Here is a 144,179-nt window from a genome sequence, read left to right on the forward strand (position 1 = left end):
CAGCATTTTATATTTTAGCCAAGAACCATGGGAACTGTAGTTGCAAACGTGTTCAAAAGGAAATGCTGAAAAACACTGTGGTAGGAGAACAGGACAGAGAATTGAGTACTTGTTCCAAAGGTGGTTTTTCAACAGGCAACTGGAGTGTTTGTTTTACGAAGAAGAAGAAGAAGAAGGAGGAGAAGAAGAAGAAGAAGAAGAAGGAGAAGAAGAAGAAGAAGAAGAAGAAGAAGAAGAAGAAGAAGAAGAAGAAGAAGAAGAAGAAGAAGAAGAAGAAGAAGAAGAAGAAGAAGAAGAAGAAGAAGAAGAAGAAGAAGAAGAACAGGAGGAGGAGGAGGAGGTAGCAGCAGCAGCAGCAGCACAGCTTGGGCAGGGGGTTGTACTAGATGACCTACAAAGTCCCTTCCAATAACAATTTTGTTATTCGTCTGTTACTTAGAAGTTGTGGGAGCTTTGTCACTGGAAGCTTTCAAGAAGAGACTGGATTGCCATCTGCCAGAAATGGTGGAGGGTCTCTTGCTTGGGTGGGTGGGGGGGTTGGACTAGATGACCTACAAGGTCCCTTCCCACTCTGTTATTCTGTAATACAACAACATCTGGAGGGCCAGATTATCCATGATAATCTAGTCCTGGGTCTTCTCCTTGGCTCCGTTTCAACATGCCGAGACCGTGATGAAAACCATGTGAATTTCTACTAGCAGCCAAATACTTGGTGCATGACAGTCGACTTCTTATTCTGCTTTCCTACCCTTGTTAATTTCTGTGGGGAATTGCAGACCCATCGCTCAGCCAACAGCTACAAAATAAAAATAAAGATCATCCAGAATAAGCCTCCCCCCCAAAAGTGAATTCTCTCTCCCTACGAGCAGGCATGCCACTCGGGCAGTTCAAATCTTTTGCAAGAGGCCTTTTGGAATTTCTCCAATTTTTTAAAGGATCGCAGCCGCCTCCAATTACTTATTAGCAAAAGGCTTCAGGTTTTGCTGTCCTGACTTTGCCCTTCGGGCCCCCATCGTGTTGTCCTGTTTACAGAATGGGGGCCGGGCGGGGGTTCCAATCCTGGTTGCAAACATTCTTTGCAATCCTAGGGAGAATTGACGAAAGGACCTCATTCTCTTCTTCCCTGCCCCATCCTTAATCCTGCAACCAAATCATTTCATTTGATTTAATTAACTTAGTTTCAGCTGCTGATCTGGACAGATCTTAATCCATTAGCTACATACCCTGAGTCTGGTAAGGCTTTCTTTTCCTTCCTTCCTTCCTTCCTTCCTTCCTTCCTTCCTTCCTTCCTTCCTTCCTTCCTTCCTCCCCCTTCCTTCTTTTCCTTTTTCTTCTCTTTCTTTCTTTCTTTCTTTCTTTCTTTCTTTCTTTCTTTCTTTCTTTCTTTCTTTCTTTCTCTTTCTTTCCTTCCATCCTCCCTCTTCCTTCTCTTCCCTTTTCTCCTCTTTCTTTCTGTCTCTCTCTCTTTCTCTTTCCTTCCTTCCTTCCTTCCTCCCTCCCTCCCCTTCCTTCTGTTCCTTTTTATCCTTTCTTTCTCTCTCTTTTTTCTTTCCTCCCTTCTTTCCCTCCCCCTTCCCTTTTTTCTTTCTTTCTTTTCTTTCTTCACTCTCTTCCTTCTCTCCTTCCCGTCCTTCCCTTCATTCCTCCCTTTCCTTCCTTCCTTCCTTCCCTCCCTCCCTCTCTTTTTCTTTCTTTCTTTCTTTCCTTCTTTCTTTCTTTCCTTCCTACCTTCTGTCTTTACTTTCTTTCCTTCTTTCTTTCTCATCAAAATAAATAAATAAATCCAGAGGAAACTGCAGTTCTTCAATAATAATTTGGGGGCAAATTCATTCTTAATTCATTCCGTAACATGAATTAAACTCGAAAATAAACGCACTCAAATTTCCGCTGGCTTCCCCATCCTTTGGGTTTACAATGACAACTGCACCCCTCACATGCGGCTTCCTCCCTCCCAAACTAAAAGGGGTAGATATGGCAGCGCTCCCATATGTACCAATTAATTATTGCTAAATAATTCATTCAAATGACAAAATAATATAAAACATAGCATCAACAAGGCACCTAATCTTCTGCAGATGTAAGGTTCATATCACAGTCAGATCAAGACTTTGGAGCAAGGGAGAAAAATTGGAGAACGGGAATATTCTAGGAATGGGCTGTAAAGTTGGATGAGGTCAATTGTTTCTAAGAAGCAGGACGGATTTTCTTATTCTTGGCGCAGGTTAATCTTTTTGGCTCCCAATCCCTGGGGAGAAAATAATCTACTTTTGGACTTGTCCAGAAAAAAAACACGATCTGGTCTGCACTCTATAGGCCACCAGCTACCCCAATTTGGTGAGTTTAAGCTCCTTCTATAAATGCTTATTTTCTCAGTTTGATGTAATTGGTCTTTTGATGCCTTATGCAAATCAAGTTCTTTTTAAATGGTGTCTCTCCCCGCCCCCCCAAAAAAACTGCTGGCTTTTAAGAAAGTGACTCAGTTCATTTTAACGTTAGGAAAGGAGAGATTTCTTGCCTGCCAATTATTTTATCCCTGGTCCTTAATTGAAAGCCAGCAAGTTGGGAATTCTGGGAGTTGAAGTCCAGGCTTTCAGCAACAGCTGTGTTTCATTTTCTTGCCTCCGGAAGCATCATTAAATTCTCCAGTCCTGACCCATTTTTTCCCAGAAGACCTGTCAAATTGAATCAGTCTTACTCCCAAGTAAATCCACCCAGGATTGCACAAGAATCTATTCTGCGCCTCAGCAGTGTAAGAGAAATCCACAACAATATACCGTTAACAACGAATTGCATTCGGAGGGAGATCATTTATTTTATCCAATGTCCATTGTTTCCAAATCTGGTTCAAGCTCAAATATTATGTTCTAACATTTCTCTTCCTTTATCCTTTAACTCCATTTTTATCACCATATGTTGTGCAAGCATCCAAAGATAAGGAAAGGCTTTAAGACGGAGAATTTGCAGGATAATTGATTTCACTCCTGGTCGATGCTTAGATTTTAGGACACTCTTAAGTTACACCCTATAATTTTTTACGTGGTTGTAATAGGAGGTGAAGGCAAAGGAGTTGCTGAGGATTTTATTCTGCTAGTTTCGGCCAACTATAGGGGTTGGTGCTCATCTCAGTTTCAAGGCCACAGAGCGTTGTCCAAAAATATTTCCACGGTCATGTGGCCAGTGTGATGTCACAAAGCAACTGTTACCTTCCTACCGAAGTGATACCTATTTATCTACTCACATTTGCATGCTTTCAAATTGCTAAGTAGGCAGGAGGTAGAGCAAGGACAAGAACCCAACCCATCATGTGGATGTTGGGTCTCAAACCTGGGCTGCTGGCTTTCTAGCTGTTGTGGTTCGCCAGCAGCCTGAGGAGATGGCAGCTGAATCGGACAATGGGGAAGAATGGGGACCAGTCCGGGAGTCTGGGGAGGACTCGGATGAGGGTCCTGCATCTGATGCAGAGATGGGGCCAGGACTGTCTGGGAGTGGAGTGCTGACTCTGAAACCTCCAGAATCTGACAGCAGCAAGGCAGAGAAACAAGGGGAGCCTGGTCCCAATGCGCGTGTGTGCAGAGCTGCCCGAAGGTAAGAGCAGCTGAGAGAAAAGGGGCAACTTGGGAGTAAGGCTTGGAGGTGATTGCCCCTTTCATAAGGTATAAAGGACAGGCAAAGGTAGAGAAACCTTTGCAGGAAGCAAAGTCGTTTGGTCTGTTCAGATTAAACCTTGAAGCGCTGTGTGGACTTTGTACTTTGGTTGGGTGTTTTTTTTTTTCCAGTTAATTTGGCACTTTAGTTGTTGGCAGCAATTCAAAGGAGAGAAAGGTGGGTGCTTATCTCAAGGGACTGTTTGGGACTCATTACGGGCTGGGAATGCACGTAATTCCCAGCATTGAAATAAAACAAGAGTTGTTTTGACTAAACATGTGCTTAATTATGGTCTCAGGAAGCTTTGGTCAGAACACTAGCCGACAAGCCCAGTGTCTTGCCACTGCTGAGCCACTGCACCGCCCCATTGTCACAGGAGGACATGAGGGGAAATGACATTGTTGAGAGAGATGGGGACATTGTTCAAATGATGCCAGCAATGTTGTGTGCATCTTTAGGGGTGATGACTCACCCAAAGCCCCTATGGCTAGCTTCTATTGAATGCATCTTCTGACAGCATTTTCCAAGGAAATCAGAATCATTGGATACACGATGGGCAGAAAATAAATTTAATCACAAATGAAATAAACAAATCACAGAATAACACAGTTGGAAGGGACCTTGGAGGTCTTCTAGTTCAACCCCGCTGCTCAAGCAGGAGGCCCTATATCCCTCTGGACAATGAGTAATCGAGGAGAGAAGCAACCTAAGGAAATTCCTGACAGTTAGAACAACCAATCAGTGAAATGGCTTGCCTTCAGAAGTTGTGGGAGCCCAACACGGGATGTTTTCAAGAAGAGATTGGATAACCATTTGTCTGAAATGTCATAGGGTTTCCTGCCTAAGCAGGGGGTTGGACTAGAAGACCTCCAAGGTCCCTTCCAACTCTGTTATTCTATTCTTCTTCAAAAACTCCAGCAGTGGAGCATGATAAATAAACAATCAATCAATCAAACCAGCCTTCCACGTGAAAGCACAGAATAAAGTGGACCATGGTGCACATCGGCCAAGGTTTTCTCGGAGCCTAGAGTCAAACCAACTCAATCCTACCTACCCCACAGAGTTGAGGTACAACAATGACATTGCTTGCAACCTCTAGATTCTTCCCATCTTCTTCTTCTACTTGTTCTCCTCATTGAAACCTTTCCAAAGTGATCTTATTTAGGCAGCTCTTGCTCAGCCTTCCCCCAAAAATCTTTAAACCTCCAGTCTACAGTACGCCTGAAAAATCTTGTAAGCCTCTTGGTGCAGGGCTCAGAATGTGCTAATCCCATCAGAACTCCATTATACAACGCCGGGGTGATAACGCCAATAGAGATATCAAATTAATGCAGCATCTTCTGCTTCCCTGAGGCCGCTTGGAACCCAACGGAGATCCTGGTGGCTAAAGGATTGTCTTGACTCAGAAGGCTGACTTGAGATGATGAGAGAAGAAAGGCCGGGTGTATCCAACGGAGTTTTGGAGATAGGGGAAATTCGGGCCACACAGGCATGAACCGATCTGGTTGAGGCGCACCTGTTTCTCACCCAATGAATTCAGGTTGGACCTTGCAGAAACCTGTTCTGACCCAAGCCTCGTTCCAAGCAAACAAACACCAAACAGAGATAAAAGCAAAACCTTTTTAATGCGTCTCTGTGAATTTCGTTCATTCACAGTAAAACGCTATTAAAAACTAACTGTCCCAGATAAGAACGAGCCTTGCCAAGGTTGCGCAAGGCTGCCAAGAACATTAGATTAAATTGCAAGGAAATAATCGAAACCAAAAGTCTCCCAAACACAAACCAGGATAGTCCAAACTTCCACAAGACTTGAAGGGCAAGAACTTCTTTGCTCCCTGCAAAGAATCCCACCTCTGAGGGCTGGCTTTTATCCCTTAAGGGAGGGGCCATCACCTTGCAGCCTTACTCCAGAGTCACCTGTGCTGCTGCAGCTGCTCTTTTCTTCGAGCAGCACAGGCTCCTCGGGATCCTCTTCATCACTTCTGCCAGCCTTCACAAGCTCCAAAGGCAGCACCCTACTCTCGGATAGTCCTGGCTCCATCCCTGCATCACACGCAGGCCCCTCATCTGAGTCTGAGACTCTCTGAGACCTCAGCTCTCTGCACCTGCTGCCAGTGAATCACAACAAAACCTGAACAACAACTAATCAAGGAGAGAAGCAACTTAGAACTCGTACAACTTAGAATTAATACTTCAGCTTCAACCACAACAATACACGAGCACGCAATAGATACAAACTCAAGGTAAACCACACCAAACTCAATTGCAGGAAATACAACTTCAGCAACAGAGTGATCAATGTTTGCAATACTCTGCCTGACTCTGTGGTTTCTTCCCCCAAACCCCAAAAACTTTAACTGTAGACTATCTACTGTTGACCTCACCCCATTCCTAAGAGGTCTGTAAGAGGCGTGCATAAGTGCATCAGCAGGCCTACTGTCCCTGTCTTAATGTTCCCTTTTATTTGTATCCATTTCATGTATTCGTATATACATTTTGCTGCTAGAAATCATGTTTATACTTACATCTATTATCTAATACATGCTTGACAAATAAAATAAAATAAAAACTAAGGAGAAATTTCCTGACAGTGAGAACAGTTAATCCGTTGAACAACTTGCCTCCAGAAGTTGTAAACGCTCCAACACTGGAAGTTTTTAAGAAGAGGCTGGACAGCCATTTGTCTGAAGTGGTGGAGGGTTTCCTGCCTAGGCTGGGGGTTGGACTAGAAGACCTCCAAGGTCCCTTCCGACTCTGTGATTCCATTCTATAAGTTTTCATGATCTTCAGATATCAATAGAGATTTCTTCTGCAACTGGCAACAAGAGCCATCAATTTTGCAAGTGCTGACTTTCCAATTCCCCGAGCTGGTTATATTTAGAAAGGACAATCTGCATATTCTGCTTTTCAGAGCATGACATGAGGCATGGCTCTCCCTACTTATCCAGCAACTAAGCAGATCCAAACCCCAGCTCTCTACCCCAAATGATCTCAGTTTTTCATCAAAGTAGACATTTCTGGAAACAAAGCGATCCTTTCTTGGTAAGTAAGTTTTGGTCACCACACTATAAAACAGATGTTGAGACTCTAGAAAGAGTGCAGAGAAGAGCAACCAGGATGATTAGGGGACTGGAGACTAAAACATATGATGAACAGTTGCAGGAACCGGGCTTGGCTAGTCTAGGGAAGAGAAGGACCAGGAGAGACAGGATAGAAGTGTCTCAATATTTGAAGGGCTGCCACAGAGAGGAGGAAGTGATCAATCTATTTTCTAAAGCACCTGAAGGCCAGACAAGGAATAATGGATGGAAGCTGAAAAAGGAGAGATTCAACCTGGAAATAAGGAAAAACTTTCTGACAGTGAGAACAATCAACTAATGGAACAGAAGTTGCCTCCAGAAGTTGTGGGAGTTTCATCACTGGAGGCTTTCAAGAAGAGATTGAGCTCCCATCTGTCAGAAATGGTGTAGGGTCTCCTGCTTGGGCAGGGGGTTGGACTAGATGACCTACAAGGTCCCTTCCAACTCTGTTAATCTGTATTTCTTCTTTGGGGTCTACACGTCAGATGGATGGATGTAGCACCGAAACTGAGCCCTGGACAATGCTTCAACCTGGCTCAAAGTGTTTTCAACCCATCGACCTATGTTGTCATTTGAGGTAGAGTCTTGGTGATGTAGTCCTTGACTTACAACGGTTCGTTTGGTGACCATTCAAAGACACAAAAGCACTGGAAAGGAAAACTTGTGACCGTTTTTCACACTTAATGACCGTTGTGGTATATCCACGGTCACAAGATCAAAATTCAGACTCTTGGCAACTGACTTGTATTTATGACGGTTGCAGTCATATCCTGGGGTCATGTGATCCACTTTTGCAACCTTCAGACAAGCCAAGTCACATTCACTGAACAACCGTGTTACTCACTTAACGACTGCCCAGGGATGCTCTTTAACAATCGTAGCAAGAAAGGTCGTAAAATGGTGCAAAGTAGAGCTGGCTCCCCCTTGAGCATGGGGGGAGGGGGTTGGACTAGATGACCTACCAGGTCCCTTCCAACTCTGTCAACCTGTCTGTCAATCTGAAATGGCATAGGGTCTCCTGCTCAAGCAGGGGGTTGGACTAGATGACCCCCAAGGTCCCTTCCAGCTCTATTCTGAATTAATTAAAAGCGGTGGGAGCTTCAGCGCTGGAAGTTTTGCAAGAAGAGACTGGGCTGCCATCTGTTAGAAATGGTGTAGGGTCTCCTGCTTGGGTAAGTAGGGGTTGGACTAGATGACTTCCAAAGGCCCCTTCCAACTGTTCTTCTGTTAAATCTGAGGGTGTTCTCTCTCACAGCAACCCAGAAAATCAAGAATTTAGGATGTCTTTCAGTCCATGGTGAGAAGCAGATCCAGTCCTGCAACATCTCCCCTTCATCCCAAAGATTGAATGCAGTTGAGGAAAACAAATGGCAAGTTAAGGTGAAGCATCAGAACTTCCTTCAGACACTTCTGAAATTCAAATAGTTTGAATGCTAGATAGTTTTTTTTCTTTTTCATGCAAGGCATCTTTTCAACCTTTGATCTCTCTCTCTCTCTCTCTCTCTCTCTATATATATATATATATATATATATATATATATATATGTGTGTGTGTGTTTTCTTAAGTTTTTATGGTACTTACATGTATGGTATTCAGTTTGTTCGGGTATTTTCCCACATCATTGTAGTTGTGCTTTTAAAGTTGTAGCATGATGATGGCAGATAAGATTCTGCCAAAACGTTGCTACAACTTTAAAAGCACAACTATAATGACATGGGAAAATACCTGAACAAAGCTGAATACTACACACACACACACACACACACACACACACACACACCCTCCTCGCCCACGTCAAGACTCGATAAACAAGGGAGCACACGTTGCTTTTCAGATGGCACCTCCATGCTCTGTGGTAACAGCTTCTATTAAATTAATGATGTTACCCACACCATGAATTAGGCAAATTGTATGCAAATGCTGTTTGAGTAGCAATACAGCGGTTATCAGCTGTCTGCAAAAAATAAATTAGTTTGGCAGGGTAAAGATATTGTGGAGCGGGCATATTTAATTGAGTGCTAATTTTATTGTGATTATTACTTTTAAGTAACAACAGTGTGGTTATTAAGCAACATAATGTGATGGGTTTACACAGAACTGATAAAAAATATATATAAAAAAACCTCTTCCTCACTGAGCTGGCAGGAAGATTATTGCAACACGGAGTAATTTATGGTTTCCATAAATGGCTGGTAGTGTTTTTTTTTCCCCTTATTTTTTAGGTGCTTTGAAAAATAAACAACAATAAAATAAATACAACTTGACACATTTTGGGGGATTCCAAAACAGGCAGTTACAGTGTGTTTGGCAAAATGACAGGAGCAGTTTCACAGGCAAAGGTGTTTTTTTCCTCTCTCTCTCTCTCTCTCTCTCTCTCTCTCTCTCTCTCTCTCACTATTGTGACTCACAATTCCTAACAACTCCACAAATCAGCAAAAAAAAACAACCAACCTTCCAGGCCTAAGCCAACCTTCCAGGCATTTTGCAAAGCCGACCCTGCCAAAATATCAATCTCTTTTTTCCTTCCTTCCTTCCTTCCTTCCTTCCTTCCTTCCTTCCTTCCTTCCTTCCTTCCTTCCTTCCTTCCTTCCTTCCTTTAACTTCACAAACAGTCTGCAACCTCATTGGAAGAGACACAATCTGGATCCCATTTTATAATTATTATTTATTATCCGTCTCATGATTATTTCCCCAAGTCTCCAGGAAAAACACAAATTACGACACACTTGTTCGCTTGGCAAACTCCAACATCAAGCAAGCCCAAATACTGGCAAAAACCATTCCAAATGATTTTTCCAAGGCATCCAAGCATCCCTCGGTTTTTAGTTCCCCTCTCAATTTAAAACCAGTGAAGAATAATAATGATAATGATGATGATGATGATGACAATAATAATAATAATAATAATAACAACAACAACAACAACAACAATAATAATAACAACAACAACAATATCATTGGCATCTCCCCACATGGAATCGGACCAACCTGACACCTTGAAATATCTGGGCTGAACTTTAAGCTTAGCTATTTGCAGGAAGGGGGGTGGGGGGTGTAGCAAAAGAACTTCCCCAGTTTTGCAAAAAACGAATTTCTCTCCTCCCTTTCCTCCCCCTCCCACCAAAAGCCTATAACCATTTTTTTTTTGAACTCTCTGTATTTCCAAGACTTTTTTTTGCTCTCTCTCTCTCTCTCTTTTGTTGTTGTTGTTTAAGTTGAAAAGAAGGGCGTTTCGGAGCGGGGAACCCGGTTGGAAAGACGGGGTTCCCCCCTCAGACCGTCTGAATGCACCCCGGGGGCGCATTTCTGCAAAACCCACCTGCGGGAAATTGCCAGGGTCGGGGTGATGGAGAGAGAGGCTGGGTGGGGTGGCGGCTCCCGGAGTCCCGTTCCCCCTTTCATTTGGGAAAAGGGAGAAGGGGCGTTATTCTGCACATTTGGGCACCCCGACCTGCTCCAACTTGGCTCCAAGGGCGCAGCGGCGGCTTGGTGGGCATAGGATGCGGAGGAGGGGGGAAGGCGGTGGAGGATGGGTCAGTGGGTGTGTGTTGTGGGGGGGGAGGAATGGTCCCTGAGCACCCCTCCCTGCCTTTCTCCGGGGAACGCCGCCCGCTTGGCGAGAGGACCAAGTTGGAGCATCCTGCGTAAGGAGACCACCGAGCGCGCCACGACGCGCGCCACGGCACGGCACGGCTCGGCTTGGCTCGAAACGGCTCGGAGAGTTTTCTTTCTCGCCCAAGCCAACACGAAAGCAGAACCAGCCAGCCAGCCAGCCAGCCAGCCAGAAAGAAGGAAGGAAGGAAGAAAAGAAAGAGAGAGAGAAAGAGAGAGAGAGAGACAGAGACAGAGAAAGAAAGAAAGAAAGAAAGAAAGAAAGAAAGAAAGAAAGAAAGAAAGAAAGAAAGAAAGAAAGAAAGAAAGAAAGAACGAGGGAGATGGCTGATGCGGGAGGAGGAAAGAGAGAGAGATTGAGAAAAAGGTGCAACAAAGGGTTTCTCAAATCTGGCTTTGGAAAGACCAAGAAGGGTGGACTGCTTGGTCGGGAAAGAGGGGGCTTCCAATTCACCTCCCCCAAAAAATACAACACCCGCACCTCCTCCCGGTGTTGACACCCCAACCCATCCTCCCCTGCCTCTTTCCCAGCCGCCCTCGGTCTACCTACCACTGCTGCTCCAAATCCCAGTCCTTGAAAAAGTCGAATAGATCCATCGCGGAACGACCGCCGGAACCCAGGCGCCGCCCCCGCTTCTCCTCCGCCGGGCTAGGCGAAGGCTCCGGGGCAGGGCTGCCGCGGCGGCGGCGGCGGCGGCGGGGTGGAGGAAGAAGAAGAGGAAGAGGAGGAAGGCATGGGGGCAGGCGGGCAGGCGGGCGAGCCGGGGGGCTGCCTCTGCGCCCAGCCGCCGCGCCGCGCTCCGAGAGGACTGGCCGGCGGTGGTGGGAGGGGAGAGCGAGAAGGCGGTCGCCGCCTCCGTCGCCGCCGCCGCCGCCGCCGCCTGCTCGGAGAGCGGGGCTTCCTTCTGCCGCCTGGCTGGCTGGCTGGGGAAGCTCAAGCCACCGCTCACCACAAGGGGAGGAGCGAGGGGCAACGGCCACCGAGCGGCCGCGGCTGGAGCACAGCTTGGAGAAGGAGGAGGAGGAGGAGGAGGAAAAGGAAGAGGAGAAGAAAAGAAAGAAAGAAAGGGGGGAAAAAAAAGGAAGGAGATGCAAGGGGCGCGTTCCCACGTTACAGAAGACACGCGTCGCAGCCTGGCCGGGGCCCCGCCCTGTCCTTGGCCGAGGGGAGGCGCCAGAGAGCAGCAGCACCCCTCTCCAGTGTCCTCTGCTGCTCTCCCACCCTCCTCCTCCTCCTCCTCCTCTCCACGCCTTTCTGCCCGAAGGAAACAAAGCCCCTGTCGTGTGAACCAGGTCCCTTCTCAGCCAAAGCCAGCCCCAAAGAGGGAGGAATTCCCCTCCCGTCCTCAAGGCTTCCAAGAGGAAAGGACACATTATATCCTCTCGGCTAGATTGGGATTTCTGGGTGTTGGGAGTCTGGGAATGTGGGAGTTGGAGTCTCCCCCATTTGGCAAGGATTGGTGGGCAAGGGAGGAAGACTCCAAACCAGAAACTCTTCCTAGAGAGAAAATCCCCTTGAACCCCCATTTGACTGGGTCAAATGTTTATTTGCAAATAATGGGTTGTGTGAATGCAACGTTGGCTCATTCCTCTTGGGTTTATCCAACTGGCCGTGATTTCCCTGAGTGGGGATGAGATATGAATGTATAAAATCCAACAGTAGTTCCATCCCCTCCTTCCAACAAAGCTACAGCGGGGTCTGTTTATCACACACAGAGCGTTCCTCAAAAGAAAGGCTGCTGTGACTGAAAATGCAAAAAGAAAACCCCTTTATAACTGAATCCATGTCACAAAGACACTCTCGCTCTCTCCTTTCACATCCAAAACCCCAAGAAGCTCTCAACCACGGTTAGTTAGCAGATTCAGGGTTGAGACTGGCTAAAGCTAAACACGGATTTGCTGGCTTGGTGAGTATCAGGCTCTTAAGAAACCAGCATATATATATATATATATATTGTTCATGTGGATTTAATTCAGCAACACCTCAATGCTTTGCTTAGCTGCTTATTTAACAGGTGTTGGAGGACTTGAAGAGTTTTGTCTATATTTTTCTTTTCAGTATTGCTTGCCTGACATCGGATTCAGACATTCTTTACCATGGGCCAAGCGATGGTTTTCAATTGTCGTTTTCGGAGAGATGCTGAGATCCTTTGGAGAGGCCCTCCTGTGGCCAATTTTGAGATTTACCGTGATGGGAAGAACACGAAACCCTGAAGAAGGAGACTAGACTGGAAGGGACTTCGAAGGCCTTCTAGTCCAGCGGTTGCCAACCGGTGGGCTGGGGGAAAATTTTGGGGGGCCACAGAGAAATCTCACACCCAGAGCTTCCCCAAAAAACAATTAATCCAGGCTGCGCAGAAACACAAGGCTGCGCCGCCCACACGGCCCGCAGGAACCCTCCCCGCCCACTTACTCCTTACCCGGCAAACTTGCCTGCTAAGTTGCTATTTTTCCTTTTTCCGACCATCATCTGTTCTGCTGTGCGGGGAGATTTAGATTAGCTAGGAAGCAGGAAACGGTTGGATTTCTTGCTTTCTAGCTAGTCTTTAGATCTTCGGCTCTGCTTTTAAGCACAGCCGAACCTCCCTTAGGACTGAAGGTTCTATTATTCGGTGCAGACTCATGGCAAGCAAATTTTATGTGACAGACTCAGGTAGCTGATGGCAGATAGATAGATCACTGAATGATTCTGTGAGCAACTCAATCTGCCTGCCTGCTTTGTCTGATCTTGGGTAAAAGTTGCTCTTTTCTTAAAATAAAAAATTCAATATTTATATACATGGTGTGTTGTGAGTTAATTTGGTGAGTTTGCTTGCTAGAAAATTTTATGAGTTTGCTTGCAAGCAAGTTTTATGTGACAGACTGAGCTAGCCAATGGCAGATAGATCAATCTCTGGATGAATCTGTGATTCTGTGAGCAACTCAATCTGCCTGCCTGCTTTGCCTGATTTTTGGGTAAAAGTTGCTCTTTTTTAAATAAATAATTCAATATTTATATAAATATTTATAATATTTACATACAAGCCATGCCCAGCCAGCCACAGGACCACTAAGCCACACCCACAAATTAGGCCATGCCCACAGAACTGGTTGGTGGTCCCTGGGATTTAAAATTATGAGTTTGGTGGTCCTTGAGGTCCAAAAGGTTGGCGACCCCTGTTCTAGTTCAACCCCCTACCCAAGCCGGAGACCCTATATCATTCCAGACAAATGGCTCTCCAGTGTCCAACATTTAATTAAAAACTTCCTCTGATGGAGCACCTAAATCTTCTGGAAGCTGGTTAATTGTTCTCACCATCAGAAAATTGTTCCCACTTTCAACTGCTGAGGAATTCTGGGAGTTGAATCCTGAGAAAAAGAACAACAGAGTTTTAAGGGACCTCCAAGGTCTTCTAGTTCAGCTCCCTGCTCCGGCAGGGAGACCCTCTAAGACCATTTTGGCCATTTTCTGAAATGTAGGAAGAGGAACTTCTGAAGGCTGTACACACTAGGTCTTTTTGCCCTCCTCTGCAATGATTTCACAGTGAAATTGGAAGCCCCCTCCCAAAAATAAGAGATAGGATTCACCCACAGGTTCTTGAGCTGATCACAAACTGTTCCTTTTGGTATAAAAACAGAAGCAATCAGATTCTACTCTGCTGGAATATTGAACAGAATAAATAGAGTAGAGTAGAGTAGAGTAGAGTAGAGTAGAGTAGAGTAGAGTAGAATAGAATAGAATAGAATAGAATAGAATAGAATAGAAGGACCAGGGGAGACACGATAGCCGTCTTCCAATATTTGAGGGGCTGCCCCAGAGAGGAGGAAGGGGTCAAGCTATTTTCCAAAGCATCTTAAGGCAGGACAAGGGATAATGGATGGAAACTGATCAAGTAGAGATTCAACCTAGAAATAAATGAGAAATTTTTTGACAGTGAGAACAATCAACCCATAAAACAGAAGTTTCCTTCAGAGGTCATGGGAGCTTCATCACTTGAGACTTTCAAGAAGAGATTGGAGCTCCCATCTGTCAGAAATGGTGTCAGGTCTCCTTCTTGGGCAGGGGGTTGGACTAGATGACCTACAAGGTCCCTTCCAACTCTGATTATCTGTTATTCCCCCCCCCCCCCATTTCATGTCTTCATGTATCTATTTATTTTCCGCTGACTTCTGTGTAAACAGGAGTCTGACAAGAAAGTAAATCGCCTTGGAGATCCCCGGCACATGATTTAATCCACAGTTTCTGTAATGTAAATGTTAAGATAAGCCCGATGTTAAACCCTGGTGGACTCTGTGCGACGTTGGGAGAAAGAGCCCACTGTAAGGCAGATGTCAAACAATCTTGTGGGGTTTTTTTGGGTGGGGGGAATGTCAACTGCACAGCTTGTACAAGCCACAAAGGTGAGATGCGGTTGGTTCCAGGTGCGATTCTCGGGAGCTGCAGAGGGCAAGAGTCAAGGGCCACACTGCCTTCTTCTCTCCTGCTCTCCACGCAAAAACTTTTTTTTTTTTTGGACCATGATGTTGATGGCTGTCTGGGTTGTGGCGTGCCAAGTGGCTTCTCATTTCCTCTTGCTGGGTTTCCTCCCGAAGAAAAACACGTTGGATATTAATGCTTTTTTCTCCTCTTTTATTCCCTGGGCTCTTCGAGGAAATGTAGAGGAAGCGGGCGCTAAGTTGGAAAAGAAGGCAAAATAAAAGGAAGTAGGATGGTGAGTGTGTCATTGCCATCCTCTTCCTCTTCCTCTGCTTCCTCTTCCTCTTCCTCTTACTTCTTCCAGAACAAAATGACATCATCTTCTGACCATAAAATATTCCCACATTCTTCCCATCAGATTGTTGTTTCCTCCTCTCCTCCTCCTCCTCCTCCTCCTCCCTTCCTTCTTCTTCCTCCTCCTCCTTCCTCCTTCCTTCTTCTCCTTCCTTCCTCCTCCTCCTCCTCTCTCTTCTTCTCCTCTCCTCCTCCTCCTTCTTCTTCTTCTTCTTCTTCTTCTTCTTCTTCTTCTTCTTCTTCTTCTTCTTCTTCTTCAGATTGGCCTGTCTCTAGAGTAAGAGGTGCCCAACCTTGACAACTTTGAAAGACTTGGGGAACTTGGGGAGGGGGGGTTGAACTCCCCAAATTCCTCAGTTATCATGGAGGAGAAGCAAAAGATGGAGGAGGAGGAAAAGGAGGAGGGGAGGAAGAGGAGGAGGGAAGGAGAGGAAGAGGAAAGGGGGAGGAGGGAAGGAGAGGAAGAGGAAAGGAGGAGGAGGAAGGGAGAGAAGGAGGAAGACGATGAAGAGGAGGGAAGGAGAAAGAAAAGGAGAAGATATACAAAGAGGAGAAGGAGAAGGGGAGCCTGCCATTTCAGGTCTTCAAAATGACCTCATTCCAAGCCATTCAGAGAGCTGCCTCTTTTCTCTTGGTGGTCCAAAGCCACCACTCTTAAGACCAGATTGTAAAACAAGGCGTCTGACCAACTGTCCACTTTTTACTAGTCCTGACATGTAAATCAAAACACTCCTTACTCAGAACAGACCTTTGTTTGACAGATAGCTGAGAGGAGCTGTCCAGCGTAAACCACAGACAGTGGAATGTAACTTCAGCTGTTCTCCAGACCGGAGACTAAATCTCTGATTCAAAGCATATTTCCTCCTCCTGAGTAGAACCCAAGACTGATACACAGTCCACTGGAAATTATATTCATTCAATGCAATTAACAAGTGAAGGACAGAGTGTGTCATGTTTAGTTGGCATGAACCACAGTTAGTCCTAAGCTAAGCAGAGACACCCCCCTGCCAACCAAAGTGTGTATAGTCAAGGCTACGGTTTTCCCAGTTGCAATGTATGGCTGTGAAAGCTGGACCACAAGGAAGGCCGAGCACCAAAGAATGGAGGCCTTTGAACTCTGGTGCTGGAGGAGACTCCTGTGAGTCCCTTGGACTGCAAGGTGATCCAACCGGTCAGTCCTAGAGGAGATCCACCCTGACTGCTCTTCAGAAGGCCAGATTCTGAAGATGGAACTCAATGACTTTGGCCACCTCATGAGAAGGACGGACTCACTGGAGAGGGCAAAAGAATAAGGTGGCTGGATGGAGTCGGCATGAGCTTAAATAGACTGCAGAAGATGGTAGAGGACAGGAAGGCCTAGAGGAACGTTGTCCATGGGGTTATGATGGGTTGGACATGACTTCACAACTAACAACAACAACAACAAGTGCTAAGCTTGGGGTTTTCAAGGATTTGATTCTGTGGATGCCTCCACTGTAATTGGTTGGTTTGTATCCTTCAGAATCAAAGGTGTACTTTATTTATTTATTTGATTTGTTATTTGCTTACAAGATAATAGGTATAAGAATAAACATGAGTAAGAATACAGGAAATAGGTACAAATAAATGGGGACAATAGGACAGGGGCGGTAGGCACAATGGTACACTTATATACGCCCTTTACAAACCTCTTAGGAATGGGGTGAGGTCAATAGTGGATAGTTTAAGGTTAAAGGAGTGGGGGGGGTGGTTAGAGGATGTAACAACAGAGTCAGGTAGGGCAATCCAGGCACTGACCACTCTGTTGCCGAAGTCGTACTTTCTGCAATCGAGTTTGGAGCGGTTGACATTGAGTTTGTATCTGTTGTGTGCTCATGTATTGTTGCGGTTGAAGCTGAAGTAGTCATTGATTGTATGGTAGCGGATAATTTTGGGTACTATGCTTAAGTCCAACCATAGGCGGGGTAGTTCAAGGTTGTCCAAGCCCCAAATCTCAAGCCTGGTGATATAGGGTATATAGCTATTGTTGGTTGGTGATGCCATCCAAGTGGAGAAGGCCACACCATCAGTGGAAGAGCCACCAAGAGGGCATCAGTTCCAAAGAAAATGGCTCAGAATGTCATGCTCCGTTGGATTCAGAAGAACCCACTGCTGAACCCACTGCTTTTAGATGGTCTCAGGGGAGGGTTTTTCTTGAAAAACAGGGCTGGGGAAGTAGCGTGCCCACACTGTCCTTGTGGTGGCTCCTTGTCTCGATGGAGAGGAATTTCAGGCGTGTGTGAGTGTGTATGTTTTATTTCATCGATGGAGAGGATCCAGAAAAAATAACTCAGAAAGAACATTATCTATCCTTCCTGGCAACTGGTTTCAATGACCCCTGTCTTGCTTTTCTGGGAAATCTGCCAGAGACCTTTGAAAGGATTGAAAAAATGCCGATGGCTGTTTCAAGAGAAATTGCTGCCTGCGTTTTAACCAGAGGCCTGTTAAAGGAATCATACCAGGAAGGTACATGGGGGGTGGGCAGACTCTCTACTGGCCAAAAGCAGACAGATTGAGGTGGGGGGGGGACACACAGCCACCCCACCCCCTGAAGCAAGTGATGTGGAGTGGCAGCAGAGATGGGGATAACTACGAAGGCCGATGCGTGGAGCAATTAGGAGAGGATTGACGCTCCCTTGGAAAGTCTGATCCACTGAAAGTACCACGTCTCAATCTTCATGGACCCTTGGCCCCGTAAGGGTAGGGAAATGAGAAACGGTGCTTGCTTGCTCGCTTGCAGAAGAGGAAAAGTTAAGAAGACTGTTGGGGGAAACTTGAGACCTCTGGAGTTAGGGTACCCACAGGGATGTGCTCACCAGAACTCTGCGGGAAATTGCTACAGGTAGCCGCTGATGGCCCCAATGAGGAATTAACAAGTCAGATAAATAATCCAACAGTAAACAGTAGTCTAATCAAGGTACCACCAAGAAGAAGATCCTACCAACACTGACAAGGCAAGTCACTGCATATAAATAGAGAGGAAATGCCATTCCCTTCTCGTTTTTATGATGTTACCTAGTTGGGTAATGAAACGTCTACAAGAAAACAACTAAACTCAGTTAGCACCGAGGACCCCCCCCCTCCTCCTTCTTCTTCTTCTCCTCCTCCTCCTCCTCCTCCTCCTCCTCCACCTCCTCCTCCTCCTCCTCCTCCTCCTCCTCCTTTTCTAATATTCTCTTTTATTGGCAGTAGTCATTGAGTTAGGAGCAATAACTCAGCTGGCTAAGAATTGTTTTCTAGTTATGGTGTGGAGCACTGGGCCCATCCAACTCTTTTCATTAGTCGAGAAGTCAGTATCCTGGGCAAATCTTAAAAAAAAAAAAAAACAGGTAATGCAGTAACCTGGTTAATAACACAGGTCATTCAGGAACCTGGTTAAACAAGTATGACAAGAAGTACCTTCTTCTACAAAATGGGGAAACGACGATGTCTTTGTCATAGGACTTGGCCATCATGACCTCAGTGTTAATCTTAAAGGAGGGAGGAAGGGAGGGGAGGAGGAAGGATAGATGGCCAAGCAATCCAATGAATCTTGGCACAAGCAGGATCTCATTAGTCAGTACTCAGCAACAATATAAATGCCAGCCTATAAATATTGATCTTACTAAAATATTGATTTTAATAAGAAGCGACCTCTCGTTCATCACAGCAGATCTGGCCTCCATCAAATGATGGATGTTTCAATTATTAGCCCACTAATTTTGGAGAAAATTCTCTTCCATTAAGGGCACGAAAAGATGACCGCTCTTATTTTTCAGAATAGAGAAGTAAAAAGAAAAGGAAAGGAAAGAAAAGAAAAGAAAAGAAGGAAGGAAGGAAGGAAGGAAGGAAGGAAGGAAGAAAGAAAAAGAAAGAAAGAAAGAAAGAAAGAAAGAAAGAAAGAAAGAAAGAAAGAAAGAAAGAAAGAAAGAAAGAAAGAAAAGAGGATTTAATCAGGTGCCAATTTGCATAAACTTTGTGAAGGCTTATTTGATGTTGAGACTCTAGAAAAAATGCAGAGAAGAGCAACCAGGATGATGAGGGGACTGGAGGCGAAAACATACAATGAACAGTTGCAGGAACTGGGCCTGGCTAATCTAGGGAAGAGAAGGACCAGGGGAGACAATATTTGAGGGGCTTCCACAGAGAGGAGGAAGTCAAGCTATTTTCCAAAGCACCTGAAGGCCAGACAAGGAATAATGGATGGAAACTAAACAAGGAGAGATTCAACCTGGAAATAAGGAGAAACTTTCTGACAGTGAGAACCATCAACCAATGGAACAGAAGTTGCCTTTGGAAGTTGTGGGAGCTTCAACATTGGAGGCCTTCAAGAAGAGACTGGACTGCCATTGGTTAGAAATGATGTAGGATCACCTGCTTGGGTGGGGGGTTGGACTAGATGACCTACAAGGTCCCTTCCAACTCCATTAGCCTATTCATCAGATCCAGAGGTGCTGATCAAATCATGGCTTAATGGATGCTGTGGATTTAAGCAACACGCTCTTTCAGCCTTATTTCTCTGTGACGGGATATTATGGCTATCACTTGGCAAACAGGGGACGATGGACTTTTAGGCTCACAAAAGGAATACTGCTTTATCTGGCTTCTCTGTTGACTTTGGTTGTCAGGAGGTTGCCAAAGGGGATGACATCACACACACACACACACACACACACTGGGATACAGGGATTGTTATAATTATGAGTCGGCTCCCAAGCATCTGAATTTTGATCACGTGTGGGCAGGCGGCAACGGTTCGTAAGGGTGAAAAGCGATTGTAAGTCACTTCTTTCAGGGCCTCAACAGTCACTAAATGAACTGTTGTAAGTCAAGGACTACCTGTATAAACCACGGATGGCTTGTTGGGTGTGTGTGTGTGTGTGTGTGTGTGTGTCATGTAAATAGGGAACCAGGCTGAAAATTTACCGAAATACGCCCACATTTGACATATCCCGGGCTGAAAAGCTGAAGCGTTCTTCCCCCAGTTGCAAATGCTTACCTTCTAAATTTATTAGCAATTAATAGAGCTGTTATGTCCTCATTCTGCATTTTTATAGTGGCATGAAAATATTATACAGTGGAACTGCAATTAAACTCACTCAGTTGCCTTCGCATAATTTTCCCTTGCATTAATTCTCAGCAAACCCAAGTTATGGGTATAATATTCCTCTTGGTGCTGCTTTTCCAAATGGAAACGGTGCCTCCAAATAGCAATAAAGATTTTTTGTATATGTGTGTGTGTGTGTGTGTGTGTGTGTGTGGTTTCTTCGCTCTTAGGCGAAGAAAGGACTATGCTTTTATTTATTTCGTGTGTATTTTAAAAAAAATAATAATAAGCATGAGGAAGCGGCAGGATTTAATTTTGGCTGAGAAGGTAACCGGGAAGGCGTCGTTTGCCCCTCGAAGTTACTGTTTGCGTGTTCTCTGGCCCCCTTTGCTTAATCTCTCTAAACAGATAATTTAGCGGCTTTTTGAGAAAGCACCCGAAGTGCAAAGCAAACGTTAGGGCACTCCAGGGATGAATTCAAGATGGATTGGAATCTTACTCTGCGTGTGATGCAACGCTCGGTGTTTACGTGCGCTTAAATCCACGGCGATGTCCATATAAATACAGGCAAAAAACTTCCCTCTGTGGGGTCTTTAAACTGATCTATCTAGGCAGCGGAAAGGCTCCGTGGCATCCTGGAGGCCGGGTCCTGTTTTGGTGATCAATCTTCTCTCCCGCGTTTCTCCAGCATGGGCTAAATCCCAAGATGCCAGGTGCAATCGGCTCACTTGGGGTCGCTGAGTTTGCAATGTACGGGCAGCTGCTGAGACTTCAGATAGAGGAAAAGGTGGGTTATGGCGCAGGGGTTGGGCTTCTGGGGGTTTGCAGGGAGAACCGTGGCATGGGAAGGATATACTGCAAAATCCCCATTCCCTCATCACTCCACTAACCTGCTTTCCAGCTCCGTTCTCCTGTGCAGGGCAACAAAAGAAAACCCAGCTGATCAGCTGGGACTTGGGAGGCAAGGAATAGATGGGGGTGTGGCTTGGTGGGCATGGTAGGGGAAGGATATACTGCAAAATCCCCATTCCCTCATCTCTCCACTAACCTGCTTTTCAGCTCCGTTCTCCTGTGCAGGACAACGAAAGAAGACCCAGCCGATCAGCTGGGACTTGGGAGGCGGAGAATTAGATGAGGGTGGGGCCAGTCAGAGGTGGTATTTGCCAGTTCTCCAAACTACTCCATATTTCCACTACTGGTTCCCCAGAACTGGTCAGAACTGGCTGAATATCACCTCTGGTGCTCGATGGGGTTTGAAATCCTTAACCACAATTAGACCAGGGCCCAATTTCGTGCAAGTTTAAGAAAGGACTTCCTGCTTCACTCAACTTGATTTAAGTCTATTAAGAGGGTTGTTTTTTTTTCCCCTCCATCAGAAAGCATTAGCTATAATTTAATATTGTTGTGTTTTTCCCCTCTTCTTTAAATGAAAAATGGCAAGGAATGTACAACCGCAGCTCTCGTGAAATAATAACCCTAAATCAAGAAATTGCACACCGCCATTCTGATAAGGAATTAGAATGTTGAAACTCACGATGGGAAAATGTTTCAAGTGCAGCACCTCAGAGAGTTAATTAAGCCTTAAGTTAATTGGCAACGATCTTATCATTGGATGGAAAATACAACTGATGATCTTATTTGCACTTAAACAGAATAACCGGGGTCATTATAAGACTTCTTGGTGCATTATTGACTGAATTATAATTTCTTAATTAATTTTGATTGACTTTCAAAGCATCTAGCTGTTTGACTTTTTAATTCTCTGCCTTCTTATCACCTGGGAGGAGAAAGACTCAAAAGCTGTTTACCTTACAAAGCTGTGTTCACAGCGCCCACACTGACAATTTCTTGGCCTTAGTAATTTTGTTGTCTTTTTTAATCAAGTTCAATTCTGGTTCTCTTTTTTCCCCTTTTTCTTTTTCAGGAAAACCTACTGGTGTATTCAGAATCAGGCTACCTTCTCGGCTTCAACAGAGATAGTCAATGATCCCAGCCATAGCTATGATAGGATGACTGATGTATTTGGTTGTAGATTGGGCTAAGCAATCATTTGGAAGGCCCAATTTGAGCCTGGCTGGGTTGGTAAATCCAGTCCATTGTATTTTACTCCATGAGTTGTGCTTAAACGAATTCTCGAGCCTGAGAATTCCGGAAATCCAAGCAGTTCAAATCAATATACAGATTTATTGCAAGCTTAAGCTCTCTACAAGAATCTGAACTACTAACAGTCAAAGCAAATCGGTGGTAGATAAGAATCAATGGAATGCATGGTGGGTGGGGCTTAAATCTCTTGTGGGTATGAAGGGATTCGAGACTGATGACATGTTTGACTCCTCCCTCTGGCTGAGCCTGGTCATCTCCTACATAAACGGTGATTTAGTGCCAGGTTTTATTCATGAAAAAAATGCATCTGAGCCTCTATCCAATCTGTTTTAACCTGCCTAAACAGCCACATACACCTAGCTGCAAAGCAAGAGAAAGATCAAGAGAAAAACATCTGGAGAACTTCCTTGATTTGTAACCGTCATCACCTAGATGGAAGCAATTCCACCAAGTATTTGAACTCAACTGACTTACTGATTATAAGATTAATGCCCCAGCTTTCATTCAAGTATTCAAACCAGAGATTGTAGCACTGTGACCTCCAATTTTCCCCACAACAATCCTGTATGATAGATCAAGAGAGAAAAAGTTATTGGTTGAAAGTCATCCAGTGAAGTTCTAATAAGTAAAGATAGACTTGAATTAAAGGTTTTCTCACATCCAATTCAAACACCCAACTTCATCATCAACATTATGTTGACTCCCTATAATTCCCACCCCTTCCTTCCTTCCTTCCTTCCTTCCTTCCTTCCTTCCTTCCTTCCTTCCTTCCTTCCTAGAATCCAATGTCTATAATAAGTCATTTAGCGCTTTCATTGATCTTTGGAAGAATGTAAACAGTGGTTTTGAAGGATTATTGGTACATCCCTAGAATACAACATTCAATTTCATGAAAAGTCTTAATCATCCATGCTGGATTAATTGGGTTTTGTAGTGCCACTCCTCTGGAGGACATTGGATGGGATAAGAGCATTACATGGTGGAATAAAAGGAAGAGGTAGATATTTTTTTGATGGCTTTAACTTTAAAAAAAAAAAACCACAATCTTGCAGCCATCACATATCTTTAGTGTGACATAATTTTACAAGGATTTCTTTTAAGTTGGGTGGTGTAGGCGAAATTTCTTTTTTTATTCTGTCCATGGGCAATCTCCCAGTAGTGAAAATATTTGCATATTACTCAGTTTCCTTTACCGGAGGACATTATTTCAAGCCATAGAAGGGAAGTCGTGCTAGAGCTTCCAACATAGTCATATAGTTTCATGGTGGATAATATAGCAGAGTACCACACTGAGCCACATAAAACAGCATTTAGTTTGCTGTTAAATCAGCTTCCAGATCAGGCAACAGCAGATTCCCATTTCTAGTTTTGTTTCATTTCACATTCATTGAGTGAGCAGCCAGAAAATGCAAGCATGGCATTCATCTATTTCCTAATGTGTTCATCTCTGGAACTTAGGATCTAGGTGGCAGCTACTTAATCGACATTGTGCATTTTCTCAAACCACAGGACCATCTGATGGAGCGACAAAACCAACCGAATGGGGGAATTCATCAATTGGTTGACACCCAAGGAATTTGGGGAGGGGGGCTTTCTTTGTTTATTGATTGGTTGAATGCTCACGTCAAATCGCTGAAAGCCTCTGGGAAGGATGTGTTGCAGGCCATAGGATGATTCAACATATTAGAGTGGGGATTTCCAAATTTGGCACCTTTAAGACTTGTGGACTCATGCTGGTTGAGGAATTCTGGGAGTTGAATACTGAGAAATAGAATAATAGAGTTGGAAGGGCCTCGGAGACCTTCAACTCCAGCCCACTATACCATTTCAGACAAATTGTTCTCCAATGTCTTCTTAAAAACCTCCTGTGTTCAAGGACCCACAACTCCTGAAGGCAAGTTGTTCCACTGATTAATTGTTCTAATTGTCAGGAAATTTCTCCTTAGTTCTAAGTTGCTTCTCTCCTTGATTAGTTTCCATTCATTGCTTCTTGTCCTGCCCTCAGGTGCTTTGGAGAATAGCTTGATTCCTCTTCTTTGTGGCAGCCCCTCAAATATTGAAACACGGTTATTATGTCACCCCGAGTCCTTCTTTTCATTCAACTGGATATACCCAATTCCTGCAACCATGGAAGTCCAAAAACCTTAAAGTTACCAAGTTTGGAGACCTACGTATTACAGCAACACTTACTGTCCAAATGTAATAGCATTGATCTCCACACCTAATTCTGAGGAATTTTCCCTATATCATATCATTCCCAGGAAACACCACATTTCCAGTATTATCCTTGTTGGGAATATTTAGATGTGGTTAATTAGATGAGGGGTTTGCTCTGAGACCTTAAAGGATGGTGGACTAATCAAGAGCAGGGAAGCTAATTTGGAAATCTTTTAATCTTCCTGTGTCTTTGGAAAGGGTGATCATGTAAACAATTGAAGTCAATGATGGAAAAATGAAATATCGTCCAATCTATCCTGGTCACCAAGATCAAAAGATCTCAAACAGGTTTTTTCATTAGACTCCAAAAACTAGAAATGGATAAAATGACAGAGAGTTTTTTGCTAGTTATTGCCAGAACCCAAACTGGCCCATTTTGCGACTTTGTTCTGTTTCCCCTTTTTGTTCTGTATTTGAATGTTTGAAATGAAATTCAAAGGAGATTGAGCACTTGTAATTAGGTTATAATTCAAGCTATTGTGGAGTATATTTTAAAATCTCTATTTAGCTCTACACTTATAACGCCATAAGCTGTTCTCTAGCCCCAAAGGAAGAAAGGGAGGGGATATTAATTCAGTGTTTATAAAGTGGAAATTAGTTTAATGAGTTTGATTCAGAAACCGAAAGATGAGTTTCACATTTATCTCTAATAGTTCTCTGAACAGAGAGTTTAGTTGCCTTGTGATGTTGAAAAGGATGGAGATTACAAAGTTAAGAACACAGAAGATCCTAGAAGCTGGATGAGACCAAGAGCCGATCTAATCCAGACATTCTGGATTACATGATGATGACACTGATCCACTCAGGAAAATGGAGGAGAAGCTTGGAGAAGATAGCCACACTTCCTCATCGCTTCTAACCCGCTACCATCATCATTGGCCTGATCCTTCAGGAATTGAGTCTGGTTGAGATTTTGGAAGGTCAGTAAGTGGTAAGCCTCTGCCAGTTGGGCAACATCTGCTTCAAACATATGGCCAATGTCTGTGTGGAAAACCGGCCATGAACTCCACAATTTCTATGTTTCTTCAAGGAAGGGTGAAACATCAATCAATAAATAGGACAAGAAAATATAAAAGACAGAAAAACACACCACTCCAGTATAGAAAGGCTTCACAAAATCAAACTGAATTCACCAGGGTGGAAAAGGAGAAGAATATTTTAGCCTGGCACTGACATTGTATTGAGCTAAAGTCAGAAGGGTCTCCCTAGAACCAGTTGCCTTACTTCCTTAGAGGAAAGTCCTCTTGAGTTGACTTGAATGGCCTGATAGAAATGTATCATGAGAAATAACCTTGACATGGTCCCCAGAATCTTAAACTGGCTTTTTTTTTTTTTCTCAAGGGACAAACTTCCAGAGGTGGCTTTGTGAGCCCTGAAAAATAATAGCTAAAGAATCTGAGTATACGTAAGTCCAGGGGTGGGATCCCAAAATCCCAGGAATTGGTTCTCTGCCCTGTTGTTGGATGGGCACGGCCATGGTGGACGTGACCTACCAGAACACTCCAGGAGGGCCATTTTCCACCTTCCTCAGTCCGGAGGCTTCTTTGGGGCCTCTGGGAGGCCGAAACCAGCCTTCCCTGGGCTCCAGAAGGCCTCCGGAAGCTGGAAACAGACCCATTTATGGACTTCCAGAACTTCTGGTTTGGCCTTTTTTTCGCCCTCCCAGAACCTCCATGTAGACCTGCACTTACCTGTATCCAAAATGGGCCACCTGGAGACTCCTGGGAGGGGAGAGGCAGGGTGGGTGGGCCCAGCTAGTCAGTTCAACTACCGATACAGTGAACCAGATGAAAATTTAACATCCAGTTCACCTGAACCAGTCCGAACCAGTAGAATTCCACCTCTGGCATAGTCTAAAATAAAGATGGTTGGAGAGAGGTAGGATCTTCAAATGTTTAAAGGATTGTCCTGCTTATGGTGGACTGGAGCAGAACCAATGGTTTGTTAGAAGAAATAAGGTTAAACATGATATCAGAAGGAGCTTCCTACATTTAGATGTTCCCTGGAACAAGATGCAGCCTGGACTGGGGAGTTGAAACAAATACTAGACAGTCCGTTTCAGAGACGGGGTAATTGACTTTAGGTCAACCACAAGTTGTTTGTACTTAAAGTTCTTCCCAGTTCTGTGACTCCATGATAGCACAAGCAGACCAAAATGATGGCTCACCAAACACTCTTCCCTGGAAGCTCAGTTATCACACCCAATATATCCAGCTTCTGTTTTGGCTCATTTTTTTTTTCCTACAGGATATAATTGTTGACTCAACTTTTCCAGAGCTCCTTAAGTGATTTCACAACTGCTCACTCTACTTGGACACTGTTGCTATGCTTGGGATCTGGGGCCCTTGTGGGTTGGGGCTTTCAAAGTCTTGACTTTGCTTTTATTGAAAGCTGCGGGGAGTGGAGCGTATCCTGAGGTCATAAATACAAAGGGAGGCTTGTCAGTTGTGTTTTCATGATCCATCTTCTCAAGTGGACGTATGCGTGGGATTCCTACCATAGCCAGATTAATTGAGCTGAAGACGTTCTCCCAGAGGGAAAAATCCTTATGGCTGCATAGAAGCCATGGTGGTTTAGAAGTTCCCTCTCATTCACATAAGAAAAACAAAAAGGTATTTATTAATAGGCATTTTTTTGAAAGCTAAATGACAAAAAGACTTGCATCTGGAGCTCTTCTGAGGAAGGCCACAGCTGGATGGTTAGGGAACACACAGTGTCAATTCAGACAGTCACTGAGTCAATTTCTGCTTGAAATGATAGAGAAAAACATCTGCCTAAAACCCTGGGGAGTCTCCCTCCCCCCGCCTCTGTTGACAATGCCGAGCTACGTGGAGCCTGTGATCTGAAGCCAGTGTTTTTCTCTTCTGCTGAAGCTTGAGGTTTCTCAAAGGAACTGGTTCTTTGGGGAGGAACAAGTCAAAGTTTTCCCTAAGCACAGGTTGGGGAAATTAGGACCAGGGTTTCTGCTATTTACACTTCTGGACAGATGTTGTTTCAGCTGACCGAGTTTAATTAAAGATTTGTGGAGATTGACAAAGCCTGTTCTGTAGTTGTCTTGGATTTCCTGAAGGAATATTGCTGTGTATCTTAAAAGGTCTTTCCCTAATTCTGCATCCATTGGCTTCTGTTAGATCGCAGATGGAGATCTTCAAAGGCCAAGGGTGGTATTACAACTCCTGGTAGGGTTGGCATAGGAGTTTCCACTGGCTTGTACTCAGTTGAGAGGGACTGCATCAGATAACCTACAATAAGTTATCCATCCACTTCCTCCTGAAAGTAAGAGCCTGTAGATTATATATGGAGGAGAAAAATTGAATGAGATGTGTCATTGTACCATGATTTCTTTTAGTAGATATTGATAAATATGCAAAGTAGTAACTCTTGAGTATTCATCATAACCTCCAAATCTGGCTCCAAGCTCTTAATTGTCAATATTGGCTTTAGCAATAGCAATAGCACTTAGACTTATATACTGCTTTACAGTGCTTTACAGCCCCCTCTAAGTGGTTTACAGAGTCAGCCTATTGCCCTCAGCAACCTGGATCTTCATTTTACCCACCTCAGAAGGATGGAAGGCTGAGTCAACCTTGAGCCTGGTGAGAATTGAACTGCCAAATTTCAGGCAGCCGGCAGTCAGCAGAAGTAAAGCCTGCAAGCAGTACTGTATTCTAACCACTGCGGCTGATGGTTTGCTTGTATAGCATTTTCCCCTGATCTTCATTTCTATTAGTGACGATTCCAGAAAGCAGTCTGCCCCAATTATATATAATAGGAACTTTAGAACAGGGGTCTCCAAGCTGGCTGAGGAATTCTGGGCGTTGAAGTCCACAAGTCTTAAAGTTGCTAAGGGAGAAGACCCCCCCGCGTTAGAAAGCTGCAACTCACAAATCTGTTCATGTGTGCAAACTGCATGTGATTCATGCAAATACCGGGAATAATCCAAGTTATTTAGCGGCTTTCAAGATTGACGTTGATTTCATTCAAGAACAAATGCAGAAGGTCTGGGGCGCATTCCTAGTACCTCCAGTTTATAAGGATGAAGCCGTCATCCTATCTAGGGGATGGAGAGGGCCCGGAGAAAGATGGGAAGACATGGCTAGTCTTCATGGTCAATCTGAAAAAAAAAAGTAGAGTCCCCTTCAAGTCAAGTTTAATTTGTGGTGACTTTGTGGACCCATCCATATAGTAGGTCAGGGTTGAACTATGATCTCTGAACTTGGTGGTTTTCCTGCAGACATTTCATTACCCAACTAAATAACATCATCCGTGAACTTACATAGTTGGCTAATGAAATTTCTTCAAGAAAACTATCAAGCTCAAAGAGCACCAAGGACCCATAGTTGCTGCTCCTCCTCCTCCTCCTCCTCCTCCTCCTCCTCCTCCTCCTCCTCCTCCTCCTCCTCCTCCTCCTCCTCCTCCTCCTCCTCCTCCTCCTCCTCTTCCTCCTCCTCCTCCCTTCTAACACTGATGATATTATCCAGTTGGGTCATGAAATGTCTACAAGAAAACATCTAAGCTCAGATCATTGCCTTCTCCTAGGATATTTTTGGAACTTCTAAATCTAGCTAAGAAGCTGGTATTCCACCAAGTATTAAGCAGGTACAGCCTTGCTTAGTTCTCAGACAGACGTGTGCCTAATAATTTTACTAGAGTCATTTGTGGCAGGGAGTATGAGAAAGGACCATATTATTGGCTCTATTTATCCAACCAAATTTCAGATTTGGGCACAGTTCCATGAGGTTTTTATAGACAGGATTATTCTGATTTAGTAAGTATCTTTAATGTTCATTTGAAGTAGAGCAGAAATATTTTATTTCCCTTTAATTGTGCAGCCAATCTTTCCAAGCCTACATAGGTTAGACCTGTTTTAAAATTAAAGGTGGAAATTAAAAATACCTGTTAGTTATCTACATTCAGTCTCTCTCTCTCTCTCTCTCTCTCTCTCTCTCTCTCTCTCTCTCTCTCTCTCTCTCTTAAAAATGACCTCATTAATTCTCCTGCACTTTAGGAGCAGATATTTTGAGAGCTGCAATAAATTTCTCCTTATAAACAACTGTCATTTTATATTTTATATATGCTCATGCATTTGCGGTATATAGTTATCCTTTAGAATTATGTGCAAATAGAACCATGCAATTAAATTTGATTTAATGTTCTGAAATAATCCAGCATGATTACAGCAGGGGTCTCAGGTGATCTTAAGAAGTGATATTTTGGATTTACTGCACAACAGCATGGGATGAGAACACTTTTAAGGGGAGCAATTAGATTTTTCTGGTCAGCCTCTGTTTAGCTGTCATATAATGCTATGAAACTTGACAATTGGAAAACAATCCGTTTCTTAGCAAAAATAAAAATAGAGAAAAAACAAATCTACAGGGTTGGATCCAAAGAATGAAAGAGAAGGAAGGAAGGAAGAACTTATCACTTTCCCTGAATCCAAGATACTTCATTACTCACTAGGTACAACCAACAGTAAAAATGTCATGTGAAATGATGCTCTGGATTTACACCTGTGAGTTCTTTTCTCCAAATTATTTCTTTTAATGCAGCAAAACTCAACCCTGTTGAAGTGGGGGAAGGAGGGAGGGAGGGGAGGAAGGAAGGAAGGAAGGATATTTGGATGGGAGTCTACCAGAAATTGTCAAGGATATTGACCACACTGGTGAACTGCAACGTTCTGAATGAAGGCAAGTGGAAATGGTTTCTGTATTGTTGTTGAGAAAATAACATAGGTATATTTTTCATGTAGCTCACAGAAGTCAAATTCAAGTTGAGAGATGCTTATTTCCCCTCAAATTTAGGACTCCATCTAGATCACTAATTAACAACCTTAAATTAAGGGTGTAACCTTAAGTTAAACCCAGTAACATCTGAAGGAGCCCAGGTTGCACTCAACCGAATTGTCCAACCAGCCAGCTTCTGTTTTTCGCCTTCTCTTTGGGTTGTCCAAAACATTACCGTGGATTTGAAAGTCTAGTAGGACTAATAGTGAAAAATGAATGGCAAATAAATAGAGGTCTTTTTTATCATTTGAAGTTCATTGGAATGGCATGTATACAATAGTTCACCTTCCCTTAAGCATTCAGAGCAGGGAAAAAATATGGATGTTGCTACTCCTAAATAAATAAATGAAGTGCACATAGATATCTGACGTGTGAAGGTCAATGAGTTCAATTCTTAGTAGAAGGTTTGAACCCAGGGGTGGGATTCAAATAATTTACCAACCAGTTCTCTGCCCTAATGATTTCTTCCAACAACCAGTTCACCAAACTGCTCAGAAAGTTAACAACCAGTTCTCTCGAACTGGTACGAACTAGCTGAATCCCATAACTGTTTGAACCCTACAGTATAACATCTGTCCCCCTATGTCTGATGAGTCCCAAATGAAACTAGTCATGTCTTCTGGGGGTCCACATAACTTATCATTTCAAAGTGGTTGTGCCTTATTTAATTTCACTTCTGCCCAATTAACTCATTTCACCAATGGTCAATTTGATGCAGGCAAGCCACAATTAGCTCACATGTTAATTTGTACCTCTGCGCCAACACCCAGGGAGTCTCATGGTTGACCATGTTGAACTCTGTCTCGCCTGCCTGCCTTAAAATAATTATGGAAACAATTAATTAATCTCATACATCGGATTCTAATTCTGAAGATCTCCTTATCGTGACATTTTAATACATTACATTTCCCTCTCAGATTGAATTTTATTCATGGAGCCTGGCTTTTAATTCATTGCAACTACATAGGTGGGTGTTTGTGTCAATTCATTGCTAAGTCTCACACTCATTCATCAACGGCTTAATTAACTGCCACTTCTTGCTAGATGCTGAATAAGGAAATTGGTCGCCAAGAGCACAAAGAAATATCTGGAGTCTATGTAGCATTTGGCCGTTGTCTAAGCTGAGCCCACACTAAGAGCTGCAAAAATCACCACTCTCTACTGAGCTGAAGAAGCTTCTTGGATAAGAAGCAAAAAGTCTTCAAAGAAAAAACCAAAAAGTCCAGCTGCCTTCTGAAAAAATATCTTTGGGACAACTATGATCTGGATGACTGAGAATCTCTATGGACTTTTAGCTGTACAATTTGGGGTGAATACTCTGAATGGTGTGTGAGTAAGAATGGACTTCCAGAGGAAAAAAATTGCAGGCTACAGGAACCAGGAGCACCACTTAGATGACCCTGAGGACACAGATAAACCTCCAAGTGGCCTCAATGACCCTCTAAAAAGATGCAACTGACCAGCTGTCTGCAAGGAATATAAATCCTTCCATTCCTCACTATCCTGTCAGAGCTGAAGAAGCTTCTTGGATGAGAAGCGAAATGTCTTCAAAAGAAACAAGGAAGTCCAGTTGCCTCCTGAAAAAGCACCTTTGGGACACCACTCACTGTTGTTTTATGAGAAGGGTTTCAAGTCAACTCAAGCCAGGAATCAAACTATTCATCACTCTGTAGCAGAGTCCTTAGTGCTTTCTGAGCTTGGTTGTTTTCTTGCAGATGTTTCATCACCCAACTAGGTAACATCATCATAATGAACCATTTGAAATAAAGCAACCCAGCTCAGAGGAGACCGAGAGCCCCACAGTTCAACCCTGAGCTACAAATACTCTTTTCTATCACCTTCCTTTGTCTCCATGCAAATACCCTCATAACTTGTCAGTTAGTTACCCCAGTCCATCAAAAACAGCAGGTTTGATTATCTCCCTTCCTTCTTCTCTCAGTAATCGAAATACAACATTTCAGATAGTTTATACAAGAACTGGTAGTCCACTGGTGCCCACGAGCAGTTAGCTCTTCTCCTTGATTCAACTTGACTGTTTCTAAGTAAACTTAAATATTACAGGATGGTTTAAGTGGCTTTCTTCCAAAGAAAGCATGCCATTTGGAAATTTCCGTAGCCTTCAAACAACATACCTTTGACAGCAGTAGAGCGAGTATAATGTTATATTCAATCACAGAACCAAAGCAAAATCATACCCTGATTTTAGTAAGAGCTATCTAGCATTCGCTGCCGTAAACCAACCAGAGAAAAAGAAGGATTCCATGCTGGTTTAAAAGATCCACTTCAATGATGAGTCTCGGAGCAACATCAAACAGGAAAGAAATTGGGTGAACGGTGACACACCAGTTCATAAGCTTACATAGATTGTCCTCAATTTATGATCACAATCGGGGCACAATTTCCAAAGTGGTTCTTAAGTGAGTCATGTCTGATTTTAAAACAACTAAAAGGTGGAACCAAAGCGAATAGGCATCAGACAATGATGCAGTGAAAGCCATGGCCTGTAGAAATAAATGCAGGTAGTCCTTGCTTAACAAGCACAAACGGGGCACACAGGAAGTGCAATTCCTGGGGAGAACAAAAGAATCCATTCCTCCATCCAAAGGGGAATAAAGGTTGAGATTCAACCAACATGAGGGTTCAGGATGGGGGGAGAGAAAGGGATTAAAGGGGAATAGGCTCAACCAACATGAGGGTTCAGGATAGGGCAAGATTAAGAGATTCGTGGGTGAGTTGCCATGGGATGACCTAGCAGGCAGAAGATAGATAGTATGGCCTTTCCCCAAAACAATTCTCCTTGCTCTTAAGAATGCGAGTTCTCTCCAACAACAAAGTTCTCTCTCTCTTGGAAGAAAAGTTCATTGCAATTCAGTGAGATGTCTGTCTCAACTTGCAACCCAGCTCAGAGAGCACCAAGGACCTCCTCAAAGAAGATACTGCCAGAAGTGTGTGGTGCTGAAGCAGTTTTACACACACACATCCCACACCCTTGCAATTTTGTTTTCCTTGTTTGGTTGGACCAGACTCGAGGGGAAAAAAAAAAAATCAAACCTTGTTAATACGCAGCACTATAGGGGTATTTTTTTTCCTACTTCTCCTCCTCCTCCTTCTCTCATGAAAATAGCAAGGGCCTGACTTACTTGCTTACAGATACAAAAAGGATTCTACTGACCTAAACAGAACGCAGACAAATTATTCTGATCTCTCTCAGGCAATTCGGATGATGGGGAACTTGCTATTAACTCGAGCCATTGTGGCACATTTTAATAATGAATCGTACCACTGTGTTGTTGGCCCAGGTATACGTGTCATATTTTATTTTCAGTATCCATCTACGACTGCCACCCTCAAACTAATTAAATTGCTCACAAAAGGCTGCACTTCCAGCAGACAGAGATAGGGAAAAAAACCCTGCCAATTCAGGCCAATGTTTTTCTGCTGTGGAATGCCAAATGATTGGGAGGAGGAGGAGGAGGAATAAGGAGGAGGAGAAGGAAGAAGACAAGGAGGAGGAAAAGGAAGAAGGAGGAGGAGGAAGGTGGTGGTGGTGGAGGAGGAGGAGGAGGAGGAGGAAGAGAAGGAGGAGGAGAAGGAGGGAGGAGGAGGAGAAATATCAAAATAACTTCTTAAAAATATCACAAGTAAACATTTTTATTTGTTTGCTTTATGTATCCAGAAAAAAAATGGAAATACAACTTCTGGCTTATCTCTTAAACTTTGACTCTATAAATTCCCACAATCTCTGTATGCCTGTTCAAACATTTAAAAAAAGTTTTTGTTCTTGAATTCTCAAAAAGTCTGTTCCCTTTGAGGTGAAGATGCATAGAAGACTTGTGGTTCAAGGCACGAGTGTTTAAACATGGTAGCAAAATGTGTGAAGGAGCCAGAAATTAACAATCCTATTTCCTTTCTCCATTAATGGTTGGGCAGATGCCCTATGTGATAATTTATCTTGAAGGAGCATCATGTATGGTTCTCCCAACCTATTTCCCTCACCACCTAACAACCTTAAGAGGTAGTTTAGACTAAGAATTAGTAACTGGTTAGTAACATTTAACTAGCAAACTTCATGTAGAAATTTGAAAGTTGCTTTCTCAACTTCTAGCCTTAGTTCCACCATCCAGAAGAAGACAGGGATGGTGGAAATACATACACACAGGTGAGCCACGAAGTATCTTTTTCTTCCCCTTCATTTTTGAAACTCATCTAAGTATACTTGTGAGTTTCTGGATTGTAAAACCGGCCAATAAATCAAGCAGGAGAAGCGTAACAGGGAAAGACACAGCTGTATAAATAGAAAAAGGTTTCCTGAGAAGGAACACAGCCTGTGCGTATTTTCAAGCTCAGTGGTAATTTCTAACTAAACATTAATCACATGTAAAAATATACTCGTGATTGCTACCAAATTAAACAAAACTGGACAACTTGATAGCGCGTCTCCCACGGACCACACGAGAAGAAAATGTCCTTTAAGGAAGCAAGGATGTAAATCCGAGAAGTTCCCTTCATCCTTGGCTTAATCTTTTCTCTCTTTTAATCAACAGATATTTGTTCATGGTATCACACCAGATTAAGTTCTAATTCTTTTTTTTTTAACATTCCAGAAATTACCATTCCCAAGAGGCAAGAGGGGGCCACCATTATTAGGAAAATTGCCTTTTCTCACAGCCACTTAAGATAATAATGGAGACATTCTGTGGTTCTAAATTAAAATGAGGTAGCAGAAAAGATTTCCTTATCTTTTACCCATCCGGTATCCTGATTTGGAAAGAGAAATGGAAACATACAATAAATATATTAAACTAAATAAATAAACATTACAGCAGATGAAGTGTTATTTTAATTATTTATGCCATGATATGTTTGTTTTCCCAGCGCTGATACTTTATGATCAAAGACCAGTTTAATTGTGGGACCCTTATTGACCAGTGCTGATCTTGGTCAAAATTGAGTTCAGAGAAGAGAAACGAAGAAGATTAGGGGACTGGAGGATAAAGAATATGATAAACGGTTGTGAGAAGTAGGTATGTTTAATATAATGAAGAGAAGAAATAAGGATGATATGATAGCAGTCTTCTAGTACTTGAGGGGCTGTCACAGAGAAGAGGAGGTCAACTTTTTCAAGAGGCAACTGGATTTTCTATTTTTTCTTTAAAGACATTTTGCTTCTCATCCAAGAAGCTTCTTCAGCTTTTCTCAGAAGCTTCTTCAGTTTCCCTCAGAATTTAAGAAGCTTCTTGGATGAGAAGTGAAATGCCTTCAAAGAAAAACCAGAAAGTCCAGTCGCCTCTTGAAAAAGCACCTTTGGGACAACCATGACCTGGATGACAGAGAATCTCCATAGACAGGAGGTCAACATATTCTCCAAAGCACCTGAGGGCAAGATGAGATGGTCAGAGAAAGAGCCATCCTAGAACTAAGGAGAAATTTCCTGATAGTTAGAACAATTAACCAGTGCAAAGTCTTGCCTTCAAAAGTTGTGGATGCTTCATCACTGGAGGTTTTCCAGAAGAGATTGGACAGCAATTTATCCAGAAAGGTATAGGGTCTCCTGCTCAAGCAGGAGGTTGGACTATAGGACCTTCCAGAGTCCCTCCCAACTCTGTTTTCTGCAGTCTGCCTTCTGGTTGAGACAAAGAAGTCAAAAAGGGTTTTGTAAGAAGCCAATCCCAACCCACTTCCTTGTTATTACCATGGAGGTTGATTTTGATCCAAGAAAGACAATTTTTAGTTAAGCAGAATTATAGAGCCTACCCAATGGTTGGCCAAAGATAACAAATCTTTAGAGGGAAAATGTTAGAAAGGTGATAAACTCAGCCACCAAACATTACTAAGTCTGCTTAGTGGCTGCAGAGAGTGATGGCTGAAAGCGATGGACTAGAGTTGGCTTCAAAAAGAAACATTTTGATGGCTGGTTGCAAAACCTGGTCATGCCCCATTTTGAACTATATCCTTTCCCTCTGAACTCAACTATTTACGTTGCCGACTCCGTACTTTTTTAACCTTAGCTTAGCAGACAAGCAACCATTGGCTAGGTTGACCCTAAGACTTGATTCACCCCCTAGCATGATGTGCAAGGCCAAATAAAAACCAACCCCTGATGGCTGATTTGGATCTGTGAACTCAGTCAAAGTGGATTTGATGGCCTGGAGTCAAATTTAGATCAGAAAATGTAGGTCCAGCTCAGCTAATCTCATCACCCTTTGGGGTTGGCTTGGAATCCATCCGCCGCTGATTTGACAAGCTGGCTCCAAGGAAAACTGGGAATCTAGTTTAGCAAGCTAACAAAATTGCAATCGGCTTTGGATTAGGCCTTGAGAAACCTGGCTTTTTGCCATCTCTGTTTTGGCTGCCGCCGCTTTCAGTAAGTGAGGTGACAACTTCAAAATGTCATGCTAACACTCCCGTTGGCCTGAGTGGTTCTTCTGTTCTCCCTGCTAAATAATCTTTGGCTTGAAATATTCCTGTTGGGGATCTTACCTGAAACTTACAGTAAAGAGAAAGTACGTTTGATTATTCATGGATTAACTGCAGCTAGAATTGTATTTGCTCAAAACTGGAAAAGCGAAGAGATTCCTACTGATGAAAATGCGATTAGAAAATATTAGAATAGCTAATAGATTGGTGAAATACAGAAAATAGGTTTATAGAATTAAACATGTTAAGAAGAGGAATGTTATAGTAATAGAGATATTATGTATATTAAGAAGATAAGATAAGAATAGAGAATTAATACCAAAGTAATGAACATGGATGTAAATTTTAATTGTAATTGCACAAGATATATACACGCAGACGACACGCCATTAAATGGAAGATGAATTGTATGTACTTTAAATAAAATAAAATGTACAGAAAAATAAACAAATAAACTTTGGCTTGGTGAAATGGAGGTCCACGGCGCCCATCACTCTGAAATAGACTACTTGATTGCACGCCAAGGTTAACACATCCCCGAGCACTTCGCTCTGGCTGCAAACATCACGGTTGTCCATTGGTGGTTTAGCTTCACCCAATATTGATTTCGTATGTGGTTGGGACATGTGCTTTCTACATTAGAAAGAGAAATGATGACTTTTGCAACTCGGCTCTCGTGCTGTCAACATTTCTTCTGAGGGTTCCTCCTGCAAGAGGAGGAAGAAAACAAAAAGGTGAAGCGATTACAAATCCACTCATTTTCAAAGCAAAACAAAGAGACACACAGGAAAGGGGAGAAAATGTACGGGTCAGCCCTCCCTCTTCCCTGGGATATGATGCACTAAATATGTCGGGTGGGCGATGAACAGACAAGGGGTTTGTTTGCAATCCAGCTGAATGAGGGATTTTAACGTATTTCAAGGAAAGAATGGTGGGTGAAGCGAAATAAATTTGCAAAGCAGCCACAAGATTTCCTCCATTGCAGCTGTGAGCTATTACCAGCTCCAGTAAATCATTCAGAGCTGCGCTTTTAAAAGTGTGAACTGATAGTCTTCTGGGAATAAGTTGGGAATTTGGGCAATTCATCATCTTTCCTTGGAAGCCAGGAAGAAAAAAAGAAAAGAAAAAAAGAAAGCTTCCATGCTTAAATTTAAAAATGCTCTATAATTCCTGAGTCTGCTTTTTTTTTTCCCTCTAGCCTTTCAAACTGATGAAGAAACAAACATTACAAATCTGTTCCCAAATTCACAGCAAACTTCTCTTCCAAAACAATTGTCTGATATCCAGAACATGCTTACCAGGACCTCAGTGAATATTTTGGGTGAAATTTATCTAGCTCACCTCTGAATGCAAATGTATTTGCTTTCTCAATTACAAACAATTCACAAAGCAGAACATAGTTATTCTTAGAAAATCCCTGTATAAATATTGTACTGTAGTTATCCAGTGGAGTTTGTTTTATACATTATTTCTTCTTCTTCTTCTTCTTCTTCTTCTTCTTCTTCTTCTTCTTCTTCTTCTTCTTCTTCTTCTTCTTCTTCTTCTTCTTCTTCTTCTTCTTCTTCTTCTTCTTCTCTTCTTCTTCTTCTTCTTCTTCTTCTTCTTCTTCTTCTTCTTCTTCTTCTTCTTCTTCTTCTTCTTCTTCTTCTTCTTCTTCTTCTTCTTCTTCTTCTTCTTCTTCTTCTTCCGTTCAATGATATTTGGTTCTTGGGGACTGTCTGAATAAGTCCCTCAAAGGTTTTTCCCACAACCCAGAAGTGATTCAGAGGGATGTGGTGGCTCAGGGGCTAAGACGCTGATCTTATCGATCAGAAAGGCTGGCAGTTTGGCAGTTTGAATCCCTAGCACCACCTAACGGAGTGAGCTCCCATTATCTGTCCCAGCTTCTGCCAACCTAGCAGTTCGAAAGCATGTAAAAATGCAAGTAGAAAAATAGGGACCACAGCGTTCTGTGCACCTTCGGCATTTAGTCATGCTGGCCACATGACCATGGAGACGTCTTCGGACAGCGCTGGCTCTTCAGCTTTGTAACAGAGATGAGCACCGTCCCCTAGAGCCGGAAATGACTAGCATGGATGTGTGAGGGGAAACTTTACCTTTAGGGCTGGAAGTAAGTGATTGCCCCAAGGTCACCCAGCTGACTTTCGGCCTAAGGTAGGGCTAGAACTCATAGTCCCCCAGTTTTTAGCCTGATGCCTTTTAACTGGCATTCAAAAAGGTACAAAAATGTGCAAAACGAACTGGCTCAATTTGTGTACGGTTCTCCACTTCAATAAACTTCTATCAGGAAGCATTGTATCATTGAAGGGTTACCCAATCAAAATCTTGTTTAAGGGTGAAGAAGTTGAAGAGCAGGAAGATCTTGAAGATACTCATATATCACAAGAAGCAGTGGGTGGAGGATGTACAAAGACCTCTGTTTTCAATGGGGAAATCTGGTTCATATAGAGTGAGAAGACATAGACAATTCATGATTTTTAATTTAGAATCCTTCCATGTCAGTCATATTGAGTAGATCACATGTCCTCAGGAAGACTAAAACTGTTTTTATTGGCTAGAGTAGCAGAATCTTTCATTGTGGTTTATTTATCTCTCTCTCTCTCTCTCTCTCTCTCTCTTCTCGCCCCCCACTTATGCTCATGTGAATTAGGGAGGTATCTTCTGCATTCTTTCCTCATATTTGGGACTTAAAACCTGTTCTGTTCATTGTTCTGTTAACAGATCTTGCCTGTCTCATCAAGGTCATCTTCTATACTCTCAGGACTGAAGGATTCTTTGTTCAGCACTTAGGATTTGAGCAGGAGTTCAGTCTTGTTGGTACCAACACCTTGAGGTTGCTGTATTAATATCAGTGAGTGAACAAATGTGCTTTGGGTGCAGTCCTTTGCCAATATTGTAGGTGAAGAAATGGCAGAACTTGGAGACAGAGTGAAAAGGGGGGTTAGCCTCGAATCCTGACATAGCCGCAAGGGAACCAAGTCCAATCCCCTTGTGAGCCACTCACTCTTACTTGACTCTAATCTAATCGTAAATTGGGGAGATTCCTGTGCAGGGGCTTTTAGCAACAAATCGGTTTAATCAAACCTTCATGTGTGGATCTGACAATATTCCTCTCTTTCTGTCGGCAATATGGAAATATCTCCCGAACATGTCCTAAACTTGCCGCTCAGCTACTCGAAAGTCACAGTGATAAAAAACATTTGCCTTTGAGTCCACCTTAGGCCAAATTATTATGGGATATTGAAGGATAGGTTTCATCATCCTTCTCAATCACTAGCATGTAGTGATTTTGGTGAAAGGCACAGGAGAATAACTAGGAGAGCCTCATTGCTCCGTGGTTAGCCATACCATCTTTTCAACTCAGATTTTTCTGTTTCCCCCGTCCAAAAATGACTAAACAAGACACCAAAAACTATACTAACATATGTACCAGCGATCGTTCACAAATAGCAAATATTTGCCCAATAAAATAAAAATCCAGCCACTTCATTCTCGTGAGCTGCTGGTAGTAATTCCCCATCTCATCAAATCTTGTATTTTATTTTATTTTGGGGGGTCTGTAATCCTTTTAATCACAATTGCCTAACCACTGTAATTATTGCATTAAACTCAATTCATGTGTGTGTGTATATATCTTCAATCTCTCTCCCTCTCTCTCTCTCCCTCTCTCGTAGCACCTTGAATTTCAGTGAGGCTTATGAAAACATTTTTTTTTGCCTAAAAATAAGTATCACTGCATTTTTTTTCATTAATATTATCCTTCTTTCTCATAGTGAGACAAACTCACTGGCTTTAATTACACAACTCTGAAGAAACGGGAGTGGGAAGAAGGGGGGATAAACCCATGCTCTTAAAAATATGGAAATTGATTTTAATACAACTGTGGCATTCACAACTGATTATGGAGGGATAATTCAACAGGCTGGAAGAGAGCAATTATTTTAACAGCAATGAGCATATTCTTACAAGCCACCATTTGTACCTCACCTATGGCAAAAAAAAATATATCTGGGATAAGAGGGCTGTTTAATGGTGTCTTTCTTTTATTGTACATCACAGAATAGTGAGGGAGAGTGATTTTCTCTTCTTTAGGATGAAAGGAGAATGCGTTCTTATTTTTTTTCCTCAAGAATTTTGGAAAGCTCAGTTGAGACTCTTATTTTTTAAAAGCCGTCTGCAAGCATAATGTAGCTGGACGCGACTCCCTGAGAATTGGACTTGAAGTAGGCATTCATGCTAGGAAAAAAACGATACAGGTAGGTAGTCCTCAGTTTAGGACAATTAGGAACACAATTTCCATTGCAAAGCAAAGGGGGGTTGTTAGGTTGTTGTGAGTCATGCCTGATTTTACAATCTTTTTTTTTTCCTTGATGTGGTTATTAAGAAGATCAGTTGCTGAGTGAATCATGCGCTTATTAAACCAATCTGCCTTTCCCTGTTGATGTTGCTTGTTGGAAGTTCTATAGGAAAGTTTCCAATGGAAATCACACGACCTTGGGATGCTGCAACCGATCATAGCAACATGCTTGTTGCCAGGCACCCAGTCTTGCACATGTGACCATGGAGGATGCTGCGATGCTCATAATTTTATGAGCCCTGGTAGTCGGGTACTAAATCACTGTGGAAATGATGGAAGTGGTCTTAATATTTTGTGGTCAGAAGATGAAGTCATTTTGTTCTGGAAGGAGGAGGAGAGGAGGACGAGAGGAAGGGGAGGGAGGAGGAGGAGGAGGAGGAGGAGGAGGAGGAAGAAGAAGAAGAAGAAGAAGAAGAAGAAGAAGAAGAAGAAGAAGAAGAAGAAGAAGAAGAAGAAGAAGAAGAAGAAGAAGAAGAAAAAGAAGAAGAAAAAGAAAAAGAGGAGGAGGAGGAGGAGGAGGAGGAGAATTCATAAATGAAAGTCACTATACGTGTCCCAGGAGAATGTTGCAGGACCCAACATGGATCGGTCTCCAGGACAAGAGATGTTTGTCTCCTGAGCCGATTTGTGCTGGAACCCATTCTCAGGGAATTTCTCTGGCTCATGAACATGATACCCCCGAACATGAAAAAGATATTCTATTCCCAAATCCAGAATGAAGATCAGCCTGGGTCCTTGTTTTGCTTTTTTTGTCCAAACCTCTGTTCCTATCACCATATCTCAGCTTCAGTGCCCCTTGCTGAACATCTGCCGTAACCATGCTGAAAGCATGTGGGTTTGTTTTCATTCAACACTCCACATAACACTGAAAGATTTGAGAGTGGTTCTAATTAAATGTGCTAGTGATATTAGCAAGGGGAAGATCCTATCAATTTCTTTGATGGGCCTAGTCATCCTTTAGCAGAAAGCTGTATTTTCATGGCCTTTCTTCCTTTCTTGATTAATAAAGACAAACTTCTTTCCATTCAAACACCATCACTCATTACTGCTAGTGTACAAATGTGTATCTCCTAACAGCTTTGGCACAGAATGAATTTTATACAAACAATGAAAATGCAGTTTAAAATGGGGGGGGGGGAAAAGAAAAGTTGTTAAAAGTCAATTAGGCTGTTTCACACCTTTTCTTCTGAATACATTTGTCCTTAAACAGATAAAAATCATGTATTCAAATGAAACAAGCAATTGTTCCTACTCCAATCTGTCTTCTCCTATTGACAGTAAAGGCCCTAAATCAGGCATAAGTGAGAACTGCCTGCTTGATAACCATGTTAAGCCATGGTTAATTTAATCATAGCTAACTGCAGGATTTGGCAACTTTTGTGGTAGTAGTTTATTGATTGATTAGTTTTATGACTTTTTCGTTAACTTTTGTAAATATTCTTTATGGGGGTGTCCCAAATGACTTCTAGGTCAAACGAAAGAGAAGGAGGAGGAGGGAGGTGGAGGAAAAGAGGAAGGGGAAGGGGAAGGGGAAGGGGAAGGGGAAGGGGAAGAAGAAGAAGAAGAAGAAGAAGAAGAAGAAGAAGAAGAAGAAGAAGAAGAAGAAGAAGAAGAAGAAGAAGAAGAAGAAGAAGAAGAAGAAGAAGAAGAAGAAGAAGAAGAACAACAACAACAACAACAACAACAACAACAGAACAACGATGACGACAGGAACAGGAAGAACAAGAACAAGAAGAGGAGGAGCAAAAGGAAGAGGAAGAAGAAAAGGGAGAAGGAGGAGAAGGAGGGGAAGAAATTCTCTGTAATGTTTGAGTTCGAACTGGAGGAACAACATTTACACTGAGCATCAGATGTTACTCAACTGAGCTTGACACAGTGATGCTTAAAGCCCACGGAGATAAAAAAAAAAAAAAAGGCAATTAAATATCAATATCCCTCATTTTAAGGGTAAGCATCCATCAAAGGAGCACCTTGACTTTGGGAAAGATTATGTCGAGATTGCAAGTTGATGTTTCTGCCACAAGACAAAGCAAGCAAGACGTGGCCGGCTGTTGACGCGATAAGCAGATGCTACCCCCTATAATGAAGCTCGCGGGGCTAATTTGGGGCCATCTTCCATCCGAAGAGCCGCCTGTGATGCATTGTTTAAATCTATGCTACATTGGCACCTATGTCCTGCCAAAATTGGCATGGCACCTTGGAAGTGGGCAGCCAGCCACCCTAACAGATGGCACCGGAGTCGATATACCAACGCATCAAGGCAGACATGTTCTAAAGGGAGACAGATCCATAAAACAAACAAAGAGGGGGGGAGAAAGACTTTAGAAGTGCAGTATTAGAGATGAATTCTACGGCATGTTTCGGCTCACATTCACCTGTGGATTTATACCATGGACGTTCACCAGAACGTCCTCAAGAAACGTAAAAATCCACCTGTAGCTGAAGTTGTTGGTTTGGATTTCAGAAAACATAGAAGACCGCTTAGTGTACTGGGGAGAACATGCAGTTTAAATGTTGAAATTATACCTTCTGCAAAAATCCTATTGAATACAAACTTGGTTCTATGCTCAGATCTGGATTTAAAGTTGAATTTGGATCGCTTCTTTCGGCACCCATTAGTCGGGGTCCCAAAAAATGGGGCTTTAAGCATCACTATGTCAAGCTCAGTTGAGTAACATCCGATGCTCAGTGTAAATGTTGTTCCTCCAGTTCGAACTCAAACAATACAGAGAATTTCTTCCCCTCCTTTTCCTCCTCCTTTGGACCCCATTAGCTGGGGTCCAAAAAAATTGGATTGTGCTAAAAAGTATGCTTTATTGACTAAGCCGCAACTAGCTGAATAGCCTTGTGCAGGTGGAAAGTAAGTTTGGCAGTCCTAATTATGAACAGGAATTTGGATTAACAGCTGATTCCAAATTACTTGAGAGCCTGTAAGGTAACCTGGTTGCAAAAACACCAAATTTTATTTTAAGTTGCCTGGATAGTAGAGCCAAATAATGAAAAGTTTTCGTTCTTTTTAATGTGGTGTTACTGGAGAAAGGCAAAGAGAACACTTAGAAGAATAGGAACAAAATCCGATGGGGGGGGGGGGAGGAAGCTTCCGAGAGTTAGCTTTGGGGGAAAAAAAGAAAATGAAGAGGACATAAAGATTTTAAAAAAATAAAATAAGAGAGAGGTCTCTGTCTATGCAGAAGAATGGTCTGGCAAGAGAATCAACTACTCGGGGATGATTGTGGACTTCCTTAACCTTGATGTGTTCCAGAAGAGGCTACACAATAATGTTGTATAGGTACATGCAGTTGAATTTCTGGAAAAGAACAAACCTTGGGTTTCATGACTTCTTCCAAATTCAGTGATTAAAGAAAAGTTGGTAAGCAATTTTTGGTGGTCTAATTTAATGGTTTAATCAATCGAGAGCATGGACCTGTCTGAAATGATACAGGGTCTCCTATTTGAGTAGGGGGTTGGACTAGAAGACCTCCAAGGATCCTTCCAACTCTGTTGTTCTATTCTATTCTATTCTATTCTATTCTATTCTATTCTATTCTATTCTATTCTATTCTATTCTATTCTATTCCATTCCATTCCATTCCATTCCATTCCATTCCATTCCATTCCATTCCTTCTATTCTATTCCATTCTATTCCATTCCATTCCATTCCAGAAGACATCCAATGTCCCTTCCAGCTTCCTTCTGATTGTGGATTAGCTATCATTTCCCCCATCTTATTGTTTCCTAAAAGATAAAACTGTACAACGAGAATGCATCAGGGAAGCTCTGCAGAGCATGGATTGCTTCCAAGAAAGCTCAGAGCATCACAGAAATATATACATTTTTTAAAAAATGTGCGTGAAGGGGAAAGAGAGAGCAAGAGAGAGAGAGAGAAATATACCCTCAAACCTTCAAGCATGGACTCTGTGACATCTGCTACAGCATTGTTATCCAACACCATCCTTTTTTTTTTTTTTTTTTAGTGTCAGAAATCTATAATAGCCTCAACTTTATTTGTGAAATATCGGTTGTGTCGGCAGAGCTGGCAGGCGAAGCCTGGCAGATGCTTGAAGTTCTCCTCATCTTCGGCTTAATGCGGGCTCTCTCATTACACCAGCTAGAGCTGGGGAAATTATTTCTTCCTTTTGCAAAGCTGACATGTGGCCATCTGTCTCAGCGTGGTTATCAAAACTAATATGGTAATGTGGAAAAATGAAAGTCTTCAACGATACCTGGCAGCTACCAGAAGAAGAGATGAGATGAGACAAAAGGAAGGGAAGGGAAGACCTCAGACTCGGCAACGCAAAGCTTCCTCAAGTCAAGGAAAGATCCACCCAGGCAGTGGTGGGATTCAAAGTTCCTGTTACTGGTCCCAGCTTCTGCCAACGTAGCAGTTGGAAAGCATGTAAAAATGCAAGTAGAAAAATAGGGACCCCTTTGGTGGGAACGGAACAGCGTTCCGTGCACCTTCGGCATTTAGTCATGCCGGGCACATGACCAGAGAGATGTCTTCGGACAGCGCTGGCTCTTCTTTGGCTTTGTAATGGAGATGAGCACCACCCCCCAGAGCTGGAAATGACTAGCACATAGGTGCAAGGGGAACCTTTATCTTACCTTAGGTTTGACTAGGATTCCAGAGGATAAGAATTTGGAGCCCCGCAGAAAACACCCCAAAGCTTTTAATGAATGGGAGGTACAAACCAATTGTGTAGGAAACCCTGTTGGATGTGGTGATCCTTCTTGGAGAATTTCCAAGGGCCTTAGAAAACCTCACACCCAAGAATGCCTGTCAGATGATGGCTATGCTAAAGCTTTCAGGGGCTGAGAACATTCTTTTCATCTGACTGTGCTTTGAAATGGATTATCCATTATTTCTATAGCTGCTCTCAAAGTTTTATTGTGGCTCTTAACATTTATGCCCTCTTCTGCTATTTATCTTTATTTGATTTTTTTTTAGGGGAAAAATATTATTTGATCATGTTTGTTGGCAAGTTCTCTTCCTATTAAACAGAAAGACAATTCAGTGAATACAGCTATAGAAACTGCCTTATAGCTGGTTGGGTATATATACATATATGTTTTCTTAAGTTTTCGTGGGTGCTTACATGTATGGTATTCAGCTTTGTTCGGGTATTTTCCCACTCATTGTAGTTGTGCTTTTAAAGTTGTATATGTATATGTATATGCATATACATATGAATATATATGTGTGTATATATATATGTGTGTGTGTGTGTGTGGTATACAGCCTTGTTTGGGTATTTTCCGACATCATTATAGTTGTGCTTTTAAAGTTGTAGCAACATTTCAGCAGAATCTCATCTGCCATCATCAGGCTTCTGTATTGGGTTCATCGACTCACAGACAAACACAATACAGAAGCCTGATGATGGCAGATGAGATTCTGCCGAAACGTTGCTACAACTTTAAAAGCACAACTATAATGATGTGGGAAAATACCTGAACAAAGCTGAATACCATACACACACAAACACACACACACACGCACACACACACACACATATATATTCATTGTTAATCTCCAGGGTTTCAGAGACAAGCCTTTCCCAGTTTCTTTAACTGAAGTAATTGGAGAGTATTCCAACAGTTATTGTAAAAAAAAGACCCAGCCCACTTGTTGGCGATCACTGGTCTATGGAGATTGTCAGTCATTCAGATCATGGAAAAAAGCACCTTTGGAATGACTTCAATATATTCTCCAAAACACCTGAAGGCAGGACAAAGAAGCAATGTGCCTGAAGGAGATCTGACCTAGAAATAAGTAGGGAATTTCCTGACCAGCAGAATAATTAACCAGCAGAAGAGCTGGACTCCTGGAGTTCTGGGTGCCTCCATCATTGGTGGTTTTCAAGAAAAGTTTGGACAACCCTTTGTCTAGAACCCCCTACCCTTGGAGATTCAGATGAAGCCATGTTTTGGGGGGCTTTCATAGGATGTTGAAAGTCTAGTTGTTCTCCCTGGGCACCTGGCCAGGTTATGGAGGTGAGCCAATCTGAATATTTTGATTATATGTGGGTTGAGTTGCATTGCCTTGTGTTTCAAGAATCTACATTTGTTTTCCATTATTTGTGAGCTTCCCAGAGTCATGCCTTGACTGAACAGCCATATAATGTAAATGGAAACTGAGGAAAGCCGCACACAAAGAAACCTTCACAGAAACCAGAAAGGTTCATCTTACTCAAAGTGGCCATTTTCTACATATGCTTCCTCTTACTGAAAATAGTAATCCTATAAGGAAAGTCTGTGGTAGAAGGCAGCTGCCATTTTTTTAAAACTTGTCTCGTGGACATGGCCTCTTGTTTTCCACTTGGAAAGGAGCAGGGAATCTTAGTGTGGATTTAAAAGATCTCCATCTCTCTCTACAAATCGGTCCCCTTAGACTTCTAATTGGTCCTCCATGGGATTTCTGCTTTAAATACAGATCAGCTGAAAAAGAACTGACATGGTGTACAGTTTCGCCTTTCCTTCCGGGTCTTAGCTTAGTCAGATACATCCTGAGGCTGGTTTTCATCTCATTGTTAACAGACTAACACGCACACCTACTGGAGATGCTAATTTTGTTAGGTAAAAAGCACAACTGTTGAAAAACCTGGAGCTGTAATATGTCCAACTGACTTGGAGGATTGCGCACTCCTGCATGCTGAATTTGCTCATCGGCTGGACTTAAGTGGAGAGATGTTTCAATTTGGCTTGTTTAGCACTTGAGAGCCTCAAGTCTTATACTGTAGGACAGGAGTGTCCAAACTTTTTGCAAGGAGGGCCGGATTTGGTGAGGTGATAATGTGTGGGGGCCGACCATTCAGCCTGACATTCACGGGAACAGATAAGAGGTGAAGGGAAAAATGCTGGCCGGCGGGGATGAGTGACAGGCTGAGCCAGCAGGGAGAAGAGGCTACGGGCCACTCAAAATTTGAAAACGGGCTGCAATTGGCCCCCGGGCCAAACTTTGGACATGCCTGCTGTAGGAGAAGGAGTGGCAGAACTGGGGGCGGAGTGAAAAGAGGTAGCAGCCTCGAATCCCTATGTAGCCACAAAGTGAGCTAAGTCCAACCTCCCTTGAAATCCATTGACCCTTATCTGGCTCCAAGAAGGTGCTGGACATTAATTAAGAAGATTCTCGTGCACAGGTATGAATAGCAATAAATCAGTTTAATTGGAGCTTCACACGTGGACCTGGTCTTTAACACCTGATATATAAGGCAGTCCTAGATTTAGGACCATAACGAATTCTGCCCATTATAGTTATAATTGTAGCAATCATAAAACAGATTGTTCCCATGATGAACCCAATTTTTTTTGGGGGGGGGGAATTATGGGAGCTGAAGTCCACCAATATTTAATGACCCAACTACCTCTACCTCCATCCCTCCTCGTGGCCAGTAGGTCATGAGGACCATAGAATTCACAATGCCATGCTTTGGATGGGGACTGCTGTATTCCATGTATAACTTCCTAAGTCTGGAATAGACAATATGGTCCCCATTGGTCATACCTTTTCTGTAGGATAAAGGTAAAGGTTCCCCTCGCACATACATGCTAGTCGTTTCTGGCTCTAGGGGGCGGTGCTCATCTCCGTTACAAAGCCGAAGAGCCAGTGCTGTCCGAAGACGTCTTCATGGTCATGTGGCTGGCATGACTAAACTCCCAAAGGACGGAACGCTGTTGCCTTCCCACCAAAGGAGTCCCAATTTTTCTACCTGCATTTTTACCTGCTTTTGAACTTCTAGGTTGGCAGAAGCTGGGGCAAGTAACGGGAGCTCACTCCGTTACACTAGGGATTCGAATCGCTGAACCGCCAACCATTCTGATCGACAAGCTCAGCGTCTTAGCCACTGAGCCACCGCGTCCCTTATTTTCTGTAGGATACCTTCTTCTAAATGCTGGGGAATCGTGGTGGGTCATTTCCGATTTCATTTGCACCCAGCACACTCCCAGCTCAATCCCAGTCATAGCAAGCACACAAGCACACACACACACACACACACAAAATCTATTCAACTAGCAAAAGTTAAAGCTTGACATTTATCTACTAAACACTGGTCAACCTCAAGAGCTGGTAAAATGGAATTAAAGACAGGCAACAGAGGCGTTAGCTCTCATAGATACAGTAGTTTATTGGTTTTACAGATGGTTAGAGATGCACACCACAGATGGTTGGTCTAGATGGGCCTTGCTGTCCTTCTGGCAACTTGTCAAGGGCATGGTACTCTTAGAAAGCTGGAGTGAAGTTTCTGTCAATCATCTTACCAGACTCGGATGTATAGTTTTTGGACCCTGATGACTTGAAAGTCACAGGAGACTTAGCTCTCAAGCAGGAGGCCTTTAACACAAGCTTTTTCTCTCCTAGTAGCAAGCAACATACTATCACTTAAAAGAGAAATCAATACCGTTCTCTGAATAACTGGTCGTAAATGCTTTAAAACAAACTATTAAAAATTGAGAGAGGGGAAGGAGCATGGATTAATCATCGCCGTAACTAAACTCCTCCTTTTTGAAATGACAAGCTGCCGTTTACAAACCATTTACTCTGGAGCAATTACATAAACTAGAATGGGAACCTCGCGAGTAATCCCAACCCTGGTACTATTGATTTTGGTTTGGGTTTTAATTGTATGCTAAAATATAGTGTTGACATTAAATGCTTGCTCCCAGTAGGCTCAATGGAGAGAAATAATCCACTTTTACAAGTACATATCATGGCTACATAAAATCAATCACTCTCAAATCCAAATGTGAAATGGATTCCCGAGCACAAATCTCCTTTGTCTTTCTTTCAATCCCAGAATGTTCCTGGCAGGAATTCAAGACGTAATCGAATATTCACAGCATTGCAGAAAATATTCCAATTCCTACTCACATGTCACAACAAGTTTATTTCTTTAAATGAAACCTCCACACTTAGAAGTTTTTAAAAGAGCAGGAGCAAATGGCGAAGAAAAGAACGCAACCAATTTTAAATCAATTTTAAATTTATCATTTTTATTTTTCCCACCATCCAGCCTGGGTGGATCCTATATATTTAATGTTAAATTTATTTGATACTTGGGTCATTTTATCCCCTTTCTTGTACAGCAATCTTTTCACTCTCTCTTTGTAGTTGTTATTAGTGTTGGATGTATATATATATTGTTTTCCTGTTTTGCATTTTATTTTTGTGTATGTATCTATGTATGTATGTATGTATGTATGTATGTATGTATGAAACTTGGGAAAGCATGCATTACAGAACTATATTTCAGCATATCTACAACTGTGCCAAAGTTGGCCATGCTTATATTAGGAAAATCCAATTCAATTGCTGATAAAATAACAGACTCTATTTCTGCCATCAGTAAAATGAAGCCCCGGCTGGCAAAATTGCTTCTCAGTTGTTATTTGGGCCAGTCCTTGGGAAAAAAACAACAGCAATATTTTCTCCCTTGCCTTCATTTGAAAGTTGGCATTTCAAAGGACCCCGAGTTCCTGCCAGTTTGGCAAGTTTCGGACTAGGGGGGAACTGTAAATTAGTAGATTTCTCCCCCTCTTTAATTTCTTTTGGGAGGAGGAGAAGAAAATATCCGGCAAACTGCTGTTTGGAAAAGTTTGTTGCGTTGTCCTTTGTGGGATGAATAAACACACACACACACAAACACACACTTGCCCTGAAATATATATCTATGCAACAGCATGACAAAAGTAGTTACACAAGGCAACATACCAAATTAATGGGCAAGCAGAAGGCACGGATAGGCTTTGTGTTCCAAATGTTTGGCATTAAAATAGTCTCCAGCTGTGTAAGGCAGCTGGAATTCCTGGTTTTTCTTTGAAGACATTTTGCTTCTCATCCAAGAAGTTTCTTCAGCTCTTAGCCTCTTGAAAAAGCACCTTTGGGAGACTCTGTACCTTCCAACAAAAGTTTGTCCAATCTCTTCTTGAAAGAGAAGAAGCTGAAGAAGAGCTGAAGAAGCTTCATGGATAAGAAACTAAATGCCTTCAAAGAAGAACCAGAAAGTAGCCTTCGATGAATAAACAACTTCTTCTTCTTCTTCTTCTTCTTCTTCTTCTTCTTCTTCTTCTTCTTCTTCTTCTTCTTCTTCTTCTTCTTCTTCTTCTTCTTCTTCTTCTTCTTCTTCTTCTTCTTCTTCTTCTTCTTCTCCTCCTCCTCCTCCTCCTCCTCCTCCTCCTCCTCCTCCTCCTCCCTTCCTTCTTTCTTCTTTCTTCCCCTTCACCTCCCCCTCCTCCTCCTCCTCCTTCCTTCCTTCCTTCCTTCCTTCCTTCCTTCCTTCTTCCCTTTACCTCCCCTCCTCCTCCACCTCCTCCCCTTCCTTCCTTCCTTCCTTCCTTCCTTCCTTCCTTCCTTCCTTCCTTCCTTCCTTCCTTCCTTCCTTCCTTCCTTCCTTCCCTTCCTTCCCTCCCTCCTTCCTTCCTTCTTCCTTCTTTCTTCCCCTTCGCCTCCCCTCCTCCTCCTCCTCTTTCCAGAATGGAGTCATAGCTCCACTATGGCTAATCCTTATGAGACTAAGCACCAACATTCATTTACTTTTTCACTCACAAATTGGAGGTGACCTAATAGGAAACTCGTGTCTCAGTAGGGACAACAAAGAACTAAGCAATGTTGTGATGAGCTTCTTTGTAAGGCGGGGAGGTTCTGTTGCCAGAGATGTGCAACCAAACAGGTTGAATCTCAGAGATCATCCCTCCTCCCTGTATCACCTGTACGGCCCTCAACGTTCCACATGACCCTTCACTGATGGCATGTGATGAACCCTCAAAGCAATGTCTCTTACGCCATCTACCCAAAGGGAGATCCGTAGCCCTATAATTATGGAGCCCGTCTACCTTTCTCTTTAATGAAAAAGTGAGTAGAATCTACTTCTTAATGCAGGAACTCAGCAGTCACAGCAATGAGGAACAGCACAGCGAGGAGATGTGGACGAATGCCAACCAGCAATGCCTAGTTTGCAGAATGGTCTCCATAGGCTCTTTATTAATGTTCTTCTGGTTTCCTAAACTTGGCCAGAAAACTGTCAAACCTTTGGCAGGATGTAATGCATGGTTGCAACATTTGCAATCACTTGCAAGAGAATTGAAGATGATGCCTGCAGCCTCTGTCTGTGTGATTTGGAAGTCTGTGCCTAGAGGAGTTGGGTAAAAGGTAAAGGTTCCCCTCACGTATATATGCTAGTGGTTTTTGACTCTGGGGCCGGTGCTCATCTCCGTTACAAAGCTGAAGAGCCAGCGCTGTCCGAAGACGTCTCCGTGGTCATGTGGCCGGCATGACTAAATGCCGAAGGTGCACAGAACGCTGTGGTCCCTATTTTTCTACTTGCATTGTTACATGCTTTCAAAGTGCTAGGTTGGCAGAAGCTGGGACAAGTAGCGGAAGCTCACTCCATTACATGGCGCTAGGGATTTGAACCGCCAAACTGCCGACCTTTCTGATCAATAAGCTCAGCGTCTTAGCCACTCAGCCACTGCAAATTGGAATTGGGACAGCACCCCTATTTCTGCTCTCTGTTTGAGAGGGCAGTTTCATTAAACCAACAGCTGTGAGCACCATAGAGATAGTGCTTGTCTTCACACAACAGAAGTCTTCCAGTGTTGCTGTGATTTCCCTCATCTGATATGTTATTTTAGGTTTCCTAACTGTAACCCAGTGGGCATTCTTCAGAACGCTAATACAGGCTAGTTTGCAGTGCGAACAGTGGCTTGGGTGGAATCACTGATTTATTCAAAGCAATGGCTCAGCAGAATAACAGCATAACAGAGTCAGTAGGGACCTTGGAGGTCTTCTAGTCCAACCCCCTGTTCAAACAACACCATATGCCATTCCGGAGAAAGAGAGGGAGGGGGAGGGAGAGAGAGCGAGAGCACCTTGGATCATTTCCTATCATATCTAGCAGTAAGTATTCCTCCAAAACTCTACATTACTTGGTGAAATCTCTTCCACTGAGATCTGAAAACAGAGCAAGCCGTCTATCTCTCCACAATCATCCAAATACAGCAAGTTTTATGAAGGGGCAACATTTGGTTTCATTAAAAATGCAAAAGCAGGCGATCTCACCGGCCACATTAAATTCAAAATAAAATAAACAAGAGCAAAAAAGAGATGTAGGGAGAGAATTGACTAATTCAACCACATCCCTCCTTCGTTTTCTTCTATCTGTCTATCTGATGGATACCTACAGTATATACTGTTTTGAGGGGCTATTTTGATATGTTAGTACAATAGCAGGAAAGAAAGAAAGAAAGAAAGAAAGAAAGAAAGAAAGAAAGAAAGAAAGAAAGAAAGAAAGAAAGAAAGAAAGAAAGAAAGAAAGAAAAGAAAAAGGAAAGAAAGAAAAAAGAAAGGAAGGGTGGAAGAAAAAAGAAAGGAAGAAAAAAGGGAGGAAGGAAGAAAAGATTAGAAATAAATATAGAAAGACAGACAGAGATAGGGACAGATAGACAGATATAGATGGTAGATGGATAGACAGATAGATGGTTCATCCAGCCCAATTCATTATACCCCATCGTCTTTTTCATACATAATATTAAAACAGTGTTTTTCAACCTGGACTACTTTAAGAAGTGTAGGGTTCAGCTCCCAGAATTCCCCTGGGACATGAAGTCCACACATCTTAAAATGACCAAGGCTGAGGAACCTGACATTAAAGACTCATTCATAAATCCATCCAATATATGGATTTCCCCAGTCTTAATTATTACTGTAGCTAGATTTTGTATTCTCAATAATAGCTTTGTATTTGTTCTTCCTCCACAGCCAGAAAACATATCTAAGAAAGGAGGAACATCACGGACCTTTCAGAACTACTTTGGATGTCATCTCTAGCGTCCAAGGAAAAACATGGGTGTGCTAAGCTTCTGGTAAATAGTCTTGCCTAGGTACTAAAAATCTATTTTATAGTCTTCCTACCTGAATATTTTGCCTTCCCCTAAAAAGTTTCCCCAGCACAAGCAATCTCGACATCTGTTTCAAGGATCTCGGCTGGAAATGCAGCTTCACACAGCCAAATTGCTTGTGTTTCTATGGAGGAAATGGCAATTTATTTTATACCACCATCTGCGCTCTAAATGGTATCTTTTGTCATTCATGGTGTGGCTTGCAAGTGGCGCCTCCCTGCCAAATATAAAATGAGATGCCTTCCAAATTAAGGTTGTTGTGTGCTTCACAAATGTAGTAGTGTGTGTGTGTGTGTGTGTGTGTAAACAAACATATATATATATATATATATATATATATATATATATATATATATATATATATATATATATATATATATATATATATATATTGGCCTCCTAATTATTTCTTGGATAGATGGAACCGTTCATGAAGGGCTGAAAACCTGTAAAGTCTTGGTGAAGCACCTGAATTCACAAATAATTCTTCTGCATTTGAGAACAGCTATGCTCAAACTAGACTGAGAGTCCATCTTGTATTTTTGCACCATTCCAAGAATCCATAAGGACAATGGTTCAAAAATAAGCTAGCTCATTTTTGTATTCTCAAATTTCCAACATCGTTGTATTCATTGTGTTCGAATGTCCATGAGTGCCAACTAGCAGTCAAACAACAGGATGAAAACTCCTTCATCTCCCACACATGGACAGAGTCAACCACAGTTTCAACTGGGAAACCTGAGCATCCTAAACCAAGTTAAATTCTCCCTCCCCCCCCCAAAACCAAGGAGGAAACGAACAACCAGAACCCATCTTCTCTATCAGTCAAAACCTAGATAAGTAGGGATTAATGCCATACAAGCTATCAAGCAGAAAACAATATCCTAATTGAGGAACCGCCAAGGAGAAAAACGACACCATCATCAATACTGACAGGGCAAGTGACTGTATATCAATATACATTCACTAACACTGATGATGACACCTAGTTGGGTAAGGAAAGAGATGCATGCAAACCACCAAGATAAGAGCTTACCAAGGACTCCACGGTCAATCCATGAGCTACAGATATTTTCTTCTATTTCATCATGTGCAATCCAGTCCAAGTACATTAAGAATCTTTCTCATTGTCTGTCTGGTTCTCATCATTTTATGAATAAAACTGAAACAGATGGATATCAACCAATTACCAAAGAGACATTAACGTTGTCTTTAGCCAACAGTTAAGCATCTAAATATATCCATAAACAATAGCTTTTTAAAGCTGAATCTGCAAAAGCTAATAAAGATGAGTTTAAGATGTCCCAGAAAGGATTCAACAGAAATGAGTCTATTATTCCATTAGTGGAAAATGGAAAAGATCCAAATTTGATATGTTTGTCTTTTTTTGCGGGGGTGGGTGGGTGGGTACTCTGAAAATTATGCTACTTAAGGGAACTTCTTTTTTTTTTTCTGTCATGGATCTATGAATACAGCCTGGAAGCTTGTACATTTTCAACTTTTATTTGATAAGCATAAGCCAAAGTTGCATGTGGAACCCAACAATTGCAATGTCGTGATTGCCATCACTCATATTGTCCCATACATCTTTGATATCACCCCTGAAAATGCTGCAAGGTGGAGAACCATACTTAAATGTGTGTGTGTGTGTGTGTGTGTGTGTGTGTATGTATATACATTGTACTGGACAGCATCTCTTTTCAACTGGAAATGCCACTGGTGGGACTCATGGACCTGATGTTCCCGTGAAGCTTGCAAGCTTCACGGGAACATCAGGTCCATGAGTCCCACCAGTGGCATTTCCAGTTGAAAAGAGATGCTGTCCAGTACAATGGAAATGGAAAGATGGACTAATGGATTGTCCTAATAAGATGCAAGTTCCATAGGATTGTCAAGTTCCAGAAATACAGACCAAAGATCATTGGAAAATGTAGCGGTTAGTGTTGTACATCATCTCTACATCAACCCTTGGGGAAGGATGGCAAGGTGTTTGTGGAAAATTACTCATAATGATCCTTTTTGATTCCATAAGCTGATGCTGGAGTACTTTTCTCAAGAAATACCTTACCCTTAGGACCTCCAATACTTGACCATTTCATTCTCTGCTTGCTCTCCAAGACTCTCCAGTCATGACCTTCAAAGCGTCTTTTCTACTGGATAACAAGACACCCTGAAATGAGCCAAATAATAGCATGGTAGAATAACCAAATGTACAGAAAATTCATTCTTTTGGGGTGGGTGGGGTATGTTTATGATGCCTTTAGAAATTATGAAGGGCAAAGAGTTTGCATGATTCATGTTTTCTATTTATTTCCTAAGATCCAGCTGCTATTCCTTCAGGAATGCTGATAACCCGTCTGGCTGAGGATTTTCCAAAGACTTTTATAGTTGAGTGAAAATGCGTAAATCGTATATCCAGCTCGTACGAAACAACTAATGTCTCACAAGGAAGCAATATCATCAGCAAATATAGCTGTGAGTGAGTGCCTAGCTTCATACAGAGATAAAATTAAACTACAAAAGAGTCTATTAAAGTAACAGTAAGAATCTTGGCAGAAACCCATAAAACAAAGGGCGATTCCAAAGAGTTATAGATGAAGCTACCTATATACACTTTAACTATAGGTTTAAATTACAACAGATGGTACAAATAAATAAATAAAAATCCTTTGTATGCTGTGTTGAAAATGCTATGATACTCTACGGTATCTACGGACTTAACTTTGCAATTTCCGGACTGTTTTGACACTTGGATATTCAGCTGAGCTTCCCAGGAATAGGTGTTGTTGAGTGGTGTGGTGGTCTAGAGTTGGAGCTCTCATCTCACAATCAGGAGGGTGTGAGTTCGATCCTAGGTAGCAACAGATATTTCTCTCTCTGGGCACAATGAGAAAATATCTGCTGCAAGTTAAATAATATAGTGGAACCAGATTTTAGTAATGGATGCTTATTTAGCAGACTTTATATATAATGGACAAAACAACTATCCAGACTTTTTACCCAGAATAACAGACAAATCTGTTGTATCAGATATGCCATAGCGGAGGCTGTTAAATTCTTGCTATTTTTACCTTAATTGTACCTGTACAACCTTTCTAAATAACATCACTTCTTCAAATGATGCCAATAACTTCATTTAGGTAAGTTGCCTCAGGGTGGAAATGGTAAAGCGATGTAAACAACGTAGTTGTGCATTTAACAGACAGTTGTGGATAATAGACACCCCTCCTGAAATGTTAAACTAAAGTTTGAATATATGAGCCAGAAGACTATATCCTTCTACCTCTTACAGAAGTAACTTCATCACACAGGAGACATGGATAAGATAAAATCTGCCCAACATGAACATATTAATTTAAAAAAAACACACCAAGGAACTCTACTTGTTGAAATGTAGTTTCTGCCTCTTATAAAGTAGGTAATGGATGTGCTCACTAAACCACATGGTAAATTCGAGAAAAGTCATTTGTTTCCTTTAATCAAACTTCAGCTCTGAAACTAATATAACATTGACCACAAACATGGAGTAAATGTGATTAATCTGTAAAGACATTAACCAACTTTTTCATCCTGTTATATTTCAGAGGGTTGAAAAAATGAAACACATATGTTTCTTGGATGGGGGTTTCAATCTAGAGGAAGACCTTTCACCCCCTCAATGAGGAAAATGTTTCTTCACCTTTCTTTGTTTCCCTACTCAGTTAGTCCCTGTTTCAAAGTATAGCCTTTAAGACCCATATAAGAAGGGACGCGGTGGCTCAGTGGCAAAGACGCCGAGCTTGTCGATCAGAAAGGTCGGCAGTTTGGTGGTTCGAATCTCTAGCGCAGTGTAAATGAGTGAGCTCATCCCACTACTTGACGCCTCTTCTGTCAACCTAGCAGTTCAAAAGGACGTAAAAAGGCAAGTAGAAAAATAGGGACCCCTTTGGTGGGAAGGGAACAGCGTTCCGTGCACCTTTGGCATTTAGTCATGCCGGCCACATGACCACGGAGACGTCTTCGGACGGTGCTGGCTCTTCAGCTTTGTAACAGAGATGAGCGCCGTTCCCTAGAGCCGGAAATGATGAGCACGTATGTGGGAGGGGAACCTTTTACCTTTTACCTTTTTACCTCATATAAAACCTTCATAGAACATCTCAAGATTTCTCCCCAATCTAATTCCCATGCTGTTTTGCTACTACGTTCCTGCTGCCCCAAGAAAGGATGTTCTTCACTTAAGCTAGATATATCATTTTGATACAACTTGGCAGAGGGACAAATGTCAGGACAACATGCCCAGCAAAGAACAGAGAAGAGAGTAGAAGGCTAAAACTACCATGTGGCTAACACTCCCCTTACATTAGGGTTTTATATCCTTTAGCTAAGACAAAGGAGTCACTTTAAGCTTCATTAAATAAAATTATGTGCATGGAGTTCATATCTTCTCCTCAAACCAGAGATATGTGTGACTAATGATTCATTGAAGCATCACAGTCAATGGCCCAGATATGGAGTAGAATTTACTGTGGGTTAAGCCTCTTCTTTAGATGTACCACTTCTAGACAGATATACTGTTTTTACTTGGGAGTTGTGTCAGGACCCCAATTTCCTCAAGATAGGAGGGTATGATGGATGCCAAAGGTGAGTTGGAGAAGGGAGAACAGTATTTTTGCAGTCTTCTTATTCCTATTTCTGTCTTCTATCAAGTAGGAAAAAGCTGCATCGGGTTTTAGGGCACAATGCTTTGTAGACTTTTATCATCCTTCAACTCTTCTCTTGGATGTCCATAAGACCAAAGCTTTCAGAAGGAACAAGGCTTTTGCTTGTTCCTGGTTTCAACTGACTGACAACCTAGATCCACTGAAGTACCATCTACTGGATGGTACTTCAAGGATGTCATTCTTAGAAAGACTACCAGCTAGGTGGCAGAGTTCCAAACAGCCGGGTCTATGCATATCAACCAATACTGCAGGAGTGCATTTTTTCTTGCGTTCTTCAGTAGATAAGGTGATGGAAAGGCAGTCAACTATAAGATAATCTGAATTACAATTTTACAAAGCTAAATTTCATTTCATTCACACACATAAATTTCACTCACTATACATAAATTTCTCCTTTACTAAGGAGAAATTTCCTGACAGTGAGAACAATGATCCAGCTCGCCTCCAGAATTTGGGGCTGCTCCATGACTGGTGGTTTTTAAGAAGAGATTGGACAGTCATTTATCTGAAATGGTACGGGGTCTCCTGCTTGGGGGAGGAGTTGGACTGGAGGACCTCTGGGTCCCTTCCAACCTGTTGTTCTTTCTATGACCATATGCATCCATCCCATCAAGTCCAGAATGGTGCTGCAAGAGGTTAGACAAGAAGACCTCCAATGTCCCTTCCAATGCTATTATTCTATTTTCTAGAATGATAGCGTTGGAAGGGACATATGAGACATCGTGGCTAATTTCCAGCAAGTGCCAGTAGCTCATCTTGTGTGGGATCAAAAGCTAAACACAATTGGATCTGCATAGTGCTTGAAGTACATCCGGAAATCCTAGGGTCGAAGACTAGACTGCCAATTTAAAAAAAAAAAGGGATCTAGGAAGCAAGCCATGGAAAAACACCTCTGTGCTCCTGCCAAAAAGGCAACATGGATAAAGTCACTCAGAGTTTAGCTCTGAGCTCATCTCACAGCATCCTGTACTAATACCTGCTAAACTAACCATCTGCCCAATCCCACCACCGCTTAGGATTCAGGTAAGGTAGTATAATTATCTCGGCTCTTTCCCCTAAGTCAGCTAAATGAATCAATGCAACACAGACCTATCTAATTTGTGTGGCTGCTGTTGATGTTTACCTGCTTTAAATGAGCAATGGAATTATGCATTTATTTATTTTTTAGTCCGCAAAATTAAAATAGGAAATATATTCTCAGTATGCCTGCAATTTTCACTACATCTAACTATCTTACCTTTGATAAATCAATGATGTATGGCAGCAACAAACTGCTTGTAGCCCATATTATCTTCCCAGCTGGTTCAATGTGGCAGAGTTGACCCTTGTTCTGGGTTCCTTTGATTAAGCAATGCCATCTACCTGGAAGTGTGTCTTCTCTATAGCAAAGCTTGTCCCGTGGAACAAGGTTCTTCTGGAGATCCAGCTACTTCTAGTAGAATTTTTGAGGGTCTTGAAGATCTGACTACTACTTCTTCTTCTTCTTCTTCTTCTTCTTCTTCTTCTTCTTCTTCTTCTTCTTCTTCTTCTTCTTCTTCTTCTTCTTCTTCTTCTTCTTCTTCTTCTTCTTCTTCTTCTTCTTCTTCTTCTTCTTCTTCTTCTTCTTCTTCTTCTTCCTCTCCCACCTCTCCTTCTCCTTCTTCTCCTTCTCCTTCTTCTTCTTCTTCTTCTTCTTCTTCTTCTTCTTCTTCTTCTTCTTCTTCTTCTTCTTCTTCTTCTTCTTCTTCTTCTTCTTCTTCTTCTTCTTCTTCTTCTTCTTCTTCTTCTCCTTCTCCTTCTTCTTCTTCTTCCTCCTCTTCTTCCTCTCCCACTTCTTCTTCCTCTCCCACTTCTTCTTCTTCTTCTCCTCCTCCTCCTCCTCCTCCTCCTTCTTCCCCTCCTCTTCCCTTTTGTTCTTCTTCCTCTTCTCCCTCCCCCTCCCCCTCCTCCTCTTTTCTTCTCCTTCTCTTTCTCCTTCTTCTTCCTCCTCCTCCTCCATCTCCTTTGTCTTCTTCGTTTTCTGTTTTCTATGTCATCTTTGTTTCATCTTGTTCTTATACATTTTGAGTTCTTTGATTTTAGATGTTTTTAACAATTTGTAAAACTCCCAGAGTCATGGGAACCAGGCAGAACATATATTTAATGCATCATTATGAACACAGCATTTATTTGCTATGAAAGATGGATGTCTCTCACAATAGTTGCGCTTATCTGGATCTGTCAGTTCTAATGGGAAGCATCTGTGGAACTAATGCACTGCTATAGACCTCTATCCTCCTGTACAGTCCTTCAGGTCAGCAAATAAAACAGCAAAACTAAAAAACTCTCTAAAATGGGTTTTCCAGGAATGGTAGAAAATCAGCCTTATCGTAAATTAATGATGGAAGTAATCCCAGGGAACGGTCCAAACAAAGAACAGAACTAAACCAACAATACCAGGTTATGGATAAGAAATCATGGTCACAAAACTTGAAAACGTAAAACAGCCAAGCTTTGAGACCAGATGTTTTTCAATTTGGATCCTTTGCAAAGTGAAGATATTTAATGTTTTCAGAGTCACATCTGGAAGCCATTACTGATTTATATGCAAAGAATGGCTACTCTTGAACATGCCCTTACTCTTGAGTAGACCTTACTTGCAACTATCCAAATTAACTTGCGCTCACAGGGTTTACACCTTGCATATTTATTTCTTAGTCAGGATTTGATGCCTGACCCCTTTATACTAGCAAAGAAACCAACATTACTGCTACTACTACTACTACTACTACATATTATTATTAATCATCATCATCATCATCACACAGTCAGCCAGATGTTCAGGCTGGGCTTGTCATTTTTGTCTACCTATTGAGTCCTTCCCAAGGACCTGGGATAGGCAAATCTGGATGTTTGACGGTGTTACAGATATTGTCACAGGGTGAAAGCTGTTCCAAGTAAAGCTGCTGTTTGAAATTGACTGATGGCAAATTTGTCAATGCCTTTGGTGGTATTATTATTATTACTGTTCTTCTTCTTGTTGTTATTTCTTGAATCATGAGAATGAGTCCTAAGAACTTCAGATCTTCAGGATCAATGGACTCATATTTGGTGGGATTCAAAAAATTTTAGTACCGGTTCGGTGGGCATGTCATGGCTTGGGGGGAGAGGCAGGGGAAGGATACTGCAAAATTTCCATTTCCTTCCCACCCCACTAACCTGCTTTCCAGCTCCGTTCTCCTGTGCAGGGCAACCAAAGAAGACCCAGCCAATCAGCCGGGACTCAATGGGAGGCAGAGAATAGATGGGGTTGGCGGGGCCAGTCAGAGGTGGTATTGGCCGGTTCTCTGAACTGCTCAAAATTTCCACTACCGGTTCTCCAGAACTGGTCAGAACCGGCTGAATACCCACCTCTGATTTCACCTCTCTAATATCCCATTACTAGAGGATCAGGTGAGCCTAATATTGATCAATAAGGCTCTAGGCTGGAATACAATATAACTAGGGATTAGCTGACACTCAGGTTTTCCTTGATTTTAAGCTGTTTTGAAGTGACTTATAGAATCAGAGAGCTGGAAAGGACCTTGGGGTCTTCTACTCCAATCCCCCCACCCACGGCAGGAGTTCTTATTCTATCCTGGACAAATCTTTGTTCAATCTCTTAAAAACCTCCAGTGATGGAGCACTCACAACTTCTAGAGGCCCGCTGTTCCATGGATTACGTGTTCTCACTGATAAGAAATTTCTCCTTAAGTCCCAAGTTGGATCTCTCTTTGACAAGCCTCCATCCATTGCTTCTTGACCTGTCCTAGGGTGTTTGGGCGAATAGGCCAACCACTTCTTCTCTTTGACAGCCCCTCAATACTGAAAGACAGCTGTCATGTCACCCCTAAGCCTTCTCTCTGTTAGGCTAAACATACCTAGTTCCATGAGCCTTTCATCATATGGCTTTGCCTCCGGACTCCTGATCATTTTTATTGCTTCTGTTAGCCCATTTCTCAACAACATTAATGATTACATTTTGCCATCGTAGCCCCCGATGTACTGTGTAAGAATCTGAGTTGGTTGCATAGCCCCTTTTTAGGTATAGACATACCAAGATCCTAAAGGAAAATAATCATTTCAAAACCGAAAAGCTCAGAAGGGAATCTCCATTCACTGCTGTCCAAGGAGACTAAGATGATTTGCTTATACCACCATCTTGTGGTTATGATATCAAAATTCTGAAAACATTCCCAAATTCACAAAAGTGTTTGGCAAAACCCAACTTATCTTGCATCGTCGCACTTTAAGCACAAGGTTAATTAGGGAGTTTGCACATCCAGGATGCCACGATTGCTTCAAAAAGCTCCTACAACTAGTGAGCTTCAAAACACCACAAACCGTGGGTTTACCAATCACAGTACATTGGAGCCAAAGCCAAATAAACCACATTATGATTAAGATTGAATACCATGTTTGGGCCTCGATGTTAGGGTTAGGGTTAAAGTTGCACTTTCCTTCATTTCGGTATCATTGTGGTTAGGATTACAAGAGGTAACTGGACATTCTGGGTTTTCTTTGAAGATGTTTCGCTTCTCATCCAAGAAGCTTCTTCAGCTCATTGGATTAGACGACACCTGTTGTGGTCTGTTGGCCGACGGCCATTCCAGCAACTAAATCATATGAGGAGGCGTGGAAGCTCTAAGAAGGGATGGAGCTGGGAGAGAGAGAGAGCCTGGGCCATCATCAGTCCTTAGATGGAGAGTCAACAGCCCCCAGGTCTGGAGGTGGCTGATGAGGAAGAGGAGGAACAGCTGGGTCCAGTGCCCGGATGCGCAGAAGACAGAGGAGAGGAGAGCAGTGGTAACGGTAAACATCACCATTATTGCTTCAGCTCTGGAAATATACAGTTGACACATCCCCATCTCCCAAAATCAATCAATAACTCCGTACAGTTTAGGCATATCATGATGAACATTTAATTATCTTCCATAACATCCCTCAATGTAGTTTTGAATTCACTCTGCAGACTAGCTATCGCTGCTCTCATCGCTGCTCTCACTTTCTTCTTCAGTGTCATCTTCTTTGAGGGAGCGACGCAAAGGATTAGCACATGGGCTGAAATACCATTGAGAACAAAGATATAAACGTTTCAAGATGTGGTCCCAATCAGTCAGGAGAACACTGGGTTAGGGAAGAATGGCTGACTTTTGACCAGGAAGTCCCAAAGGTTCGTTTTCTAAAAGGCAACTGGATTTTCTCGGGTTTTTTGTTCTTTTAAAAACATTTCGCTCTTCATCCAAGAAGGTTCTTCAGAACTTGGATGAGAAGCAAAATGTTTTCCAAGAAAAAAAACAAACAAACAAACAAGTCCAGTTGCCTGGACAACCTTTTTTTTTTCATGAAGTTTAAAGTTTCTTCTTATCTTTGGATGCCTTTCTGCAGGGAATGGTGGCTCGTGGGACGGTTTTGGAAAGTTTTAACTTGCTGCGATACCTCTTACCTCCTTTTCTTACCTCCTCTCTACTATGAAACAGCAAAATGGAAGGCAGACAAGAGCCAACATTCCTCCGATGCCAACAGCAAATATTCTCAAAATCTGTTGAGGCCCTATTGTGGTTTGAGCAACATAAAGCATAGCTGGCATTCAATCTATAGCTGAAATAGTAAACTTTAGACAAGTTGGAGAGGACTTTAAAAATAAACCCCTCATCACAAAATAGCAATAGCATTTAAGACTTATATACGACTTCATAGTGCTTTATGACTCTTTAAGCAGGTTATAGAGTCAGCCTGTTGCCCCCCAACAATCTGGGTCCTCATTTTGCTGACCTCAGAAGGATGGAAGGCTGAGTCAATTTTGAGCCCATCAGGGTCGAACTGCTGACAGTTGGCAGAATTAGCCTGCAACACTGCATTCTAACCACTGTGCCACCATGGCTCTTAACTGTACTTGAACAGGGTCCTTGGTCCTTGGTCCAAAAAGCAGTGAGGCATTGGATTTATTTAATAAAGCTCTTTAATGACTGGGTAAGTGCATATAAGGGAGAAAAAAGCCACAATATATATGAAAGAAAGCACAGCTGATCTTTCAATCAAGGTGAAAGTTGCTTTACAACTACCGTATCTCAAGGTCTCAGAGAACAAAAAGTTTTTAGTAATTTCTAGAAGAATCGTAAGCACCGAGGGAGATTTATTATAGAGGAAAACACACAAACTGGAGATCCTAACAGCCAAAGGATTGGTTGGGCCATTGGCTTCATAATCATGTTCCTAAGAGATCAATTTTCTACTTAAGAAAGTCCTTAAGAGCCACTGTTGTTCCATCTTACTATTGGGATTCTGGGAGTTGAAGTCCACAGGTGAATTCTGGGAGTTGAAGTTCACAGGTCTTAAATTGACCAAGGTCGGACACCATGATGTAGACAAAAGACCAACGTTGGACACTCCTGATATAGAAGGTCTCAGCAACAAGGTTGTGGTTGTTTTTAACTAGAGGGTGGCAGGGACAAAATATAATACCTGCTGCATACAAGTATTTGTCCTGTAACTATGCATGGTATTTTATACCGCCGCACTTTGACATTCATTAAAGCTAACATTAAAATACTTGGATTTGTTAAGTCCTTCTTTAAAACAGTCATTTGAATGTTCAACTCTGCTATTCCTACAGAGGATATAAAGAAGATACATGGGACAAAACACTACTTACGGTCTTCAAACGGAGTATAGCAGTCTAATTGAATAAATTTTCTGGAAGAAACACAACATTTGTGTTCTAGGCACAATGTCTCGTTGATGTGTTCTCCAGCTTTGCAAGCCACGGCTTTCTGATTTCCTCTGGGCCAGCAAGCTTTCAGAAAGACAACAAAAGTTCTAAGGTTTGAATCTCTCTCACGTCCAGCCCAGACAATAAGTTATATATTAACCTCCCGTAAACCCGTATTTCCTCAAAAATGGGTGGGAATTGTTCCTCCGTTAGGTTTACATGGGAGAGAGGGGAGCAAACCTGGAATGGTTAAAGGAATTGTTTTGGGAACTATATCCCTGAATGCAGAATGCCATGGAAAAAAAACACCCGTGACATGGTTAGAAGAAACAGAGCAAACTTTTGAACTATAATTCCTAAGCATCAAGTTGGAGTGAGTGTACCGTTCTTTTATGCAACCCATCCAAGAGTGAAGGAACCATTTGTGTAATTTTGTGTCCTGATAACCGGGTGTCGAAGAATAAAAGTGCAGCTGGATAGTTCTATCTCTACAAGGAAAGGTTGAACTAATTCTCACTTGGCAAAGCCATCCATTGCTTGGCTGGAGTGAATTTCAATTGCCAAAATTTTAGCAGAATGAGATCTGAATTCACTCTCACTTTGTTCACCATTGTGGATGCTCCCTTTCCAGAGTTATCCATTCAGTGTCAAGGAGCATCGTCTCAGCAGTTTTAACCGTCAAGTTGGCTGGCAAGAAGGAAGCAAGGCCAATCTTCAGCCGGGCTCCAAAACACACTTCAAAGTAGTTTTGTGTATCCAAGGAGACTTGGCAATCAGGGAGAGGAGGCCAAGAGACCGGGCTAGGGAGAAGTAAGGAGGGCAGCAAATTCTCATGGAACACTCTCATTTGTTTTCTGCTTCCAAACCTGGAATTCCCTGCACCCAGATGGCCTGTGTGTATCTGTCAGCGTTGTTTCAGAGTAACAACAGCCTGGCGAAGGAGTAACCCCGAGGCAATCCCCAAGGTGCACTTACTCAAAGGATTGAAGAAGTTCTCCACTTTTGGAGATAGGATTTGTGTTTTTGTCCTTGGCTCAGCAGGAACTACGTAGGATTCGTTTCGAACTTCTAGCGCTGGCGATGAAAAACCTGAAGAATTGGGAGTTGGGGAAGTTCAAGAAATTGCAAAGTGTGTGTGTCACGTGGCTAATTCGTCTAAATCGTACTTTTTGAGAGCCCTGTTTGCATTTAAGATGGGCCTTTGGGCATTATCTAATCTAATATCTAATGGCTTTAGCCATCAAGATTTCCATTTTTGCTGACTTGACTAAAGATGTGAACAAAACGAAGAAATGAAGTTGATAGGCAAGTCCTGTAGTGTGTTTATCTTTGCGCAGGGTGTGAACCTTTTGTGAAAACCACGTGTAAAGTAATAGTAGTAGATCTGAATCCAGACTTTGCAGCACAAATTACTTTAAGCGCCAATTCTAGGATAGTATGGTTGTCATGAGGTTTGATATGAACCGCAATCCTGAATTTATTCATATGGGGGGGGGTTTGAAATGGCACACTGAAGGCATATTGATTTTTAGATGTTTCCAATTTGCTTTGACCACATTTGCCTAGAAGGAAACCTGCATTTATGCACTTTATGGCGTGTTGTGGGGACTGCAGAGGTAAAAAAAAGTTAAGATAGCAGCCAGAGCCATGTGACCAGTTGCGATCACTGTCAAAACTTCTTTGACATAAGCCGTCATACAGAGACAACCTCGTGTGTGTGTGTTTTAAAGTTGTAGACAAAGTTATTAAAGTTAAGTAGAACAGGGAAGAGTCATGGAATGGGAACCTGTTCAAGATCTCTCATCCCTCTTTAAGACATAATTTTACCTATGCTGGTGCACCATGCATCAGAACTCTGCAATTTGTTTAAGGTAGTGGAGAAAGATTCTTATTTTTCAGCAGCTCTGCAGAATTCCAGCTCTTTTGAAGGGCTCTGGGATTAAATTGGGGGCCTTGTAGATGGGAGAGGCTTCAGGGAAGCAACGGGTGACCAATTTCATTAAGTTTTGCTTACAAAGTCCGCTTTGTAATACTCACTTGGATTGACTGCATGAAATAATACGCACAAATATTTGGCTAAAAGCTGAAGCACAAACCTCATTATCGATTTCATTCCTGAAACGACAGCAAAATAGCCCCATCCCATCCCCAAGCCCATAAACACGCATTAGAAGATAAAAATAGTCAATAGGAATTAGATTTTTAGTACCACAAAGGAACTGGGATTCTTGTTTTTCTGTTCTACCACAGATTGAGTTGAGGAGCCACCCCATCATTTTTTTTAAAATTTTAAATGTAGTTTTACATTCTGTAAACTGTCTGGAGTCACCATGAGAAAATAAGTGGCAATATAAATTCAATAAATAAATTCCCTAACAATATAGAACCTTGAGTAGCTTCTACGTATCTTAAAGGTTCTACAATTCCTACAGACATGGTTGCAACGCCAGGTCATATTAAACTTGTGGTGAGGACTTTTGACACTCGTCAGTTATGACTGTCCTGTATTCTCCAACAGAGTTAACAATGAAATGAACAAAGGCCTACCTTAACTCAAGATTTCGAAGATCATTTAAAACAAACCAACGCCACTAATCTAAATGCAGATACTATAGTTTACCGTGGGGTAACCTGCTCTACCCCTGCTTTGTACCTTCAGATTCAGTTCAGCCCACCTGTTATTTTTCTGCAGTCTTTTTAATCATGTGGCCATTAAACAGGCCTAGGGGAGCTATGGAGGATCCGTCACTATGGGAATCCCTATTGTGACTTACTCCTTGGGAAAGGAGGGGCTGAAAGTGTTGAGTTGTCCTAGGAGTACTTGGAACAAAGTGAAGCACAAGTTCTGAATGGGTCAGAGCCCAATTTCTGACTGATCGGAAATTCTAGCTGCATACCTGGAAAACAACTGGTTAGGGAGAGAGACAAGGGAATTTGTTTGGTCCCATAGAGTTAGCACCCTTCATTCTGGAAGAAAACACCAATTAGGCGTTCAGTCTGCAGAAAACAACATAAATATGAAGGAAAAGATGTACAAACTAAGTGAAAGGAACAAATGGAATACTCTAGAGGTACTACAACAGAGTGGTTGTCCCAAAAGCGGGTTTTTTTTTTTTTTTCAAAAAGGCAACTGGATTTTCTTGGTTGTTTCGAGAAAACCCCAAGAAAGAATGAGTTGCTTTTTAGAAAAGCACCTTTGGGACAACCACGGCCTGGATGATTGAGTGTCTCCACAGATGTACAACAGAATGGCAATTCTATAAACTTCCTTGAAAATGTCAAGTATAACCAGCGATTCAGAAGGTCGGTCAAAATTCCTAACAGGAGATTCTTAATGCCCTGGATTTGCATGGATTTCTTCTCCGCAGCCTCTTTCAAGACTGCAAAAAATTTATTAAAGGCAGGCTTTATATCTGTTGGGTGATACTCGGCGGAGTAGGAAATGGCTATAGATACTATTTATAGCCATTCTATTAGTCATAGAGCCTACTAGAATTTAGGAGTCACCAACACAATGCATGACTGTCTTATTTTGGTGTAGAATATGCTTACTGATGTCATGTTCCAACCTTGAACACATTAGCACAATCACAGTAGGGTCACCCCTTTTTTCCTCTCCTCACAATTATCGTTTCTCTAATGCTAGTGAAAAGAAGGAAACAAACCAGCCAATTCTGTTGTGTGCCTGGAAAAGTGAGATGTCCAATTGTACTTTGCTTGAATCTTGTGGCCATTCAAAGATATCTTTCAATCTTTAAAAAAAACTTTTATTTTTTTGTTTTTGTTTTGTTTTCAAAATAATTGTAATTTATTAGACCATATGTGAGGTTACCATTAAGGAAGTGAGCCCAAACATCAGACATTTGCTGCACTTTCAAACCTTTGTAACACGCATGATTCTCAAAACGAGTCTTACATTTGGATTTACAATTTGTTTTTTTAAAATGTACCAATACTTAAAAACAGCAATTTTTTTTAATTGAAAGGGATACACATTTAAAGCACAAAAATACTGCAAAAATGTCATTTGAAAATGGTGATTAATCTGTTAACAGTTTTAGTTAAGTCAAATCTAGTTAGCACCTTACTGAAGTCAGTCTCGAGTGTAAAATTAGTGCATATAATAGCAAACATGTACGTTTTGACCAGTAGCCCCATTCTTGAAATTGAAAATATTTCAGTTTTCACACTTCTGGAATAAACAATGTTTCCAATTTCAACACAAGAAAATAAAAAAAAAAACAAGTTCCTGCTTCAAGTTGATTTGTTTAAAGCAATCATTTATAAAGATTGCATCAACATCCATTAGCAGAGGAAGATCCAACTTTATTGAAACTGCTTGCATACAAAATATATTGCACTATAACCAAACAAATGTCAACATAAAATCCAATCTGTTGTAGCTAATATGTACAGAGAATATTGCCCAAGAGCAGTTACATTACAAGGTCATTCTACCTTGGTTAATTATCTACAGTATTTTAAACCAAACAGCTTACAGATGATGTGTGCAAGGTACCAATTTCAGTTTTCAAATACTATACATTCCCCCAAAATAAATAATTAGAAATCAACATTTAATGTTTGGCAATATTTAAGACTTTTTTGTTAAGTTGTGTGCAGTTTGTTGCCATTTTTATATGCTTGCTTGTACGCAAAGTAAAAAAAAAAAGGTAAAATGAAAAAAACACAGAAACAAACAAAAACCCAACACAGACTGTGTGGCTGCATTTTGTACAATTTTGTACACAATCAGCAACACTCCCACTGGAGTAATTTTAATAAAAAAACAGAATAGCTTAAAATGAAATGTCCTACTGTGTTTTATTTTTCCATGTAAATTTCATTCATGATCGGAAATAGAAAGCACGCCTCATCCCCAATTATGGACAACAACCTTACACCAACTTCGATTACAAGTTTTTAAACTACTTGTGAATGAGACCTTAAAAATTGATCTATATCCAATGCTGTCAAAGTACAGTATATCCCTGAATTTTACAAAGAGCCGCATAAAACACCATCATCTTGCTATCCCATCTGAATATAAGTATCAAAACTGTAGGGGAAGTGATCGACGACAACAACAACGACAACAAAAACCCTTATTCTTTTAAATTGGTCCTCTGCCACAGAGGTGGCACACATTATGAACAAATTCTGGTTTGTTCCCTTGGTAACCATTAACTGTATTGTCACAATTGGGAGTATACATTTAAAAAACAAGAACAAAATCCCAAATCCATCCTGACTAAAAAGGGAGAAACATAAAAACAAAGAAAAAAAAGCCACCACTTCAGTAACATGATCTGCCATTATCTTCAGTGCAAAATAGGTTTCTATCTTATAAACAGCCTAATGAGGTCGATGCGAGGAAAAAAATTATGGAAAGCATGCATTCTTCTAATAAAATACTAACTGTTGGAGAGGTTTTGCTACATATATATTGTACATTTAAAGTTCCTATTCAGATGTTTCTGCCTGGAGAGGGTGCAGGTGGGAACCCATGGGCTCTTCCAGGTGAGGTGACCCAGTTCAGGTCTCCCTACTCAGCCCAGAGAAACTGGGCACCGAGAAGGTGGACCAGGTACCTGTGAAGACCTGGAGCCAAGCTCTTAAGAAGGATTCCTGCGCCCTGAGCAGGTCTAACACCTGTACGTTTAACAAGAGTTCAGCGTTTCCAACAAATCTTCCCTGATTTCTGCTTCCAAAGAGAATATTCCTACCTGCCAAGATATAAAAAAGGCACATACCATACAACTTTTTTTTTTTTTTGCTAATGAAAATGACAATTTAGTTACATTACACAGATAATCCGGGTTCACCGAAATACTGAAATAAAGGTGAACCGAAAAGTGTGTGTGAAATGACACAGGACATAAAAGCATAGCGTCAATTTTACTTATTTATTTTAAGTGAGGAGGTTTTAATAGATTGAAAACAGAAGCCCAATTTGATTACCGCAAACACTTATTTATTCTGAAAATTGAAATTTAGCAGTGATTTTGACCAGATGCGTTAAAATGGTACAACTGAACAGAAATACCAATGCACAGTTCAGTATTTTTTCTTTAAAACAAACAAAAGGAATTCTTTCATTGTTTGAAGTGCAATATGTACTTGAAAGCATTGTTTTTTTTTTTTTCAGAAGTTCAAGGTATTTTAATGCAAGTATAATGTCTTATTTTGAAAAAAGAAAACTGCATACTGCTGATGTTAAAAAAAGGCTAACAGAACTTTTTTTTTTGTTTTTGTTTTTAAAGTTTTAATATTTCATGCCCTGCCGCCCTCTTGTCTACTATTTGTCTTTGGCCTAACAAGTTTCTCTAATGTGGAATAAGATTTACTGGAACAGTTTAGGAAATACGACTTCTCGAGCTATGCAGTTTAGGGCACGCCATTCACCAACGGTTGCTGACTTTCTCCGCTGTCCGATTTTTCTTTCTTCTGGTTACGATCCTTACCCGTCCGCAGCCGGCTAGCTTCGCTGGAGGTATTCTGTAAGGTTTTAGTGTGGACACTCCTTTCATTATTGCAGTCAATTCTGATCTGAAATAAGTTATAGTTACATAAAAGCATACCCCTTGGAACCACTAGGGAGAGCCCAACGAGAGCTGCCGGAGAGGATTTAAAAATAATAAATAAATAATTAAATCAATTAATTAATAACAACAACAGCTTTCTCCTCCTCCAAGTGAAGTAGATTCTGGGAAAAATATATTAGTTAAGAGGTGGGCCATTTGAATATTGTCAGGTAGCATTTTATAGTTCAAGTTCCTGGATCTAATATATTGTGCATTATACACAATATAATGTATATACGATACACGTTATGGAAGTTATTTTTTTGCTCAATGTGAACATGAAAAATTACCTTTAAAATAAATTATGTGCTGACCTTATCTGAATCTGTAGGACTTAAACCTATCCCCTTTGCCCAAACTACAGGTAGTACTTGACATACATCATTTCATTTAATGACCGTTTAAAGTTACAAGGGCACTGGAAAAAAGTGACATGATTGTTTTTCACACTTACGTTCAATGCAGCATTCCTGTGGCCAGATGATCAAAATCTGGACGTTTGGCAACTGACTCCTATTTATGACGGTTGCCGTGTCCCGGGGTCCCCTTTTGCGACTTTCTGACAAGCAAAGTCAATGGGGGAACCTGATTCACTTCACAACTGTGTGGCTAACGGAACTGCTGCAGGGACTCACTTAATAACGGTGGCAAGAAAAGTTCTGAAAGGAGGCAAAGCTCACCTTCACAAATGTCACACTTACCGACATAAATTTTGGGCTCAACTGGGGTCATAAGTTGAGGACTACCTGTATTCTAAAATATTCCTTCTGGTAAGTGAATGGAATTGTAGTAAAGACAACTAAAGCCTGACGTAGGGACAACAGACTGCAGGGAAGAAGAAAAAAAACCCCACAGAACATACATCTGCCACGCAGGTAAGCAGGTTTCACTGATGCATCAGTAAAGTGACCAGACTTACCTGAAGTGAGCCATCTGTTCTCCCTTTAGCATCTCTGGATTTGCGTTGACGGTTGTCTGTCCTGGACTGGTCTTCGTTTCCTGCATATCAAATTTGGATTTTAGGAAGGGGACTTTGCAACAGATTTAATCTCTCTCTCCATCTTTGTCTACGTTTTTCTTTTTGTTGGCCATTTGACCAACATTCTTTGGGTGCTATTGTAGTATATAAGTCAGTATAAATATTACTATTAGCTATGGATTTTCCCTCCCTTTCAACTGGCATGTTACATCTGAAGCTGCCTCGGGGGAAAAAAAAACCCTAATTATGTGTCAGCCTGTCAGTGTTACTAAGGTATAATTCTAAAGCTTGGAAACGCTGCCATTCATTCACAATTTGAGAGCGATCCATTTCCACTGAGGAACCGGGTACTCTACAGGTAGCCCCAATGATGTTTCTGGACATTTTACAGTACCCAAGTAAAACGTAGGATCAACAGCAATTCGATCTTCCAATCTTAACCAGAGAAGAGCAACTAAGATGATCAAAAAAGCCTGGAGACTAAACCGTAAGAACGGCTGCAGATTTTGGGTCTGGCTAGTCTAAAGAAAAGAAGAATTAGGGGGTGACATGACAGCAGTATTCCAGTATTTTAGGGGCTGACCCAAAGAAGAGGGGGTCAAATTATTCTCCAAGGCACCAGAGGGCAGGACAAGAAACAATGGATGGAAACTGATCAAGGAGAGAAGCAGCCTGGAATGAAGGAGCAACTTCCTAACACAGAAGACAATTAACCCGTGGAACAGCCTGCCACCAGAAATCATGGGTGCTTCATCACGGGAGGTTTTTAAGAAGAGACTGGACTAGAAGACCTCCAAGGTCCCTTCCAGCTTTGCTCCGTTCTGCTCTATTCTAATTTTAATTCTAAATCAGCACAAAATGGTATTGGAGGTTCTTGTTTCGATGGCTGCTTGACAGAGAAGCAAGTCTTCTTGTCACTGCCCTCCCCTTTCCTGACAAGACCTGCCTGGTCTGCGGCAGGTGATTTGAGACTTCTACGCTCTCCTACGTCATCCTGGTTGGAAGTGCTGCTTTTTTAAACTTAAAACACGGCTGGCAATCTTGGAATGAACAGGTGTCTTATTTCAGAGAGCTCCCAAAGGTCCATACAACAACGGCCTGGAGAGAGCTTACCTTTGAAACCTCCCCGGCCTCTTCCGCCTTGGCCGCGGGCGCCTCCTCCACGCCTTCGCCCATCCCCTCTGCGCAGGTAGCTGTCTCGCTCTTCCTCCGCTGGGGCTAAGGACCAGTCGCTCAGCTCATCTCGGTGATCGGACTCTGTTTCAGAAGCATTGGATGCTTCAGAGTTAGTGCCTATCGAAGAGTTTGAAAAAACCAAGACATACCACAGGCCATTTTTATGAGGTTTTGGAAAAACCAACCCCAAAATTAACCACCAGCTGAAACCGGTTTCCTGTCGTTTATATTTTACAGTGGCGGAAAAAGGAGGGTCTTGTTATGGTTTTGAAGTATTGCGTCTGAAAGTTTTAGCGCTTCCTGGATATGTTTCCTGCCTTGGTTGAAAGCTATCACAGGCAGCAAAGATTCATGGGATAAAGGAAAATTAAATGAGCCAGATGGCAAGCAGAGAAGGGGCCACGTTTCTGTGCAGAAAGCACTTTTCATCATTTTTATAGCTCATTTGCGTCTTCAGACCGGCTCAGCCTCCCCATTTTTTAAGGAATCCAGAACTTCACAGGCCTCCAGAACAAAGTTTTCCAAGCTACCCACCTGAAGCGTAGCCTGGACCACGCCTGCTGTGGCCTCGGTTCCTGTAAGGTCGGCCACCTCTTCCGAGACTGGGACCGTCGTCAGACATATACACCTTTTCTTTATCGGGGCGATTCGGGGGTGGCCTTGAGGTGGCCCCAATCTGCCGAAGCTGCTCGTCGATCTGCAACCTCTCCAAACAGAGCTGATCCACTTCCTGGGGAGGCAAAGAGGCAACTGACCCAAAGCTACTACGGTTCCTCTAAAGGTAACTTTTGTGTGTGTCTTGGTTCATTTTAAAGCACAGGAATTCATTTAGGAATGAATACCAACTGGGAGAATTAACAGGAAGAATCATCACTGAAAGACCCCATAATCCCTTGCATCGAGGGGTAGTCTGGGCAACTGAGTGGAGTTAGCAGAGCGTTTACTGGCTAGATGCCCTTCCCGTCGTCAGTGCGGAGTTTTGTTCATCAGATATTTTCTCAGTGTGTAGAGAAACATCTGCCTCTACCTAGGATCGAACTCACAGCCTGCTAATTGTGAGGCGAGAGCTCTACCTCTAGGCCACCGCGCCGCTCTAATTAATAGCAATAACGAAAGGGTTAAATACTTTTGCGTAACACCTGGAAGCCAGGAAAGACGGCGGAATGCTCACCTTTAAATAATTGAGGTGGTAATCCAAGAGAACGGTGGCGTTTGTGATGCTGTCCTTGGTTCCCACAAAGACAAATGGGACCATCCCCTAGAAAGCAAATCTAGAATCAAGTGACTTCCAGGACATCATCCACGCCACTCTTATTAATCAACATTCAATGTACAGGTAGCCTCTTTAGACAGGTAACAGCTTGTTTAGTGACTGTTTGAAGTTACACTTTAGCACTGGGAAAAAAGTGACCTAGGACCATTTTTCACTCTTGTGACCGCTGCAGCATCCCCATGGTCATGTGATTTACATTCAGGTGCTTGACAACAGATTGGTATTTATGATCGTCACAGGATATACGACCTTCAAGTCAACGGGGAAGCCAGATTCACTTAACAACCGCGTTACTCATTTTAACCACTGCAGGGATTCACTTAACAAATGTGGCAAGAAAAAGCCGTAAAATGGGACGAAACTCATCACACATTTCTCACTTAGCAACATAAAATTTGGGGCTCAATTGTGGTCACAGGTTGAGGACTATCTGTAATCTCATTAAACATTTAATAACAATGCTTTAAGTAAGCAAGCAAATGCCGCCTTCCTTCACTTCATCAGACCTCAAAACTGGGCAACGTATGGTCCTCAGGATCTTTGTTACATGTGGTGGACAAGGGAGAAATTCTTTCCTAAGCAATCCGGCCTACGTTTTAATTTACACTGCAACCCTGCACTGATCTATGATAAACTGCGATGAAACTTGAAATCACATTTTTCTATGCATATCGTGCATGCGGAGACAAAGGGAAGAACTTTTCTGAAGTGGCACATCTGAATATTAGAGAACATGCCTTAACATTTTGAGGACCAGGATCAGTTTAGCTCCTTTACAAAAATCCAAGTGGTCTAGCTACTTAGCTAATATTACAAAAGGCAAAACAATTAAGCAGCTCCCTGAACCGGTTTGCAATAAAAATGTAGATGGTTTCGGAAAATGTGTTTTTCTGCATTAATGTAAAACATTACAAATGCCACGTACCTCTTCCTGTGGAATATTTTTATCATTTTCAGCCTCAATTCGCACTCTCACAACTCCAGATTTATCCACTATCTCTTGAATGAGTTTTCCATTTTTCCCTATAACCTTTCCTATAAAAAAGAAGACAAGGAAACATTTATGCAAATCAGAAACATTAGGAAAAAATGGATGACAAGTTAATTCTGCCAAAAATGCTTCCACAGATGCTCAAATATTTCATTTCTGTATCAATAGAGTTTGTTGTCCAAGGACATCAGATGCTTATGTCCCTTTGATAGGCATCTATAAAAACACTTGAGTACTTATTTTTAAAAGGACTCAAGTTTGAAGATTTATTTTCCTACATGAAGAGATAACATCGGTAATTGCAGGAAATATTTATTAAAATGGATTGAAACCAATTACTAGATATGCCCATTAAGATGAGATTTAATTAAGTCTGACAATAACCTCCAGTATCAATATTGCAAGGAGAAATCTGTGTCCAATTACCGCAGTCGCTTCACTTGTCAAAAGATTTTACTCAATTGATGTTAGGAAACAAGGATGACATTCAAATCAAATCTTTGTTTTCAGGATTGAAATAGTTTGTGAAGTACAGTAATTCATTAGAAAAACATGATTATAAAATTCAGATTTACAGGACATGAAACGAAGTAGCAATGATCCTGGGCCAACAGTCCCTTATAGCCAGTTTCACGCATTATTGTACATCAGTATTAAAACAATCCTATTAAGCTACAGCTTCATTTTAAGTCAGCCGAAATGAAGAGAATTGCTATTTATGTTTTAAATAGATAGATTAACCATACTGTGAAACTCTCCTCCCGTCTTTATTTCTAAAACAGCCAAGTTTCAAACGCACCTTCCGACTGACTTACCTACTAAGTTTCTTGGGACCTGGATGACATCCTCAGCAAATTCAAGGTAACTTCTGGCCTTCTTCACTGCATCTTGATCCTAGGGAAAGGGTATGTGTGTTTTGAAACACTGCAGTGACTCAGAGTTGGGGATATTTCAATGAAAGTAGCTTCGGAAATGCACACTCACCTCCCCATAAATATGGAATGTACAAGTGTCTTCATCGAGATCAATTGCTGTCACTCCTGGTACCTTCCGGGCTTGCTGGATGTTAGCTCCGTGAGTGCCAATAGCCAGACCCATCAGATCTTCACGTACAACAAACTGCTCATGAAATCTTGAAGCAAGCTGCCTTGAGCTCTGGAAGGAAAAGGTTACACATAAAACTTCAATATGAAGGCACAAGCAGTACCTTTTTTAAAGAGAAGACGGGTCATAGGGTGTTCTCTCTTGCGGATTATTTGGGAATTTCTTAGCAACTACCAAACAATTACATCAAATGACACAGATTAGTTACTTTCACTAGCACAATGAATTTATTTCAAATATTCACCCTGGGGATGAAATTACATGGATTCTTGGAAGGCAACATAGTCCCTAACATAGTACCCACCAGATAACTGAATTTAATCCCCAAAATTGCCTGGCCATCGTGATTATTGTTCACAAATCTAGGAATGCAGATTCTTTAGAAAACACACAGGTTAAGAAAACTTATAAATTCATCTGAAAAGTTTGAGTAACACTGAAGATGATCATGGAATTAGATCAAGGTTATCCAAGGTACAGCTAGTTTTCTAAAACAATCGTAGTCTTCCTGATAAACAAAATATCATACTGCAGGTTAAAACAAGTATATTGGCATGAAAAACTCTAACTTGGAAAGCACACCCCATCATCCACAACTGTGGGATGGTCCAGAACATCTCTGGGAAGGTTCCTCACAGCATGATTTACAGATGTTTCTTATATTACTGTCAAACTTCAGTTTAGTGAAGTGGCTAAATCTATAAAAAACAGTTACACCTTTTACCTCTAGTTGTTTGCTTGCTTCTTCATTTCTCATTATCAAGGATAATTTGGTCCGAAGACTTCGAAAGTGCATATCAATTAACATATTTGCACGTTTTGTTGTTACTTCATTAATAGACTAAATGAGAGAAAAAAAATCTTGTTCAATATTATTGTAAAGCAGAACATTTGAATTCAACCCCATCTAACCAAAAGGAACTTACCAAAATGATAAGCTGATGGGCCTCAGGATCGTAGGTTACAGAAAATGCCCCAACGGCCTTTTTGAAATCTTTGTGTGCAGATTCTTTAGCACACCTAAAACAACAATTTAGATCCATGATTAGAAAATGTGCTGTTACTTTGTCCACAGAACCTCAACAAATACAATCCCTTCTAGTTTAGAGGGTCATGCTGGCCCTTCACTACTGTGACACATTTCAAACTGAAACACACTGAACTGATTCATAAACTGCTTCTGGGAATTTATATGTATATACTTTCATTTGGTTTCATCCAAGTAACTACATAGCAATCAAACTGCAGCTTAATTCTACTAAACTGTTCACACTGAAAAACACCATCTTTAAAATCTTTTAATTAAATGCTTAGTATGGACAGTTGTAATGCATTGAAAAGAACTAAATAGTTTGTAAGTATCTTATTGAGGGGAGAAATTCAATATTCATCTTAAGAATACTGATTACAACTTTATACACAGAATAACATTGCACTTACATCTGCCTTAAATCTTCAGGTACATCAAGCTTAATCTTATGAAAAGTATCCTTGGTTGCAGGTTTGTTAGGATTGACAGATCTCAAACGCTCAATTGTGACAATTTCATTGTAGGTAGCATCACAAGCAGCATATTCTATTACATAAAACTAATGGAAAAGAACAAATTGTCCAAGACACTGTATAAGTAGGTAGTGATGTTTTAAAGATAACATTTCATATTTGAAGGCCCCACTGTTTACTTTTCGTTTCAATATTTGTTACAGTAAAACCTTGATTTAATTGACTAATAAAAGAAAGAGGGGTTTATGAAAGCCGTTACTCCATTAAATACAAACTGGATTTTACCCATATATGAAATGGGAATATAGGGACATATATTTCCTGCGTTTTACATATATAAAAAATTGAAACAGATTTTACAGATGCAGATGCGGAGCATACGGAAAGATTTCCCCACTGCATCCACAATCTACTAAATTAAAGCTTTCTTAAACTGAAGGTTTAACTATACATTTAGAAGCTAGTAAAACTAAGAGAAAGACCCATAGCAATTTAAAACAGAGATGCTATGAAGAAGAGCAAAGTATTAAATATATATATATATATATTCCTACCTCACCCTTTATCATTCTCACTTTAGCCAGCCACCAGCAACATGGTTCCTTTTCGTTAGCCCTGGAATAAACCTAAATGAAATCACAGTATAGAACATTGCATTGTTAAGCAATAAAATGTTGTCACCTGGTGGAGAAATAACACAGTGCAATCCTAGATGCCATCATTGCATTAAAAAGTTAGTTTTAAAATGAAACATCCAGCAATGATCTTGTTTTGTTACATTTCACGGGCTCAGATCTCAATATACCGCTAGTGCGGTCAAGTGTTGGGTCAGATACATGACTGTGGAGTTCACTTAGTTTTGGGCTATTCAATTTTCCTTAGGCTAAAATATATCACACCAAACATTTCAGAAAGCAGGAAATAAATGAAAAATTAAGAAACAGAAAAGGGGTGCCTAGAATGGGAATTGGTTTTAACCTTCTTTAAATTGCTACTTGAATCCACACTGCTTGCAGTTCATTTCAATAAGAAATACACTTCAGCTAACCTAGAACTATCTGGCAGGTCATTTTTCTATTGGCCAATGGTACATTGCAGAAATGGAAATTGACACTTTCCTATTACTACCCCAGCCTTATAAAGCCTTTCATATGTTTGTATGTTTAAACTGATTTGTAACAACTGGGCCATTTCAAAACCATGTCAGTAGGTATATTCAACTTCTTTTACTTATGCTCAATGAAAGCACATAGTGAAAGCGAAATTAAGATAGGCCCATTCCAAACTCTAAATATTCAGTTAAAAAAAAGAGGATGGTAATATACACCGAATACTTCTATTGCAATTTTCCACATCAAATGTTACAAATTCAAATGATTTTGTCCACTAGAAGCTTGAAGGATTTACAAGTTTCAGTTCTGTTTAATGTACACAAATTAAACGGGTTTGCTAAACTGGGTACAAAATGTGGCAACAAAGAAATTCCAGTTCAATATCCATCCTTCTCATCTTCTCCATGCTCAGCATAATGCTTTCTGACTAAAGTGCCTGGCCAACTCAGAATGTGGGTAGTATAGAAATTGCCAATGGCAATAGTTAGTACAAGTATTAAGTCCATGCATGCTGAAAAAGAGAACCTGGGTGGACCTCAGAGAAATTGAGGGGAGAAGGGGAAGAATCTCTAACCCACTTTGATTTTCATGCAATCATGTCTGTTTAAAAATATATAGACTGTTACAATAAAGAACTTCAACTGAAATTTCTGTCCAAGAGGTATTCAGCAAAGCCAACCCCAAGTGATTTAAAAAAATGCATCCTTTGGAGTACATTTACTCTACAGAATTACATTTTTGCTTAAGAATTTCAAGCTTACTTATTAAAATGCTAGCCCTTCACATCCATTGCCATTAGAGGAAATTAAAGTATAATTAAATTAAGGGACCTTAATACTGGCACCACCCCTATTGAGCTTGCATGATTCAGGTGCACCTTTTTGTGTAGCCAGGGACATACTCTGCTACACATATTCATTCTGTAAGTTGTAATGATGTGTCTGAGCCCAAAGCAACATCCAGCATATTTGTCCCCTGTGATTGAACAAGAGTATCCAAGAAAATGTTTGAGGAAAAAGAAACAGAAAGAAGCACCTGAAGACTAGTGCAAATATTTTTCTCCTGAAAGGCAAATCTTTCTGTTGTTTCACCCTCGTCCAAAATGTTAAGATTAAAATGGGTCTTACCTCAACCTCATCACTTTCATTTATATCTTTATTGTACCCTGTAGGTGGAGGGAACCTGACATCGTGGAATGGAATCTGTCTTTCTGGCTGCCAGCTAAAATGCACAATAAAAAAAACTTAAGCTATTAAACAGGTGTGAGTAAGACAAAAAAAAAAAAAGCAATTCAGGAAAGATGGACAATCTAAAATTATTTCCCAGGAACTAAGCATAGATAACTGGTTGAAACTGAATAAACACGCAGCTAAATCAGCCGTGGATTTAAAGCACTTCCTCGGTAATCACAGCTGATAAACAAAGGCCTATAAGCAAGTGTGTGGAACTCCATATAGTTAAGTGAGTCGGAAGGTAGAGAAAGAATGGAGAACTCCATCCATCCTTTGTGCTCAGCACACATAAAAATGGGAGTTGCAAAGGGGAAGATTATATTTTCCTCAGTGCCCAGCAGAGAAATGATGCAATGAATTGTTACAAAAATAAAAATAAACAAAGAAGAAATACATTGCAACCTGAGTTTATTATTAAGATTTGGACAGTGTTTTAACAACGTAAGGGTTTACAGTGTTAAGTACTGAAGTCAGCTCTCTTGAAAAAAGCACTGCTGTTCATTGCAGTTTCATCCCATGTGAAACTTTCTGGTTATTCTTTGGGGTATAAATATAACATGAAGGTAGGTTGCTCATCCCACGAATAGATACAAAAGCTTAGGCAAGTTTTGGTAGGCACAACATGAATGGACGACAGCTGCAAAGAGAGGATATTTTCTATGTATGCAGCTCATCAAGATGACTCCACAAGGATGGAGAGGGTAGAAATAATTATGCATTTATTCTTAACATTGCCCTGACCAGATTGCTTCCAAGAATCAAAGAAAGATTTATCAAGCAACTGTTTTTTGGGGGGTGGGGTGGGGTGGGGTGGTGGAAATATGCAAGATTGGCTTTATATTTAAAATCTAAATTTGTTCAGCATCAAACTTTTAGATGGCTAAATCTTTGTAAGGTCAATTCCAGGATAATACTTACTTATTCTCAAATGCAACAGTTATTGAATCTTCATGGACATCTTTCACAAATGCCTGAAATGAAGAAGTAATGCTTAATAGCAAATTATATATTAATCTATTATTGATATTTCTCTTATCACAACAGGACCATTTTGAATATTCATTCTAAATATAGTATATTGGCAAAGCATGATGGGGAAAGGAGAGATCCATCCATATAAAACAAATGGCTACATGAGACAGGTTGAAGGTGTCAAAAATACATGTCATGGATGTTCCAGCTGTTACTCTAGGACACTAGCTGCTGGCTGAAAATCTAGGCCTGCTGTCAGACACAGAACTATGCTCATCATAAGTGAAGATTGAAACTGGAAAGAGCTAGAGAAAACATACACTCAAATACACTACTTTTTGAGCCAAGTTTAAATCACAAGACAAAAGATTTTGAGGAAATAGCCCTAATATATTTTTCTTTAAAAGTACTAGACTGCCACAGTGGAAGTGTAGATTTTGCAACGAAGCAACTATCATATTCTGATGATTTCACGCTGGCTTGGTAAAAAACAGCACAAAATTCACCCTTAGTCACACTAAGTTTAATGGTAGTTACTACAAATTATAATGCTGAACGTACACACATATCTTTTTGAGGTAAGGATAATATACTTGGCTATGCTGGCATTTTTTTTTCCAATTCCTGACCTGTATTATCTTGAAAATTAAGATCCAGTGATGTTACTCTACTGATGGACATGGGATAGAGTATTGCATATAATCTGACCAAAATAAAAAAATGTAATCGAACTAGCTACTACAGCACAAAATTTAGTTGTGGTAACCTAAGCAGTTGAAACAAAGTAAGTCATCAGCTGTTTAGTCTGAAAGGATTCACTCTCTTACTAACAAAACACAACTGTCTTGATACATGTGAACAGTGTTACATGCAAACATCAACAGAACTGGTTTCTCTTTATTTCATTCTTTTATTCAGGGATTCTCAAACTGTGGATTAGGACCCCCAGAGAGATTTCAAGCAGCTCAGTGTTGGCAGATCATACTTATAAACCTTGCAAGGACAGTTGGGAATGCTGTCAAAACTTGTGTAGGACTTTCTTGCTTTGCCTGCATAATCCTCTGGTGGCTGTTGTGGTATCACAAAGTTTGAGAATCCCAGTTTTAATGGGAAATTCAGTAGGTTATGCAATTTTAATCTGAACTGCTTGTTAGGTCAGATGTTAAACTCTGAAACCTAAAAATAAACCGTTTTAAAAAGGTGGTGTTGCAAATTTAGAGCGAAGTCTGAAAACAAGATTACCAAAATACTATAAGGATAGAAATACCATGCAATAAAGTAACACACTACAGAAATTGTTCTTTATCTTGTTATACTAAGGGTGGAAAATTATTCAACACTGCAACTTGATGTTCTGAAGTATGTACAAACCTAGTAGGTTAAAAATTAAAATCCATTATATCTCCGAAAGATCAAAATTCTTGATTTTTTAACTTCTATACATGAATTTGAATTTCAACAAATGATGCTTTATTCCCTTTGTTCTTGCATTCATTAACATAATTATTTGCTTATTAGATGAACTGATTAAACATGCTTATAATAGTCTCCATTACTGATTTAGACTGGAAATTATACTTGGACTGGTCAAATTTATTTCCTTTTTTATTATATCTTAACCCCATGTCTTATGTTATATAAGCCTGCTTAATGAACAACAAAATATACTTTGAGCTTTACAACTTTACATATCTTAAGGTATGGGAGAATATGTGAAAAAAATGATCAAAATTTGTGAAAAATCACCACAAAAGTATGCATATTAGAATCCAACATCAGAGCATTTTTAGAAACTTGATGAGACTTAGCTGCCTCAGCAGAAAATAAGCTAGGCCTAATATAAGCCATGTGGTTGCTAAGAGTCAACACAGACTTGAGGGAACATAACTAAAGGTAAGTTTCTAATTTGAACCTCAGATAACAAAATACTGCATTCCTGTCTTCAGTGATCCTTTTTGAAAACTTACATAGTTTCACCTAACTGAAAGCAATTCAGGTGGACCATCACATAAAAAGTTTCCCCCGTTCTTGGTAGAATGCAATTTATTTATTTATTTACACCGCTGCCCCTCTCAAAGGCACGGATTTGGCTGGCTAACCACAAATAGGGTATTTGATTTACTTTACTCATTAATATCATTATCGCTATTCCTTCAATTTAGATTCTTCAGATGGCTCCCCCCAAGTTTTTTTTTCTCAACCTGCAACCTGTTGCCTCCCTACCAGACGGCCCCACCCCCCTCTTTTCATCTCCCATCAAGATCCTGTATGCTTGTTTCTCAAGGCGGGGTCCCACGAACTCGGAAAGGGGGGGGGGAAACACCCTCTTTCCCCAACACCCTCCCCAGAGATCTGCAAAAATCAAAGTGATTTACCATCCTATCTTGAAAAAGAACACAATTTAAAAACCCCAGCCCACCAACCTGAGAATAGTGCCGGCAAATGCATCGTCTTTTACTGCGGACATGGTAAATCTGTATTTTATTTATGCATGCACATATGTGTGCATATAGGTATGTATATATTTGTGCATGTGTATACATACCTGTATAAAATGCATGTGGGTATATCCATATAGATCCATATATGTGTGTGTGTGTGTGTTTTATATGTATATAGATCTGTTTCTTCTTTTACAAGTATCATATCTTTAGAATCATTTGTGCATATGTGCGTATGTGTATGTGTGTGTGTGTGTGTATATATGCACATGTTTTCGCACATATACACATACATATGAGTTTGCATCTATTTGTAGGCATATATATGTGTGTATAATGCACATGTATATGCACATGCATTGTGTTCTCAGAAATATACACACACGCATATGGGGTATATGTATATTGGGGTGTGTGTATCTAGATATATACATATATAATGCCTGTGTGTGTAAATGCATATATATATATATATATATATATATATATATATATATATATATATATATATATAGTATATGTATATTTGTTTTCTGAGGTTCTGGTATTATATGTAGATCTTTTGTTGTCTCCGTAGATTTATATCTAGCAACGTTGATGAGTCTATTCATATCAGGCACAGAGAAGCACAGAGCTATATATATATATATATATATGTATATGTATATGTATATGTATATGTATATATATATATGCACATGCACACATTCTCTCTCACACTCCATACACACACACACAAAATGCATGTGTATATGCATATATATACCTCAGAAAACATATATATACATATATATATATGCATGCATACATTATGTGTACACACACACACCTATTCTTGGAAGCCAAAGCTCCATCCTTTTCAAGAGGATCAAGAAACACCCAGTGTAGCCCTTCTCCAAAGTGGAGGGGGGGGGAGAGGGCCCTGTGTGTGTGTGTGTGTGTGTGTGTCCCTCTGTCCTGGAGAGCCTCCCGGGGCTTCCCGCCCCCCCAAGCCCCCAACCGACTCACCTTTCCCCCCCCCTCAAGCCAGCAGGCCTTTGAAAAGGTCTAAGGCGATAAGAAGGATGGAGAAGCCGGAGAAACCCAGACTGGGAGGGTGGGGGGAGAGAGAAGGAATTCCCCGTTACCTCTTTGGAAAGGTTTTCCTGAGAGACCAAACCATGGCCTCTTTTTCTCCCCCCACTTCCCCTTTCCAGTCGTCCCACCCCCCCAAAAAAACCCAGCCTCCTCCAGGCCTCCCCAGCCAGGGATCATCCCTTCCCGCTCCCGAAAAGAAAAGGAAGGGCCGGCTCGAAAGGCGCAACTTTCGACTTGGAGCCTCTTGAGTTGAGGCCGCTTTTTCCCGCTTGTGTGTGTGTGTGTTGCGGGGGGGAGGGAATCGAGGGGAGCAGGTGCCCGGTGGGGGTGAGGGGTAGGAAGAGGATCGGATGGGTGACCTCTCCTCCTCCTCCTTCCCTCACCCTCCGGGGCCTAGCCAACCCACCCCTCAGGCGGGCAGGCGGGCGGGCGGCCTCACCTTATAGAAGGCCCCGTTGGAGCCGCGCACCTCCACCACCAGCTCCTCCATGGCCAGGGCGGCGGCGGCGGCGGCCCCTCCGCGGGCCAAGCGTCCCGTCGCGTTGCCGCCGGCGGCCTTGGGGGGCAGGAGGAGGAGGGCGGCGGCGGCGGCGGCGGCGGCGGCTTCGGCTCCCCGTCCGGGCGGCGCGGGCCGGCGTCGTCGCGTTGGGCGCTCTAGGCCGAGAGGCGGCGGCGGAGGCGGCGCCGGCGGCTGCGGCTCCTTCTGAGCCCTCTCCTCACGGCTCGTCGTGATGGCGGCGGCGGCGGGGGCAGCGGGGGCGGAGGCGGCGGGCGTCGTGGCCCCGAAGGCGCGAGGAGGGGAGGCGAAACGGTCGCCGGGAAGGAGGAGGCGCTGAGGCGACGGCTGAGGCGACGGAGCGCGGGGCCCGGAGCGGGGGAGGGGCGGCGCCGAGGGCCGCCCGCCTCAAATGTAAACATTAAAAGCCTGGCGGCGTCACGTGACGCGGCGGGGGCTCCGCTCCTCCTCCTCTCCCCCCTCCCGCCCTTCTTCGCTTCCCTCAGGCGGCGAACGCGGCGTCGGGAGAAACGACCGGGTGTGGGAGGGGCCGCGGAGGGGAGGGGGAGGAGCGAGCGAGTGAAAGAGAGAGGGAGAGAGAGAGAGCGAGCGCGCGCGGTGGGCGCACGCGGGCTCGCACTGCGCCTGCGCGCGCTGCTGCGCGGACGGCCCGACTGCCTTTTTTTCTTTTTTTTGAGCGCCCTTTTTCTCGTCGCTTCCCTTCCCTTTTCTCTGTCTTTCTCTCGTTTCCCTCCCTCCTTTTTTTTTGTTCGCGCGAGAATTCCCGCCGACCGAAAGAGAGAGAGAGAGAGAGAGAGATGGCGGGGCGGGGGTTTGGTGCGAGATCTCGCGAGGTTTTGGATGGATCAGGCTCCTCTTCTTTTTTTTTTTTTCCTCTTTCTGTCTCACGCACGCGCGTTCGGGACGCATCAGGCTCCTCCTCCTCGTCCCCGTCGTCGTCCTCTCGACGTTTCTTCTTAAACGGCGACTACCGGTAGGCCTCGTTTCGTTCTGGAGTGACGGCCGCTCTCTTCCAATGAAAACTGGAGAACGGGCGGACAACCAATGGCGAGCCGGGGAAAGCGTCGAAAGGAGGAGGGTCCCTGTGTCCTATAAAAAGGAGAAGGCGCCGGAAATGGCCGGCAGTTTTGATGGCGGAAGGTGGCGGGAGTCGAGTGAGGCGAAGTAAAGCGTGGATATGTTTCTACAAGGAAGTTAAAGGGACGGTTTAAAAATGGATGTGGCGGTCGGATATATGTGGCCTTTTCCAGCCTCCGAGACCATTTGCAACCTAACAAAGCCCAAGTATTTCTACCAAATATAAATTTACCAAATATATCTAATATTAAAAAGCACACACCTCTGCAAGGAAAGGCATTTTTTAGGTCTAATGCAACTACAGTGACCGTTTTTTTGTCCCCTTTTCTGTGGCTTAAAGCTTACATCAATAAAATTTGGACCAAACAACAAATGTATTGAGCATCCTGTGCTGATCGGCAACTTGAAAAGCTCTTTTTAAAATCCAATCTTACTCTTAAACTGCTTCCTCACAGTCCAATTTTTTACTTCCACAAAAGTGGAAGTATCCATTCTATGCCCTGGATTATACTAGCAGTCCTCAACTTACAACCCACAATTAAACCCCACATTTCTGTTGCTAAGCAAGATAGCTGAGTTTTGCCTCATTTTACAACCTCTCTTGCCACCGTTAAGTGAACCACTGTAATTCTTGAATTAGTAACGTGGTTAAGTGAACCTCCCCGAGACTCTGCATCTGTCATAATCAGCTGCCAAGAGTTGAAATGTAAATCTCATGAACCAGGGCCATCCCCTCTTCATCCTAGGACACGCAGGGAGGAACGGAGAAGGGAACAAAACGTGGCTTATGGGAGAGGGAATGGCCATGATCCCCCTCATTGGTTGCAGCCGGGGAGAATAGTATATAAGAGAGGTGGTTAAAACACAGTGTTGCCAGAAGCAAAGTGTGTGTTGTTTTGGGCTGAAGTTAACTTGGCTGGTGTCCTTTCAACACTGCCTTGTAGTTCGTAATTACTTATCCTGGTCCGTTGTGGAATTTCCTTCATTTTTGTTTGTTTTGTTTTTCATTTCACTTCTATCTGCTCATTAAGTTCAGACTGTATTGCTTTCGTTTGAAGACTATTTTTGAGTACGTTTTATCTCCAGCTGAGAATTATGGAACAGCGGGGCCAAGTTGGAGGCATTAAAGGACATTTATTTACCTTTTGGATTTTGTTACGTTTGTGTTACACTCCAGGGCATCACAGTCACTAAATGAACTATTGTAAGTCAAAGACAACCTGTACATTCTGATCGATAGCTCTAGAAGCATCATAATATTTGAAATATCTTTTCCAAAGTCTTCCTTTCTACTCCTCAGCATCTACCCACACCAAATACATTATTAATTCCATTGATAATCATCAAATGATAATTAAACGTCCACATCTGCCTAACTCAGATCCTTGGGAAAGGATTCAATAGGTTGACAAAAAGATCAGAGCCAGGCTAACCACCTGGCAGACGATGTGAAGAATCATATTAAAGATAAAATTAAGAACAATAATACCATGGTAATTTTGTTATCTATTCGTTGGGGGGTGGGGGAAGATGGAGGTTGTTTGGTCCTTTTATTCATGTTTTAGTGGGTTTTTTTTTCAGGGCTTCAATTGTAAACCACCCAGAATCACTTTTAGGAGTTGGGCAGCCAATGAGAATCCAATGATCTACCCACTCCAAATAAGTTATTAATTCCATTAATAATAATCAAATAATTAATTCCATTAATAAGCCTCAAAACATCCACACCAGATCCTCGGAAATAGTTTGATAGGTGGACAAAAAGATCAGATCCAGGCTAACCACCTGGCTGTCTATGCAAAGAATAGAGGAGAATAGAAATAGAAAGGGATGGGATGGAATAGGAGTGGAGTGGGATAGGATAGTTTAGGATAGGATAGGACAGGAATGGAGTGGGGTGGAATGGAATGGAATAGAATTAGAATAGAATAGAATAGAATAGAATAGAATAGAATAGAATAGAATAGAATATGGAACGGAATAGGAAGAGAATCGAATAGAATAGAGAATGGAATGGAATGGAATAGAATTAGAATAGAATAGAATAGAATATTGGCCAAGTGTGATTGGACACACAAGGAATTTGTCTTGGTGCAAATGATCACAGAACTATATTAAAGATAACATTAAGAACAATAACACTGGTGATTTTGCTATCTTTTAATTTGGGGGGAGATGGGTGTTGCTTGGTCCTTTTCTTCATGTTTTAGCTCTTTTTAAAAAAATGTTTCAATTATAAGCCACCCAGAATCACTTTTAGGAGTTGAGCAACGGTGTAAGTCCAATGATAATCGACCCACCGATTGCTTTCACCCACATCGATCTTGTGGCTTGAACAGCTGGGCTTATGGAAACCCCCATTTGGATTTTAATGGTTGTATGCTATGGGAGGATGGCAACAGGCCTTTTACACACACACACACATACACACACACACACACTGGAATTTTGCTTTCCGTCAGGAGTTAAAAACGTGGGACGATCTGGTGTGCAAAAGCATGCAAGCCACGGAATGCAATGCTACATTGGACCACAAGATGACTCTGCCAGACAAGTCGCGGTTCAATAAAACACAAAAACCCTGAAAGATAGGAAGTTAGAAGGCTCCTTGTTTGAAAGGACAAGAAATAAAAGTCTTGTTTCCGCCTGAGATTGCTTACCGACCTAGCAAATATGCACTCACACAAACTCCAAAGCAGAATTAGTATTAATTTTGGAGGAGGGAAGTTGTGTTAGTTCCCGTATTAGGTGCAAATCAGAAGTTCTTGCAGTGGCTTTCATTTGTAAACAAATTAAAAGTCCTGTGAGTGTACGAAGTCATTGCTCTGTATTCCTTTCCTTTCCTTTCCTTTCCTTTCCTTTCCTTTCCTTTCCTTTCCTTTCCTTTATTCTTTGTTTCTTCTTCCTTTGTTTTTCCTTCCTCCATTTTTTTCCTCCCTTCTTACCTCCTTCCCTCCCTTACTTAAGTGACCAGTTGTAGCTTACCCCTCCCCTTCTCTCTCTGAGGGTACGAAGCCATTTCCATTTTTTCCTTCCCTCCTTTATCCTTCCTCCCTCCCTTTTCCCTCCCTCCCTCCCTTCCCTAGTCATAGCTTATCCCACCCCCACTCCTCCCTCTCTCTCTTTCCTAGTTAATCTTTGTATATACAGTATTTATGAATATATTGTGTAGCCCTTCATTTTTATCTGTGTCTTGTTGCAACCATAGTTTCTTTGTTATCATGTTCTGTTAGGAATGAGGTTGGATTTTTACATATCTATCTTTATGACATTACTTTAATTGCATCCGGCTGAAATGTTTCAGTCAAATCCAATTTCAAATATTCATTCAAAGGAAACAGTCAGGTTTTCTTGGTAGCTTGACTTTGCTCGCAATACTGTTATCACATCACTTGAATTTACTCTTCAACGGAGTGATAATGATGTCTTCTGGATCCAGGGAGAGGGGGGAGAAAGGAAAGTGTCCCATCTCAATATATATATATATATTGGCTGAGATTTGGCCAACTTTATTTATTCATTGGTACGGCTGCCCATCTCAAGAAATGACTTTGGATGGTGAAGCATCTTAAAATAAATTTGATTGTCTCCAATGGGTTCTTTACTGGCTGTTCTTTGCCAAAGGAATTCTGTCTTTTTCTTCCATCTTCTGAAGCTCAATGGAAACTCTGCATTTTGGAGAAATGGGCTATGAGAACAAACTCGAAGGACAGGAAGAGCCACAACCAAGACGGGCAACGTCGAAAGAGAATTCGGAGTCCAAAATAGGAAGAGAAGTAGAAAACATCCCAGACAAAGTCATGTTTAAAGTTGCAGCCCTATCATTATCATTCCTAACTCATCCCCTGATCTGGAGTGCCTCAAAGGATTGACAAAAAATGAACTATTTCTGCTCATTTTTTACAAATCTGGAGCGTGCATTGGAGCTGCCAGAAAAATCGATGGCAGGACCCCACTTGATTAAGAACCCGAGTGCCTGGAAGACGAAAGACGCGAAACGAGGTCAGGAAGTCTTGTGACACTGAGAACAAAACTGGTAGAAGATTATTGACGAAAAGCTGATGAGAAACTCAAGCTGGTCAGTCCTTAAGAAAAGCGAAATGATTTACAAATGAAGAGATGGGACTGTACAGTTGTAATCCTTCCGGAAAAGGTGTCCATTTAACCGCCCTGAACAGCAATCCATTCCCAATGACAATGTTAAAAACCATATTGCCTCTATCCTTTGAGTTAGCGGGAAGACCACATGCCTTCTAGCCATGAAGAATCCAGTCTGGATTGGTTTAATTCCCTTTCCTGACTGTGTTGTGACCTACCAGGGGCCAGTGAAGCGCGTAGCAGACTCAGACAGTAAGGAGGTTGGGGGGGGGGCATGGGCCAATCCTGGAGTCTGAGGAAAGCTCTGGCAAGGGCTCTGCGTCAGAGATGGGGCCAGGGCTGTCTGACAGTTATCAGATGCCTTTGAAGTCGGAGATCAGTGGGGCAGAAGAACAGCTGGAGCCTGGTCCCAGTGTGCACATGCACAGGGCTGCCAGGAGAAGGGAACAACTAGGAACAAGGGTAGACTGACTATCTATCTATCTATCTATCTATCTATCTATCTATCTATCTATCTATCTATCTATCTATCTATCTATCTATCCATCCATCCATCCATCCATCTATCCATCCATCTATCCATCTATCTATCTATCTTGTGATCTCCGGAACTAAAATTATGTTTATTATACTTACTACTATATTTATTATACTTTGTCAGCCTCTGCTGACATCATCAGAGTATTAAACAACAGTTACAGGTGGGAGGTGATTGGAAGGGCCTATTACACATGCAAGGGCTAAATTGATTAATAATATATAAAGGCATAGATCTCTGTAATGGTGACATCATCTGCTGATTATGTCAGCAGAGGCTGATGAAAGCTTAGTAAGTATAATAAATATAATTTTAGTTCTGGAGATCGTAAAGTATCTGTTTTTTCTCTTACAAGTATACCTGGAATTCATATTTTTAGAATACTTTGTAAGATATATATATGTATATATGTGTGTGTGTGTATACACACACACGAGATTAAAGAATGACTGAAGTTTGGTAAGAATACAGTGGTTTTTTTTCAAGCTACCCCTAGTAGCCAAAATAATTCCATGAAGTTATTCTACTAATTGTAACATTCCTCCTTTTAAGAGCTTAGACAAATTATTCACGGTGCACCTGTGAACTGTGGTAGTAAGGCTACGGTTGTGAATGTCTTTTAAACTCCATCGAAGATAATGTGAGTCATAAAATCAGCTTATTCCAGTAAGTGTGGTTTTGGCTTCTCGAGAAGAGCCTGGAGTAGCTATAGCAAGGAAGATAATTGAGTATTGCATCATGTGCTACAAATGTAATAAAATAGCTACCAACAGGGACGTGTTTGGAATGATCCTATTAAACCTCATATTTGAGATTAGAACGAATAACATCATGCCTCCCATGGTAAAGATATACTAATAAAGATGGCAATAATATTAATGGAATTATGGCAGACAATTGTCTTTATTGCCCATGTATAAATTTGTAAAGGAGACAAAAATCGGTATGAATTTCTCTTCCAGGCCTAAACTTCTGTTAATTTTTCTCCATTAGAGATACAAGGTGCTCTGCCCTTCACACACACACACACACACACACACACACTTAACACAAAAATATTTATTGGATTATTGACTTGGCTTGAAGTATTGTATGCCAAAAAGGCTTATCTTAGCTTTGCAAAGAAATATACAGTTCCCATACTTTACTGTAACTTTTAGGAGACGTCACAGAAAGGCATGGTGCTTATTTCCACAAATGCTCTTAACTTAAATGAAGACATACACAACCTCCCCGAAGAACTTCGCGTGGACTTTTATTGCTTTCTTCGATGGCCGTGAATTTCCCGAGTTAATTGCATTTAGTACCGGTGGAAGTTATGGTAGTCCTTTTGCATGACATTCTGTTCTTGATAGCTTTGAAGCTGTTTTCTGTTGGGTTAAAATGAGCTGCTGTCATTTATCTTTTTTCACACAATGACAAAATAAGCAAGGAATGAGCCACGGTGGTGCAGTGGTTAGAGTGCAGTACTGCAGGCTACTTTCTGCTGGCTGCCTGCAATTTGGCAGTTCAAATCCCACCAGGCTCAAGGTTGACTCAGCCTTCCATCCTTCCAAGGTGGGTAAAATGAGGACCCGAATTGTTGGGGGCAATATGCTGACTCTGTAAACTGCTTAGAGAGGCCTGTAAAAGCACTGTGAAGTGCTATATAAGTTTCAGTGCTGTTTATTGCTTAAGGAGATCTCACAAAAAAAAACCAAGAAGCTTTATCCAAAAAGGGAATTAAAGTTGGGTGAAAGTTGTAAAGCATGCCACTGATGGTGGAAAATGGACATCCCGACTTCCTCTGTCCAACTAAACTGAAGTTCAAGAAATCTGGAACAAGATGACAAGAAGTCCATCTGTCTGCAGTCCAGTCTAAGGTTTTCAGCCATCGTTCCTCTCTAGCCTTTTTTTCTTGGTGGATGAGCTGGACAAAATACGCCAACATTGACTGGCTTTTGATGTTCCCATGACATGATTGCATCTCAGGGAATGAGAAAGCTCATGGTTCTTTGGGTCCCCAAAGATGGTGTTGTTTAATTGAAAGGCTCTGCAACATGCCAATTCCACTAGTTCTTGTTAGACAAGTAGAAATTGTGAAAGGTAGTCACTATCTCAAATCCATTGATGTAGCAAGACTCTGGATGTCACCTTCAACATATTCTGACCAAGACCTCTTGAGACACCAACAAACACATGTTAAATCCAAAACCCTTTTATTTTAGTTCAACGGCTGTGAATTATCATCATTCACAGCTCTTAATGAGTCTCAACCAGTTATAAATAGTCCCATGGAAGTCTGCCAAAGTCCTTCGGGAGAAGTCTGATAAGCATGCACCTTTATCTGACTTGAAGTGCTGCCAATGACTAAAGTACCAATTAGTCTTTCAAAACCAAATGGAGCACAAATTCACCATGGAGCTTTCAGGTTCCAAACTGACCAGAGCGAACAAAGTTGCTTCCTGCAAAGACTCCTGTCCCTTTGCTCCTCCTTTATGTGTTATGGGAGGGGCCAATCACCTCCAAGCCTTACTCCCGATTCGCCCCTTTTGTCTTAACTGTTCTTGCCTTCTGGCAGCTTTGTGCATGTGTGCACTGGGAACAGGCTCCCCTTGTTCCTCTGCCTCACTGCTGTCAGATTGTGGAGGTTCTGGAGTCAGCACATAACTCCCAGATGGCCCTGGCCCCATCTCTGTGTCGGACGCAGGACCATCGTCCGAGCCCTCCCCACATACTCCCATACTTGCCCTTGTTCTTCCCCACCGTCCAATTCTGCTGCCATCTCCGCAGTCTGCCGGCAGACGACAACACACCAGAAATTCCTTCAAGCACACCAAGCATGGACTTATGACAACCCAAAGAGAGAAGGTCGCCATTCGTTTTGAAGGACATAAGACTTCCTTCCACTCACCAACTTTCCACCTGTTTTGGACACCAAGGACAATAGTGACTTATTTTTTTATATAGAAAGGTTTATATAAAGCATAGAAGCAACATGATTAGCTAATTTCATGCTTAGTTTCTTCCCTCCAAAAAGGTGCAAATCAACAAGGAGAACACAGAAAGGATAAGACCTCATTTTCCTATTTAGGTTCCTGGTTGACTTGATGGGAAAATACGGGGAGATTTTTTTTTTTAACCAGCCATTTGTTCCGTTGATAGGACTCCCGTTTCCCCCTGAAAATAGTGATGGATGAGCTAATTATTTCTCCCTCCTTTCCCCCACCCTCAGGTTAATATTCAAGGTCTTTTTTGCATGAGATTTTGTGTCCAAAACTTCAAGTTGCATGCTGCGTGTTTATTCAGAAGCCAGTCACACCCTGAATCTTGATTCTGCAGAAACAGCAGAACAAAAAAAAACCATAAATCCTTCAATAACTGAAAGAGTTCAGACCGTATAAACTTAATCTAGAGGTAGAAGCGCACACTTTAAAAATGTTCCCTTGAGTAAAATCTTTGAGCAGGTAGGAAATTAACACACCAGGAAGCAGTCTGATTTATAAAGCAGGAGGTCTTCTGTTGAAGTATTTTTTTTTCCCTATAATTAAAATAAACCAGAAGCTCTCAGATCCGGCTACTTCCTATTACTTAAAAATGATATTTTACATAGTTAATTAATACAAGGTAAATTTTCTTCCGGTTGCTGAGCTGGTTTCCACAGATGCAGCATTGCAGTTGGTTGCAATTGTGCCAAATCCTTCAGCTCTTGCGATAAAAACCACAGAATTGCTGCTTCCCCCCTCCCCACTCTATTTTCCAGCCCTTTTAAGTTGTATTGTGAAAAAGAAGAGTCCAGGAAGGGATTCCCAAAGGGCTAAACTTAAATCATTTATCCAATTTATTGCTGACACATCTTTCCTGCAGGTTTTTCTTTCGAGCTTATTGGTTCACCGGTGAGCCGCATGGAGGTGCTATTCCATTGTAAATGATCGCTTAGACTTTCTTCATCCCAGTTTAGAACCCACCAGAAATTCAGAAAATCCAAGGTAGAAAACGGCTTATTTGTTCTCTTTAGCAATTCCTACAGCATTTTTTTTTCCTTTGCATTTAAGCCAGTGACCTACACCCATAGCATTTTCTTTGAAATAATTCTTTTCACAAAGTCGGTAACTTCAAAAAAACTTAATTGTTTTGTTCCAGGTGAGTTCTTTCTTTCTTTCTTTCTCTCTCTTTCTCTCTTTCTTGTAAAAGTAAAATTTTCAAAATACTGCTTGCTTCCCTTAATCTTTCCCTTTCACCTCAGTCATTTCTCTTCTGCAGTTCTGCAGTTTTGTTACATCGATGAGAAATATGGATTTGATGAAGAAGACCAAATGTCTTGAGATACTTGGGCCAAATTTGAACCAGTCCTTTCTGGTGCAATTTATCTCAAATTGGGAGGATAAGATAAGGTGAGGACCAAGTATGAAGAGATGAAGTTTCTTAGATAGATAGATAGATAGATTAGATAGATAGATAGATAGATAAATAGATAGATAAAACTAGGACTATTTTGGGATCTAAAAATTCAGCATGTGTCTATCATATTAGTACATTAGAATTATATTACTAATATTACATTAATAAATCTATAACAGGAATTCAGAAAGATTTCATAGTTGAAGAAATTAATGAGAAAAAAAGAATGTAAGACAGAGTTCTTTATAAGCAAAACTGAAATTAATTGAAGTGAGAAGAAAATGATGACAGCAGGGCCCAATGTGGTTTCACAGTTAGATTAATGATGTGAATATATATATATTTTTGAAAGAAACCTAGAATAAAAGGTTTTAAAAAATGGGAACAGTTGATCCAGGAAGAATTCAGAGTTAATAGACATGGTGACAGAAAAATAAAAGCCGACAAATGACATAAGGTTGGCAAATGTTTTGCAGAAGTTATTTAATTATAAATTGACTAGCACAATTCATATTTTTTTTCTCATCCCTATCAATTCCCTAAGAGAACCTTTCTAATGCCAGCTGACATTCAGATGTTTAGTAAGACATAATCCTAGATAAATATCTAGTTAGGATCTGCAGCTTGCTTGTGATAAAATGCATTCCTTTCTGATGATCACCTGTTCAGGCAACTGGACTTTCTTGGGTTTTTTTTTCTTTTCTTTTGAAGATGTTTCGCTTCTCCTCCAAGTAGCTTCTTCAGCTCTGACATGATAGTGGGGAATGGAAACATTATCCTCTCAGAGTTGAGGAAGCTTCTTGGATGAGAAGCAAAATGCCTTCCAAAAAAAAAAAAAAAAGTCCAGATACACTTTTGGGACAACTATGATCTGGATGACTAAGAATCTCTACAGACTTTTTACAGTTCAGGTTTCTGTTTAAAGGACCTGGATGTCACGAAGGACTGGGAGCTGTCAACATTTTATCTTTCCACAATGAGAGAGAGAGAGAGAGAGAGAGAGAGAGAGAGAGAGAGAGAAACTACACATCTGAGAGGGCATCAGAAGTTGCTTGGGTCTGCATGTTTTGCAGGGGGGAATGTAGATACGTTGATTTTGTGTTCCTCTGGGTTATTTGAGATTCAGGTTTTTTTTCTGCTGATCGTACGCGTTGTGTCCCTCGCCAGCGTTTTGTCCAGGAAGAAGCAACGCCAGGAAAAAAAAAAACTGAAAATAAAACCCAGGTTTCGATGGGAGAGACTTATTTTTTTCTTTCAAACAAACGGTCCGGTTTTCATAGCCATTTTTCATTTTTCTTTTGCAAAAAACAAACTCTGTTAATTTGGTTCTCCAATAATAGACAGGCTAGCCACTTGGAGAAGGGTAACAGCAAGGAATTGCACAAAGCACCAGTGGCTGCGTTGTGCAGTTGGACTTCTCTCTCATGTTCTTTTTAAAAAAATAATTGATTTTCTATTAAATACATTTCAGTGCTTAATAAACATCGGGTTGTCTGGGTAGTTAATTTGCTGAACAGTACAAATTAGATTCTTAATCTCCACCCCGTTTTTTCCAATAAATTCCACATTGGATAATATTCGATGTCCTCTTTCTGTTTAATTTGCAATGTCAATTTATCCATTTCTGCACAATCTAGCGTCTTTTTTATTGTTTCTTCATCTCATGGTATATCTTCATTTTTTCCCTAGTATTGTGCAAAAATAATCCTCGCTGCTCTTAAGACGCGTAATATTAAATGCATACATTTCTTATCAAGTTTTTCTGATATTATATCTAATAAGAACAATTCAGGTTTATAATCTATATGTTTCCCCATCATCTTTTCTAACCACCTGTGTACCTTTGTCCAAAATTTTTTGTATGACCCAAAGGGGCGTGGCACAAAGGCAACGCAATCAGATAGATAATCAGTAGGAGTCCCTTTATTAGCTCCAACTTTGCCCCCAATGTCCTGGTTACCTTCTGGCTGGAGAAAAACTCTCCCAGGAACTGCAGAGAATCAAGTCCAAAATATGGTCAACAAAAACTGTAACTATAAGTCAAATCAAGGCAAAATGAGGTAATTAGTCCGGCAGGGCAGGAGAAGGAATTCTAGATGTGAAAGCACTGCAATAACTCAACAGGGTTGGGAAGATGATAGGAAGATAGATAACCAAAGTCAACACAAGATAAACTAATGTTTGTTCCCAGCAGCTGCTGCACTCAGCATATATCTCTTTTAAACTCTCTTCCCAACTGCAGCTAATGAAGGGAATCAGGGCCCTTTCCTTCCCTGTAAGCCATGCAACTCACATTGCTCCCTTCTCCGTTCCTCCCTGTGTGCCATAGGATGAAGAGGGGGTGGGCCTGGGTCTTCCTCTGAAGTCCCTCTGCCTTGTTCTACCTCTCCCCTCCTCTGCCCAGCCGGACTTTGCCCTTGCCCAGTTTCCTTCACAGCCAATGGAGCCACATTCCCACTCCCTGTCAACTATTTGTCTTCCTCCTTGGATTCAGACTCCGACAGGGTCATGACAATTTTTTTGCTTTTACACACGTCCACAACATATGTACCTGTTTTTTTAATTACATTTCCAACCCCAGGGACGCTGCAATGGTCATAAGCGCGAAGAATGGTCATTGGTTGCTTTTTTTCAGTGCCATGGTAACTTCAGTCACTAAATAAACTGTTGTTAGTCAAGGACTACCTGTATTTCCTCATTCCTTCTTTTACTGTTGACATCACAGCTCTCTAACCTTTTCAGTATCTTCCTTTTTTTTTGTTTGAAATATTTTATATGGTTTTATATCATACATTTCCTTTCTGTGTTGAGCAGTGTGCTCTCTAGGTGTCCAAGGTGTTAACATACAAAAAACTGTCCTTGTGTCTAGTTGTTCTGATGTTCAGTGCTCTATAGTGTCGTTTTTGAAGATAGGAGTTGAAACAATTTATGACTGGGATGTGAGGGGTCTATAGATATTTTCACAGTCCTCTTTTTGACTCGTGCAATATACAGGTCCTCCATGGAAGGCAGGTTGGTAGTAATTTTTTTTTCTGCAGTCCTAATTACTCTTTGGAGTCTGTGCCTGTCTTGTTGGGTTGCAGAACCAAACCAGACAGTTGTGGAGGTGCAGATGACAGACTCAACATCATCAATCATATTATACCATATATTATCTTCCATTATAGTACCAATTATACAACTGTCAGAAATATTTACTCATCTGTTTTTCTTTCTCCAATAAACCATATTTCACCTAATTCCACTCCTCTAACCTCTTAAGGTCTGTCATTTTAACGATTTATAGAATAGTCTCCAAGTTGTGGTCCAAATCTTCTTTTCTTTTTTAATTCGAAGGCTGGGTATTTAGTTTTGGGGAGGGCTGCCTAAAAAGGTTTGGAGAGGAGTTGAAATAATTGTCATCGCTGGCGGCTTCCTATCCTTTGCTCATTAAGTCATGTAAACATTGGCTGTCTTTTTCATCCTGATGTCAGATGTCTAGACCTGTCAAGGAACGTTTGATGGGCCCGGATGATAAGCGTGGTCAGAAGTGCCATCCTGCATATCAGAATGAAGAAGGACGTGTCAAACCTCGTTCCCTTTCCCTGCCATCTCTCCCCCTGGCCCCAGTTAACACACGCATGTCAAAGGCAGCCTGTTTCCCATTTCATTCAGGCCGTCTGCTCGTAGGTTACACATCGGATGAGCCGGCGGAACGTAACCACAGCACCTGGAAACAGCTGGGTGGAGAAAGTCATTTCTCCACCCAGCTGGGTTTCCGTCTGCTACAGACCAAGGTATGAGGTCAGAAGGACCACGAGACTCCGCGAAGCGAACTTCTAGGTGAGTTTGGTAGCATCCTGTTCATGGGTGGGAGAAAACAGGGAGGTAGAATCTGGGGGGAATTACTGACTGACGTGCTTACTCAGTGAATTTATATCTGGCCACCCAGCTCACCCATAGGGGACTCTAGGTGGTACATAATATTAAACATCACAACATTAATCTGAACTCTTGGTCCTTTCTGAGCTTGGTCCTTTTCTTGCAGACGTTTCTTTACCCAACAAGATAACATCATCAGTGCTACACTGAGAATGGTACCTAGTTTGGGTAATGAATTGTCTGCAAGAAAACAACCAAGCTCAGAAAGCACCACAGACTGACAGTCCTCCTCACACTTCTCCTCCTCTTCCTCCTCCTCCTCCACCTCTTCCTCTTCTTCCTCCTCCCTCCACCACCTCCTCCCTCCTCCTCTTTCTCCTCTTCTTCCTCCTCCCTCCACTCACCTCCCGCCTCCTCTTTCCTCCCTCCATCTCTTCTTCCTCCCTCCACCACCTCCTCCCTCCTCCTCTTCCTCCCTTCTCCCTCTACCTCTTCCTCCTGCTCTTCCTTCTCCCTCCACCTCTTCCTCCTCCTCCTCCTCCTCTCCTCCTCCTCCTCCTCCCTCCACCTCTTCCTTCCCCTCCTCCATCCCCTTTTACCGTGCAAAGTTCCAGAGACAGTTGATACAAATGGTTAACGTTCATACTTCATATAGTGCTTTTTAAAGAGAGGATTGAAAATTAAAGGTGACAAAGAGTTGAATCCCTCTGGCATAACTGGCTTGAAAAAATCATTTGTTTCCTTTTATATTGCCTTCTCTCTTTTTTTTCCAGGATCACAGTGGCAAGTAGAAATTCTAAGAACTAAAGGACATTTTAATATTGCATTCCTTGAAGATGGCGTCGCCAATGCTTTGATATTTCTTTTCATTCTGGTTTCTAATTTATTTTCTTTTGAGTGTGTCTGTGTGGTGTCTCCAATAATCTTTTACAAAGCGTAATAAATGGCCCCTCCCCTCCCTCCGTCTCTTCAGAGAAAGGCAGTTTTAATGCGGGACAAGAAGCATATTCTTAACTTATCCGTCATATTATGAGAGGATTTCCACATATGGTACCTCAGTCCTTGTAAATAGGGATCACGTTTTGTTCAGCTGTCAATTCTGTGCCCCCCTCCCCATAGGCCCAGATATGCTTATGGCAGCTCATTTAGGGACTGTTCAAACTGACGACGGCGATGGGAAAAGGGACTTACGACCATCTTTGATCCTTACAAACCTCCCCTCCATCTCATCTCCTCCCTCTCCCCTCCCTTCTGCTCCCATTTCATTCCATCCTCTCCTCTCTTCTCCTCCCCTCCGCTCCCCTCCCCTAAGTTTGCATCCCCTCCATCTCATCTCCTCCGCTCCATTCCCCCTCATTTTCCCTCTCATTTCCCTCTCCCTCCTCCTTCCCTCCCTTCTCTCCTCCCTCCCCTCTCTAACCTCCCCTCTCTCCTCCTGTCTCCTCCTCCCCCTTCCCCCTCCCATCTCATCCCTCCCCTCCCCTTCACTCCCTCCCCTCTTTTCCCTCCCATCTCATCCCCCTCTCTCTCTCCTCCATTCCCCCCTTTCCTCTCCTCCCCTTCCCTTTCTAACATCCCATCTCATCCACCTCATTCCACTTCCTCCCTCTCTAACCTCCTCCCATCTCATCCCCTCACTTTCCTCCCCTCCTTTCATCCCACCTCATTCCATCTTCTCCCCCCCCCTTCCCTCCCTTCCATCCCTCATCCCATCCTGTTTCCTCTCCTCCCCTCCCTTCAACCGGAAACATCTGGGAAATCTTTCCCAGAGGACCAGGCTACGTACTGCGAAGGTGGCACTATTCAAACAACCATCCCTCTCTTACCAGGCCCCCTGGGACCGACATGCACCCAGAATGACGTGCTGGTCTGGTTGGAAATATCTCTGCCTTCAACGTGGCCCGGCATTGGGCTAGCACTATATCAATTTATATTTTTATTAATGTTTTCTTTTTAAAGATTAAATTAATACATCTCCCCCTTTTCTAGTTCCTGCATTTCTGACATGAGATGAGGCCACCAGACCCAAGGTCTGTTTTATAGCCCCAGAATAACCCAGATCTTCCCCACTATCTCCTGTATCAAAATAGGTCATTAAAAAAGGAAAGAAGGAAGGAAGGAAGGAAGGAAAGAAGGAGGAAGGAAGGGAGGAAGGAAGGAAAAAAGGAAGGAAGGAAGAAAGAAAGTAAACTCTCTGTCCTCACCCCAGCATCTTTGTGGTTTCTGTACATTAATGTGACCAGCCCATAACATTTTCTACAAGTCAGTCATCATATCTGTATTTCACCTTAGAGGAGCAGTTTTAAACTTAAGCTTCTGGGAACTCTAAAAAGTTTTTTTTTTTTTTATAAAAATAAGACAATTGATCCATCTTCCTGGATCTGCTTTTTGAGTGGCAGGGTTTATTCTCTTAGCACTTGAAGTGCAGTTATTGGGCACTGCTGGCTGTGCTCCAAGAGACATTTTCAAAGGCTTGGCCCTTAGCTGTTGCCAAAATAAAATAAAAAATAAAACAAAATACACAACTGTTTGCAACCAGTACATGGGATTTCCCCACGAACAGGCGGTTGTGAAATTCTGAAAGGCAAAAAGCTGAGTTTCCTCAACTCAGCCATAACTGAAATAACTTTGCTTTTATTACTATTTTTGTTTTACAACATCCAAATGCCCTAAGTGGTTATAATGAAAGATATAAAAAGGAAAAGAAAGCGCTTAAAATACCACAGCTAATTGAAAGAAATTCCTATCGTATGAATGACAGTGCCTTAGAAGAGGGTAGAAATGGCATTAAGTAACACAGAGATAAAAAGCAATTTAAGTATTAAGTATAAATACCCCCTCCAGATCACTGCTCAGTGAAAGCAAGCAAGGAAGAATAAGGAAGGATAATTCTCATTTAGCAAATAACTTGGGCCTGGCTTCAGATAAAGGTATTTTATTTGTTTTAAATACCACATAAGAGCTTTGGTGGTAGGAGCATGAGGACCTGTGATTCCTAAACTGGGAAAATAGTTCCCAACAGATCACAGGAACAAAATTGCAAAAGAAACCACGGGATCCTTTCGGCTGATTGTCAGATTTTCCCATCTACATCTGAATTTCTCTTTCTTTCTCTCTCTCCCTCTCCCTCCCTCTCTCTCTCTCTCTCTTTCTTTCTTTCTTTCTTTTTTTCTTTCCTTCTTTCCTCCCTCCCTCCCTTCTTTCCCTCTTTCCCTTCTTTCTTTCCTTCCTTTTTCTCCCTCCCTCTCTTCCCTTTCCTTCCTTCTTTCCTTCCCTCTTCTTCCTGTCCAAAGGAACTAGGGACAGCTAAAAGTTTATGATTCTGAATTTTTCTTTCATTTGTACTATTAGATCTCTCTTTCATGTCTGTGAAGGGTTATGATCCAGTATCTGCTTGATGTCCATGTAAAAAGTCTTCCCTTCCTGTGGATCTTTTCAAAATTACCAAGAAAGAGAGCCACACCATTTTGTTCTAAGAAAAGGAAGCATCGTTGCCTGGTCTTCTTGAAATGCCTGTTTCTTGGGAGGCAGAAGAAGAATAAAACGTCAAACAACTGAAGGGATCTGTGCCACTTTTAATTAAAGATGAAAGCTGCAAGTTTAATCTACAAAAGAAATAACAGTTATTAACCGAAGACAGAAAGGGTGAATGAGCATATCTTCATAAAGCCCATCCTTCAAATCATAAATTCCCCTAATGTTCACAAAGCCAAAACTGCAGTCAGGGAAAAAAAAAAAAAAAAGCTGGAACAAGTTCACACATTTATTTAATTTATTTTTTTCTTCCCAAGCCAGACAATTACTGGAGCAACAGGCAATTTGTAAAATGGCATTTTAGAGAGCCTCTTATAGATTTCTCATCGTTTTCTAAGTGCAAGAGTTTTCCTCTGCGCTATTTAAAATTTCATTTTGTATGGAACTGTGGGCCAATTTGAATTCTCCAATGTAGTTAGTCCAGAGTTGCTATGTGAGCCTTATCGCTCTGCCAAGAGAGATTCCTTTCTTACTTGCTCAAGTATATTTGCTGAGTTTGATGTTTTTATCCATGCATGAAAAAAAAAAAAACCCAGCTGAGATATGACTAAGCATCTTGAGTATGACACGGGGTAAAAACAAAAAAAGGCATCCTATCTTACAGTAATAGGAAGGAATATTCTCTACCCTTAGAGAACAGTCAGTGAACATCTGTGTCCACTTATTCCTGAAGCAACTCTTAGCTCCAAAAAACACTTCTGGATTCACTGAACAGAATGATCCCGTCAACTTTCTACGAACGCCAAGAAAGCTAGCATCTTCCCTTGCTTTCCAAGGTTTATTGATTGATTCGGATTCCTCCCACACACTTTCAGATCAATTTCAGCTTCTCCTCTCTCAAAAGAACACCTGTTGACGTAACGTGGCTTGGAAGCCAACACAGTAGACTTCTTTTTGCACACCGAGCATGGCCAATTATTTCCTTCTCCAAAGATATTTGAGGGGCTGCCTCAAAGAAAAGGGGAGGGAACGGGGGTCAAACCTATTTTCCAAAGCACCAGAAGGCAGGACAAGAAGCAACGGTTGGGAACTCATCAAGGAGAAAAGCAACCTAGAACCAAGGAGACATTTCCTGACAGTGAGAACAATTAACCAGTGGAATGCCTTGCCTTCAGAAGTTGGTGCTCCATCACTGGAAGCTTTTATGAAGGGACTGGACAGCCACTTGTTCTCAAATTGTATTGGGTCTCCTCCTTGAGCAAGGGGTGGGACTAGAAGACCGCCAAAGTCCCTTCCAGCTTAATTCTGATTCATCGATGGGTTTTCCTAACAATGTGGTGAAATAGGTTGAGTTGTGAGAGTCAAAGTCTACCAGCAAATTTTACATGAGGCCAGAGACCAGTTTGAGGGGTCCTTGGTGCTCTCTGAGCTTGCTTGTTTTCTTGTAGACATTTCATGACCTTAACTAGGCAACATCATGAGTGCTAGACTAGCATTGATGATGTTACATAGTTTGGGTCATGAAATGTCTGCGAGAAAGCAAGCAAGCTCAGACAGCACCAAGGACTCCTTATTTCAACGCTGAGCTGCAAATATTCTCATTGATTCTAGACCTAGTTTCTTTAAGCAGTTCTGAACATTCACCTCATGCCTTAGGTTATTTTGCACTCTGGAGTATGTCTCTACTCAATCCGTTTCACTTATATAGATTACATTTCCAGTGCCAAAGTGCTTGGTTGAGGACAAGTAGACCTCCCAGATCTTCTGTCCCCAAGGACTGCTAGAATAAAAAGGAGCCAAGGAAAATCACGCAGGTTTTCTGTTGGCTTGGAAACTCTTGCACTCACAAGTAAATTGAGCATCTGCTGTAAAGCAAAGAAGCCCAGAACAATGCTTAATGGCTCCACGCATTTCCCTCTTAGCTTTATGATTCCCGAGACAGCTTTGCGCCCAAGTGAGAACGAGAGAAGGAATTAATGGAAGAGACTTTCAAACTATAGAAAAGGATTATTTGTTGCCATAGTAATGGTTATTTCAATGAAATTATTTTGCTTTGCATCAATATGGAACATTAATTTCAAGAGGGCCTCTTTAAGAAAGGATTGTGCTGTAGTATGACATGTCAACCGTGTTCCATTGCTGTACCCCAGGGTCATGCCTGAATTATGGAAGGGTGATATGATAGCAGTCTTCCAATGTTTGCGGGGTGCCACAAAGAAGAAGGGGTCAACCTATTCTCCAAAGCAGGACAAGAAGCCATGGATGGAAACCAATGAAGGAGAGAAGCAATCTAAAACTAAGGAGGAATCTCATGGTGGTGAAAACAATCAACCAATGGAACGACTTGCCTTCAGAAGTTGCACAGGCTCCATGACTGGAGGTTTTTAAGAAGAGATTGGATAGCCAAGGTTAACTTCAGATCAACAAAGAAATAAACAATACCCCAATCAAGAAACTGCCAAAGAGTCATCAGTAAACAGCCCAAACAAAGCATCTTTTAAAATGGGAAAATGGGAAGTAAAACTCACTTAACAAATGTCTCAACTTTGCAACAGAAATTTTGGGCACACTGGTGTTCAGAAGTCAAGGACTATCCATAGAGACACAGAAGTTTCTTTCACATGGGAAGAAAATGTTCAGAAACGTGGCATACAAGTCTTGGACAATTGTCACTGAAATTCTGTTCTGTAATGGAGATCTTCGTACTTCAAGGAAACGGTAACATTTTTCAAAGACTTTTTAGTCTGTGAAAGTACATAATGTTGCAACTAAGTATGGGTGTATCTGACAAAACTCTGGGAAAAGAATGTTCCATGATAGAAACAGGTAAACTGCCAATGGATTCTGTTAGAGTTGGAAGGGACCTTAGAGGTCTTCTAGTCCAACTCCCCGCTCAAGCAGGAAACCCTATCCCATTTCAGATGAATGGCTGTTCAGTCTCTTCCTGAAGACCTCCAGTGATGGAGCATCCGTAACTTCTGGAGGCAAGCAGTTCCACTGGTTCATTGTTCTCATTGTCAGGAAATTTCTTCTTCATTTCAGGTTGTTTCTCTCATATCATATATACTGTAAAATATAAGCCTGTTGCAGATGAAGGAAGATCATGATTCTGCTTCTGGCAAAGAAGACCACAAACATGCTGGTTGAATGACTAGAAGTGATCTCTGAAAGACACTGAAGTTGAATATACATGGCAAGGCCCTTGACTGTCAAGCGGCATCAAGCCACTGGTGGAAATTGTGCGCCAGGTTGACAGGGGCACTTCAGATGGAGACACATTCTTCTGGGCAAAACCCACAGGGATGTTGACTTTGTCAGCTGTGGTCCATTAACTCCTGCAATAGAGCAGCCCAGCCAAGGATGCCCAGATAATACATGAAAAAATTTCCCAGGCACAACTGAGAAAGGATCGGCCTAACATTCTGGTTTAAAGTGGACCATCGTGTAGCATGACCGTAATGTAGGTAGACACAAAATGTCCCAGTTTCAATCCTCAACTTTTCTAGATAGAACTGGAAAAAAAAAAAAACCTAAAGAACTGCTAAATAATTGGCCCTTATAGGAAGGAAATTCTCATATTCCTAGGGGTAGATTTTCTTCTCTTTTGAGAGATTCACCTTCAGCTTTGTGGAGGTTGAGATTGGAGTCTCCTCAGTCGTTCAGAGCATCCTCTGCATAAACAGTCGATGAACCTAGTGTATTTGTAATGTTTTATCCCTCCTTCAATGAGAACAGACAGTACTTACAATTCTCTCCATGTGTACTGTGACAATATTCCTGTGAAGGAGTCCAAGGTTACCCAGAAGGTTATAGCGGTACAGGTGCCTTCAATAAATCAGATATTTTTTTTGCTTTCTGATTGATCTACTTACATGTTCTCAATTAATTGGCCTGGCTGTTATGGTCCAGCATACTTCTTTCTCACCTAATGAATGGAAATATAAACAGTCAATCTCTCTCTCTCTCTCTCTCTCTCTCTCTCTCTGTGTGTGTGTGTGTGTGTGTGTGTGTGTCTGTCTGTCTCTGTCTCTGTCTCTCTCTCTGTCTCTCTCTCTCTGTCTCTCTCTGACACACACACCTAAAATGCATAAACAATATCTGCCATCTAGCATTTCATCCAAGCTGGCTGAAAGATGCGTGACTATATAAATTTTTAAAATAAATCTCTCTGTGCTGATATACTCTTAAGGTGGCCCATAATATGTCAATGGTGCTCAAAGTAATGATGAGAAGCAGCTTGGTGTAGTGGTTAAGGCACCACATTAGAAACAGGGAAGCTGTGAGTTCTACTCTCACCTTAGGCCCAAAGCCACCTGGGTAACCTTTGGCCAGTCACACCTCTTAGCAGGCAAACCACTTCCGAAATCTTTACCAAAAAAAAAAAAAAAGACAGGGAAGTCTCCAGGAGTCTACACTGCCTTGACAGCACAACAACAAAATATCCTGAGCAAAAAAAAATCCGGTTGCCTTTTGGAAAAAGCACCACTGGGGAACCTCCAGGAGAAGGAAATGGGAAATCCCTTTCTGCATTGTTGCCAAAGGAAAACCAACACGGACTAGTTCCTATCATGACCAGGAGTTGAACATTCCTTAGTCAGGAATGACCCTGAGAAAGTTATTCCTCTTTTTTTAAAAGCAAGCCATTGACATGACAGTTCCTGTTTTTAAGAGGAGTCATCCTTTTTTGTGTGTGTGCTGAAATGATTGACCGAAGATAGAAGCACCTAACCTTTGGGAGCCGCACTGCTGTTGAATACAAGAGAATTATGATGAGGAAGATATACATCTTGCATGACTGAAAACAAATGCCAACTCCTTTGCCTTGTGGGCATATCGATTCTGCCCTTGCATGTTATTTACTGCAATCACCTTGCTGGAAGTGGGCTATAAAATTAGACAGCTGGGGAGGGAGAAGGGGAGGTTGCACGCTAGACGGAAAAGATGGAAAGGAGATTGTGAAAGGTGCCCGCATTTTAGCACATGGGAAATAGGAATGGCAAGGTCGACTTTTGTCCTTGCCAGTGCAGCAATAAAATCTGTTCCTTGATGAAATATGCCCTCTTTGGAAAGTATTTTGATTCAGGAAGAAAGAAAGAAAGAAAGAAAGAAAGAAAGAAAGAAAGAAAGAAAGAAAGAAAGAAAGAAAGAAAGAAAGAAAGAAAGAAAAAGGAAGGAAGGAAGGAAGGAAGGAAGGAAGGAAGGGAGAGAGACAGAAAGAAAGAGAGAGAGAGAGAGAGAGAGAGAGAGAGAGAGAGAGAGAAAGAAAGAAAGAAAGAAAGAGAGACAGAGACAGAAAGAAAGAAAGAAAGAAAGAAAGAAAGAAAGAAAGAGAAAAGAAAGAAAGAGAAGGAAGTGAGAGGGAGAGGAAGGAAGGAAGGAAAAAAGGGAAGGAAGAAATGGAAAGGGAGGGAGAGGAAGGAAGAAGGAAATGGAGGGTGACAGGGATAGAGCAAGAGTGGAAGGAAGTAAAGAAGGAAGAAAGGAAGAAATGGAGGATGGGAGGGATAGAGGGAAAGTGGAAGGAAGGAATTATTCAAGTTGTTTTACTCGGTAAGGGAAAAGTACTGTGTTAACATATTCCACTAAGCCATGATTTGTTTTAACTCCAGTTTGGTAAACAAGACTATAGAGATTTGGCTTAGAGAATACTCTATAATAAATCTCATTTTACAGACCCCCAAAATATGCTTAAGTGTGCTATTACCACAAAACCCTTAGTCAGTAAATTATCCATTGGATAGAGCTGTGGGAAAGCTGAGAAACATTCATTCTCCCTACTAAAGATTCAACATTTCCACCCATGATGGTTTGGAACGGAATTCTTCATAACCTGCTAACATTTCATGTTGCCTTTGGACTTTTGGAATCAGGGTGTATTGATTAAAGCAGGCATATGAAGCCATCCTTTGAAACTCCGCTATTATTCTGTCTGTGAACATCTTTTTTTATACCGCTGTTAAGTCTTCCTTGGTATTCTCTGCGCACCTGACTTGATTCTTTCCCCATAAAAATTTATATCTAGGAACTTTGGGAATTAAAAGACTTTTCTCAAAACCGTGACCTTTAGACCAATCTATTGGCTTATGAATAATACACTTAGCCTGGAAATAATAGTTTCAAACTATGATTGATTTTGCCATGAATTTTCGAGCAAGTGGAAAATTTACTCGAAACACGATGGCACATGCAATGTTTTTTTCTGCCCACCATGGTAGTTTCATTAAAGAAAGTTTTTATTTTCACATTGCCTTTGGGGTGCATGTTTTATTTTGCTGCTTCATTTTAGGAGCTTATCCCTCACCTGCTCAGCAGAAAAAAATGGGATAGCTTTGCTACACAGCTATTGCTAATTGAGATTGCTTGATTCGATATTTCAATTTTCCCACTCGTTTGCATCCTCTCGTAAGATGGTGGGAAGGTGCTTGGTCATGGAATATCTTTTAATTTTTTCTTCTCTTTCTAGAGAAGAAGAATTTTATAGCAATAAGTCCCAGACAGATATAAAAGGTTGACTTTTAGGTAAGTGCAGGAAATGTTCAATATTTGCTTCCAATTTATGATCACCCAGACTAATGCAGCCTTAATTAAGTAGGTCAAAAATGAGATGATTAGGCACCTGGGAAAGCCAAGGGAAATAATCAAAATCATAAAAAAGAGAAAGTTAGAATATTTTGGACATGGGATGCAACACCTGAAAAATACACCATACTTCACTTAATCCTCAAAGGAAAAATTGAAAGCAAACAAGGTCCAGGCAGAAGAACATAATGGATTCAAAATATAAGGGACTGGTTTGGACAAAACTTAACTGCACTTTTTCATGTGTCTGTTGATAAAAATAGGATTGCCAACATTCAATGATGGATAACATTCGAGGAGGAGGAAGAGGAAGAAGAGGAGGAGGAAGAGGAAGAGGAAGAGGAGGAGGAGGAGGAGGAGGAGGAGGAGGAAGAAGAAGAAGAAGAAGAAGAAGAAGAAGAAGAAGAAGAAGAAGAAGAAGAAGAAGAAGAAGAAGAAGAAGAAGAAGAAGAAGAAGAAGAAGAAGAAGAAGAAGAAGAAATAATAAGGTAGTTGTAGACAGCTTGCACTCCAAAGATGCCAGAATTCGTTAGCCTAAATTCTGGACTGATTGCTCATTTCATCACAAATGATTGAATGCAAATTTGGGTAGCGATGTCCTGACAAACATCTCCCTTTGCATCTGTCTGAAGGCTTCTATAAACATTCAGAGGAGAAAGGTTTGTAATGTGTATTACATGGCATGTTATTGGCATGTTGTGAAGCTTTAATAAATAAGATTGCTTGGGCGTATGGACCTCAGTTTGAAATAGATATACACTGCAAATCAGAAACATTGGCCAAATCTATCTGGCTAATGCCAAGTGTCATGATATTAAGTTGTTAATTTGTTGTTGTTAATTTCACGTCCATTTGGGGGGGAAATATGGCTTGTCCTAAGCATGTAAATTGTTATAAACATGCAAATAGCGGATATATTTTTGTGCTTTAGAACTGCCTGTTTATAACATACCACTGGGTTGCTCTTTAATTTAGAGATCGCTAAAGCCAGATCTGAAATGAGGTTACAATTATCTGAACCTTTGCTACGAAGGATAATTGGGAATTTGGTGTCTGCTTTGCAAATCTAAGGCTATTTGATCGAAATATGGAAAGTTGCCTTACTTCAAAGCCTTGTCTAACCCTGTTTATGTACGTTTCCAGTTAGTAGCTGTCTAGACAGGGCTGTCTGCTTCTTTACATCTTCCTTCTGATTTCTTAGTAATTTTAGCATCCTCCTGATACTAATGGCTTCACTAATAGCATAACAACTCTTACATAATTTAAGAACAACTCGCGGACAGTGGTGGTGAAGGAAATGTAAAGAAAATTAATTTGCCATTCGAAAGATGAATTCAAGGAGACCCAAACATTTTGATATTCCAAAAGGAACATAAGGAAACCGTACATTATTTATGCGGAGTAGATGAATTGCCAGCAATGGGATTCAAAGTCCTTGGTTTGATTCGACAAAACACAAAAATGCAGACGGGCAACAAATCAAAACGCTGAAGATAAATTCATCCAGACTGTTGATCCGGTTTGGTAAAAAGTATCAATGTGAGGTTGAGAAAACCTATGTTGAAAGGCTGGATTGGAGAGCAGCTACGTCCTATCTCAAACTAATGTGGGGATTCCATGATTCATTTCAAAGGGATAATTGGAAACAAAGCCTTACTGGGGACTTTTATCATTACTACAATGTTGCGGTTGCCACCCGCTGGTTGGCTATTCTTTTCTACTCTTTCCACCTAGAGATTCTTCATATAATGGATCTGAAATAGGATACTGTCAGATCCGTGTATCTGCTATTCTTCAATGGAAGAAGAGGAAGGGGGAAGGATTTGATACAAGTAATTCTTTTTGACGTAACCTGAAATCATAATTCTTGTACTATATGATCTGTTGCACGATTTACAACCGTTGCCTGGTGCCTCAGATGGAAACTTCTCACCTCTCAGAGAGATGGCAAGAGGAGAAGGGGGCCATGTAAATTCCAATTCCCAAAGAAACTTCCTGGGAATCTCTCCTTAGCTAGGTTCTCAGAGGCGAGGGGAAAATAACATGTTTGCTTCTGCGTATTGAGAAAATCCACATCGGACTAAGGGGAGGGGTTCTAACTCCCTTTATCTGAGCTGCGTGCCCGGAAGGATATCAGATCCTGCTTTGAATGTTACTTGCTTTCTTCCTCTTTGATAAAGAATTCCTTTTGAAACACCCAGTTTTCAAAAGTTCATTCTTATCGTCTGAAGGAGGGAAGAGTCTGGTCCTTACAGATACTTGGATCCTGGTCATTTGTGCCTCAAATGAGAAGTCTGTCTGGAATGAAGCTGCTCTATTTCCATAATAATTTTCATTCCGCTTCCTCCCTTCTTCAATTCTTCAATTCCTTCCTTCCTCCATTTCCTTCATCCCTCCCATCCTCCCTCCCTCCCTTTTCTCTTTTCCTTCCTTCCTTCCTTCCTTCCTTCCTTCCTTCCTTCCTTCCTTCCTTCCTTCCTTCCTTCCTTCCTTCCTTCCTTCCTCACTCCCTTTCTCCCCTTCACCTCCTCCCTCCCTCTTCTCTTTTCCTTCCTTCCTCCCTCAGCTCCCTTTTCTCTTTTCCTTCCTTCCTTCCTCCCTTTCTCCCTTCCCTCCCTCAGCTCCCTTTTCTCTTTTCCTTCCTTCCTTTCTCCTTCCCTTTCTTCCCCCATCTTCTTCCTTCCTTTCTTACTCCCTTTCTCCCCTTCACACCACTCCCTTGCTTCATCACTCCCTTTCTCCCCTTCACCTCCTTCCTTCCTTCCCCAATTTTTCTTTTACTCTCTATAGCAATCCCACTCTCCCAAAAGTCCTTACTGGTGCTCCAAGGTCTTCTTAAAAGCTCAGCTTTCTCTGGTTCTCCTACCCTTTTCCCTCTTTCAGAATGTTATCCTTTTCATGCTGTGTCCATCCTGGATGAACTGTGGCATTTAATAAAATATTTACACCCAGTGGTAAATGCGCACTATATTATTTATTTTGTATCACCAAAATTCCCCTCCGTCATTCCCCGCCTGCCCCCAAGTGCCCAAACTGCACGGTGTCATAAATACTCTCAATGACAAATTTATAAATATTTCAAGGGCTTATATAAATGTTTAAAGTGTGGAGCAGAACAGGCCCATGAATTATCATCATTTACAACCTTGGAGCTTCAAAGGGCATAAGAACCAACTCAATGCCTCCCTGGGTTCCTTTTAAAATGACAAAAAAATGGCGTCAACCATGATACAAAAGCAATCGGAGTTATGTGGGATCATTTCCAGAGATTCACAGAGATCGTAGGCTGTCCATAATCCTGGATGAATTTTCAGGGGTATTTTAATTTTCAGGATCAACGTCTCTCACAATGATACCACCTTAATTTTATTGATTTCTCAAATATCAAGGTTTCTTTACCTAAACTTTCACCTGAGGGTTAGAGGCTAAGCCTTATCCCAGAAGAACTGCTTTAAAGCTGGCTTGCTGATAGTTCAAGAACACACAATGTTAAATACACTTTGTTGCACAATGCTAAATACGCTTACAATGGGTGTTATTTAATCTGGCTCACGAAATCTTTGCAAGAAAACCACCAAGCTCAGAGAGCACCAAGGACCCTTCGTGTCAACCCTGAGCTACAAAGATTCTCCTTTATTGATAGAAAAGGAAGAGAAACATGTCTATGGAGATGCTCAGTCATCCATGGTTGTTCGAAAGATGCTTTTTCAAAAGGCAACTGACCTTCCTTGGTTTTTCCTTGAAGACATTTCGCTTCTCATCCAAGAAGCTTCTTCGGTTGTGATTGAATGGTGGAAAATGGAAGGGTTTATGTTGTGATTGGAAGGATCGGTCCTGTCAGGAGTTTTGACTCTGATGACTGTTAGATCGTGGATTGACGTCAGAACCAGGAAACGTTAATCTGAAGGGCAAGCCAGTTAATTAGCACGTTGCCTTAATGGGTATAAAAGGACACAGCTGAGCTGGTGCCTTTCGCCAGAAACAAAATGACTATTTTGAATGAGGACGTTACTGCAAAGAGCTCTCTGTTTGTTTGAATTTTGAAGGGGAATCCTAACAGTTTCTGCCAGCCGTTATCTTGTTATTTCCTTCAGTTTGATTTGATTGTGAAACGGCTGTTTTGTGTTTGTTCGTTTGAATTTCCAAGAGGAGACATAACAGGTTTATATGGAAGGAATGCAAATCCTTCCATTCTCCCCATTTCAGTCAGAACTGAAGAAGCTTCTTGGATGACAAACGAAACATCTTCAAGGGAAAACGAAGGAAGTCTCTTGAAAAAGCACCTTTTGGACAAAGAGAAAGGTGATGGCCAGACTCCATATATAAACAGAGAGCAAACCTCTCCCTTCTAGCACTGATGGTGTTACCCAGGTGGGTCATGAAACGTCTGCAAGAAAACAACCAAGTTCAGAGAGCACCAAAGACCCCACCGTTCAACCCTATTGAACTATTGATTCTAGGTTTTGTTGAATAGATAAGAATCCCTGGAATGTCTAAGAACTCTTTATATCCAGAAATAGTAATTAGTAGAAATAGCAGTTATTTTCTTTATGATTATGTGAGCTCTTTCTTGACAATCATATTTGCTTTCTAGAAGTGTAACGTAAGAAATACCCCTGTGGTCATCCAATTCAAACCTTCTGCTCATTCATTGGAGGAATAACCAATGTCACCATATCTGGTCTTGAAAATGTATATTTTCTCCTTCTTCCAAACTTCATGGCCATTTCAGTTGAAACCTCCAGTCTACGTATCTCTGTCCTGAGCCAGGTTTCTGGAAAAAAAAGAACTTCTCCAGTCATTCTGGAGACACAGCTTTGGATGAATGTTGAAGATTGGCTTGATTTATAAAGCGTGGCACCTCTTAATAAACTTGTCAACTCATCAGGAAACAAAAACGATATATTTCAGGTGAACAATCTGCACAGCTTGAGCAGTCAATAGTTAGATAGGCTTATAATGAACCACCACTTGAATAATGTTCACTGTAGATTTTGAGAATCGTTTTGAGTAATGATCAAACTCAAAAAAAGTTCCATTTTGATTAATGCCAGTGGGCAGTGGGTAATTTGTTAAGTCTTGGTCTATAAATCCCATCTTATTTGTAGGAGAAGAGTGAGAAACGTGTCCTTTTAGTCAGAACAATTGGCTTGAAAACAAACCAGAGCTTTCCATTTTGTAGGTAGAGATATCAATGCTAGAAGACAAATACAAACCACTATTATTTCTTTTATATTATCATATCACTGTTCTCAAAGTATTTGAGCTAATGTTCATCTTCCTATTGATGTACTCAATACAACCCAGCAAGGTTTTATAATTTCAAAGTTGTTGAGAAGTTGTAAAACACATTTTTTTTCTCCTGAAATAAATAAGAATGCTGGTCTGATTTATGGAGTCAATGCCACTACATCTGGTCCTCATTTTAGGATGGGGAACAAGGAAGTATAGTGTGTTGCTGCTTTTTCATATAACTCTGTCATTTATAGGAAAGGAATATCATCCTGTTGCTTGTGATTGGGAATTTAATATCCCATATTGTAACAAAACAAGGGCTACTTCAACTTTCTCCCCTATGGTGGTCAACGGTAGACCTTCTCTTGAGGCCAAAACAGGTGGCCACCTTTTCATTACAGAATGAATAACAGGTTTTTCTTTCTTAGAAACCAAAAAAGTCAATGCAATCCTAGGCTGCATTAACAGAGGGATAGACGCAAAATCACATGAAGTATTTGTATTACTTTATAAAGCCTTAGTAAGACCACACCTGGAATACGGCATCCAATTTTGGTAACCACAATATGAAAAAGATGTTGAGACTTTGGAAAGAGTGCAGAGAAGAGCAACGAAGATGATTTCAGAGCACAAAGCTAAAATGTATAAAGAACAATTGCAGGAACTGGGTATGTCTAGTCTGATGAAAAGAAGGACTAGGGGAAACATGATAGCAGTCTTCCAATCTCTGAGGGGCTGCAACAAAGAAGAGGGAGTCAAGCTATTCTCCAAAGCACCTGAGCTTAGGAGAAGAAGCAGTGGATGGAAACTAATCAAGGAGAGAAAGGGCTTAGAACCAAGGAGAAATTTCCTAACAGTGAGAACAATCAACCAGTGGAACTCCTTGTCTCCAGAGGTTCCGAATGCTCAAACACTGGAAGTTTTTAGGAAGAGATTGGGCAATCAATTGTCTGAATTGGTATAGGGTCTCCTGCTTGAGCAAGGAATTTGACTACAGGTCTTTTTGGAAGGTCCCTTCCAACTCTGTTATTCCGTTATTTATTATCCTCACACCCGGAATCTGGTTTATAAAACGTTGAAGGTGGTATGGAACAAGCTTGATTTTTTTTTTTTTGTCTTTCTTCCTCACAATTTCGATTACCAACTCAACAGGATGAAAACTGTCCGAGAAAAAAGTTTGCGGTCTACATCTAGAAGTGGTTTCCTGAGAGCTATCAAATCTAAGTGACAATTTGGGGGCTGGCTGCCTTCAAATTATTTTTATTTACCAAAGGATACGGAGGTAGTCGATGGACATCCTGTGGCTTTTGGCACTCGGAATCATTTCCACCCCCCCGAGTGGTGTATTGAATGTTTTCCTCTCAAAAGCACTTCATGCCACAGTGCTATTAGAATCATGGACCCTGTGTGATTAATTGTGGAGTTGATATGAGATAACACTCTTTTGAAAGGGATGAAACTTGGGAAATGGAGCCATTGAGATGGAAAACTCTCAAAGTTCCTGAAGATACAGCACTTCCGATTTCCAAATGTTGGGATGTAGGAGGGCATTTTTGTTCTCAAGCATTTACAACTTTTAGAGGCAAGGAGTTCCACTGGTTAATTGTTCTAACTGTCAGGAAATGTCTCCTTAGTTCTAGGTTGCTTCTCTCCTTGATTAGCTTCCATCCATTGTTTCTTGTCCTGCTTTGGAGAATAGCTTGACTCCCTCTTCTTTGGGGCAGCCCCTGAGATATTGGAAGACTGCTATCATGTCACCCCCTAGTCCTTCTTTTCATCAAACTAGACCAGGGGGCTTCAAACTTGACAGCTTTAAGACTTGAGGACTTCAACTCCCAGAATTCCTCCTCCAGCCAACCCATGGTGTAGGGTTTCCTGCCTAAGCAGGGGGTTGGACTATAAGACCTCCAAGGTCCCTTCCAACTCTGTTTATTCTATTCTATTCTATTCTATTCTATTCTATTCTATTCTATTCTATTCTATTCTATTCTATTCTATTCCATTCCATTCCAATCTATTCTATTCTATATTCTATTCCTATAAATAACAGAGGCATGTGAAAAAAACAGCAACACACTATACTTCCTTGTTCCCCATCCTAAAATGAGGACCAGATGTAGTGGCATTGACTCCAAAAAACAAGACCAGCATTCTTATTTATTTCAGGAGAAAAAAAATGTGTTTTACAACTTCTCAAGAGCTTTGAGATTATAAAACCTTGCTGGGTTGTATTGAGTACATCAATAGGAAGATGAACATTGGCTCAAAGACTTTGAGAACAGTGATATGATAATATAAAAGAAATAATAATGGTTTGTACTTGTCTTTTAGTCTTGATATCTCCACCTACAAAATGGAAAGCTCGGGTTTGTTTTCAAGCCAATCGTTCTGACTAAAAGGACACGTTTCAAGGGTGACAGTGAATTACGTATCTCAGAGTCAGCTATGCCCAGGCTAATGCTGGCATGTTAACGTCTAATAAATCCTTTCCAGTTGTAGAAGTTTGGCTTGAGGCTCATGATTTAATTGGAGTAACTGCCAGAATCCTGACCCTTGCATTTGCAGGCTTTCAAACTGCTAGGTGGGCAGGAGCTGGAGCGAGCACTGAAGTGAGGATGGGAGCTCACTCCATCGCACAGAGCTGGGTCTCAAACCTTGGGCCATCAACTCTCCAGTTGACCAGCTCATCATCTTTAACTGCTGAGCCATCGCATCCCCATTTTCTCAAAAGGATTGGGACAACCCCTTCATCTATTGCTTGCTTTCCTTTGCAAAGTATATTCCACCCTGAAGACAATGTTTGTTTGGCCATTATTCTCCTTAGAAGGATGCCATATTCCCTTCATTGGAGCTTTCTCTTAGGCTAGTTGACTAATTATTCTCTGCGCCCAGTAGGGGGAAATGTTAACATAGCTCTTGGAAGCATGTTGCAGATATTTTTTTGGCATTGGTACCTTTGGTTCTGGAGGGAAATCTGAAGGGAAGCGCCGTCAATCCAGAGAATTCAACAGGGAGGTTGCTGCAACATAACTTATCAGGATGAATTCTTTCTGCCAAGAGCCGTCCACAGCTGGCCATTCATTCGGGAAAATACAGACCACCCTAAATTGTAGTAGTGGCTGGGATTCTTAGTAAAGGACGTGCAAAATCTAGTTAGTCCTCGACTTATGACCACAATTGAGCCCCAAATCTCTGTTGTTAAGTGAGTTTTGCCCCCTTTTATGACCTTTCTTGCCCCGTTGTTAAGTGAATCACTGCAGTTGATAAGTTAGTAACCTTGTTTCAGTGACTTCCCTCCCTTGACTTTGCTTGCCAGAAGGTCACAAAATGGGATCACGTGACCCTGGGACCCCGAAACTGTCATAAATATGAGTCGGTTGCTAAGCAAATGAATTTTGATCCTGCATTCCTCAGGATTCTGCAAAGGTCGTGTGAAAAATGGTCCTAAGTCCCTTTTTTCAATGTTGTAACTTTGAATGGTCACTAAATGGACTTGTAAGTTGAGAACTACCTGTATAAAACGGACTTTTTTTCCCAGTGGGGAAAAAAAAAAACGAAATTCCTGAGCTTTGAGAATTTCGTTTTCAAAATGAAACCAAACTCACTGCTTTCTCCAACTGAACGTCATCCAACATCTCGAGGGTTGAACCATGGATTGATTGATTGATTGATTGATTGATTTGCCACTCACCTCATTTTGAAATGACTGTTTCAGGACTGGATAGTCTCTTGTCTGAAACGTTACAGGATCTCCTGCTTAATCAAGGGGCTGGACTATAATACCTCCAAGGTCCCTTCCAGCTCCATTCTGATTGATTGAAATTTTCTACTCCAAACATAAGGCTCTCTTTGAAAAGTCTTCTAAAACAGCAGTCCAGGAATAGAAGAGAAGAGAATAGAATAGAATAGAATAGAAGAGAAGAGAAGAGAAGAGAAGAGAAGAGAAGAGAAGAGAAAGAGAAGAGAACAGAAAGGAGTAGAGAATAGAATATAGAATAGAATATAAAATAGAATAGAATAGAAATTAGAATAGAATAAAAATTAGAATAGAATAGAGAATAGAATAGAACAGAATATAGAATAGAATAGAGAATAGAATAGAACAGAAAAGAGAATAGAATATAGAATAGAATAGAGAATAGAATAGAGAATAGAATAGAGAATAGAATAGAGAACAGAATATAGAATAGAATATAGAATAGAATAGAGAATAGAATAGAGAATAGAATAGAGAATAGAATAGAGAATAGAATAAAGAATAGAATAGAATAACAGTTGGAAGAGACCTTGGAGGTCTTATAGTCCAACCCCCTGCTTAGGCAGGAAACCCTACACCACTTTAGACAAGTAGTAAAATACAACAGCCAGAGGGCTGATGACACAACATCTGTATTGTGGATTCTGCCTTGTTTCCTAGTACAGTTCAAACTGCTTGTTCCTAAGAAAGTGAACGTTTTGAATTTTCAAGAAAACAAACAAACCAGGGAGGGAGAAGGCAATGGATGCTTCCAAATTTCTTACCAGCCACAGATAACAAATACTAATCAAGTCAGAACCTTGCAGGAAAAGTTAATTTGTTGAATGCATTATATGAAAAGAAATGGTTCCATTAGAAAGGGAGGGGGAAAAAAAAAAGACAGACTCAATTTGTTAAGCAAATTAGTGGCTGCAAATAACTGATTTGTCACTACTCATGATTAATTGATGGAGCTCGCTGGGCATTATGCAGACTTCACTTAATGCTATTTCAAAAGACTAGGCTGAGCAAGAAATAAAAATGCTCAGCCGTTCAATTTGCTTTGAAATCCACCCCCCCAACCCCAGCATCCTTAGTCCACTCTGCGTCCTCTCCCAGGTCAAGCACAGGCACCAATACACAAAGATGTGGCATTCGACACTTCTAAACGCACACACTTGCTTGCGGGACAGAGGAAGTTCAGCAAATTTGGCTTACAAGAGACCCAAATCAAAGCTGAGATTTGGAGAGCAGGCAGGTGGAACCCCCAAAATCAGAGGTTGTGGCATAATTGTCAGCCAGTCTAGGTTCCAAATCGTGGGGTTCGTGAGAAGGCACACGGGAGTGGGAGATAATGGGCTGTTGTCCTCAATGTAGAACTTGTGCTTGTTAATCCATGTCGATAGAAAGAGCCCCAATGTGGTTCACTTCTTCCAGGCAAGCAGTCTCGCAACGTGTCTTTGTTCTGTTCTCCTGTAGCCTATCCCGTGTTGTGTTGTGAGAGGGCAGTAATGCCATCTACTCCAGTCATGGGATTCAAATTTTTTTTACTACCGGCTCTGTGGGCATGGCTTGGTGGGCATAGCATGGCTTGGTGGGCGTGGCAGGGGAAGGATACTGCAAAATCCCCATTCCCTCCCCACCCCACTAACCTGCTTTCTAGCCCTCCACAAGCAGTTTACAGAGTCAACATAATTTTCCCCAACAATCTGGCTCTTCCTTTTAGTGATCTCAGAAGGATGGAAGGCTGAGTCAACCTTGAACTGGTCAGGATCGAAGTGCCAAATTTTCAGGCAGCTGGCAGTCAGCAGAAGTAGCCTGCAGAACTGCATTCCAACCACTGTGCCACCATGGTGGGGTTATGGTGGGTTTAGCCACCAGGAACGTTGCCTCTGGGCTCTTGATCTTGTCTCTCACCTCATATCAAGGGAGGACAGTGAGAACAAGTATACGGAGTTACCGACAGTCACTTGTAAGACTTTATAGCTCAAAACCAGCACTGAAATCATATAGGGATTCCTGCCTGAGAAGGAGGTTGGAGTAGAAGACCTCCAGGGTCCCTTGCAACTCTGTTACTCTGCTATTCTGTTACTTTGACTTGTCAACTAGGAAGACAGAATGTCACACGCAACACCAATTGCAGTTGTTTATAAATATCTCACAGCCTCTTCATGTTAGGAGCGTTCCCCTTTTAATACACTGAAGGCAAGCTATTCGGTTGCAAACGGTGTATATTCACCCTTCTCTCTGTGTGAGTGTGATTGTTTGTGTCACAAAAAACTGTTCTATGCATAAAGTGTTTTCTTCAAAACCGAAGTGATAGTTAAATGATGCACCAATATCCTCTTTGTCATCACTATCATACCCATCTCTTGGAAGGACTGTAACCCAACCCAACATGACTTCTTCATGAGGCACATCTCCAGAAGACAATGCAGATTTTAGCCTGGATTCCTAATTGAGCGAAGAAAGAGAGGAATACCTCTGCTGAAAAATAAATGTTTCCCTGTTTGTTTTAGTTACCAAGAGACATCAAAAACAAGGTGAGATTTGTCATTTTTCTGGTATACAACCAAGAAAAACTAATGAGTAAGGGGAGTTTCACCCAAGGGCTACAAAATTTGTCTTCAGGTTAGCAGAAATGCTAATGGGAAAATGCGGTTATTAAGTTTGATGCTTTTCTTTATTTTCAGAAAGAAAAGCCTTTTTTAAAAAAGAAAAAAGAAAGAAAGAAAAGGATCATTAAAAAGAACATTATTATGCAGTTGTTCCCAAGCTTTTTTTCTTTTTTTTCTCTTTCCCCGATTGAGATTCATGGCTGAATAAGTAATGAGTTTGCTTTGCTCATTCTTCATAAACTCAATGGATTCATTAAGGTGGGAGGAAGGGTAAGCCCTTGAGAAGAATGAAGGCTGCACTAGAGATAAAGAGTGGAAATCTTTCTTCTCTACTCCCACCATCCCGGCTACGTGAAGATCTAATCTGGTCTTCAAACACTCTGGACGTTCCTGAATTCCTCTATTCGATTGCAATTTCTAGCTACTAAACCTGAAAAAAATGAAAGTTAGGAATATTTTGGGCATGGGATGCCATCCTTTACTTAATCCTCCAGAGAAAGATTGAAAGCAAATGAGGTCCAGGCAGAAGAAGAACATAATGGCTTCAAAATCTGAAGGACTTGGGTTTGGACAAAACTCAACAGCCCTTTTTCATGCGGCGGTTGATAAAAATAGGATTGCCAACTTGATCACCAATGTCTGATGATCAATATGGAAGAAGGAGGAGGAGGAGGAGAAGAAGAAGGAGGAGGAGGAGGAGGAGAAGAAGAAAAGAAGAAGGGGAGGAGGAGAAGAAGAAGAAAAGAAGAAGAAGGGGAGGAGGAGGAGGAAGAGGAGGAAGAAGAAGAAGGAGAAGAAGGAAGAGGAGGAGGAGAAGAAGAAGAAGAAGAAGAAGAAGAAGAAGAAGAAGAAGAAGAAGAAGAAGAAGAAGAAGAAGAAGAAGAAGAAGAAGAAGAAGAAGAAGAAGAAGAAGAAGAAGAAGAAGAAGAGGAGGAGGAGGAGGAGGAAGAAAAAACAACAACCACCTAATGGAAAGCTCATGGTCTCTCAGGAGAAGAAGGGTCTGGCATCTTGTCTAAAATAATATATGTCTCCTCTGGAAAGAACATCACACCTTGTTGATGGAAAGCCATGAGATCTGGAGAAATGTTTTGTGGGGTCCTTGGTGCTCTCTGAGCTTGGTGGTTTTCCTGCAGATGTTCCTGCAAAGTGGTAACATCATCAGTGGATTGAAGAAATTACCTGGTTGAGTCATGAAATATCTGCAAGAAAAACCACCCAAGCTCAGAGAACATCAGGAAGCCCACCGTTCAACCCTTTTCCATTGTTCTTTTTGAGTTGGAAAAAAAGAGAGGAGGGGAGAGGGAGGGAGGGAGGGAAGGAGGGAGAGATGGAAAGCATCTAGGAATGGTGTCCCAGGGAAAGATCAAAATAGAAAGAAGAAGCTCACACGTCTACTTTCCAGCGATTCCTTGTTAAACAAAGGCTGCTGTCCTTGTGAGATCCATGTTGCTTTCCATGCTTTTGCAGAGCCACCTGGGATGTCCAAGAAGCTAGAAATTTGCCTGCCAGTAGCTGCAACACAATGTCTTTTGTGTTGTTGCCGTCCGAAACTCCGTTAAAAAGCACCCCACATTCCCAGCGACTGCCTGCCATGTCTTTGGTGAATTAGTCTTTTTGCACAAATGCTCAAACACTGACACTCCAACCCTTTCACACCCACGCACACCCCCTGCCTCTTCCTTAACAAAATACCAGCGTGCATACACATTATCTTTTGTGAAATGAGAATTTCTTGTGGAGGTTCAATGGTACTTGCTTTGCTCACCGTAGATCCGTACCTTTATCTGAAAAGACATTTCATCTCTATCGGGTTTGTCAAATTTCCTTTCCTCCTCCCCGCACTTATTTAAAAGAAAGGGTGGGTTATTTACAGTGGCGTGAAACGAAAACGGGGAGCTGGAGGGAAGCTCGGTTGCATTGTAATATATGTCTGCAATGCTGAAATGTATTTTCCTGATGAAAATACAACTCCGCATTGCAAAATTCGCCTGGGTGCATGCAGAATGTGCCTGCATCTTCATACCAGGACAATATTTCTCTCTTTTAAATTATTATAAAGGAGGCCTATTAAAATGCAAGAAGAGGGGATAAAGAAAAGACGAGGGTGTGAAATACTTTTTTTAAAAAAATGGTGTATGGAAAACAATAACAAAATAACAAGAGCTGGAAAGGACCTCAAAGGTCTTCTAGTCTAACCCCTCTGTTCAAGTAGGACACCCTAGACCCTTTCAGACAAACGGCTATCTGGCCTCTTCTTAAAAACCTTCAATGTGGGAGCACCCACAGCTTCTGGAGGCAAGTTGGAGCAGATAAAAGAGAATATTTATAGCTCAGGGTTGAAATGAGGGGGTCTCGGTGCTCTCTGAACCTGGCTATTCTTCTGCAGAAGTTTCATTACTAACTAGTGGTAGAAGGGCGAGTATATAAACAGGGAGCAACACCTCCACCTTCTGGTTTGCACTGATAATGTTACCCAGTTGGGTCATGAAATGTCTACAAGAAAACCACCAAGCTCAGATGACCCCACAGTTCTCCCTCCCTCCCTCCCTCCCTCCCTCCCCCTCCCCCTCCTCTTTCTTCTACTCCTCCTCCTTCTCTCCACAAACACCTCTCTCTTCTAAGACTGATGATGCCACCTAGTTGGGTCATGAAATGTCTGCAAGAAAACCACCAAGCTCAGAGAATACCAAGGAGACCATAGTCCTCTCCACCACATCCTCCTCCACCTCCACATCTCCTCCTCCTCCTCCTCCTCCTCCTCCTCCTCCTCCTCCTCCTCCTCCTTTGAAAACTCTTGCAAAATATGATATTAGTGACCTAAGATGACATCTTTTTTGCAACAGGGCCATGCGCAACGTTAAAACACATTCTTACTCTGAAAAATATCTTACATTTTTTTCCCTCCTCCGTTTCTATTCATTGTAGACAGGACGTCTATACATCAGTGCCAGATGACATACAGACATTTTTCTCCATTTGCAGAATGCGCCGTATTATAGCTTTTGCACCAAAACATTGGGTGTCTCTCCTTTCCATCTTTTTCTCAGCAATGATTTCTTAGCTGTCAACTGTCAAATATTGCCAAAGGAATAATAAAGAACGCTGTTGCCTCCAAATGCTTCATCTGGAGAATTGTGTCTGAGATGCAGGTTCCCAAGGGGGCAGCAGAATTGGCATAATAATTGCTGTTTAATTTTTTTTTCCTTCTGAATACGATACCAACAAACATCACTCCCGAGAGAATTAGGCTATGAAAGGCCTGTTTTTCCTCATAAAACATCTAAGGGCTTTCAAGGAAGTTCTCCCAAATTAGCTACTGGTTGATCTTTAGTCAAGCCATGAGTTTAGCACTACTGTGATGAAGAACTCATCCCATCTTTAATTCATTAAGAGGATAAAAAAAGGCAGAATCAATACAATCTGTGTAAGTTCTGCAGGTCTGATGAAGAAACCCAAGGAACAAAGACACCAGTCGACGACACAGCTCCTTTCAGCAGTTCCAAGAAGGCTCCACACCCATTTGCACCACTCAGGTGACCCTGAGGACACAGGTAAACCTCCAGGTGGCCTCCACGACTGTCTGAAAAGAATGAAAATGACCAACTATCCTCAAGGTGTATAAATCCTTCCATTCCCCATGATCCAATCAATGCTGAAGAAGCTTCTTAGATGAGAAGCGAAACATTTTCAAAGAAAAACTGGGAAGTTGTCTCTTGATAAAAAGCACCTTTGGGACAACCATGACCTGGATGATTGAGAATTTCCTCTTTTGTCCCCAGCAAGTATAATCAACATTAACAACATTAAAGTAAGTTAAAGAAAAAAAACAAACAAACAAATAGGCACCCCACATCTTACCCTCTATAAACTCACCAGTAAAACTTTGGTTCTCCATATTCATCATCAGAAGTTTGAATCAATTCTCAGGAGAGGTAATCAGGAGTTTAGTCAAGGACTATCTATGGTTAGGCACCTTCTGGAGATCTTTCAATATGGATTCAAGATAATAAGACCCAAAGGTATCTGTGCTCCTTCCATGTCTACAATGCTTCTTGTTCTATTGTTTCTTCTTCTTCCAGAAAAAAAGATTATATGGTTTTCTTAAGTTCACTTTCTAAAGCTTGTATGCAAAAGCTTGCATACATTTTAAGAAAAGGAGAAAAACGGTAGATTTGGCCATTCTTTTATTGGGAGAACTTCAAAACGGTTGAATGGATGACTTGGGAAAAATTGTTGGGGCTTGGAAGAAAGGAAGTACAAATTCCACTGAAGGCGCACAAAGCTTTTTGGGCATGAATTCATGTTAGGTTAATTAGGATTGAAGGCCACATATTACTAGTTCTTTTTTTTTTTTTGAAGGAAAACACCTGTTAGATCTTCCTTGGAATCAGGAATTGGTCCTCTTCATGTATGTCAATCTTTTCCTAGTTATGTCACATTTCAAGATTGAAACTAAATTCATTGGAACAATCTCTTAGTTTACCCTCTTAGCAAAGAGGATGAAAAGTCTCCTTTGTTAATTGAGACAAAATAAAATATTAGCTTATGACTTTCAAATGTGCGTTGGGCTGAATGACAGAATCCCAAGAAAACAAATGGTTTTCTTTTTACTTATTCCTTTTCTTTCTCTCTACTCCTTTTCAGTTTCCTATACCTATTCATCCATTAATTGCTCTGTGCTTTGAGCCTGTTGCAACAAATTGTTCCTTAGAACAATTTGTTCTCCTCCCCCCCACCCCTTTTTTTTTGAGTACTTGGAGAAAGCAATGAAACATGTCACGTCACCAGAAAATAACAGAACTGAAATATTTCCCAAAAGGTTGCTCAACTGGATGTTAGCATGAAAAAGGTGGTAGCAAATTTCCAATAAAAGCAAATATTTGTAGCTTACAGTTGAACTGTAGGGCTCTTGATGCTCTCTGAGCTTGGTGGTCTTTTTGCAGATGTTTCACGATCCAACTAGGTAACGTCATCCATGGTAGAGGGGAGGGAAGGAAGAGGAGGAGAACTGTGAGATCCTTGGTGCTCTCTGAGTTTGGTGGTTTTCTTGCAGATGTTTCATGACTCAACTAAGTAACATCATCCATGCTAAAAGAAGGTAGGAATTGCTCTCATTTTATATCAAGTGTATTGTTCTGTCAGTGTTGGTCATTACGGGCTGGGAATGAACATAATTCCCAGCATTGAAATAAAACAAGAGTTATTTTAACTAAGCGTGTGCTTAATTACGGTCTCGGGAAGCCTTGGTCAGAACATAAGTCAATGACTACCTGTATTATGTAGGATAACACCGCTTACAAAAACCAAAGTTTGCACGGAAACTCCAGGATCAAAACATCTACCTGAACTCAGGACCCAGGAGTCGGAAAGATTTTATTTTTCATCAAAGAGATCGTATTCTCCTCTTCTTCTCTAAATACCATCTTTAAATGCTACCGAAACCTAAAAGCACTTTGATTTCTCCTCCAAAAGATACCTTATTATTATCCCTGCTCCGCATGTAGCTATTTTACCTTCCTCCCATATTTTTCTAGCAACATTTCTCTCTGCAGAGTAATCGCTCCATGATATTCCTCTAATAAAAAAGCTATTCTTGGTCAGCTCTTTGCTGTTGACAGGCAATATTATCCATTATATTTATATCACCGCATCAGCATCTGGGCCTGTTTCCTTGTGCAGACGCTCATTTTTCAAACAACTTTTGGATGTCACATTGATGAAGGTGGTTTTCCTGTCCAGTGATATACACCGACTATTAGAACACCTTTTAATTATTCAGCAGAAATATGTATGTGTGTGTGTGTGTGTGTGTGTGTGTATGTATGTATGTATGTATGTATGTATGTATGTATCAAGTACACTTGTGGCTCTTATTTGGTTAAGGGAAGGGAAGGAGAGGAGAAGAGAAGAGAAGGAAGGAGAAGGAAAAGGAAAAGGAGAAGAGGAAGGAGGAGGAGGAGGAGGAAGAGGAAGAGGAGGGGAAGAAAGAGGAGGGGAAGGAGAACAAAAAGAAGGAGGGGGGGAGGAGAAGGAGGAGTAAAGGAAAAGGAAGGAGAAGGAAGAGGAGGGGAAGGAGAAGAAGGAGGAGGAAGGGAAGAGGAAGGAGGAGGGGAAGGAGAAGAAGAAGGAAAAGGAGAAGGGGAAGGAGAAGGAGAAGGAGGAGAAGAAGGAGAGGAGGGAGAGAGGAAGGAGAAGAGGAGAAGGAGGGGGAAGAGGAGGAGGAGGGGAAGGAGAAAGAAAAGGAAAACTTTTCTAATACTTCTTGCCAGATTCCCACAAGCACAATGGGGAAGCCACCAGGAAGTCAGAAGTTATGTGTACATAAGCGCACCAACATGCCTACAGTCCCTGTCCTATTGTTTCTTTTATTTTTCTTATATGTATCCATGTATTCATAACAATATTTTTACCTATACCTATTATCTTGTAAGCAATTGACAAACCAAACCAAAAAAAAATAAAATAAATAAAGTTGCTCCTACTCCAACTCCTTTTTGGCTCACCCATGGTCATTCGGTTTGTCTGCTTAGGTAAGGAAATGTCTCTGAAACAATGGGGCACAGGTTGTCTAGTATCCAATAAAATCATTGATACACCTAGCACAGCTTCTTCTACAATAACTCAGAGCAAATATCTACAGGCTTTTGGCAGAAGGAAGGCAGACATTGAGGTGAAGTGAGATTTACAAGCTGGGGAGAATCTTTACATGAAACAGACCAGAGTTACCTAAAGCCACCAAGGAAACTGTCAAATATTTCTTCGCCTGGAAAGCAGGTAGAAAAAGCGAAGAATTTATACACAGGATTACAGACCGAAATAATACCTCTGACTCCTGTGCTCAGCAGTAGTGAGTACAATTTTTCTGTTTAAGCTCCCATTCTTATTTGTGATAAAGAAAAATTATTTAGGTAAGTTGAACTGTATAGGTCGGATCCCTTTTCCTAGACCTTCCAAGACTGAAGTTTGGAATTCTTGCACCAAAACAGACGTCCTGTTCTAATTATTGTGCTAAGAACCTCTCTCTGCTTTGATATTTATTTATTTATTTATTTATTTATTTATTTATTTATTTATTTATTTATTTATTTGTCTGTTTGTTTATTTTGTCAAGCATGTAAAAAAAAAAGTATAACATAACATAAACATATAAGTATAAACGGGTATAAGTACAGTATATACGTAATGAATGAGTACGAATAAATGGGAACAGTAGGACAGGGATGGTAGGCTCACTGGTGCGCTTATGCGCACCCCCACCCCCCAGAGACCTCTTAGGAATGGAGTGAGTCCACAGTAGACAGTTTAAGGTTCGAGTTTTGGGTGTTTGAGGATGTCACAACAGAATCAGGGAGTGAGTGCCAGGCATTGACCTCTCTGTTGCTGAAGTTGTATTTTCTGCAATCTTCTCACCCAAGAGCCTTTGTTCTTCCAATATACTTTATTCAGCCAGCCAGGAACTCAATCAGATCTCTTCCCAAGAGGTTCTGCCAACAACGGTCACACCAGCCAAGTAAAAAACCACAATTCAGGATTAGGGGAAAACCTCACCCGCTTCCCTGAGAAAGTATCCAGCATTCCATAAAGATTAAGAATCATTGGAAAGGTTCATAATACCATTAGCATTTATGTTTCAGGCCAAGATGGCAGCAGTAGGCAGGGTTTATCCAATCAAAAATGGGAGGTGTGAGTTATCAGACCTTAGCAGGCAGTTATAGAGACTAGTAGAGTAGTAGAAAGGCTTGTTCATAGTAGTAGAGTAGTAGAGAGGCTTGTTTTTTTCCCAACTTCTCTTTCTCCTGAGCATTTTTTCTTGGGGGATTATATAGCCATGACCGAGTGGACGGAGTTAATTTCACCCTGTTATGGTTGACGACATTTAACCCCCAGGGGTAGTTGTCTAGGTATTGTAGAAACCTGGCAAGATGATGGTGAATTGTTTGCTGTAGACATTCAGTAACAGTCTTTAAAATATGCTCTGGGTGTTTCCCTTGAAAAGACATAAAGGGTATAAATTTCTAGACCGAACCGCTGAGGACAAAAATCTTGGAATTTCTTCCTGACATGGCTATTATGAAAAGAAAGATGGCCTGTTGAGGATCATGATTTAGCACTGCAAACCCATCCAGCTTTATTTATCGCTGATGCGACACTGCGGTGACTAAATAAGGTAGATCAAAGGAGCCCATTTTTTTTTTAAAGACTCAACATTGAACAGTAAAGCTTAGAGGAATTGAGTCCTAGGTTGCTGAAAGCCATCAGGATAAAAATCTGAAACCTCCAGCTCAATGGAGAATTCTTTTGAAGGATGATCTACGACAAGGACATTTTGAAGAGTTTTCCCATCAGGGATGAAGAAAGAATGAACCTTGTTCACATTTCAGTGGAAACCAAGGTGAGTTTTGCCCTCTGAAGCCAAATTGTCAATGCCCCCCTTTGAAATTTTCATTTCTGAATTCTCCTGGAAAAATGGGCTTGTTTTAAATAGTCCAAGTAGAAGTTGAAAAATCAACTGGATGACTTCAGCTACTTGGTCTTTTTCAGTATTTTTCCCATGTGAACTTAGAAAAGGAATCGGAAGAACTTAGAAGACGATGGAATCTTCCAATTTTATTTTTTTTTTGCAATTTTCTGAAATGACATATAAATGAAGCCCTGAAAATGCAGTCTATGAGTCCTTAGATGAGACCAAGTTAGGAATGGACACTACAGGAAATACCGAAATAGAACTTTGTTGAATTAAAATATTTTGCTGGTTTGTATGTACACTGCACCAGAGACAAATTCCTTGTGGGTCTAATCACACTTGGCCAACAAAGTATACTCTACTCTACTCTACTCTACTCTACTCTACTCTACTCTACTCTACTCTACTCTACTCTACTCCACTCCACTCCACTCCACTTTACTCTATCTTCTCTTCTCTTCTCTTCTCTTCTCTTCTCTTCTCTTCTCTTCTCTTCTCTTCTCTTCTCTTCTCTTCTCTTCTCTTCTCTTCTCTTCTCTTCTCTTCTCTTCTCTTCTTCCCATCCCATCCCATTCTTTATACAGAGAAGATTCAAAAGAACTGACAGTGCATTTTCCTCCTTTTTTATATCAAAGAAAGTCAAGGTGGGGCAGCCTTGAGTTTCTTTCTCACCCCTTCCTGTGTTTCCGCACTAACTTCATATTTTCCTAATAGCTGTCCCACATTTTTTTCAAGGCCATCTCCCTACTGCTCTACAGAAACAATCAATAATAGAAGCTCTTTCTTTCAGCTGTATTCTGATGCCGTCTTGTCTTGTTCAGAGAAAATATATGCTGGGAAATTATCTTTTGTCCTGCAAAATAACTCTCAATTCCTGAAAGAAAATTCTATTTCTCAAAGATGACAGGTAACTTTTCTAAAACGTCTTTTGTGGTGATATTTCCAGAGACATATCTTTTGTTTTTATCGATTCTTTATTTTCCAGGGGGCTTAGAAATGCATGAAGAGGTTTCAACAATCAATCTGCTTCTAAAAGAAATCATTTCGGATTTCTGCAGTCTATTTTTCCACCCTTTTTTTCCATTTAAGAATAAATGTACCCGCAGGAAAGGTAAAACATGTAGACATAATCAAGAAACAATCTTTTGATTTGCATTGCAAGTTGGTTGAACTCTGCTTCGCTGATAAAAGCCATCTCGGTGTGTATATAATAATAAGGGATTATTCAACATAAAGAATATAAAACTACTTTGGAGGAAAATATGTATGCCGGCTAAGTAGTAACCAATTATGGCTGTGCCAAGCCTGTACTTTGGAAATAATGGAGTTTAGAAAAGGCAGAAATAATGAATGGCTGTAAGTTGAATTTACGCCAGTACAAGAATGCACCAAATGAATTATTTGTTTATTCATAATTAAGTCAATTAATGGAAGGGACAATTAATTAAAAAAACCTTTTTAAATTAAATGCATAAAGACTGCCCTGGTCATCCCACTCTTGCAGAGAAGAGGGTGGAGACTAGTGGGAAATTTAGAAGAGAGGAAAACAACACAGTGACAGTCTTTATTCAGAGGACAGTAAATGTTTTGCCCTAGAATGATTCTACTTAGGTTTTACATCACCTCAAGGAATTCTGGGAAAAATAGCAATGGTTGCCAGTCAAGTGCAGCCTGGGATATTACTGTTGAGTTTTGATTTGCCTCCTTGATGTTTTCATTTTCACCTGCTGAAGCTACAAGGCTGACAATGATGATGAGGATGAGGATGAGGATGAGGATGAGGATGAGGATGATGATGATGATGATGATGATGATGATGATGATGATGATGTATTCACTCAGTTGTGTCCTAATCTTGGTGATTCTCTGGGACAGGTTTCCTCCACATCTACTGATCTTGTACTATTTCCTTGAGTTGTTCTATGCTCTGGCTGGTATCCACTTTGATGGCCTCCAGCCATTGTGTTCTTTGATGGCCTGTTTTCTTTTTAACCACTAACGCTTCCCAACACAATTGCTTTCTCCAGTGAATTCCCCTGCATGACATGGCCAAAATAAGTGAGACACCGTTTTGTGATTTTGCCTTCCAGTGACATGTCTGGTTTTATGAGCATCAGGACTTGTTTGTTAGTCATCTTTGCAACACTCCTGACACTTAAACCCTTATCTAGGAACATACTTCATTCAGGTCTAAGATGTGTAGATTAGACATTTTTATTTCACACAGGAATGAACTCTGAACCACAAGAACTGAATTCACAGCCATCGTAATAAAGACAAAAGGGTTTGGGGATTAGCATGTGTTTGTCAGTGTCTCAATAAGCCTTGGTCAGAACAACATACATCCAAAGTCCTAAACCTATTTTTTTTTGTTTTACTCTCAACTTTCCAAGTTATCATATTCTTAGATGCTCATTTTGTGGCCTTGAGCAGTTCAGACATTTTTACATCATGACCTTCTCTAGCCACCGAGTCAATGTCTGCAACCCTCACCAGATTCAGCCCTAAAATTCATAGTCCTGAACACATTTAGGATGCTAAACCATCTGAAAACCAAAAGATACAGGAAAAGTTGAAAACTCTCAGAGTTATTTTGTTCCAGAGATCTAAAGGCAGCTCAGTCATGTTTCATGATTTATGGGAGTAGAATTAACATCTCAACTCAAAGTGATAAAAGTGTATTCATTCAACAGAATTGTAAAACCCAGAAAGTTTCATTTCTTTTGCTGCCTGCACATTGCCTTTAAATCTTATTTATACACTGTGGTATTTATTAGTCTTTCTTGATCAATGTTCAAAGGCCTTATGAAGTCCCTTGGGCTCGTAGTTAAAATACGCTGAAGAACAGAGAATACATATATTAATGTGACTACATGACAGTCCACGTTTATAAAAATCTATGAATTTCTTCATGTTGAGTGAGTTTATGGGAAAAGTTTGGGTGGTTGAGCTCTCTTTGATGAGATCAAAGCTCAAAATGTATCACAGACATCAACCAACATTTGAGCATAGATGAATCGGAGGTGCTATATTGTCATTGGAAGGACAGGGTCAAGTTTGGAGGCCTCTGTTTGATTTCATGCCCTGCCCCCAAATACTGTGGGATTTTGACAGTGCAATTATGGGAAATTTCACACACTCGAAAAAAATAAAGGATACGGACAAGTGCACGCTAAGGACTCCATTGGGGAATGTGATGGACTGAGACAATTATGCCTAGGGAAAGTAATGAAGTTAGCTAACAGGTTTCCTGATTCTGTAAAATTTGCGTCACCCGTCAGCATAAACATGACTAATCTGAAAGGAATAATGATTTGACTCATTATACAGAAGCCTCCTGAGAGGATATCCAGAAACTTTGCACTGCATAGGTTCCCATTCTCTCTTCGTAAAATGCCACTGTCTCTGTTTATAACTCTAACCAGCTGTCCTTGAATTAAACACTTCCAATAAAGTTAAAACAGCTAATTTAAAGGATAGCTTAACATATGCCTTGCCACCAACATAAAACAGATTAAAGAGACAACTGTTATTTTGTGTACCCTGTTCCCCTCCCTCTGAAATTCTTGGCCTCGGAATTTGATTCCAATAGCTGTTAAATTGGTTCTGAATCCATTTGATGATGTCTTGTCTCTTCCTTCCTAATTAGCGGAGCACAATTAATGGGTTAATCCTTTGCATCAGAAATTGTTCTCTGGAAAACATCATGTCAGGCAAAGATCCTCGGTGGTGCAGTGGTTAGAGTGCAGTACTGCAAACTACTTCTGCTGACAGTCAGCTGACTGAAATTTGGCAGTTCAGATTCCACCAGGCTCAAGGTTGACTTGGCCTTCCATTCTTCCAAGGTGGGTAAAATGAAGACCCGGATTGTTGGGGGCAATAGGCTGACTCTGTAAACTGCTTGGAGAGGGCTGTAAAGCACTATAAAGTGGTATATAAGTCTAAGTGCTATTGCTATTTCTCAAAGTAACTCATGAATTTGTCATACATGTCAAAAAGAGAAGGGTTCACACACACGTTGTAGAGAGAGACCGTGTTGCATGGATCAAGGGCGGTGATGGAGAGGCTGACCATGGAAAGGTCCTCAACCTAGAAGAGACCAGAAGAGACATATAGGAGACTTCTATAGTCTCTTCTGAGGATATGAAGACTAGGTTGCTTTAATGAGTTGGAGATGGAAGTTCTGCTCCCCGTGTTCCTCTGCATTCCCAAATACCTCTTCCGAATGAAACCTGGAGCCTTGCACAGCCCTACTAATCATTGCAATCATCATCCTTATCTTCATCATTAGCATTACTACTAGTAGTGCAGAGGCCCCCAACCTCCAGTCTGTGGACCGGCCACTGGGCTGCAGCATTCCAGAAACTGAGCCACACAAACAAGTGAAGCTCCATCTGCAGGATGCAGGCAGGAGAAGAAACCATGCTCCCTCCAGTCCTCAGAAAAACGTCTCTGTGGAACAGGTCCCTGGTGCCCCAAAGGTTGGGAGCCAGTGTACTAGTGGAGTAGAACAAAGACTATTAGAAGGGGCTATACATTTAAAATAAGGAGATTTATTTATTTATATACTTTTCCTATTTCTCCATCTCCTTCTCAGATTGGCTGTCTCAAGCTCTGTTTAGGACAAGTACTCTGAATAAGGTCCAAGATTGGGCTTGGAGGATGCATTTGTTTAAATTAAACTTTTCCAGGTAGTATACAACAGATTTGTCCAGTCAAAGGCCTGATGAACTCATGGTATTCCTAAAGGCTTGGGTATGATGCCAACCCTCGTCAAAAATTGCCAGAATTGTTCACATTTAAGATGACAGAAAATTACAAAATTGATTGAGAGTAATTTCATGAGCAGCCCTTCGTTAAATTCTAGGTTACTCCACCTGCCATTCTTAGAATTCAGTCCTGGTTAAAAAAAAAAACGCTGGATCTAATAAATCCATGTTGCATCCCAACTCATCCCTCTTTCTAAGAAAGAAGGGAAACAAATTATATTTTGGATAATTGTTCTCCTCTTGACTATGACTAATGCCTAACATCCCGTTGGAATCGGTCTTCTAGCAATCTGTTAGGATTTTTCTCTTCTTTCAAACTATGAGTCTTCCCGTTGTTTCTTATGCCAAGAATGAAATACTTATTTTGGAAGTGGCATCAAAGAAACAGCCCGTACCCATCATAAACCCATGAAAGCATCCATAATGAGGAAGGAGAAAAGATGAAGTAAGCCTTAGGGACCATAACTGAGATTTAATCTTCATACTTAGGGGAGTCGCTTGCATCTGTGGTTTCTAAGCCATAATGAAAGAAACCCAAACTTAGCATGATGGAAGAATCTAGATAAAGGATTCCCAATGGAGGAGAATTCAAACTTAGTTTTCTTTTTTATATTCCATGTTCAGTGGTCTATAGAGTACACAAACAGTCTCCATACTGCAGTTCATTTACTTCACATAAAAGAAGGAAAGTCCTAAAATATCCAGATGTTCCTTGCACTTTTAGAGGACATCGATTACCTACCAGTCGAAAGGACTCAGAAGGGGATATTTTATTTTATTTTATTTTTAAAAAAAAAATCACAATTGTAGTCAGGACTTATTATCTTCTGACTCTGAGTAACTATCTTCTGCTATTTAATTAAATGGACCCCTCTATTGCTTTTAGTCCACTAAATAAGAAATAAATTTAAATTAATAATCCTGAAGAATGTGCGTGTGCGTGGGCAAACTCTAATATGTATTTTAGTTTTTACTTGTTTCTTTTCTCAAAAAAATAAATAAAGCCATTTCTCTTTTCTCATGAATCAAACTTATGTTGACAAGAGGTAATCGCTCCTGATTTGTTCCACTGCTGTGGAAACTCAAAGAACAAAACTAAATTTGTAGAAATTTTGAGGCATCGATCATTCCTAATATATGAATGGCATAAAATATTATAAAAGAAGAAAGCCTCCTAATTCCTCATCAGCACCGTGCTGTTTGGTAGCGCCGGAGGATTAAATATAAGCAAACACATCCATGTATCTCTCTACTTGAGACCTAACCTGACATCTTTATTGAGCAGCATAAATCCATTTAGAAAGTTGTGACTTAAATTAAAGTCTGTGAAAAGGAAAAGAGAGACAGAGACAGGCAGGCAGAGGATAATCATGACGGAGGACATTTCCAGGCAGCTGCTGGAAATATGTTACTTCCAGGCGTACGTTATGGGTCATTTCATAAACTGAAATTTTACCCTTTCGTCAAATTGAGAGCCAGTTTGGTCTGGTGGTGAAGTCACCAGCTACAAACCAGGAGATGGTGAGTTCTAGTTGAACCTTAGGAATGAAAGCTGGCTGGGTACCTTTGATCTATAACCAGGAGATTGGGAGTTCTAGTCCAGCCATAGGCATGACGACTGCTGAGTGACTTTGAACCAATTTCCTGGAGACTGGAATTTCTAATCTGACCTTAGGCATAAAAGCCAGCCTAAGGGTTGGACGATGTTGGAGCAATCACCAGGAGACTGGGAGTTCTAGTCTTGCCTTAGCTGCAGGAAAGTTGGCTGAATGACTTTGAGCCAATCTCCAGGAAATGGTGAGTTCTTGTCTCACCTCAGCCAGGAAAGTCAGCTGGTTGACTTCAGACCAATCACCCGGAGACAGTGAGTTCTAGTTCCGCCTTAGGCATGAAAGCTGAGTGGGTGACTTCAGGCCAATTACCTTCTATAAGAGTCCCATTAACTTTTGGAAACTTACTCTTTCAACACACTTTTTATTGGGTTCCAAAACACATTGAGACCCATATTTTAGAAACCCAGAGGACACGAGACATTTCAGCTCATTGGATTCCCCTATAGAGTCACTGTCCAAACACAGATCCCAATTTAAGCCCTGGGTAACTGAACCGTGGTTTAATCTGACAAGCTTCCTTTTTTTTTAACCTGGCTATCAAATCATAAACAAACCAGATGGCTGGGTTCCTACTCAGGACCCATAGCTGAAAGGCAGACACTTGCAAATAAAGCAAAATACCCATGAAATTCAGATTCATTAAAAGCGCTGTGGCATCAAGATCCCTTGAAAAGAAACACTGCAGCACGATTGTCTATATAAGATCAAGGTATGCAGTTTGCAGAAAGCTCAGATCGCTGATGAACCGCTTCCTCTGGTATCTCTTGCTAAGATAACGATTCTTGAACTAATAGGGGTTTTCTAAACTGTCAGATAATCTTTGAAAAAAAAGAATGTTCCTCTCATTACACGCACATCAAAAAAAGATGTAAGAGAGGAAAAACACAGCTGCATTTTCTTCTGAGCAAGTGAATAGTGAACGACTAATAATGCAGGTAATTTATTTTTTTTTACTCCCTAAAAAAGTACACCCATATTGATAGAAGAGAGTCTTTGTTGGCTCAGGGTTAAACTGAGGGGCCCTGGATGCTCAGAGCTGGGTGGTTTTCTTGCAGATATTTCATTGCCCAGGTGGGTAACGATGTCAGTGCCAGGAGGAAATTGGGTTTGTCGAGAGGAGGAGGAGGAAAAGAAAAAGAAAAAAAGACAAAGAAGAGGAGGAGGAAGAGGAGGAGGAATAGGAGAAGGAGAAAGAGGAGGAGGAGAAGAAGGAGGAGGTGGCTGTGGGGTCCTTGGTACCCTCTGAGTTTGCAGGCATTTCATGACCAACTAAGTAACATAATCAGTGCTAAAAGTGATCAGTTTGCTCTCATTTTATATTCCAGTGACTTATATTCTAGAATATAAAATAAGAGCAAATCCCACTCCTACTAGCGCTGATGAGAGTACCTAGTTGGGTCATGAAATGGCTGCAAGAAAACTGCCAAGCTCAGAGAGCATCAAGGACCCCACATCATACATATTTTAATGAAAATTTGCAAATCATTATCAACCTGAGCATTGGATAAGTCCGTTGAACAGGCCCCGCTCTGATCTTTTTAGATGAGGAAAGCCTTGGATGAAATAAATCAAGTAAATACTCAATACTAAAATATAAGATATGCTTCAACCCAACGGATATGATGACTCCCTAGTGAGTCTGGAACTTCAGCCCTGGAGGCAGAAGCTCAGTTGGTGAAACAATTGCTCTGGGAAGGTTTTGCTGTTTGCTTTTTTGCTTCCTCTCCAATGGGAATGAGAAAGCGTTTATATCCAGAGGAAAGTCAGAGCTTGCAATTGCAATCATTCTCCAGCTACCGATTAGTGGGTGTCTCATTTCCAAGCTATGGAAGCTGCACATGGAAAACAGATGCTGGTGAGAGAAAACAGGCCAGAGCAGATTTGATTAATCAGTGAAATTAATTGCAGATTAAAGTGATTGTACAAAGCAACTTTGCAATTCGGGAAGGGTTTGCAGCAAGTTTTCCCTAGTACGCTGGCTGTTCTTGGAAAGCGATGTATCTGGATCATGTACAAACTCAACCGTACAGAGACACTGTTTGCGTTACAGCAATTAACTCACTCCCCAGGCTGCCCAGCATCTTGGTTTTTAATGTTAATCTTTAACTTTTTATTCCACTTTAATTGTTTGTTTGTTTGTTTTTTGCATTTTTTTAACCTTTATTTTACTGTGAGCTTCCCAAAGTTGCTGTATAAGTGAGACGGGCAGCATAGAAATAGAAATAGCACTTAGATTTATATACTGCGTCATAGTGCTTTACAGCCCTCTCAAGGCAGAGTACAGAGTCAGCCTCTTGCCCTCCCCGCAACACTCTCGGTCCTCATTTTATCAACCTCGGAAGGATGGAAGGATGAGTCAACCTTGAGATGGTCAGGATCAAACTCCTGGCAGTGGGCAGAGTTTGCAATACTGTATTCTAACCAGAGGTGGTATTCAGAAGGTTCTGACCAGTTCTGGAGAACCGGTAGAGGAAATTTTAGTAGTTTGGAGAACCAGCAAATACTGTCTCTGACTGGAGATTTTACATTATCCATCCCCTGCCACGCCCACCAAGCCACACCCACAGAACAGGTAGTTTAAAAAAAATGAATCCTACCACTCATTCTAAACCACTGCATCCCCATGGCTCTTCCAATATGGGATGGGATGGGATGAAGTAGAGTGGAGTGGAATGGAACGGAACTGAAAGGAATAGGAATAGGAATAGGAATAAAGTAGAGTAGAATAGAATAGAATAATTACTCTTGGTAGTAAGGACTGTCTGAGTCTGGCCTAAAGACTACTAGCTCATTGCACAATTCCCTGCCCCATAAAAGTCTGCTCAAAGCCAAAGAATGTTTATCACTCATATTGCATGGATGATATTGTCCTTTTGTCATCACTTCCTGCTACAATCTGAAACCTACGTTTTCAGAAAAGATCTACCTCCATCTGCAACCTGTTAAATTGGGGGTGCCGTATCCAAGTAGGTGGTGGCCTGGTTCTTCGAAGACCAGATTATGTTCTATGTGGGGTCCTTGATGGTCTCTGAGCGTTGTGGTTTTCTTGCAGATGTTTCATGACCCAACCAGGTTGATATCATCCAACTGATGATTTCCATTCTTTCGGTAATGAATCATCTGCAAGAAAGCCACCAAGCTCAGAGACCCCCAAAGACCCCACAATTCAGCCCCCAGCTACAAATATTCTCTTCTAATTTCTTTTTCTGTTGCTAAGACTCTTCCAACCGAGATAGATTAAAACCAGGGACTACCATGGAACTAACCACTTCTCCAGGAAGTTGGCGAAGGCTGTAGCAGTGCAAATGATAATTAACGTTCTTCCAAACTATCACTTTAAGCCTTTGGTGTTATGCAAATCTATTTAAATGTAATCAGCATATCAACCAAAAGGTAGAGGAATACTCAACTGGGAATGCTTTAATCATTTGCTTGTCCTCTTTACAAGGCACGTATATATTTCATATCCCCATGGCTCCATGAATGGCTTTGATTTCTAAGCAAATTATAAAGAGCTAATCTCTGAGGCAATTAGATTAGATGAAACTCTTCTTTTTCAATAATTTTCCTGGCCTGAAAATGAGGATTTGCATAAAACAAGCCAAATACAGACAATTGTGTCTTTTGCTTGGACATGACTTTGCGTTTGAAACGTCCCTCAAGCCTAGCAAGAATCCACGAATGGCCCTTAGAATATGGAATAATAGGCTTGGAAGGGACCTTGGAGGTCTTCTAGTCCAACCCCCTGCACAAGCAGGACACCCTGTGCCATTTCAGTCTCTTTTTAAAAGCTTCCAGTGTTGGAGCACCTACAGCTTCTGAAGACAAGCTGTTCCATTGATTGTTCTCGTTGTCAGGACATTTCTCCTTAGTCCTAGGTCCATTAGTCTTTTGAGAAGCTCCCTCAATCCCTTTAGAAGGATCCGGATGATTTATCACTCTCTTGATTGTGCCCAACAGTAATTGCTTTTGAAAGACAACAACCGAGCTCAGAGAGCAACAAGGACCTCACAGCTCAACCCCGCTCTGCCAATATGATCTTCTCTCTTTGCCATTTCTAGCTATATTAAATATTTTCAAAAGTAGCAAAGAGGCATGGAATTTAGCCGTTGGTTGTAATATTACATGAAAACGCTCCCAACAGCAGTAGCTTTGTTGCAACCAAGGTCGTGCTGAAAACAGACATAGACATAAAATAACAGCGTTGGAAGGGACCTTAGAGGTCTTCTAGCCGGACTCCCTTGAGCAGGAAACCCTGTTCCATTTCAGACAAGTAACTGTCCAGTCTCTTCTTAAAAGCCTTCAGTGATAGAGCACTCACAACGTCTGTAGTCAAGGTTTTCTACTGCTTAATTGTTCTCACTATTTTGTCCCTACTTTTAGGTTGCTTCTCTCCTTGATTAGTTTCTACCCATTGCTGCTTGTCCTGCCTTCGGGTGCTTTGGAGAATAGCTTGACTCCCTCTTCTTTGGGGCAGCCCCTGAGATATCAGAACACTGCTATCGTGTCATCATCAGTCCTCGTGTCAGGGTTCCAAGGAATAGACCCGTAACAAGCAAAACTCTGAGGCAGGTAAAGTCCTGAAAGAAAAGCTTTATTGGAAATATCATATTGGCACAGATCTGGTGAAAACCGACTCTGAAGATTCCCGTGATTTTCAGCTAATTAAAAGTAAACGTTTGTCACTTTCTCGAAACAATCAGTCACATGGTCCAATCACAATGATGCCTGGTTGCCTGGTGGCATCACTCCGCCTTCCTCTGACCATGTGTAAAAATGTCCTTGGTTCTCAAGAGAAAGTAATTTGTTTTGGCTACAAAACCCCAGCCATCTCAAATCGCCCCTCCCTATCCCTCATCTCCGGTGTGGCAACACAGAAGCTGTCAAGATGGCTTCAGTTAGGTCAGCTTCAGGGTTGACACCTTCTTTTCATTAAACTAGACATACCCAAATCCAGCAACCGTTTTTCATATGTTTTAGCCCCCAGTCCCCTAATCCTCTTTGTTGCTCTTCTCTGCACTATTCCTAGAGTCTCAACGGCTTTTTTTTCATATTGGCGGAGACCAAAATTGGATGCCTTATTCCCAGGGTTAGAAAGTGTCATTGGCAAATGCCACCTTTTTGGAGCATACAATATGGAATAGAAAGTCCGACAGCGTTCGATTTAGTGTGTCTCTTTAAAATGATACGAAATATGCCAGGGCCGGGGGTGAGGCTGCTGGGGGTTCTCAGGAGTTCAGGAGAGCCCAAGATTCCAGTTTGGAGAAGCCCCAAATCCCACTCCTGGCTCGCCCCGCACACCCCTTCCCTCACCTCCCAGGAATCCCCACGCGGCCCATTTTGGATGCAGGTAAGTGCAGGGTACACATAGAGGCTCAGTGTCATGACCCTGTTAGAATCTGACTTTGAGGGAGAGGAGGAACAACTGACAGGGAGTGGGAGTTTGACTCCGGAGGTTGTGGAGGAAACTGGGGAAGGGCACAGGTCTGCTGGGCATTCAGAGCAAGATCCAGGCCCATCCCCTTTTCATCCTAGGGCACACAGGGAGGAGCGGATAAGGGAGAAACATGAATGGCATGGTCTACGGGGGAGGAAAGGGCCTTGATCCCCTTCATGGGCTGCAGCTGGGAGGACTCTTTAAAAGGACAAACTGCGCATGGCCCAGTGCTGGAAGCAAAGCGTGAAAGTATTTCTAGTCTGTCATTTCGTATCTGAGTTCTGGCGTCCTTCCCAGTGTGTGTATTTCAATATCCGTGGATGTCTTCAAGCCCTTATCCTGCCTTGTCTCATTAATTGCTTCAGTGTGGTTTGTGTTCTTTTTTTTTCTATTTATAATTTATATGAGTCTGAATGGGAGTTCTTCCTTTTCGTAACTGTTTGTGGGGGAGTTTTTTCTCCAGTCAATGATAATTGGACCTTGGAGGTCAAGTTGAAGGGATGAAAGGGTCTTCACCTGCTTTTGTGACTTTGTTGCTTTCGTATCCCGTCCTGGGTCATTACATTCGGGGAGGGGGAGAAACGGGCCTCTTGGAAGTTTGCGAAGGCCGGAAACGAGACTATTTCTAGCTTCCAGAGAACCTCCGGAGCCCAGGGAGGGCAACACGACCCCCTGGTGCAGGAAGCTGACTAGGCCACGCCCACCATGGCCACATCCACCCAACAACCAGGAAGAGAACACTTTGCTAAGATTTTCGAAGCCCACCCCTGTGCCAGGCGTGTGCTGTGTCTCGACTCTCAGGGCTAAATCTCATTTGATCCCTGGTGAAAGGTTGACTTGGGAGGATCAAAAGTTTAGGGAGACCCCCCTCTCTCCATGATCCAAAGACCATCAAAGGCAGAAGATGCAAAGCTGCAGACAAGGGCTTGCTGCTCGATGTTTATGCAGACATTTCTCTCCCTTGCAGAGAGAAAGGCCACAAGCCACCAACAAGTGTATATTCTGCAAAGTAACGGAAGAGTGATTAATTATTTGTAGGAAGACTCCACAGTCTCTCTCTGTTTTTCAGGTGACTGTCCCCTCCCACTGCGATAAAAGGAGTGATCTCATTAGCTTAAACCAGCAGGGCTTCTGTTAAATTCAGACTTCAATCCCTCATGTTGTGCCACCTGTTAAGCCACGGTGTGTTATTCTGAGGTCAAAAACCCCAAACCCTCCTTCTCACTTGGAGTGCAGTGATCTTTGAGAACAAATAGGCCCAGCAGGAATCTGGGGCCGGCTTAGGAAGTGAAGGAGAATACATTACTTATAAAAAGCAAAAATATTTGGGGGAAGAGGGAACAGCTTTTATCAGCAATGGCTTCCCTGTACTTAGTCAGTTCAACAGATTGCTACCTGAAAATAGGGAAAGAAACGACGTGTGCAATAGGATAGAAAGAAGAATAGAATAGAATAGAACAGAACAGAACAGAACAGAACAGAACAGAACAGAACAGAACAGAACAGAATAGAATAGAATAGAATAGAATAGAATAGAATAGAATAGAATAGAATTCTTTATTGGCCAAGTGTGATGGGACACACAAGGAATTTCTCTCCGATGGAGCACCCACAAATTCTGGAGGATGATTAATTGTTCTCACAATCAGGAAATTTCTCCTTAGTTCTAGGTTGGATTTCTCATTGATAAGCATCCATCCATTACTTCTTGTCCTGCCCTCAGTTTTTTTGGGAGAATAGGTTGACCTCTCTTCTGTGACAACCCCTCAAATATTGGAAGACTGCTATCATGTCACTCCTAATCCTTCTCATTGTTAGATTAGACATACCCAGTTCTGGCAAAGCTTCAACGTACGTTTTAGCTTCAGGCCTTTAAATCATTTTTGTTGGTGACCAAAAATTGAATACGGTATTCAAAGTGTGGCCTTTAAATTTAAATTTAAATAAATTTAAATAAATTTAAAGGAACATCCTGGACAGCCACAGCAGGTAGACCAAGTTCAAGAATCAACCCTATGGG

At 41.5% G+C, this 144,179-nt stretch overlaps 2 protein-coding genes, 1 long non-coding RNA gene and 1 other non-coding gene across 11 annotated transcripts in view; 1 reads left to right on the plus strand and 3 right to left on the minus strand.

Annotated features, from left to right (window-relative positions):
* AFF2 (ALF transcription elongation factor 2) overlaps positions 1–11,153 on the minus strand; it is a 239,629-nt gene extending 228,476 nt beyond the window's left edge. The window contains exon 1 of one of the 2 annotated variants that reach the window (XM_087941173.1): positions 10,889–11,153. In XM_087941173.1, coding sequence (XP_087797299.1) covers positions 10,889–10,935 — 47 coding nt within the window. In that variant the 5' untranslated portion in view covers positions 10,936–11,153. The remainder of the gene's footprint in view (positions 1–10,888) is intronic. The other variant, XM_087941175.1, reaches the window with a different exon arrangement.
* A 25,826-nt stretch (positions 11,154–36,979) lies between these two features.
* On the minus strand, positions 36,980–65,407 carry LOC113446776 (uncharacterized). 4 transcript variants are annotated; one of them, XR_015745084.1, is made up of 6 exons: positions 65,260–65,407; positions 64,064–64,157; positions 55,976–56,077; positions 54,944–55,069; positions 53,921–54,031; positions 36,980–37,362 (listed from the first exon to the last, which is right to left on the minus strand). It is a non-coding gene; the product is annotated as an uncharacterized LOC113446776 (transcript). The 4 variants fall into 4 exon arrangements; XR_015745083.1 differs by lacking the exon at positions 53,921–54,031; XR_015745086.1 differs by lacking the exons at positions 53,921–54,031; positions 55,976–56,077.
* Positions 65,408–69,079: 3,672 nt separating this feature from the next.
* LOC148124797 (uncharacterized) lies at positions 69,080–71,385 on the plus strand. The gene is made up of 2 exons (XR_015745087.1): positions 69,080–70,855; positions 70,904–71,385. It is a non-coding gene; the product is annotated as an uncharacterized LOC148124797 (long non-coding RNA).
* FMR1 (fragile X messenger ribonucleoprotein 1) lies at positions 71,269–87,053 on the minus strand. Of its 4 annotated transcripts, none has more exons than XM_026716521.2 (15): positions 86,200–87,053; positions 82,189–82,241; positions 81,166–81,259; positions 79,481–79,552; positions 78,864–79,012; positions 78,350–78,443; positions 78,148–78,264; positions 77,304–77,474; positions 77,135–77,213; positions 76,254–76,363; positions 75,227–75,313; positions 74,590–74,785; positions 73,993–74,172; positions 72,820–72,899; positions 71,269–71,814 (listed from the first exon to the last, which is right to left on the minus strand). In XM_026716521.2, the coding sequence occupies exons 1-15, from the start codon at positions 86,248–86,250 to the stop codon at positions 71,704–71,706; spliced, it is 1,644 nt and encodes a 547-aa protein (XP_026572306.1). In that variant the 5' UTR covers positions 86,251–87,053; the 3' UTR covers positions 71,269–71,703. The 4 variants fall into 4 exon arrangements, with proteins under 4 accessions (XP_026572306.1, XP_026572304.1, XP_026572305.1 ...); XM_026716519.2 differs by having other exon boundaries at positions 71,269–71,865; positions 86,200–87,012; XM_026716520.2 differs by having other exon boundaries at positions 71,269–71,865; positions 73,993–74,136; positions 86,200–86,994.
* Positions 87,054–144,179: the final 57,126 nt, after the last annotated feature.

This window comes from Pseudonaja textilis, chromosome 12, assembly GCF_049901715.1.
Source record: "Pseudonaja textilis isolate UNSWEBS1 chromosome 12, rPseTex1.2, whole genome shotgun sequence".
Lineage (NCBI taxonomy): Eukaryota > Metazoa > Chordata > Lepidosauria > Squamata > Elapidae > Pseudonaja > Pseudonaja textilis.

Bases quoted from the DNA above. Each gene is read 5' to 3' on its own strand.
- FMR1 (XM_026716519.2), bottom strand. From the start codon at position 86,250: ATGGAGGAGCTGGTGGTGGAGGTGCGCGGCTCCAACGGGGCCTTCTAT. The intron at 82,242-86,199 runs GTGAGGCCGCCC...TCTTCATTTCAG, and splicing joins CCAACGGGGCCTTCTATAAG to GCATTTGTGAAAGATGTCCA. The intron at 79,013-79,480 runs GTAGGAATATAT...CTTTTCCATTAG, and splicing joins TGAGAATGATAAAGGGTGAG to TTTTATGTAATAGAATATGC.